Source organism: Schistocerca nitens, chromosome 5, assembly GCF_023898315.1.
Source record: "Schistocerca nitens isolate TAMUIC-IGC-003100 chromosome 5, iqSchNite1.1, whole genome shotgun sequence".
In the NCBI taxonomy this organism is placed as follows: domain Eukaryota; kingdom Metazoa; phylum Arthropoda; class Insecta; order Orthoptera; family Acrididae; genus Schistocerca; species Schistocerca nitens.
Window position 1 is genome coordinate 495,218,259 of NC_064618.1, and position 144,179 is coordinate 495,362,437.

Sequence of the window (144,179 nt, forward strand, 5' to 3'; positions counted from 1 at the left end):
GGCGTGTCAATATTTAATTGAACTTCGACAGAGCTACAATGTATTTAGAAAATTCGCGATAAATAGACCGAGAACTGCTGTTGTTATTTTGTAATCGAGTGTGATCGATTAAACAGAAGAATTGAATACATAGTTAAAACAATACTATATCTGAAAATTAGATAGGACTAGCTACATTATACACATCAAAATTTTTATAAAGGTTATGTTGCTAAAAATTTCTGATACTTTGACCTAGTGACTGAATGGGAGTTTTCTGAAAACAATTATCCAACTGATGCGCGATGGACCTTTTTTCCACATAACATGATTTTCATCAATTCTGCCAGAGCACTGAGTACATGGAAAAAGATCAAGTTACATCGCAATTCAGATTCGTCGTTAAACTCTAGGCCGCCTTATAACTTGCTGCGTAAATCAGTTTACAGCTCTGAGGAAGGCGAGGGCACATCATGTCCGGTAGCACCGTTCAGTAAGATATACAGCAGGATGTGTAAACCTCGTGCAGCATTGTTGGCTGGGATCTCCAACTGGGTGGGTTCAGCCGCCTGTTAGAAAGGGTACTCTTCCTCTGCACATATTGGCTCCTTCCCTTTGTAATGTGAGAGATTAAAGGAGGGAAGATTGAGACGGAGCACAAGCTCGGAGGGTCTCAGGGATGGGGAAGGAAATCGACCGTGCCCTTTCAAAGGAACCGTCCCAGTATTTGCCTGGAGCGTTTTAGCGAAATCACGGAAAATCTAAATCTGGATGGCTGGAAGCGGGTTTGAACCGTCGTCCTCTCGAATGCGCGTCCAGTGTGCTAACCACCAATGTCGTATGTATACTTGTAGAGTGTAGATGAGTGTACTGGATGCGTGTATAGTGTACTGTTATGTCTGTGTTGTATGTTGGGCCGGCCGAAGTGGCCGTGCGGTTAAAGGCGCTGCAGTCTGGAACCGCAAGACCGCTACGGTCGCAGGTTCGAATCCTGCCTAGGGCATGGATGTTTGTGATGTCCTTAGGTTAGTTAGGTTTAACTAGTTCTAAGTTCTAGGGGACTAATGACCTCAGCAGTTGAGTCCCATAGTGCTCAGAGCCATTTTGTTGTATGTTGATGATGAGAGAAGGAAGAGAATGAAACCCGGTGCTGGCACATAGACTACTATACTCAAATAGCACGAAGGTTACAGCCGAACTTAATGTTCCCATCCCACGGACGGATCGCTATCAACTGACTCATATACCCTCGCTTCATGAGACGCTGCAGGGACGTTTAGAATTTAATCCATGACATTTGCGCAAAGACTGATCAGGAATTTTACGCTACCCCCTCTCCTCTCCCTGAGGGCCAAGTACTGACAGTGAAAATTTTTTCTACCACCAGGATTCGAACACGCTTCCCCTCGGGGCGAGCGCCATAGCACAAACGTACGGTACGTTAGTGACCGCGGCTAAGGGGGCTAGTTTTGCTCAAATCATGTAAACGAATTCTAAATTCGTCAATTGAAATCGTCTTGATCCCACAGCGCGTGAAGTATTCAACGAAATCGAGACGGAGATCTTACCTGCAGAGTTCTCAAGAACTCCTAAAAAAAATTATTACCGTGTAAATTCTGTTAATGAAATAAAGTTACGTGTCGAAATGCTCGTTCACCGTCACGACATCGAAGTGGACGATGGCAAAATGAGACCGGAAAACGAAATTCTGCCTTCCTAAACTGCTTCATAGAGGAACGTGATACGCCAGTCCCAACATTTATGTCCTAAAAACAGCCACGAGAATGAAATTTAGTAGACAGTTCCTACTTTCTTTTCTTCGAGACTTTTCATGTGACATCAACAAACCACAAAGTCTTTACCATCAGTCACATTTCAGCACAGTTCTACGTTGGGAACAGGACTAATGTCGCACCCGAAGCAAGTGATAAATGGTTCAAATGGCTCTAAGCACTATGGGACTTGACATCTGAGGTCATCAGTCCCCGAAGCAAGTGATGCAGAAACGGTAAATTCTGGGAGTCAGAATGTGGCACGCTGTTTTATTTTCCGATTGTGTGAGCCGATGTGACCAGCAAGCAGTGTATGCATTCCACGCACTGGTACAGCGCTCTCCAAGAATCAGCGGCACGCATTCCATCACAGCTCACGTCCACTCAGCCCGAAGCACCGGCGGTGCTGACCAAAGCATTAGCTACTGACAGCAGGAATCAGGGATTTCTGTCGTAAACCATCATTGCAGCCTGTGCCCTGGTACATTAAAGCATGCGGAAAAGGACAGTAACGATGCATGCGTCTGTGGTAACGGTGACGGGGTCGACAGCTGTAGAATACAATGATAAATCTTTGACACTGTAGCGGAGAGTACACTATTGTAAAACACCCTGACAGATTAACACTGCGTGCCGCGCCGGGAAACGAACGTGGACGCATTTCAGGTCCGACCCCCGATCCGTCAGACAGTTTTAATCCGTGAGACAGTTTGAGGATAGAAATTTGTTGAAATACAACTAATTCTGGTTGTAACCGCAAGGTCAAGGGCAAGATTAACTAGCGCAAATCCCAATCTGCTGTTAGAAATGTCAGTCGCTGGGTTCGCATGCCTTCCAACCCTAGTTTGTAAACATTATAAGGTTCCAGATATGTTCAGAAAGGTAAGAAAGTAAAAAAAATGAAACAGTACATCCAGGTGTGATGACAGTTCAGTAGATGACAGATTTGGATCAGATACGCTGTACTTTCTCGAGCTGAACTCCATCCATGTAATTCGCTCATATAGTTCTGATCGTCTGTTAATTGTGGTGCTTCAGTCCGAATAAAGCCAGGCCAGTTTTCCATGACACATTTATATTCATAAGAACAGAGGACATACAGAGTGAGCAGCAGCTTCCGACTGTTTGTTGATGACGCTGTAGGTACGAGAAAGTGACATCATTGAGTGTCTGTAAGAGGATACAGGATGACTTTGCCGGAATTTCTGTTTGGTGTGAAGAATGGGGCAGCTTGCTCCAGATATAGAAAAATTTAAGTTAATGCGGTTGAGTATGAAAAACAACCCTGTAATGTTCGAACGCAGTATTAGTGGCGTAATGCTTGACACAGTTATATCAATCAAACAGCTAGATGCAACTTTGCAAAGCGATACAAAAAGGATCGAGCACGTGGCGTCGGCATTAGGGAAGACGAATAGTCGACTTCGGTTTATTGAGAGAATTCTAGGGAAGTGTAACTCGTCTATAAAGGACATCGCGTATAGAACACTAGCGCGACCAATTCTGGAGTACTGCTCGAGTGTTTGGGATCCTCAGCAAGTCGGATTTAAGGAAGACATCGAAGCAATTCAAAGGTAGACTGCTAGATTTGTAACCGATAGGTTCGAACAACACGCAAGTGTTACGCAGATGCTTTGGAAATTCTAATGGGAATCCTTGGAAGGAAGGCGACATTCTTTTCTTCTTTTCGAGGAACGCTATTCAGAATATATAGAGAACTGACATTTGAAGCTGACTGCAGAACAATTCTACTGCCGCCAATGTACATTTCACGGAAGGACCACAAAGATAAGAGAAATTAGGGCTCATGTGGAAGCATTAGACAGCCGCTTTTCCCTCGCTCCATTAGTGACTGAAACAACAAAGACTCTCTGCGATGCACCGTATGGTACACGTAGATGTAGATGTAGACAATGGCAACTTTTGTGTTTAAAATATTTTTGTGTATAAACCTGTACGCTACCGGAAAATAAAGACAACTATAAAAGACGTTGCGCTGATTCAAGGCACCGGCAAATATAGTTGAAAGTCCGTTGAAATGTTAGGTGTTATTTCGTTCGTATTTTACAGTGCGTTGTGAAATTATATCAGAAATGTCTTGTTGCCAGTTTTCGTGCTACATCAGTGAGTAAATATTCGTTTCACGCTAGTCATGCAGCAGCTTGTGTGATTATGCATGCCCACGCTGTCTGCTTACCGGACCCGGGTAAAGCTAAGGCTAGGAGAGAGCAGCGCGGGCGTCGAATCTCGGCCCTCTGGTAGCTTTCCCCCTGAGTAGGCGGTGCTCGTTAAGCCCACAGCTACTGGAACTGCTTCCAGGAACCGGCGGTGGGCGGTCGCCGACTGGTTCAGCTCATACTATACTGGTTGTCACGCTCCGCCCAGTTATGTGAGGGAGGTCCAAAAGTAAAGATAGTTTTGTTCCCTGCAAGCGGAGGGGCGGTAATGACGGGTTCCTTCACAAGGCGCCTCTGCTGTTCACTGCTTAAAATCAGTTGATCGACTGTCATCCATAGATAAGTGTGAGTGCTTGTTTCCGTAAAAATCCTTCCAACTGTTCAACGACTTGTGCTCTTCTGCGCTGAATCGTTTCCCTTTCAGGTTCTTTTCATTCTAAGAACCACGAACGTCAAAGCCGGCGAGAAAGGTTGATTACGATGGGTACAAAACCACTGCCATTTTGTCTTTGGGCAGAACCTGGCTAACATGCAACTCTGTGTGACCAAGAGCCTTATGGTGGCGGAAGGCCAAAACCCATAAACAGCTCATTGCTGGTAAGCTGTGGTAACTTAGACAATAAATTTATGGTGACTTACCCCTTTCATAACAAGAAAAGAAATCTACATTGCAGCCACACTAGTTTCGTCTGTTTTGTTTCATTCACTTATCGTGACGAAGCAGTCTTCTTACTGTCAATATTGCTGCTTGGTTCCCGAGTAGTGCGCTCAACATCACATCTTGTTTTTCTAAGTCTGTAACTGCTAAATTGCTGAACACGTGATAGATGATTTACGAAAACAAGCTCTTCTACATAAATGACACTCCTTCCCGTTCTGTCCGGAACCGCTCTGCTGCTACGGTCGCAGGTTCGAATCCTGCCTCGGGCACGGATGTGTCTGATGTAGTTAGGTTAGTTAGGTTTAAGTAGTTCTAAGATGGGGACTGATGACCTCAGATGTTAAGTCCCATAGTGCTTAGAGCCATTTGAACCATTCGAGCTCCTTCCCATATGTCTGTTGCTCAACTTACTCGGAACAGAGTGTAGTAGAGACACGTAGCAGGACAATACGTCACAACAGCCCATCTGTCTGTACGAAAGGAATTCTGGTTACTTTCTGATGACCCATCATGCATTCATCTCCCAGTACGCATCAAAATCTTCTAGAGTCTTTAAATGTTTGGTCCAGTTTTGGAACTATCTGAAACTTCACATTTTATTTGTTCATTTCGTTCATTGTTGTTTCTGCAAAATCGCGTCTTTTTAGAAGCCATTAAAAGCTTTGTGATATCGATCGTGGTAACTAACAAGTGAACATCAACTTGAATTTTTAAATTGCTCTAATTAGTCTTTTTCAGAGATGTGATTGATCCGAATTAGTAATTGGCCGTATAACTTAAACATCTTACATCCGCAAGCTCTTGCTTTTGGAAGCTTTCTGATGTGAAAGAGTCTTTCATCAGCATGAAAGAGACATTCAGCTTGCGCACAAGCAGTAATTAGGCGGAACAGACACTGAAGTCAGTGACTACATTTTATTAAATAGTGTCGTTAATGAGAGCTCTAGAAACGGCACGGTACCTATAAACTAATATGTGGGCTACGTTTCTACTAATTGAGCAACCGTGGGCTGCAAATAAAAGGTACTGATCAAGTCAACTTGTTCCACGATATCTCTTGCGTCACTTTTCTAATTCGAATGTGATGTAGTTTGTAGTATTCTCTAAGTTACGAACATCTGCGTCTTTATACGTATAGTACTGGTGGAGACATGTTTTATCTCTTTTAACTCTAACTAACCCACGTATTAATACAACTATTTCTCTTGTTACAGGTAAGCAACGCCACCGCTCTACCAGAGGAATAGCTGCACTGCACCTAGAAGTATGTAGCAAAAAAATTGCGCTACGCGACTTAAACTACTGAACAGACTAACATATAGTCATAGAAAAATCGTGAATACATTCTGTTGCTGCTGAGCAGTGCTATTTTCCCTACCGAAGTCGGTATATTGACCGCGTCTGACGCGCTGGCTAAATTGCACAATCGTGTACGGGGGGGGATGGCAGTCTTTGATAGCCACGTAAAAGCCTCAGCCAGGGGGATCAAAGACCTTCTCAGCACAAAGTACAATAAACTGCCAGCTGACATATTCTGGCTGAAGGCAAGTGTACGAATCAGACTAATGTCTCAAATTCATAAAAAATTATTGAGTTTGTTATTGGCATTTAGCTTCCGCCATACAACTAGCTTATTCGTACAGATAATACACAAATATTACAGATAATGTTTTTATACAATTGAGCCTACAAATTAGATGTGGATGTCCGAGGGTGTCTCAAGTGCGCGTCGTACGTTCAGTAATGAAATTGCTGTCAGGACCGTCACACTAGTTGGCATCGGATGACCGAGTATAACAAGTTCGTGTAAGAAAGGAAGTAAGTTTGGGGTTTAATGTCCTGTTGACGAAAACTCATTGGAGACGGAGCACAAACTCGGGATGGACAATGAAATCGGTCATGCTTAGCCCGGCAATTGCCTTAAGGGGCTCCGGAACGCCCTATACTTGCAATGTTAAAATAACGCTTATAAATTACATCTTTCCTCACAAAGTATTTGAGGTAGGAAGTTGAACTTTTTACAGATTATTTATTGGAATATGGGCTACAACTTAACACAGGGATTTTACAAAATTTTAGTTCAGTTATTAAATATGATTTTTTTTCAATTGTAATGAAAATTCACAACATTTTTTTGCAATTTTTTATTTATATATTCAAAAATATACAGTTTTTTGGAAAAAGGCTGTGTTAAATTATGCAGAAGGTACTGCGAAAAAGATTGGATTAACTTTTTAGTGCATTCCAGGTCCATAGGATGGATTATCTTCATCCTCTGCAAACTCCTCCTCCAGCTTCCTCTTGTTCCTCCTCCTGTTTACTCTTGCTTGTATTTCTAGACTCTTTACAGCCCTGTCTGCAGCCCGAAGGCGTTCCTTGTCTAAAGCAAGCATCGCTCGTACCATGTTAGAACCTATCTTCATTCCCATATTTCTAAATACCTTGCACCTTACAATGTTGCCATAATTGAAAGTCGCAACAGCATCATACACACCAAAGTGAAGTGTTTCTATTCCAACAAATACAGTCTTGGGGATTCTCGACCATATAACACTATTTACACTTTCATTGGGGTTTTGAGTTTTTCCGTGAATACACTTTTTCAACAGTTCAGGTGCTGCTAAGTCTCTGAAAATAGGTTTTATCACCTCCATTATTGCATGAGGCAGACTATGCTTATGAGTGTACACTTCACCAGTTAGCAATCCTTTGTTATATTTACACCAACTGTCTTCTTCTTTGGGACACAAGCTATGTTGGGGATTTTCATCGGTTGAAGAAGTATGAAAAAAAAAGAGCCCAAACAGCCTTCTTCATTTCGTCGACACTTTGTGTATTTTGCCTAATAGTCATTCCATAATAGTTCTCTATTTTGTCAATTACACTGTCAGTTAACCTTCCCTTCCCATCCAACCCTTTACCATCACTGAGTTTTTGTTTTTTGTACGAAGCTTTCAGTCGCCGAAGTCTTGTTCCCATTCGCTTCTGTACGTGTCCAATACACTCAAATTTCTGCACTACAACATCATCACCATAGGGCTTCAGTCCTTGAACATGTTTGAAACTTTTAGAATCACCGTCACCAAGGTAATTAACATATCGCACTTTATCACAGCCTCAGAACGCTGGAATATACTGGCAACACCAGCCACTTCCATTCCTCCACTACTGCCTCTATAATTAGCTTTGCAATTATTTTCATGTGTACCTTTATATTTTTGTGGACATCTACAATACTTTGATATTACTGCTACATCTAAAACTTTCCCTGTATACATACTGGTGGCAGATACTACACCATGAAGAGATGTGTGTCCCCGTTTATGCCAGGTACCATCGAACGCTGCAGTCAAATCTCTGTTACCATTATTTTCCATTACTGCCTCTTCCACAGCGTTCTTCATAGATTCTATACAGACATCTTCTACTTTAGACCCTATTAATTTATTATAGGTCGTAAACTTGGTTGGGGGATTTGGTAGATTCATGATGCCACAGAAAATAGCACCTGCAGTAGCACCCTTACCAACTGAACGCAAGGAATAAACAAATCTAATGTTGTGTTCGTAGATTTTGCTACCATTTTCTTCAGTTGCAGTTACTGCAACACTGTTCCAAAAGGTGGTCATGTATGAACACTTATCACATTTCAGTTGTATTTCACTAGCAAGTCCTACGTGCTTTATTATGGAGAGTTCCAGACCAACTTCACTACAATGAATACATCTTACACAGTTTGAAAAAATTCCTTTGAGAACTGACATATCAAATATTTCATTCACATCCGATTCGCCCATAAAACATTCATAGTTTTCACTCATTGAACCAAGCTTCTTCTGTGAAGTATTTTCTTTCCCACTTTGACTGCTATGGGCAGGTGTACTTGAGAGGTTAGGTTCACTCACTTGGTTATCGTCTTTATTGTTTACAGTAATAACACATACCTTTGGCTTTCCAACATTTCTCCTATTCTTAAAAGCCTTCAGAGGATTTCTAATAACTTTACTTTTACTCATTATTATACTTCAACAAAACAGAGACTCAAGAAACAGAATTAATTACGAATATTTTCGAGATAACGACAGAGTAAATAAACATGAAACAATCGACAATCACACCAGCGATATATATTGAACCATCACAGGTTAGCCACAACACATACTTTATCTCACATCACTAAAATGTACCTGATGAACCCGGACGTTAATAATAACACCATTTGACAGCAGTTTAACAGCGCCACAGTGGGTCACGCCCATGTAGAACACATTTCAAAAAAAATTTAAAAATAGATGTAGTCTTCAGAATTGAATAAATTATATATCTATTAAAAGGTAATAGTCTGCAGATTCAGAAAACGCAAAAAAGTAAAAATTGAACTTTTCATGATTTTGAGCCTTTCCGGAGCCCCTTAAGCGATTTATAGGAAGCACAGAAAATTTAAATCTGATTGGCTGAGATGAGATTTCACTCGCTAGCCTTCCAAATCGATTTCAATGTCTTCTATTACGCTACCTCGCTCCGCTTCGTGTAGGACTGCTGTAATTTCATATCGTCTGTGACATCCAGAGAAAAAAGTCTGCATCTTATTCTCCACAAGAAGAGAAAGGAGCCTCCGTGACGTGCAGACTATAGAGAAGTTTGCGAAAGCTCCCGTGATTAGATTGAGTCTAGCTATTAAGCCATTCTGACCTGATTCTTTCTTATGTTGTAGGGCGGAAATTTTTCCTTATGTAGTAATGCTCTTAAGTGATGTTTTAATGACTTTAGATGCAAGATTTATACAAAAATATTTACCCATTTCAAACACTACTGTGTACACTTGGCTTCATTTTATGGACTAAGATAACTAATTACGAATAAATAGTAAAATGATCATTCAATAATTACTACTCAAAATAACAATAACAATATGCAACTACACTGTGGAATATAACAAACCAATCACATCCGTGTATTCTGGTGGTCACGAGGTGCTGCACACTTCTACTACATTCACTTGTTGATATTTTCATAGTGATGGCCACTAGTTGGCAGCATTTGCGCATGATGAAAAGGTTGTACATTCACAAATATATACCTCAGGTTTCCATTGGGAAAAAATACATCTGTTGCAGCTAAGGCACAGTAAAAGTTAATTGTAGCCAGAGGGTCTGAAACGGTTAAAGAAGCCAGGCACTAAAGAGATTATATGCGGCTGGGATTCTGTGGCCAGAGGAACCGTCGGGTGAATAAATGTATACATCGTACTTGCCTTTGTGTGTTATTGTCCGCCACCCATCACTTTAGGAAACTGAATATTCTGCAGATTTTACGACCGAGCAGGATACTTCTACTTCTGCATAATTACTCTGTAATTCAGACTTAAGTATTTGTCAGAGGATTCACAGAACCACTTTCAGAGTATTTCTCGGCCGTTACACTCTCTAATAGACGTGAGAAATAATCTCTACCTGCGAGCTCTGAGTTCTCTTGTGTTATTACGATGGTCATTTCTCCCTACATAGGTGGGAGTCAAGCAAATATTTTCGCATTTGGAGGCGAAAGTTGGCGACTGAAATTGCGTGAAAAGATCTCGCCATAATGAAAAATTTCTTTGTTTTAATGATTGCCAATCCAACTCACTTATCATATTCGCGACACTCTCTGCCCAGTTCCTGACAATACAAAATGACCTGCTCTTCTTCTAACTTTTTCGATGTACTCCGTCAATCCTATCTATTAAGGATCTTATACCACGGAAAAGTACTCCAGAAGAGGACGGACAAGCGTAGATGAAGCGCGAGAAATTATTGCTTTTAACGTGTATGGTGGAATTCAGATTTAAGATCTTTTCAAACCAGACGCCACGTCAATCTACAACTTATCATTTTACATTACATGAAAAAGAAATAATATCTGATTTTTTTAAAATGTGCTGATTTCTCAACCTGTTGACTAAGGAAAAAACCTACATTGTGCGTCAATAAGAACAGACGTCTGACAAAGCTTTACTATGATAACTGCTTCAACAGTGAAACTGTTACCTCCTTTGCCGAAGGAAAATACGTTTTTCACGTTGTTTGGCACCATAACGCAACGTATAAAGCATCACGGTGATGTACTGCCCTATAAGTATTGTTGTCCTGTTTGTGTGTATACATTTTCTCGTGTAAATAAATGTTAATGTTTGAGCTGTCTGTAAGCTTTTCCTTTTCTTTGAGTTTCAAATAGTATGTAGAATTTACCGCACGAAATTTGTCCAGAACATCTCTTATGACTTTTACTTTGATTTTCAATAAAGTCTACTACCATTAACAGTTTCTTAATGCTGATACTATATTCCGTCTTTTTGCCACAGAGACCATATTTCAATAACTTTATTTTCATCTCTGAGTATTGAGCAGTATGTGGAATCGACGCTGCATGTTGTGCAGACGGGCCTTCGCGCGCTGTTCTGTCAAACGACGATCCATTAACGGCAGTGTGTACCGGCCTTTACTCGGTAGCAATCCGTATATCAAAGACTCGATTTCCATCGCTAAGCCGGCCAGAGCGCCGTCGCCCCATATAACACATTCTCATACGAAAATAGGTGCTTGTAACTAATGCGAACAAATCATCATTTCATGCGTAATTTTTACATTAACTGCAAATTTAAATTGTCTGTTTGTTTAATTTGGCTCTCACCAACTTGACTGTTCAGTCATTTACAGAAGTTTACTCTCATAAAATACATTATGAAATCAAAGAAACGTGGAAGTTTTTTTACGCGACCAGTGCATCTGTGTCCGGTGAGAAAACAAGTATTTGGGGATGGCAATAATGTCTGACTACTCTCAAGCGGAAGGCCTGGTTTACATCATTTCACGGAGCCTGCCTCAGTCTTGCATACATGTATTGCAGTAATCGCAGTCCCAAACTTAATGGCTACAGCACTCGGTGTACACACGAGAGAGACTGGGACAGCACTTGAGTACGTAGCTACTATACATTATTGTAACTCTGAGAGCCGAATTCATGACACAGAACTAAAGTTTGAGATGGAGCGGAGGATGTAACAGACTGTACCACATTCGCAATGAAGACGATTTCAGCAGTAGAAAACAGATCGAAAAACAAACGAGAAACAGTCACAATCTTGTGGAATCAACAACTCACTTATTACTTAAGTTAGTTACACCCCATTCAAAAGCAGCAGCACATCTCTTGTAACGTTTTATATGTTCTACTGCAATACGACAGATTAGAAATGCTTACGTCTACATAAATGTATCGTATAAACATTTACCTCAAATTAATGGTACATATAAAGTATCTTTAGTAGATTATTAAGCAGACAATTTATAGTCATTCTTATGACAGGAGAAACATATAAAACTTCTCTAGAAAAGTATCCTACTGTCTGAAGATGAGAGAGGACCGAAACTAGTTACGAAAAAATGAATACTTAAACGATGAATTGTGGCTGCAATGTTTTATCTCACGGATACATTCTTTCTTTAATCCCAATGGATCCTGTAAAACAGTTATTTGCATCCGTGTCACCGCGTCCTGAAAACACTACGTTTTTCGCTATGGACTCTGGCCAACTGGAATCTCGCCTTCTATTAGAGACGCAACACAGCTTTGCGGACAGCGCCGAGTCTGCGCGCATGCGCGTTGGCGCCGACCGCTCGCCCGGCCCGAGGCCATTCCGACAGCGCAGAGGTCGCGCAGAGGGGAGCGGGCTCGTAAAGACGGCGCCGTTTTGCTCCTCTCTGGAGTCTGCGGACTGCCCTCACCTTGAGTTATAGCGGCGCACGACAAAGGGAACAAACGCAAAATGTGGCGTGGTTCTCTCATGCAACAATGACAACATACAAGTCTGTGGCGTAACAACGAACTCACCAGTGAGAGAGTGAGGTGAAAAGTGAACTGCCAGCCCCTGAGACAGCGGTGATAACAGTTAAATGTTGTCTTCGGTATATTAGAACATACTATGGAGACTGAAGGTGGAGGGAAGAGAAAGGAAAGAAACTATTGATGTCAGCTCCATTGGGACTTTGCGTGGATTCAGTGGCGACGAGCGAAAATGTGTGCCGGGCCAGGATTCGAAGCCGGGAGCTCCTGCATAGTAGGCAGTTCCGTTAACCACTGCGTCACCCGGACATAGTGTTTATCAGACTGTCTCGACATGCCTCGGGGTCGACCCAAATTCCCACCCGTATGCCGTCCCTGTCCATGTCCTCTATACTTTCCCGGAGGAGTTCGAATATATTGTGCATCCGTACTGAAGGTGGTGGATTCATTGCCCATAAAACGAATTAATTACATATAAATACGAGGTGTTTGTTCTTTCGGACATGTCCGATAGAACAGACACTAGCATTCATACATATTTGCTTCGCCTCGATGGGCAATGAATCCATCATCTTCAGTGCGTCCTCCTGTGGGAATATATCTGTACAAATTCAAATGGCTCTAAGCACTATGGAAGTTAACATCTGATGTCATCAGTCCCCTAGACTTAGAACTACTTAAACATAACTAACCTAAGGACAGCCCTCACATCCATGCCCGAGGCAGAATCCGAACCTGCGACTGTAGCAGAAGCGCGGTTCCGGACTGAAGTCTAGAACCGCTCGGCCACAGCGGCCGGCATATTTGTACAAGTCAACTTGATTCACGGAATAGTTTCGTTTTTACATGTCCCCGTTTGTACCTTCTCTATGTTTTGTTCAAACAGATAAACTAAAATATAGTGTCGTCATAACTTAAAAAAAAGTGTAGCTCCACCAACAGGGCCGGTTTAAGGCCCAAACTTCACAAGCGACCACTTGGGCGTCAAAATGACAGGGGCGCCAGAGGCGCTCAGATGTAGAATTTGTTTACAATGAGAAATAATAATCAATGACGGAAACTGACACGACAAAAGTATGTGACAATAGAAGAAAAGTTCCAATCAACATCGGTCCGCAAACGGAGACAACTACGCGTGTCTACACCTACATCCACATCCGTCTGTAAACCATTGTGAAGTTCATGGCAGACGGCACATTCCTTTGTAACAATCATTACGGTTTCTTCCGGTTGGATTCACGTTTAGACTTCGGGAAGAATAACTGTTTAAATAGGTCTGTGCCGCCGCGCTATAACTAGTTTAATCTTGTCTTCGCGATTCCTGTAATTTTGTCTTCGCGATTCCTGTGTGAGCGATAAGATGGTTATAACATAGACTCATCGCAAAAAGTTGGTTCTAGAAAGTAGGTTTTCGCGGGATAGTTTACCTGTGTGTCTGTCTTTAACTGTCCGTCAATTCAATTTTTTCAGCGTCTCTGTGACACACTCCCATGAGTCGAAGAAACCTACGAGCATTCGTGCTGCCCTTCTTTGTATCCGTTCAATATCCCTTGTAACTCCTGTTTGGTACAGGTCACACACACTTGAGCAATAGTCTATCGTGGGCTGCACGAGTGATTTGTAGACAGTCTGCTTCGTAGACTTACTGCATTTCCCTAGTATTCTACCGGTACACTGCAATGTGCCACATGCTTTACCTGCGACCGAGACTATGTGATCCCGGCGGAGGTTCGAGTCCTCCCTCAGGCATGGGTGTGTGTGTTTGTCATTAGGATAATTTAGGTAAAGTAGTGTGTAAGCTTAGGGACTGAAGACCTTAGCAGTTAATTCCCATAAGATTTCACACACATTTGAACATTTGACTATGTGATCGTTCCATTTCATATCGCTACAAACTGTTACAAGGAGGTATTTGCATGATCTGGCCCATTCCAACCGTGACTCATCGCATATTACGTCCTTTTAGTTTTGTAAAGTACACAATTCGACATTTCTGAATATTTAAAGCAAGGCCGTCTTTGTACCACTTTGAAATCTTACCAAGATAGGACTGAATATTTGCGCAGTCTTTTTTCGGAGAGCACTTCATTATAGGTAACTACATAGTCTGCAAAAACTTTGAGCTTACTATTAATATTGTCTTTCAAGCCATTAACAAACAGTATGAATAGCAAGGCTCCCAAAACACTTCACTGGGGCACACAAGAAGTTACTCCTATATCTGCCTATGACTCTCCATCCAGATAACTTGCTGCGTCCCCCGTACCTCCCCACTCCAGTCCAGTCACAAATTTCGCTTCAAACCCCTTACGATTGGGTTAGAGCCGCCACTGTCTTCGGTGTCAAATATTGTTCTAGTTACTAAAAATGCATTTGACATGTAGACTTTTCGATTAAGTCCCCATCTAATTGAGACCAACTTTCACCCAAGACCTAGCTTAATAAAAAATACAGTGCTAGTTCAGCATGTTACGTGTTACACGTTACTGTACACTCAAACAGTTCCACGTGTCGCTCTCACATTTGGAGGGAATACTGCTCAAGGCTCTTCAATTAGTTACAAATTCTTTCAGAAAGTCCCGCACCATCCCGTATATGTTGACAAGATTGTTCAGTTATATGCTCCAACTCTTCAATCGTCTCAACCCTATTGCTGCATATTTCACTTTTGAGATGACCCCCAGACAGAACAGTTCAAGGTATAGGCTGTGGTCGGCCATTTTATCTTGGACTACGTTGGAGCTTCAGATGTAATATATCATTAGCAAAATATGCCTGCGGCGTATCATACGTGCACCACATTCCACAACACTGCGCAAGGTGAGATAGTCCATGGGTGAAATTTGAGACCAATTAGACAGGGACTTAATCGAAAAGTTTATACTCCAAATACATTTGTACGAGATCAGTGGAGCGTCGTACCCAATCGTGAGCAGTTATTTCGCAAACGACTCGTTTACGGCCTGTGTTTACCGGAATATTTTTGCTTCTGGTTAGTGGCGCGCTCAACTGCGCGGTTATCAGCGGCCGTACAAATTCCCAATCTGTACATAGTCTAATCTAGCCACTTCCATGAATGATGATGGAATGACGAGGACAACACAAACACCCAGTACCCGGACAGAGAAAATCCCCAACCCGACCGGGAATCGAACCCGGGACCTCGTGATCCACAGGCAGCAATGCTAGACACTATACCACGAGCTGCGGACTCCAGTGTTAGAGACAAACTATTCACTGACACTTCCAGATCGCGCTAGTCCCGTTTTTATTCTATTCACCGGCCCTGGTATCACGAGATTTCACAAACTAGCAGGGTCCACTAACCAGGTGTTTTCCATCTTCATGCTACACACCCAGTAAATTGCTAGAGTGATTTTCAACAAGGAAACCTTAATAATGATTCTCTCTACGCGGAGAAAAATGTTTTAAAAGGGAATCAGGAACTTCAATTTTGGGTGGCCTAGCCCCTTTCACGCGGAGCAGATAACAGGACTATAGGTAACACATGCTGCACACGCCTACGTCCTGCCTCCTCTCAGGGCGCAGCCAATAATAAAAGACGCCTAGCGTGTCTAGGAAGCGTCAGCGAACATTTAGTCTCTAACAAAAGTTGTTCCCTTTTTCCCCATGACGTGATCTATCATCCATAGATGTCTGACACAACGACTTTGAGATACCCTGTAAATAATAATAAAAATATTTATTATAATGTTTATAAATACATAAATAAATAATAAATCTAATGTGGCTCACAGTTTGGTGCAAATAGTTTAATTTGATGGCACGTCAGTGACGGACGGGTTAGTTGGCGCTGTCAACAGCAATCGAATCCAGGTCCACAGCGTGAAAAGTGTGATTGCTGCCATTCAGCTACAGAGAGGGACTCTTTATATTTATCAACAGCCCAAGAAAATGGGGATGGGGAAAAGGGGGACGGGGAGGGGGGAAGGCGGAGTGCTGAGGTTCCAAATTATATGTTGCTAGTGTGCGGAAATGTTCTGGAACCCGCCCGGCTCACTGCACGCGCACATGCGCCCCCGTGGAAAGATTACACAGGTTTCACAGGATGTGAGTCTGCAATATTGTCCACATGGCTGTGTGCATGCACTCCTTAGTATGGTCCCATCTAGGAAATCATAGACAGAAAGCTCCTGAAGAGTAGCGGTTAGGAGCGGAGTGGGAACAGTGCCACGGTGAGATGTCCGGAAAGAAACCTCTAGGACAGTCTGGACGGGTGGTAGGCATGCTGGTGGATTATGGAGTCAGCGACGACAGTTTGTGCAAGGGCGCAAGGATGTCTTGCTCTTGGGCAATCTACGATTGTTTCAGAGCACTGACGACGTCTCCTGGGCTAGCCGCGGCGTTCTTGTTCTTACAACTCGCTTAAGTTTTCATCAGAGAGGTCAATTTGATTATAAAACTCGGCCACTTAAGGTACTTTATCTTGTCAATTTAGTCTGTAATGTAGGCCCTAGGTGTTATTACCTTGTCTGTTAGCGCTGAAAGCTAGGTTGCATAAGAGTAGCTAGCAGAGCTAGTCACATCTGCTCCATGACATCATGTTGCCAGTGTTATTAGGTTGAGCTTGCCATAGATGTTCAGGTTCCCGTGCAAAACAAGAGTTATTGGTCGTTTCTGTTCGCACCTATCAAAGTGTATGCTTATTAAAAGTTTGTGAAATTTTATATGGAACCTGTTCCATCATTTTCAATGGTTAAGAAATGGGCGGCTGAGATGATCCATGTGATCAATGTGTAAAATATCATGAGCAACAACCCAAGAAAATGAGGTGCCAAATTATATGTTGCTTGTATGCGGAAATGTTCTCGAACCCGCCCGGCTAACAGCAACCGTACTTGCGCCTCTGTGGAAAGAAAATTAAAAAAAAGACATTAAAAAACTGCGACATTCGAAAACAGGACTAGTATGATCTGCGTGACCATTTATGGTTTAAACACAGTTTGTAGTCTTTAATAATAAAACCGCTATATTTCTTCGAGCTGAATTTCCAGCAGAGGACGTATACGATGTTAAGTAGTGTTCAAACACAAAAGTGTTGTGCGGCATAGAAAAGTTCCCTGTGCTGAGATACCCTGGTCTCCTGTTAACGTACCACTATCCCGTAGCCTTGACACTGCCTATTCCGTTTCTTAAGTAAATTCTGTACTTTCGCAGTTCCTGTAACATTATTAGACCTTCAAAATTCTTCTTTGTCAGTAATTCAACAAGGGGTTAGTGAGGAAAGAAAGTTTTGAACATTCTTCCCCAGAGTTTCCAATTTTTCATGTTCCTCGTCAGTAGCCTCATTATCGTTTTGTTACTCAACATCTATCTGCAACTGCGACTCTTGGTGGGGCCCTTTTGGTGTTTTCACGCAGCATAAAAACGGTAGAAGGGACACATATGTCACATTACACTGGCTGAAGAACATCGGGGCAGGTGGCTGTTTCGCTCAACTCCCAACGTCCAACAACTCGACTCGCAACGGACACGTGTCCTTGGCGACTTCCGTCGTCTCGCGCGCCCATTATTAACGTGGCAAAGAAAAGAAGCCACGTAGCGCAAAATATCTTCCTTGTATTCTGCCTTTGCAAAACACTTCGGTGTTACGTGGGCGCTTGCAGCCACTTGGCTATCTAACATCCGTATTGCTATACAAGGAAACTAATTTTTTCCTCTGGTTCACAACTTTTTATTTTAGATGACAAAGATTTCATTTACAATCCCATTCTTTTAATGCTACTGATTCAAAAATGTTAATCATATATGAATCTATAACCACCAAAGAAATTGAGTGGTAATTCGAAAGACACCAACATTACACAATGTTGACAATGGCTTAAGGGGAGACTCTACCCTAAAACTACAGTTTTTTTTTACATTGAATGGCTATTTCACATCTTTGAAGTGTTAGGTGAAGTGTTAGGTGAAGTACCAGAACCCCACAGGGATAATATTCAAACTCCTCTTAGTACGGATGTTAGGTCAAGGTAGTACCTGACTATAGAGACTTGAATTCTGATGCACTACTGGCAAGATGCACCGGCGACAAGAAATAGAATGCAAACGAAAAGTCTGCAGTCGTTTGGTCCAAGTGTTCCAAAGCATTCTTTTTTTATCCAAACAGAAGATACGCTGAGGCTTTGTAGAAGCTGTTTCTCAGTTCAGTATGGGATGTCTGAAGACTGAAGAGAGCAGGAGACGCAGCACTCCTTTATTTCCTCCCAGAGGAAGATCTTCTTACCTAGAGGTCAAAGAAACAGTCCAACAGATGCTGCCTGGAGAAGGAAAAATTCAAGAAAAAAAAGCTACACTGGTCTTGAAATTACAAGAAGAAGAAATCTTCAGGAGAGGGGCAAACGTATGGTAGTGGTGAATTTTAATGAGTATGCGTCTTATACTAGCATTTTTTTAAAATCAATTTTCCCGTAAGTTTGTTTTCCTACGTTCAACGCCAACTTTTTTATGCTAAATATTAACCGATCTCAAACAAATTTTTGCAGGAATTAGTCTTGAAGTATTTACATTCTTCTATACATTAATATTGTCGCAAATGTAGGCTGCTCAATTCATCAGATTTATGCACCGATAAGTAAAGAAAATTTAAGTTTGAAAATTGAAAAAAATACTGGAAGTAAATTAATAATATTTTTCATAAAATAACTACATTAAACTATTAACTACGTCTTGTAAATGTACCTAAAAATTTGGAATGTGAAAATTAAGATCTTAATACCATAAGTTGAATTTCAAGAATACAATTAGATAACACATTAAAAATTCAAAACTCGAAGACCAGTGAAGTTATGTACTTCAAAACTTGAGTATTGCAACATCTGTCCACAACAGACACGAGTTAAAAATTTCGTTGACATTAAGCAAAAGAAAAATTTTTGAGTGTAGTGTTCCCCTAAACAGATTACAGGACACCTCTGGGAAGAGTTTCTCGCCCAGTGCTGTTCAGTTATACAGGGTGTTACAAAAAGGTACGGCCAAACTTTCAGGAAACATTCCTCACACACAAAGAAAGAAAATATGTTATGTGGACATGTGTCCGGAAACGCTTACTTTCCATGTTAGAGCTCACTTTATTACTTCTCTTCAAATCACATTAATCATGGAATGGAAACACACAGCAACAGAACGTACCAGCGTGACTTCAGTTTGTTACAGGAAATGTTCAAAATGTCCTCCGTTAGCGAGGATACATGCTTCCACCCTCCGTCGCATGGAATCCCTGATGCGCTGATGCAGCCCTGGAGAATGGCGTATTGTATCACAGCCGTCCACAATACGAGCACGAAGAGTCTCTGTATTTGGTACCGGGGTTGCGTAGACAAGAGCTTTCAAATGCCCCCATAAATGAAAGTCAAGAGGGTTGAGGTCAGGAGAGCGTGGAGGCCATGGAATTGGTTCGCCTCTACCAATCCATCGGTCACCGAATCTGTTGTTGAGAAGCGTACGAACACTTCGACTGAAATGTGCAGGAGCTCCATCGTGCATGAACCACATGTTGTGTCGTACTTGTAAAGGCACATGTTCTAGCAGCACAGGTAGAGTATCCCGTATGAAATCATGGCGGTGAATCGAGGAAGTACAGTACATACTGACGAAACTAAAATGAGCTCTAACATGGAAATTAAGCGTTTCCTGATGCATGTCCACATAACATCTTTTCTTTATTTGTGTGTGAGGAATGTTTCCTGAAAGTTTGGCCGTACCTTTTTGTAACACCCTGTATATTTTACCAGAAATCCCCCTTAAGTGCTGTGAAAATCGCTGAAATATTCTTGTATTTCTGCTGTATGAAAAACACATATTTTTTTCAGTATTGTGGAATAAAATATTCTATGCCTAACGTGAAATCTACGAGAAGACATACACATTTTTTTTCTGTAACAGAACAGTTGTAACTCGATATGTACGTCGTGTAAAACAAAAAGGCGTGCAACACAGGTAAAACTGTGCTTTGTTGTGTAATAATTACAATATCGCACCAAAATCCCGTAGTGACGTCAGTTAACATGAAAACAACATCCAAAATACTTCCGCCGTTTCAGAAGACGATTGCGCGAAAACTACGAGAGAGACAGAAAATAGACGCATATCAACGGTAAGATCACCTCTGCAAATTCTTAACTCACATATGAAAAACATTATGCGTCATGGGTGTCCACACGCAACCTTACCACCCTACCTTAGTATTTGCTTTTTAAATATCTGTGATCCAGAGGGTACACCTTAACCACAAAACGGATGATTCACATCACGCCGGCTAGTGTGTCATAAGATAGGCTAGGAATGCCTTCTTTCGAATTCCTTTGTCGCCTATCAGCAAATGATAATTTTAGAATGAATCTTTCACTCTGCAGCGGAGTTGCGATGATTTAAACTTCTTGGCAGATTAAAATTGTCTTGCAACGGGACTCAAACCCATAACCTCGCTTTTCGTCGGAAAAGTTCTTACCGTCTGAGGTATCCACACACGAGTATCCACACACGACTCACGGCCCTCCCTCACAGTTTTACCTGCGCTGTTCCTCTCTCCTGCTTCCCAAACATCACAGAAGTTCTCCTCCGTCCCTTGCTAGATTGGGTAAACCAGGACGTTCGATAGCACCCGTCACCTTTGACCAATGACGTCATATCAAGCCCCAAGAAGCTACCCAGATAGATTTCAAAATGTCGACAAATAACATAACACGTTCTCATGACGCCAAAATATACACATTAAATACAGAATCGTGCAAATTCTTTATAGTAAATACTGAAGCTAAAGGGGCAACCGTGGGAAAATGAGAGTTTGGGGCGGAGACAAACTAAAATCTAGAATAACAATCGCAAAATCACGACAATAGTAAAGTACACAAAACGAAACAGCTATACAAAAACGAGACTACATAAACTCAAAATCCAAAAATGGAAAAAATTGGCGCAAATCAGCCGTATTTGGTATCGAAAACATCAGTTGAGCTATAAATCTCAACTTACAATGTCTATAATAAAATGTAAATGCGAAAACTGAAACTGTTACAAAAAGCCAAAAGGCGGTACTAATACACATAGCGAAAAATAGCGAGAGATGATACCAACACACACACTATTGCTGTCCGTTCGAAAACGCCGGATTCGCGCATGGCATATCTTACAGGGGACTCGTGACAGAAATAATACGTTGACCTGACTATAACAGAGAGACTGAGTATCAATCTCTCAGACCACGTACCGCGCCTTGTTGACCGCCACAAACTGTCACACCACTTCCACATGGAGCCGTCGCATGACCGCTCAGGCGAAACTTCATCAAACTCAAATTAACACCACATACATGGCTTCTATAATGTTCTCCAATTACACCTATGGCCGGCCGAAGTGGCCGTGCGGTTAAAGGCGCTGCAGTCTGGAACCGCAAGACCGCTACGGTCGCAGGTTCGAATCCTGCCTCGGGCATGGATGTTTGTGATGTCCTTAGGTTAGTTAGGTTTAACTAGTTCTAAGTTCTAGGGGACTAATAACCTCAGCAGTTGAGTCCCATAGTGCTCAGAGCCATTTGAACCATTACACCTATATTTTGTCAGAATTTAACAGCTGATTCCTGATCTTCCCTCTCTCGCTACAACACTTATAAATATCAATAAAGGATCCTTTTTACAAAAATTACAGCGTGAGATTCGGAACAAAAAAAAATAAAAAAATAATGAAAGAAGGCTATAAAACCGAGAAATTAAGCAAAGGATTAATATGTTATCCCACTATAACACACAAACTGAGACTGGGGAAAAATTTCAATTTCGAAAGAAAAATTTATTTATATATAGTTCAAAGTTCACGTAAATCGTAATCAATGCGGGGACTAGCACTTCTGGAAGAGAGGATATTGCGGAGGAATATCTTGTTAGCCACAACCTATGGAAGTATTTACAGAGTGAATGTTCAACTCTACAGCGGAGGGTGCGCTGACAGCAAGAGAGTGGTACTCGAAGAGGTAAAGCTGTGAGGGCACGTGGCGAATCGTGTTTGCATGGCTCGGACGGTAACAGGGAAAGGCAAGATTTCGGATTCGAGTCCTCCTCCGGCAAACAGCTTAAATTTGCCAAGAACTTTCAAATAGTAATTCGTTAACAGGAGTGCTTAAGATATGATGGTGTGTGTGTCACGTGTTAGAATGCTGTTACTATTGCCGAAGGAGCACATCGCAGAAGAATTATGAGGAGAACGGGGCTCATACACACGTCTAGCAGCAGATTAACATTGCTTGAATTTCACATTGAGTTCGGTGGCTATTCGGTTAGGGGGTCTGATTGCTTCTCGCAGCTCACGCATTCGAATCTCATTACCGCTCAGGATTTTACCGCGCTAGGAAGGTTGGAACTGGGACCATTGAGCCTCACAATGACTGTTCAGGAGCTGTTTTAGTGAAACGTAGCTGTTGTGGTTTCGAAAGCAGACAACGGCCGGAGGAGCGGTGAGCCAACCTCTTGCTCGTTAATTACTGGTGTGGAATAACGCCTAGGGCATGAAAGGAGTGCAGTCGGCTAGCAAGCAATGTCGTACAGGAAAGGTAGCGGCATGAAATTTAGTTTACGTTTTAATTTTTTCTATTCGATCCTGTTACTTCCTGAACTTTTTCTAAGTAGTCAGCATTATTCAGTACGAGCTTTCTTTCTCTCAGCCTTACCTACACATCTCTGGGTCACAGTTTAAGAAGACAACTTACTTTGCAGAAAAAACAGCAAAATTGAGTGAATATACATTGTAACACCTTCGTAATAACAATAATATCCTCAATAAGTAAGTGACTTCGCAGCCCATTTTTGGATGCCGTTGTAGCTACCTCAACCTTTGTCGCTGTTTTACATAATTTTTCAGGTATGTATGTCATTTTAACATGTAAATAAATACATAAAATGTCTCTATATTACCAAGTTGATCCAAGGAAAGGCAATTTCTTTCTCCCTTCATATGTCATGAATTGGAGATGCATCTTTCAATATAAGAACACGATATTTCTTTGTGCGTCTGATGATACGCTCAAATACAAAGAACACACTATTTATGATTATTAACTGTGTAGCTAACATTTTATGACTCCACAGATATTAGATAGAGAATTTTGTCACTTGGGCCTAAAATGGAAAGAAGTGTTTTTTACAATAATCGTGCCCATTAAATGTTTGTCCTTTTCACAGCCAAGAAAAATCGTACAGACGACTGTACCATATTATCAAATGGCTACACGAACAGCAGAAAGGCTACAATTTCCGGACAATTTATGCAGTGTTGGGAGATAAGCATCTACCCCCTTCCCCTTCGCTCCGCCCTCCGGGGGCAGGAATCTGGACAGTAGGGTATTAATCGCAGCTATTCCTGGACAGACTGCGAGGTCAGTCGCACTAGACGCTTCGTCACGCGAACCCCATTTCTAGAATACGGCTGCGACGGTAAAGCAGGAAGCTTCCTGGACAGACACAGGTACTATCTACTCGCTACGTTCCAGATATCTTGCCTCCCTTGTACGATTGAGAATTATTCTAAGATTTGCAGTCCACCTCATTTGTCATTTATTAGACAGCAATTAAATTCCAAGCCAGCCTGTTCTATACATCCGGAAAGTCGATCCTGTCTAATGCGCGTTGTCTGTTAGTTTTCATGTTGTTACCCAGAACGTCCGGCTTCCGCACGGAAAAACTGATCCGTCCTACACGTAGCTCGGAGCCCAAAACTAGCCACATTTTCCTCTTCCACATTTATGAAGACAGTCCCTGACGTTGAAAAAAATCTCCGTTGTAAAGAGAACGCTGTGTTCGTTAGGTAAATAACCAGTATCTTTAAACGACAGTGACGTGTTTTGATGTTGATGACGAGCGATGAGGAATGAGGTGAGACTTGGTACAACTACTTATTCCATTTTCCTCGAGAAGAATAATGGTCCAAAATAGCCATCTTCAAAAAGTGTCCCATCTAGAGAATCTTTAAATGGCCCAAACAGACGTAAGTCCGAGGGCACCAGGTCTGTACTATAGGCTCGTGGAGGCAATGATATCTAACCCAGTTTCACGATGAGTTCTCAGATTCTCACACTTGCGTGTGGGCCTCCATTGTCGTCCTGCAACACTTCCTTTGGATTTTTGTCACACAGAATATACCGGAAACGATTCTTCAGTTTGTTCACGGTTTTCACATAAGCATCTGAGTTAGTTGTTGACTCTTTTGGCAACACATCCACGAGAGTGACACCGTAACTATTCCATAATGCTGTCATCATGACTTTGTCAGAAGGAGGCTACCTTGAATTTTTTTGGTTTCTTTTTGGTAGATGCGGGCTATGTCACCCTAGTGATGGCCTATTTGTTTCCGGATCAAAGTGATGCACCCGAGTTTCTTCACCTGTAACGAGCCATGACAGAAAGGCCTCTCCATTGGGCTCAAACTGCTCCACCATTACAGATGAAATAGCTTTCATTTCTTGTGGTCCGTTGTGAGCCTTCATGAGATCTACCTTAAGCATGCATTTGAATATCCGAGTCTCAATCATTGCAGACGCACTTCTTATGGTCGCCGACTGCTGTAGAGCCCATCCATAGTCGAACTGTGATGAGCCAATCTGTAAGAATAATGTCATCCGCGCGATTCACCCTGCTGGGTGGGGTGGCTGTGATAGGGCATCCCGAACGTGGCCAATCATGGAGCTCCCTTTCTGCACTTCCTGGCGCTTCAGCTCTCTGCATCGTAATCACACATTGTGTAAAAAAGTTTATGAATATTCACCACGGTTCCTTTTACACAATCAAGAACTCACCACAGTACGTTGCTTGCAAAGAGTGTCTTGCGTAGACGCCATTTTAATGTTTCATAACGGCTCTGCCATCTGTCGGAATTGTTCGAAACTTCGCACACGCGCAGATAAAACAGCAAATTTGAAGCGTCTAAAAGGACGTTTACCTATATACCAGGCGTGAGAAAAGTAATGAGACTGACAACACGATCTGACAACGCTGTGTTTCTCTAATTGTGTGAACTTGTGTGTTCGTCCCTTCCAGATGCTCAGTCCGAGTTTCAGCTCCGTACAGCTATCAAGAGATTTTTGATTGCGCCATCAGTGAAGTTACGTTTTTGTTGTGCGTTATGAAAACGGAACCAACGGAATTTACGTTATGCTATCAAGTCTGCTGTTAAGTTTGGGGAATCCGCGAATATGACCTTACGCGTCGGCCGAGCGGTTCTAGGCGCCTCAGTCCGGAACCGCGCGACTGCTACGGTCGCAAGTTCGAATCCTGCCTCGGGCATGGATATGTGTGATGTCCTTAGGTTAGTTAGGTTTAAGTAGTTCTAAGTTCTAGGGTACTGATGACCTCAGATGTTAAGTCCCATAGTGCTCAGAGCCATTTGAACCATTTGAATATGACCCTAGAAAAGTTGAAACAGGTAATACTTCTTATCAAAACTACAAGTTTTTCGTTAGCACAAATTATTTTTGGAAGGCCGAGAACATGTCAAAGATGAACCTCATTCAGGGAGACCTTCAACTTCAAAATCCGACGGAAACGTCGAATGTGTGCATGCTTCCGTGAGATCAGACCGATTTTTAACAATAAGGATCATACGTGTTCTGTTATACACTTTCATCATATATCACATTTTGACGAAAGATTTGAACATGCGAAAGATTTGTGCCAAAATGATGCCGAGAAACCTCACAACTGAGCAGAAGGACAATAGAAGAAACATGCGTGTTGATCTTGAGAGAAACGCCAGTGACCACGGATGGTTCAGTCGTGTGATTACAGGTGACGAATGCTGGATTTTTGAGTACGATGGTGAGACAAAGCGGCAAAGTGAGGAGGAGCAAACCATAGAGCAAAACAATGCTGATTTGCTATTTTGACAGTAGGAGCATCGTGCATACATAATTTGTTCGTCCAGGACAAATTGCCAACCAATTGTTTTAGAAAGATGTCATTGAAAGGCTCAGGAAAAAGGTGAATCGAGTGAGACCGGAGATTGCAGACAAGTGGATGCTGCATCATGATAACGCTCCATGTTACACGGCCACTGCCATCACGGAGTTTTCGACCTCCAAAGGCATTCCTGTTGTTCCACAGTCCCCCTGTTCATCTGATTTGAGTCCTTGTGATTTTTTTCTTTTAGCGAAATTGAAAAATGTCGTAAAAGGACTCTGAGAACATTCAAAAGAATGTGACCGATTTATTAAAGGCCCCGCCAGTTGAATCCTTTCAGCGCTGCTACGAAGTATGGAACAACGATTCTGCTGGTGTATAGTTGCCAAAGAGAACTACTTTGAAGGGGACAATATTGTTGTTTGAAAAAAATAAAAACTTTCGTAGAGAAAAAATAAGTGTCATTACTTTTCTCATACATCTCTTGTATTAACTGCTTTAAAAAGATATTGGGGCGTTATGTATGGAACAGTTCTCGCACTTCCGGCAGTAATATCCACTTACATTGTTTTTAACGTACAGTCTACTCATGTAAGTCCCTGCATAATATTATTTCAACCTAAAAGCACGATTTTTTCCGATTAAACACTCTCATATTCGGCAACAAGAAAAACAAATAGTAAAATTTGCGTTTGATTCATTAAACAACATAATTAAAAGTTTAGTTTTTTTCAGTATATTTCTCTCCTTTGTGTAGTCAAATAAAACTTCAGGGTTCCATAGCTACTAGTGTTACTAACATAACTTCACAACGCTCCTGTTCATAAATATACCGGCCATGAGCTGTTGACAGTTTCGGCAAATCACTTGTGAACCGTCCATTCCGTTTCCTTAGTGACAGGACATCCATTAGTTGGCAGTAACTGTGGACAGGTTTCTGCATACATTGCCTGACGGGCGTTAACAAATTTTTGTGCAGTACTTTCGAGAACAAGTGTAGCATTAATCATTTCAGCTTTGTGCACTATAATATTCGTCTGCTTTACTACCGAAATCCTTTGATAATATTCGTCATCTGTTTTTATTGCCTAAGCTTAGAGATAAAATGGCGAAGGGACGTAAACGGGAGAGAACCCGACGCGCAGTAACCGCCTTACACCTATGCAACACGCTACCCATAGCCGGCAGATGAGTTACATAACATTCTGATTTTAAGTAAACAGAATTTCTTGAAAGCGGTCTTCCCTCGAATTTGCAGAAGAATATTATGTTCACACAGAATCATTTATTTGTCATCACACCTCTCAAATTTTCTTATTTAAATGAACTGCTACTTCTTTCTTTGTTACCAGTTATTTCATATTAGCAGTGTTGCGATGGCCGGCCGAAGTGGCCGTGCGGTTAAAGGCGCTGCAGTCTGGAACCGCAAGACCGCTACGTTCGCAGGTTCGAATCCTGCCTCGGGCATGGATGTTTGTGATGTCCTTAGGTTAGTTAGGTTTAACTAGTTCTAAGTTCTAGGGGACTAATGACCTCAGCAGTTGAGTCCCATAGTGCTCAGAGCCATTTGAACCATTTGAGTGTTGCGATGTACATTCTCCTGCTTCCTTCATTATCTTAGCCTCTTGCACAATTTTTTATTCATTTAATTCAATTTTCGCCACTCATGTTTCTTTCTCCACATTTTTCGCCTTATCTTCCTTTAGTTCTTTCTCTTTCTGCGTAGATATACTAAATTAATAAGCTAGCAAGACAAAGCACCTCTTCAGATATTTTGCTGCATACGGAAGCGTAGAGAGAGTCAAGCGACCACCACCACCACCGTCGATAAAACTAATTTTAACAAGTTCATTGAGATGGCTATTTTTCGCGTCATCTGCGTATAAAGTGCAGTATTTTGTAGGAGAACGCCTTTCCCATGCTGCACATTGTTGCTTATTTCATTTGTCCACCCACACGTGTTTCACCTTTTTAAGAAGGCATCCCCAGTGCCTAGATTGAAATATTGCATGGTTTTTTCGTTGTCACATATTGGTTATAGATTTAAAAACTGTTCATGGAAGTTTCTTGTATTAGAATGGAAAGGTACTTACAGGAAGCATCTAATTCATTGCTTGAAAATCATGCAGCTTTTCCTCGGGTGGAAATCTGGTTGAAAGCCTCCAACTTTTCGGGAAGTCTGTGTGGTTTCGTAACATAACATTTCAGGTACCATTTTCACTGTCTAGAATGCCATTTGTTTCTGTAAGTGTCACCAGTTTAATAGGTTGTTGTTTTCACTTGTTTTTTATCGAACAGTATGAGATGTAATTTTATGTTTATGCGAGGGACATTCAATAAGTAATCCAACACATTTCATCTGAAAGCAGGTTGGTTTTATTCAGGATTGCAATACACCATGATATTCCCCACTCTTACGCTGAAAAACTCTATTTTTTCTGTATAATTTCCGTTCAATGCAACGGCCTTACGCCACCTTATTTGGAGGGCCTGTATTCGCGCATGGTACCACTCTACAGATCGACGTCGGAGCCAACGTCTTACTGCATCAATAACATTGTTTCTTATTTTATTTGTCCACCCATACGTGTTTCACCTTTTTAGCAAGGCATCTCCAATGCTTCGCGCGGAGTACATCTTTCATTGTGCCAAATGGAAGTCGGAAGGTACGAGTTCCAGGCTGTAGGGTGAATGAGGAAGAACAGGCCATTGAAGTTTTATGAGCCCCTCTCGGCTGCACAAACTTGTGCGAGATCTTGCGTTTGCATTTCTGTGGCGACGAACACACTGAAGACATTTTTCAGTTTCCTGGCGGTAGCATAATACAGGTCAGAGTTATTCGTTGCACCATGAGGAAGGACACCAAACATAATAATCCATTCAGAATTCCAGGAAATCCTAGCCTTGATTTCGTCGGCTGAGGATGTGGCTTTGAACGTTTTTCTCCGGAGGAGAGGTGGTGAGGTGCCACTCCATGGATTTCCGCTTCGTTTCCGGTTAGAAGTGATGAACCCATGTTTCATCGCCTGTGACGATATTCGAAAAAAATTGTCACTTTCAGCCTCATAATGCGCAAGCAATTCCGCACAGATGATCCTTCGTTGCGCTTTATGGCCTTCCATTAGGCGGCGAGGAATTCATCGGTCACACACTCTCAGTAACCCAGCTGGCGGACGAGGGTGTCAGCACTCAACAAGACTTCAGTTGTGCAGCGAGGCGCTTGCTTGTGATCCGTCGATCACTTCGGATGAGAGTGTCCGCATGCTCCAAAATTGTAGGAGTCACAGCTGTGTGCAGCTGGCCGGCACGCGGGATATCGGACAGGCTTGCGCGACCTCGTTGCGATGATGACAGACGCCACGCCCAACGACTCACCGTGCTTTTGTTCACTGTCAGGTCTCAGTAGATATTCTGCAACCGCCTATGAATATCTGCCATGTTCTGGTTTTTCCGACAAAAGAAGCTCAATGACAGCCTTGTTTAGAAAGCACCAAAGCACCTCCGTTACTGACGCCATTTTTTAAGCCACGTACAGCGTCGGCACCTATTGCAATTTCATGAAACCGTAGGGGCTAAAGCGGGGATATTATACGATGTCCCACAACAAATTCTGCATTTTTTCAACGGAACCTGGCCGAGAAAAAAAGTTTGTTGCATTACTTACTGACCTACTCCTCGTATAATCAAATAGTGTAAACAGTGACTGCTTAGTCATAGTTACTTGGTCATTTCATAGCAGTTCCTTTTCTGCCTTTGTTTTGTATATGTGATAATGTAATGTCAGCAGGAGTCTTATTATTTTCATTCTATTTTCACGTCTTTCTTTCTTGTGGTTGACTTGTGACTCACTTCTCTTAAATTTTTTGCAAAAGCACTTGTAACCTACTGCTCTTTGAGACTAATTTTGTTAAATTGATACGTATATTGCCAATTTTATGTAGCGATGTTATTATTCACGAATAATAATTATGTAGATACTACATCCGAGTCCAATTTAGGTCGCCGGCCGCGGTGGTCTAGCGGTTCTGGCGCTGCAGTCCGGAACCGCGGGACTGCTACGGTCGCAGGTTCGAATCCTGCCTCGGGCATGGGTGTGTGTGATGTCCTTAGGTTAGTTAGGTTTAAGTAGTTCTAAGTTCTAGGGGACTTATGACCTAAGATGTTGAGTCCCATAGTGCTCAGAGCCATTTTGAACCAATTTAGGTCCCGGTGAAATCTCCTCCATTACATCTCTAATTAAACCCCACTCGTTCCCAATGCGACCCATTACCTTAAGGGGGACGTTCATGAAATTGACCCAAAACGTCACTTTTCAATTTTTTTATTCTTTCGTAGAACTCATGGACAATAATTTCCCATACTTTCATTGATGAAATAGCATCCGAAGTGCCTGAAAAATAATTAAATGTGAAATACAATCTTCATGCCATGTCCACTTTTGAAGCAACGCTTCAACACTAGCTCCGTGAACAACTGTTCCCTGGATTACTTCCAAGCAAAGTTGCACAGTATACATCTAGAAGGCTGTGATACATACTCTATGGTTTTATACTTATAGATCATCTGTGACTCTGTTACGTTTCCTAGAATAAAAAACCTGATGCTTCTTTTATGAAGAAGCAATTCTTGTTTCGGTACATTTTCATTTGCTATAGTTGTCAGAATTGCAATTTATGATACATTTATTCTACTTACTGATAGGAAAGTAGGGAGGATGAAGGTATTAGACAGGGCGAGCTCTAAGATAGGAAATTTTGCTCAAGACATTTTAAGAAACATAGACCTGCAGAGCGCCTCTCTGCAGGTCAAAAATCAGACCTGGTAAAGAAAGGGGAAGAGGATACTGAGTACAAATTTGGGCCTTCTGAAGGGATGACATAAGAACAAACGTGAGGTTCAACTTTAAATTGCATTTCCTGAAAATTATGTTTTAAGTTTATGTACCATTTTCTCAAAATCTATGAAGACTAGAATTATGAAATTTTGTACACTTATTTTTACAAAACCAATAAATGTTGTCTCAAGAGTAAATTTTGTAATTCTGAGAGGAAGCTAATATATGGGGCAAAGTGCTTGGAATTTTGTACGAATATTATACTTACAGAACTATAATTTAAAAAATATTAAAATCCTCCTATTCGTTATATTGAAGCTTACTGTATGCAAAGAGATTGAACAGAGAAAACTTTGTAGAAATCTTTTAAATAGTTTCTGAGAAAAAGGTACATATATTATTATTTTAAATAGTATTTTTAAATTTCATAAAAGCTAACAATATATAATTCATGAAAGTTAAATGCATATAATCCAAGGAACTTAATAGTAAATGTGTTAATTTCATGTAAAGTATAGCACAAAATTTCATTGTGGATCTGGTGCATCTTTTTTTACTGTGACATCTCGCTCGGTCTGACAAGCGGCCGTTGGAAATACGACTCACTCGGAAATTCTTATCGTGGATAAGGGTCGGATGTTGACAGATACACTGAAGAGCCAATGAAACTTGTGAACCTGCCTAATATCGTGCAGGGCCCCCGCGAACACGTACAAGTGCCGCAACTCGACGTGGCATGGACTCGACTAATGCCTGAAGTGGTACTGGAGGGAACTGATACCATGAATCCTGTAAGGCTGTCCTAAATCCATAAGAGTACGAGGGGATGGAGATCTCTTCTGAACAGCACGTTGCAAGGCATCCCAGATGTGCTCAATAATGTTCATATGTGGAAAGTTCGGTGGCCAGCGAAAGTGTTCAAACTCAGAAGAGAATTCGTGGACGAACTCTGTAGCAATTCTGGACGTTTGGGTGTCGCATTGTCCTGCTGGAATTGTCCAAGTCCACCGGAATGCACAATGGACATGAATGGATGCAGGTGATCAGACAGAAAGCTTACATACGTGTCACCTGCCACAGTCCTATCTAGACTTATCAGAGGTTCTTTATCACTCCAACTGCACACGCCGCACACCATTACAGAGCCTCCACCAGCTTGAACAGTCCCCTGCTGACGTGCAGGATCCATGGATTTATGAGGTTGTCTCCATACCGGTACACGTCGATCCTCTCAATACAATTTGAAACGAGAGTCGTCCGACGAGGCAACATGTTTCCAGTCATCAACAGTCCGATGTCGGTGTTGACGAGCCAGGCTAGGCGTAAAGCTTTGCTTTGTGCAGTCATCAAGAGTACACGAATAGGCCTTCGGCTCCGAAAGCCCATATTGATGACGTTTCGTTGAATGGTTCGCACGCTGACACTTGTTGATGGCCCAGCACTGAAATCCTGAGCAATTTTCGGAAGGATTGCACTTCGGTCACGTTGAACTATTCTCTTCAGTGGTCGTTGGTCCTGTCCTTGGAGGATCTTTTTCTGGCCGCAGCAATGTCGGAGATTTGACGTTTTACCGGATTCCTGATATTCACGGTACAATGGTCGTACGGGAAAATCCCCACTTCATCGCTATCTCGGAGATTCTGTGTCCCATCGCTCATGTGGCGACTATAACACCACGTTCAAACTCACTTCAATCTTGATAACCTGCCATTGGAGAGGAGGAGGAGGAGGAGGAGATTAGTGTTTAACGTCCCGTCGACAACGAGGTCATTAGAGACGGAGCACAAGCTCGGATTAAGGAAGGATGGGGAAGGAAATTGGCCGTGCCCTTTGAGAGGAACCATCCCGGCATTTGCCTGAAACGATTTAGGGAAATCACGGAAAACCTAAAACAGGATTGCCGGAGACGGGTTTGAACCGTCGTCCTCCCGAATGCGAGTCCAGTGCTGCCATTGGAGCAGCCGTAACCGACCTAACAACTTCGCCAGACACTTGTTGTCTTACATAGGCGTTGCCGACCGCAGCGCCGTATTCTGCCTGCTTATATATGTCTGTATTTGAAGACGCATGCCTAAAGCAGTTTCTTTGGCGCTTCAGTGTAAATGGCTCTGAGCACCATGGGACATAACTTCTGAGGTCATCAGTCCTCTAGAACTTAGAACTACTTAAACCTAACTAACCTCAGGACATCACACACATCCATGCCCGAGGCAGGATTCGAACCTGCGACCGTAGCGGTCGCGCGGTTCCAGACTGTAGCGCCTAGAACTGCTCGGCCACTCCGGCCGGCCAGTGTAAATACCGTGTGTTTTATACGGACGTGCCCCCTTAAATAATGTGACATCTCGCTCGGTCTGGCAAGCGGCCAATGGAAAAACAACTCGCTCGGGAATTCTCATCGTGGATAAGGGGCGGATGTTGACAGTTAGATGTCAGTTGCTCAGACGTGGGAGAAGAGATCGGTCACGTCGTGCCGCCGAGATCAATTGAGGCAGCGTCATCGACGGCACATTACGGAAGACGGAGGCAGCGCTGCATACGGAAGGAGAGAGGGTCAAGTGTCCACGGGAGCCGCGTGTGATTGCCGGTCAGCGTCGGTATTTTTAGTGCGCCGACACTCGTTCGTAGTGCGCGCTGCGGCGGCGGATGCGACGGGGGCGGCGCAGGCGGCCGGCGATCAATGCGTGCCGCCGGCCGAGGCGCGAGCGTCGGCGTGGCGCGGCGGCGGCCGGGCCCGGCCAGTGGGCAGGCGACAGGCCGGCATGCGGGCGTCGGGACGGCGCGGCCGCCGGTGAGCTGGGCGCCGCTGGGTTGGCGATGCGCGCCGCGCCCTGGCGCGCCTCCGTCGCCGCCGCTTCCTACCTGCTCGCCGTCACTCTCCGGTGTGTACACTGCGCACCCAACGCACCCGCCTCCGCGACGCACGCTACGCACTGCCGGCACCGCTTCCAGCTGCCACCGGTGACCGTCTGTCTCGCGTCCGTGTCTCCTGCCACATTCACATTCCTCAGATCGAGCGCTAGTAGTTGACGTAACCGCTGATAGCAACACGCGTAGACACTAGACTTGACTCAGTCTGGCGCTAGCCCGTCTCCAGGGGTTTTCGGGAGCCGTGCTGTCCGCAACCGTTCGAGGGTATGTGAAAAAGGACCCAACCGAGCGATGTGGTGTAAAGTACTGGCCTCTGCATCTGCATATGAACGCAGTTCAAAAAAACAGTCTTGGGGTGACAGATGACGCCGTGGGAAACAATTTTTGTGTTGGAGACGAAATGTTCGCTGACGCTTTCCGGCGCTTGTTTGAGTCATCAGTCTTCTGGCTGGTTTGTCCCGGTCCGCCACGAATTCCTCTCCTGTGCCAACCTTTCCATCTCACGAGTAGCACTTTCCCCATTCTTCCTCTAGGCAACGGCCTTGCCGCAGTAGATACACCGATTTTCGTAAGATCACCGAAGTTAAGCGCTGTCGGATGTGGTCGGCACTTGGATGGGTGACCACCCAGCCGCCATGCGCTGTTGCCATTTTTCGGGGTGCACTCAGCCTCGTGATGCCAATTGAGGAGTTACTCGACCGAATGGTAGCGGCTCCGGTCAAAGAAAACCATCATAACGACCGAGAGAGCGGTGTGCTGACCACACGCCCCTCCTATCCGCATCCTCAACTGAGGATGATACGGCGGTCGGATGGTCCCGATGGGCCACTTGCGGCCTGAAGACGGAGTGGTACATTCTTCCTCTACAGTTTTTATCCTCTTGTACCAAGGAAGTTATTCCCCCATGTCTTAAAAGATCTCCTACCATCCCATCCCTTCTTTTTCTCTCAGTGTTTTCCATATGTTCCTCTCCTCGCCGATTCTGTCGAGGACCTCGTAATTCCTTCCCAGATCAGTCCATCTGATTTTCAACATTCTTCTGTAGTACCGCATCTCAAATGTTTCGATTCTCTTGTGTTCCAGTTTTACCACAGTCCATGTCTCACTACCATACAAAGCTGTGCTCCAAACTTGCATTCACAGAAACTTCTTCCTCAAATTAATACCTATGTTTGATACTACCAGACTTCTCCTGGCTTGGAATGCTCTCTTTGCCAGTGCTAGACTCCTTTTTGTGCCCTCCTTGCTCTTGGGTAGCAGAATTCCTTAACTTCGTGATCCCCAATTCTGACGCTAAATTTCTCTCTGTTCTCATTTCTGTTACTTCTAATTACTTTCGTCTTTCTTCGATTTACTCTTAATCCACATTCCATAATCATTAGAATAACATTCAACAGGTCCTGTAATTCGTCTTCACTTTCACAAGGACACCAATCTCATCAGTGAATCTCATCACTGATATCCTTTCATCATGAATTTTAATCCCACTCTTTAATCTTTCTTTTGTTTCCTTCACTGCTTCTTCGATTTACTAAAAAAAATGTCGTGTGACTAGGGCCTCCCGTCGGGTGCAAGTCTTTCGATTTGACGCCACTTCGGCGACTTGCGCGTCGATGGGGATGAAATGATGATGATTAGGACAACACAACACCCAGTCCCTGAGCGGAGAAAATCTCCGACCCTGCCGGGAATCAAACCCGGGCCCTTAGAATTGACATTCTGTCGCGCTGACCACTCAGCTACCGGGGGTGGACTTCGATTTACTGATTGAACAGTACGAGCGAAAGACTGCATCCCTGTCGTATACCCTTTATAATCTGAGCTCTTCATTCTTGGTCTTCCAGCCTTATTGTCTCTCTTGGTTCTTGTACATACTGTATTACCAATTTTTTCCTACAGCTTCTCACAATTTCGAACATCTTGCACCATTTTACAGAATCGAATGCTTTTTCCAGGTCGTCAAATCCAATGAATGTGTCTCGATTATTCTTCAGTCTTGCTTTCATTATCAACCTCAACGTCAGAACTGTCTCTCCGGTGCCCTTACCTTTCCTAAAGCAAAACTTATCATCATCATCTCCTCAATTTTCTTTTCGATTATTCTATATCTTATTCGTGTCAGCTAAGCGTGCTTTAATATTCGCCGGCCCTGGGACGACGAGATTAGACCGAACTAGCAGGTCTACAAACCAGATATGCCGCATAGTATCTATGCCATTAAACTGACAGAGAGGCTTTCAACAAGGAAACCTCTAAGCAGATAAAGTTATTTTAGAAGCGAGTGACGAACTTTAATTTTGCTGGACTACCCCCTTTTATACGATGCTTATGACTGGATAATAGGCCCCACACAAGGCATACGCAAGCTGCAGAATTGCTACGCTCTGCCGTCTCTCAGGGACATAACCAGTACAAAAGGACGCCTGGTGCCCCCAATAGGCGTCAGAGAACATTTTGCCTATAACACAAATAGTTTCCCATGATGTGATCACCCCTAGACGTTTGATGCAAACTCTCTGGAACACCCTGTATATCTGTTCACACCAAATCACTGTAGAGTGCATTGTACCGTTTATCATCGCTTCTGCCTGTTCCATTCGCATATGGAGTGTGGGAAGAATAATTGCTCACAAACCTATGTGCGCACTGTAACAAGTCTAATCATATCTTCACAGTCCCCACAGATGTTATACACAGGGGACACAGTATATTCCTAGATTCCTCCCATAACGCTGGCTCTTGACTCTTTTAAAGTAATCTTTCGTCGAACACTTCCCGTCTTTCTTCAAGCATCTGTCAGTTCAGGTTTTTCATCAGCATCTGCGCTACACTGGCCCATGGGTTAAACAACCTGTGACCATACGTGCTGCCCTGTTTTGTATACGCTCAGTATCCCCTTACAGATCTATGCTATTCGGAACCTACACTCTACACTTCAGCAGTATTCTAGAATGGATCACCGAAGTACTTTATAAGCACGTGGAACGTTAAACCCCAATTTTCCTTCCTTCAGAGGATTCACACAGCGAAATCGATGCTCGATGTGGTCCCACAGAAATAACATGAAGTCTTGATCGTGACCTTCCTACCATATGGTACCACTTCTGCATTTTCTCAGTATTCTACTAATGAGTCGAAGCCTGCCACCTCCTTCACTTACTATTGAGACTGTATGACCATTCCATTTCACATCCATACAAACTGCTACAAACATATATATATATATATATATATATATATATATATATATATATATATATATATATATATGTGTGTGTGTGTGTGTGTGTGTGTGTGTGTGTGAGTTGACTGTTTCCACCTGTAGCTGATTGATATTTTAGTCATTGGATACTACATTCTTGGGTTTTATGTAGTGCAGAATTTCACATTTATGAAAATTTAAAACCGGTTGCCAATCTTTCTACAACTACAAAATTGTATCAATATCTCTCTGAATATCTGTATACAGCTTTTTTCAGGCAATACTTCACTACAGATAACAGAATCATCTGCAAAAACTATGAAGGTGCTATTAAAATTGTCTGACAGGTCATTTATATAGCCATCTGCTGTGGCCGAGAGGTTCTAGGCGCTTCAGTTCGGGACCACGCGCTTGCTACGGTCGCAGGTTAGAATCCTGCCTCAGTCATGGATGTGCGTGATGTCCTTCGGTTAGTTAGGTTTAAGTAGTTCTAGGTCTAGGGGACTGATTACCTCAGATGTTAAGTCCCATAGTCCTTAGAGCCATTTGAACCATCATTTATATACAACATGAACAGCAAGGATCGCAAGACATTTTCCTGGAGCATGCCTGAAATTACTTCCACATCTGTTGATGGCTCTCCATACAAGTTAACATGCTGCGTCCTCCCTACCATGAAATCTCCAGTCTAGTCAGAAATTATGCTCGATACTCTATTACTCTATTTGATCACAGTTTTATTAATAAACGAGCCAAATGATTTTTCAGAAGTCAAGAAATTCTGTATCTATCTGACTGCCTTGATTCCTGGCTTTGAGGATGTCATTCGAGAAAGTGCGAGTTGGGCTTAGCAAAAGTGACGTTTTCGAAATCCGTGCTGGTTGGCAAGGAGAAGATAATTCTGTTCGAGATACCTCACTATTTTTGATCTCAGAATGCAAGATACCGCAACAGATTTATGTCAAAGATGTTACATGGTAGTGTTGTGAATAACTTCCGTTACCCTTTTTGTAGACGGATGTGATCTGTGCATTCTTCCAACCGTTGGTTATTGTCTTTTGTTCGAAGGGTCTACGGTGTATTGTGGTTAAAAGAAGGACTAACACAGCCGTGACTTCCGTGTAGAATCTGATAGGGGTTCTTCGGGCCCTGGAGCTTTGCTCAGACGTAAGGTGAACACCAGGATTGTTTCTTTGAAAGTGCACAGCCAGTTTTCGTCACCATCTTTCCGCAAATTCGAATTTGTGCTCTGTCTCTTTTGCTCTCTTCGTTGGTGGAACGTTAAACCCCAATTTTCCTTCCTTCAGAGGATTCACACAGCGAAATCGATGCTCGATGTGGTCCCACAGAAATAACATGAAGTCTTGATCGTGACCTTCCTACCATATGGTACCACTTCTGCCAGTGACGCGAGCCGCCGCTTAACTTGCTGCACTACTGTTTGCTCCACACAGAAGATAAATATTGTACAGGGCTGTACGTCAACTCTGTAAATGGAATCATAATGGGCAATACGCGTGAGCAGTGAATCAATACCCTCCTCTAATATCTGTGTTGCCGACGGACCGTTAAACTGTTATCTTCCTTTCTTCGTGAATCAATTCCCCTAGACTGTAACGCTATTCTCACTGCTGAATGTTCTTCTGACAATGATTCCAGATTGTTTGTTCGTCGACAATTTTCGGCGTTGATGCCAATATGAATCTGCCCTGTGTTGTAGAAACCAGAAATGATCAGAAAACGCAATCCGTTACCAGTCAGTAATCCAGTCCCAATAATGTCGAGGTAACTCAGATCGTATACCTCATTACAACATCTTAAGTGTGGGTGCAGATACCATAGTCTGGTTTGGTTGAACAGAGTTTGGTAAACTCTTGTGGTAGGCAGAAGTCTATTAACCATCTGTTATAACTCAATCGTGAACTATTCCAGTATAAAGATGTTTTGCTTACAAGTTCCGTCTTTGTAGACGTTCATCTCGGACATCAAAGGCGCATAGATCTCCCAAAGTCAGTTATTCGTGACGGAGCCGTTAGTGCTTTCGTCAACAAACAGTTGGCAACTTAGCTGTAGAAAGCCTACCAGTCCTCGTATTTACCTATTTCGGTATTGCAAATAACATGCCTTATGACTGCCTACGGGATCGATTAAATAGCACTGCTGGCTACTAACGCAGGTTCTGAGTTTGACTCCTAATGATCAGACCTCTAGCACTATGGGGTCGAAGGGCCTGCAACGGGTCTACTCAGCTTAGGCACCATTTAGATAAATAAGCAGTGCGTTGAAGAGTCGTCATATGGAAAGATTTGCACTGGGCTGGGAGATCCATGTCATTTTTACGTAACTTACGTGTGAGCTGCTCGCTGCAGACGACAGTTCTGGGAGACGCTCATCATAATGTGACACGTCGGCATATATCGATAGCCTAGACAACCGTTATAATCCAACGAACGTATGTGAAATAGCCGTTCGTTACTCTATAAGTGTTTTACACATGCGCGTGAAGCGTAATGCAATGACCGCTCCGCTTGCATCGGAAATGAAGGTCATACACGATGCTAATCCCTATGGCGAGTTAAGGACCTTTGCTCCCACACGTTGTGCAGCCTGAGTAGGGTTCTTGTTACTTTCGCAGTGGCACTAAGTTAAATGTCGGACAAATTTCCCATTTCCGTATCATATGCAAATTCGAAAACAATTAAGATTCGAAATCGCATGGAAGAGATAACACGCAATTGACAGTCATCTAGTGTAGATGCGTCCCCTCCCTTCCCACTGTGAGTTAAGGTGCCGTTGCGGCATCAGCAACAACGCTGGACCACACAGAAGATTGCCAGAACAAATATTGAACGACCAAATAACTCCAACCGAACACAATCGGTACCCGAGCGTTACTCACGCTGTATCTGTGCAACACTGCTTGCAGGAATGCTTTCTTGAGTTCTAGTCCAGTCATATCCTGTTGGGCGGTATTCATCGTAAGTAAAAGCTCAAGATATCAGTGATATAAAAGAGTCTTTCCTGCTACGGTTCTACTGTCAACAAGGAAAGGTAACTGTAATGCAGACCCTTCAACACGAGATGTTGCGATCCACTCGTGTTTAATGCTAACATGGACATTAGGCATCACAACCCTTACGATACATAGGAGCTTAATTTTGTCACTTCATCGGTAAAGCTTTATTTTGGCAGCATATCACAACTATTATTTGTACCACACCAGCTTTTGTGTTAACCAAGCAACATTCGCGCTTCGGACAGTATGGTGTCGCAGCACCATCTCTCACTCTGGAGTTCATGGTGCAAAGAACAAACTTCGGTGACAAGTTGGGACAGTGTACCGCTCCGGCGTTTGGCCTTGAATCTCTGACTTTCATAGGCAGTACTGTAGCAAACAAGAGGTACAAAACTTTAATCTGTTAATACTGCTCTCTACTCTCACAGACCTCACTTTCTTGTGACATAACCCATTTCGAAGTCATGTACTTCTTTTCTGCTAAAGCCACGCGATACCTTCTGTTAGTAGTTTAGAATAGCAGAAGAAACAAAATGAATGTTTCACCATGTTACCAGAGGCACGATTGTATCAGGAACTGAAGGCTAATTCTTAAGTTCTCGCCAACGATATGATCTTTAGAAATAAATAGTAGCTGGGGATAAATGGTGAGGGAAAGGAGAGACAGTGGTCTGTTTAAGGAAATATTCCGGCACACGTGCACAATTATCGATGGGAACAATGGAAATCCTAAATCAACATCGGTGTAGGCAAGGTTTATAATCCCATATCTCTCCAATATGATTCCGTTTCCGAAGCATTCATATCTGTCGATACGTGCCGTTATAATTTAGGGGTGGAAAATTGCACACGAAAGAAAGGAGTTATAAGCCGACTCATGATTTTAACTTGTCACTGCCGACCATAAAGTGTAGCTTACACTCAAGACTAAAAATTTCCATGCAAGACGATTTATTTTTATTGAGATCCTAGCATTTTAAGGGGAATCTTATCTTCCATTATTTATGACAAATGGCGTTATTTGCATCATACTTACAGCAAAACAATAGCTTGTCTACTACCAAATAAGTTCAAACAGGCTGTGCTTATACCTACATCCATCAAAACTCTAAAGAGCCTACCTGCATTAAGATTATAAGCAGCGAATATTATGGTTTCATGAAGGAACTAACACTGTTTACATGAATCTGACGCTATCGTTGCACGTACGAAAAATACCATAAATTAAGAGTCTGCTACTTTATTTTCACTGAACATTTTTTCAACGATAATCAGATAAAGTTTTATGTCACACAACATTTATGTTTTTGTTCGCCGTCACCAGGCGAAAAGACACAAAATTATCGCTGGAACCAGTTACTGCGAGAGCACGCAAGCTTCTAAACACGTAAAATGCTTGCAGCAAATATCCACTACAGCACTCCCACGTGCCACTCGTGAGCTTGCTGTTTAATTGTTCTGATAATTGTGAAACTATGTGCTTTATTGTCAGCCAGTCGTTTTCAGGCAGCTTCCAGCTTTCTCACAGCACTTATATCCACATCTTTTTCCCTATACAAATTCTAAATGTACTGTTTCTGAAATTTTTCCTAAGTCAACTTTCGTGTCTAGCACATTTATTCAGTTGAAGGAAGTTTTGTCCCGCTGTGTGTGTGTGTGTGTGTGGTTTTTTTTCCCTTTAAGCAGAATTATTAAGCTTCTTCAGCTTCTCAAAACGTTATGCTTTTAGACACGTTTTGCGGTCTTCCCTGCCGCTCCTCAGTTACTCCTGTCTCTCTTTTATTAGTATGTAACTGGCTAAGCAGATATGATGTGAATTTTTTTTTTGGATGTGAATTTATTTCGTTCATGGTCCACCATTTTCTTTATTTCTATTGTAACGTGGCATTTGTCCCGTATCACATCCCGTTGTCGTCAGTATTCCAAAGAACGGAGGATAGTCAAGTGTTAAATGGTCGTAGACACCGTCTTAAAAAGAGACTTCGAATTATGTTAGCCCATTCAGACGAGGAAGGGAGAACGAATCGATCGTGAACTTTTTGAACAAATGTCCTTTGCCTCTACCTTGAGCAATTTAGAGAAAAGAGAAACCATGGAAAATCTAAATCTGTGTACTGAAAGACGATTTAAATCAGTTTCTCCCTAATAGGGGGCTAGTACTTTAAGTATTCAAGCATCTACCACGATATCAGTATTCACCACACGTTATTCCACATCGTACTGTCTACAGATTTTTCTAAGCCAAAACGCTCTCCTGTTAGGGAGAAACCGGTTTTAAATCTCTGTCCGGCCATCGTTATTTAAGTTTTCCGTGGCCTCTCTACATTATTTATGGAGACGTGCATGAAATGTTGGGGGAAAGGTCCAGCTAAATCTCACCGAATCTCATCTAAGTCCGCCTCGGCAGCTGCGCGGTCAGCGCGGCAGATTGCTAACCGAAGGCTCCTAGGACGTTAAACGCTTATCTTTCTTCGTTCCTTCCATAATCATTTCTCAGAGAAGAATACGCCTTTTACTACGAAATACTATTGAAACCATCGACTGATTTGACTTGTTAATCCCGTTTTTCAAATTAAAGACTCCAATCATCACATAGCCAGTCGTATAAGAACACATATTCACGTCCTCGGGCCTCGTTTGCAACTTTTGAAAGCCACAGCCTTGTGCAGCGAATGATTTTAGGACATGGAATCAGAAATCACAAACTACATTCACACGATTCTGGAAATCACTCAAATGGTGTATTAGGGACTTTCCATAATTAGTTATACAGACAGAAATTACTGAACAATAGTAGATGAAACGTTCTGTGGCTCAAGTTAAAAATCTAGGGGATAAATTCAGTCAGTTTTTTGATAGAAATAAAAGCAAACATAACCTTTTTTCCCCAAACTGTCTCTAAACACGTACATCAAATAAGTGATTAAGTTTTTTGATACTCGAAGATGTTATTCCGTCCCAAATTTAATAGAGGATGTTGAAACAGTATTAAAAAAATTGTACAAGGAAACTTGTGTAAGTGGAGTGAAAAGCTTAAATCGGGTAGAACAGGAATCACCGATATTCATCGCACCGGACCACCCGTTGAAGCCTGTACCGACGTATTAAAAAAAGAGCATAAATGACATTATTCGCGAATAAACACGTATAAAAATCGTAACAAATGCTGATCTGTATACTGTTCGTGTTTTTGACAAGCTTAATCATCATAAAACATGCTCGAGATAAGATCTAAGACAGCTGATGCAAGTCCATACAGACATCCGTGTTCGTACTTCTTCTCAGTGCAAGCAAGTGTTTTAACAGAAGGTAATTCCTTTCTACTTGACCAAAAGAAGGGATCGATTGATGGACGCATCCTGAGGCATCAAGGAAATGTCAATTTGGTAATGGAAGGAGGTATTTTCAAAAAATGGCTCCAAGCACTATGGGACTTAACATCTGAGGTCATGAGCCCCCTAGACTTAGAACTACTTAAAACTAAATTACCTAAAGACATCACACACATCCACTCCCCACGCAGTATTCGAACCTGCGACCGTAGCAGCAGCGCGGTTCAGGACTGGAGCGACTAGAACCGATCGGTCACAGCAGCCGGCAGGTATTTTCATTCCGCTGTGAAAATATCACTCTTGATATGCGATGCTTAAAGTAATTTTTCACTTTAGAGCACTGTGACATTAAAAAGAATACATCTGGAGACAGATGGTGTCAACATGGTCCAGCATGTAGTAAGGCACTCTGATAACGATCAGTCTCTTTTATTACACAGTCATATCGTTTGAAATCACAGAAAACAGCCGAAATGTTTCAGCCATTAAAATGTAAAAGCTGCTTTTAGAAATGTTATAGTAATTTCGAAATGTAACTGCGGTCTTTCCACAGTATGTCATCCTTCAAACAAATAAAAGATGAACATATTCTTAGTCGAGAAGTGTCCAAGCACACAACTCGCCGGTAACGAACCCCGCGTCATTGGCCTCATTCCTACACCTAGCAACGGAATAGCTGTCAATCGTAAACATCGTTACCGACAGCACAGGCTGTCCAATCGATCACCGGACACCTGTCGGGTGTCGGCGCCAACGACTCTCGCTGGCGGATATCATTCCCTTTAAGCTGCTTACGATACGTTCCTACGATGAACAGCAGCGCTTATCGGACTTTATGAATCACTGAACATTAGAAGCGCGATCTATCTTCCAGGGAGATTATTATAAAACGAGTCTAACGCCGAGATTACTTAACACATTGCAGGTGAAAATGAAGTGAGTTTGTCCACTCAGGGATAGTCTTTGCCTGGTTAGCTGGATATGGTTCAACAGGTGTTTAGTGCTTCCATTCATGTGTCTGCTGATAATGGAGATAGCCGTAACACGAACGTTTACGCTCAAAATGTGGAAACTCATTGATCATGCCTGTCAGGATATGTGCAGTTGATAAAGACAAACCTAACCGCCTCTTTTACGAAAGTAATGTTATGGGGATATGCTAACTACATTTATCCCTAGTGCTTATGGTTCATCCCACACAGTCTCGTACACAAAGGCTCTCGTAGCGTTCTAATTCTTTTTTTCTAGCTTTAGAAGCAGTTCTCTCTTTTTGCGATGTTACCCTCTTTTGGTTCAAAAATGGTTCAAATGGCTCCGAGCACTATGGGACGTAACATCTGAGGTCATCAGTCCCCTAGACTTAGAACTACTTAAAATTAACTAACCTAAGGACATCACACACATCCATGCCCGAGGCAGGATTCGAACCTGCGACCGTAGCAGCAGCGCGGTTCCGAACTGAAGCGCCTAGAAACGCTCGGCCACAACGGCCGGCTCCTCTTTTGGTATTCACATCCGAAATCTGAAGCATTGCTGATATTTAGGTTACTAGAGCAAGAAGATAGTTTATCAGCTTGACATGGAGAAAGTAATAATAACATCAAATTTTAATTTTTACTGCTTTGGTAAATGTTATAGCGTAAATCGTGTATCCACTTGATCTGTATAACCCTTTTTCCTTCTTCTTTTTTCATGTGTTAGCCATTTGCCCATTGCATCCTCTTGTTCAGTGCATGTATTGTCTGAGGTAATTTCTGTTTGACATCTTCACCTCACTTGATGTAGCTATTTATTTATTCCCTATTGGCCAATAATTTATTATTATTTTGAGCATCCTATTTTCATTCATTCTTGTTTCGATGTTCTCATTTTATTTCTATGTTGCTTGATCTGTTCGTTTATGCCTTTAAGTCATTACGAGTTTTGTTGTATGTGTTTCGTTAAGAGCCTACCGGTGTGGCAGAGCGGTTGTAGGCGCTTCAATCTGGAACCGCGCGACCGTTACGGTCGCAGGTTCGAATCCTGCCTCGGGCATGGATGTGTGTGATGTCCTTAGGTTAGTTAGGTTTAAGTAGTTCTAGGGGACTGATGACCTCAGATGCTAAGTCCCATAGTGCTCAGACCCATTTGAACCATTTTTTCGTTCAGATGAATAAACCTAATGATGTGCCGTCACAAAATTCACTGTCTTACATGCTTTATAGCCAAGATACATTCTTCCAATGTTGAAGAACGTTTATAAAGAGCGTACTCCTTCATTTCCATTAATTACCAAATAGCGAATGAATTCAAAAGAGACCTATTTCTCTTGAAGGACGTCTCGAAACTGTATACACTTATGAAAACATGAAGGGACACACTATGTGATCAAAAGTATCCGGACAACCCAAAAAACATACTTTTTTCATATTAGGTGAATTGTGCTGCCACCTACTGCCAGATACTCCATATCAGCGACCTCAATAGTCATTACACATCGTGAGAGAGCAGAATGGGGCGCTCCGCGGAACTCACGGACTTTGAACGTGGTCAGGTGATTGGGTGTCACTTGTGTCATACGTCTGTACGCGAGATTTCCACACTCCTAAACATCCCTAGGTCCCCTGTTTCCGATGTGATACCGTAGTGGAAACGTGAAGGGGCACGTACAGCACAAAAGTGTACAGGCCGACCTCGTCTGTTGACCGACATAGACCGCCGACAGTTGAAGAGTGTCGTAATATGTGATAGACAGACATCTATCCAGACCATCACACAGGAATTCCAAACTGCATCAGGATCCACTGCAGGTACTATGACAGTTAGGCGGGAGGTGAGAAAACTTGAATTTCATGGTTGAGCCGGATCTCTCCCCAATTGAGTACTTTTGGAGTATTATGTGCGGGGCCCTCCTACCAGCTCGGGATTTTGACGATCAAAAGTGCGAGTTGGACAGAATTTGGCAAATGGTTCAAATGGCTCTGAGCACTATGGGACTTAACTTCTGAGGTCATCAGTCCCCTAGAACTTAGAACTACTTATACCTAACTAACCTAAGGACATCACACACATCCATGCCCGAGGCAGGATTCGAACCTGCGACCGTAGCGGTCGCGCGGTTCCAGACTGTGGCGCGTAGAACCGCTCGGTCACTCCGGCCAGCACAGAATTTGGCACGATGCCCCACACGAGCGCATCCAGCAGCTCTGTCGGTCAACGCCAAGCCATATAACTGCTTGCACCAGGGCAAGAGCTGGACCAACGCATTACTGACTTTCTCAAGTTGTGAAGGTGTCTCTCTTAAATAAATCAACTAATTTTTCTGAAATTGTTTTTCCTGTGCGCGTGCACGTGTGTGTGTGTGTGTGTGTGTGTGTGTGTGTGTGTGTGTGTGTGCTCCTTCGTCTCCTATGGGAGCATCAGCATTGTAGACAGAGTAAGAGCACTAGTCCTATCTCTGAGTCACTCGCCACATAACTAGACCTGCGAACAAGCTCTATGATTCGTAGGACTGGTATATCTCGGGTCTGGTTTCATGGATAGTAAGTGGGAGTTGGTCGAGGCTCCGGTGGAAAGGATGGATATGGCTTAGGGGTAATGTAGCAGGGTACCAGCATAGGAGATAAAAAGATACGATATTGAGTACTGGGATATGGTTGACCGGTTTACATGCTGTGTTTGAACGTGCTTTAAGAAGAGAAGAAGGCATGGGAACTGGATGAGTTGGTATAGGATGGGAGCGGAGAAAGGCAGCTAGAGGCAGAAGGCGAATAGGTGAAGATCCAGGCAACGAAACGAGATAAAACGATGCATGACAAATATTGAGAGAAGCTGGAAGTCTTGCGACAGTGTCAGACGGATGAGAATTTCACATTCACAGTTGCGCAAGAATTCACCACCCACCAATATCCTGCTTTAGCTGTAAACTGTGGAGGTTACAGAGAATACATTATCTTCGCCTGTGGGTAGATGTTACGTCTGCATCAGGTCTTTTTTGGTGCCCGGACTGCTGCTGAGTTTCCGTGACCCGCAACAGTCCGGGTTGGATTGGAATTTGCAAACAAAGCGTACTCGGGCGTGTGGTGCGAGAAGACAGCGCAGCGTCTCTTTGTGTCGGCTGCAGCTAACACAGCACAATGTAGACAGGCTACCAGCAATCCGGCAGCCCGATTCCTGTGCGTTGTTTCTGCATGGTAAAACGGTAATATGAGGCGACAACATAGATTTGCAACAGAAAGCTACATGTGGTTTTTGTCAGGCAAAGCGTTTCTCACGTTGTTACCCAGAAAACTAATTATTAAGAAGGCGCTTGTAAACGAAATGATCACTAGAATACCCAATTCATTCTTTTGCGTATGAGTCACAAGCTGGCCAGCCTAATATGTTGAAGACCTTGGTTATCTTCTTTAATTTATAATAAGTATCAGTGGACGCGAAGCATTCTATATTTTTGTATAACTTGAACGAATTAGAAAAACTTTCATCAATGCTGCCCGATGTTTGAGTCACTCGTCACTTAATTGGACCCGCAGACAAGTCCTATGATTGGTAGGACTGGTATATCTCGAGACTGGTTTCATGGATAGTTCTTCAGTGTCAACAAATTAAGAATACCTTTTGAATCTGAATACTGGAGAGCGTTCCAGGACTATCTTCTTTCAAGGTTTCTTGATATGTATCCTTTGTTTTCTTTATTTAGGAAGGGGGGAGGGGGAGTCAGTGCGGTGGGGCTGGCAGCAGTTTTATTGCTGCTCTTCAGCCCATTGATATTAAAGAATACACAAGTACTTTAATACAGTCAAGACAATTGAAACAGTGTGATCAAAATACAATAAAATTAATGTTTTGTTGCTGTCCTATGAATACATACACTGCCGACAAGACAAGTTGATGCACCCAGAATGGGATGAGACAGCGAAATGAAACTTCATTTGTTGAGAAGTGAAGTTACTTCACTGATTAAAATATCGAGTCAAATTTACAAAGAACTTGGCAGTATTAGCCTATTTATCAATATGACGGTATGCCCTCTATGACAGGAATGTATGCACTGATTCGTTTGGGAAAGTTTTCATAAAGCCATTGTATCCTGTCCTGAGGCAAGCTGACCCACAACTGTTGTAACTGCCTCCTGGAATTGTGGGTATTGGAACTGGGGTGAAGTTAACGTCCGAGCTGGTCCCACACACGTTCTATCGGGGACAGGCAGACAGTTCATTGATACACTTGCCATGTGCGAACGAGCACTGTTCTGTTGAAAATTGGCACAATGTCACTGCCGGCCGTTGTGGCCGAGCGGTTCTAGGCGCTTCAGTCTGTAACCATGCTGCTGCTACGGTCGCAGGTTCGAATCCTGCCTCGGGCATGGATGTGTGTGATGTCCTTAGGTTATCTAGGTTTAAGTAGTTCTAAGTCTAGGGGACTGATGACCTCAGATGTTTGTTAAGTCCCATAGTGCTTAGAGCCATTTGAACAACAACGTCACTGTCGCGTGAGAAGTAATGCGTGAGGAATCAGGATGTCCGCGACGTGCCGCTTTGCTGACAGAGATCCCTCGATCACCACCAGCCGTGATCTCCGGGCACCCGGACACCAAGAGCAAGCCTAACACCGCTGTTCCTCTCCAAAATGTTCGAAGAATGGGATCTCCTCCCAGACCGCAGCTCTACTCGCCGATAATGGTCACCTGGAGTAGTGCAGAGCCGTGATTCATCGCTGAACACAGTGCGACGCCACCCATCAGCAATCCATGCTTCCCGGTCGCGACACCGCTCCAAACGCAGCCGTTTATGTTGTGGCATGAACGGCAGCCTACGTGTCGGGCGGTAATTCCCTAGTCCAGCTGCTGCTGGTCTTCAACGAATGATGCGGGGTGGTACAGAATGTTGCAGGGAATCCATTACATGTTTTCAGATGGCAGGTACAGTTGTGAAGGGATTACCATGGGCTTGGTGCACAATTTGGTGGTCCTCCTTTGTAATCAGACACGGTCAACCAGAACTTTGTCGATGAGTCCTCACGTTCTCAAGCAGTCCAACATCGGGAAACTGTCACAACCGAATGCTCCACTGACCTGGATATTGCACGATTCGACTAGCCGGCACAGAGGGGACATACAATGAGGCCTCTTTCAAACTCTGTGAGGTGCTGATAAAGCTGTCTCACACAAATACACGACATCTCTGTATCCTTCACAATGATCACCCAACATCTGATGCTGTTTGCGCCTCTTATATACCTTTCCAGTCCTGGTAACAACACTGAACACGAACAAAAGTAATGATCTCTCGTGGCCGTTCTCCCTGTCACAGAGAATTGCAACTCTAATCATTTACATACCCACCGATGGTGTGTATGTGTACGAAGTTACATTTACATCCGACCATGACTTATTCAAACTGCGTGCCTATGGAGTATCGCCATAGTTGTGCGATTAGATTCGTTATTTTCTGTCAGAAAGGTCATAGTTCATAGCAACAGCCTAAAATTCATCGAACAAAACAAAAGTAATATCTGGCGTTCCCCAAGGAAGTCCTACAGGCCCTTTGCTGTTCCTGGTATACATTAACGACATAGGAGAAAATCTAAGCAGACCTATTAGATTGTTCGCGGGTGATGGTGTCATTTACCGCTTAAGTCATCAGATGAGCAAAACTAATGACAAAACGATTTAAACAAATCAAAAGCCTGCTGGAACTCAAGAAATACAGAATAAGTTTGAAATCTTTTCTCGATAGCACTTAACCTTATTTTGAGTAAAGAGCTAGTTGTGTTTCACAAGATCGATGTTTTCTAAATTCGCGTTGACTGTGTCTCAATAGACCGTTCTCTGCGAAGTAATTCACAATGTTCCAACACAATATATGTTCCAAAACCCTGATAAATACCGACGTTAATGATATGGGCCCGTAATTTAGTGGATTACTCCTATTGCCTTTCTTGAATATCGGTGTGACCTGTGCAATTTTCCAGTCTTTGGGTGCGGATCTTTCGTCGCGCGAGCGGTTGTGTATGATTGTTAGGTATGGAGCCATTGCATCAGCATACTCTGAAAGGAGTCTAGTTGGTATAGAGTCTGGGCCGGAAGACTTTCTCTTATTGAGTGATCTGAGTTGCTTCACTACTCCGAGGACTTCTAACAACAGAAACTCCCCATCGCCCCCCCCCCCTTTCAGATTTGCGGTAAAATGACCTAGTGGATAGCCCGTCAGAAGCTGAACACAGATCAAGCATGAAAACAAGAAGGTGTGTACTGGACTCTAAAAAAAGGAAGCAAAATAGAAACAGTAAACGGTCCAGTCTCAAGATGTGCCACATCGATCGACTCTCCAGACTCACGGCGCCGTGGTTGTGTGGTCGCGGTGTTGGAGTGCGAAGTGAGAGACCCGGGTTCAAATCTCCCTCGTGTCCCATTTCTTTTTCACAAATTTATGAATTGTCCGTCCGGTCGTTGATGTGTCGAACCTCCCTCTGTAGTCTTGGCAGTTGTCATACTATACGCTGGTTACAGAATATGAGTCATGTGGAAAGAATATATTACCGTTGCAAATAAATGTGATGAATAGTGAGAGCAGGCGAGATGCCGCATAGACCTCTCACAGAAATGAAAACAACAAATAAACGGGTGTGAACTATGTTACAACGAAAGAATTCAAAAGCCAAAACTTTGAAAACGTAACGCAAGAAGCATAACGTGTGGTACTTGTGTAGGACAAATAGGGGGAACGTACATCTGGAGATCTCTTCGTTACACGTCGTTGTTGCGAACGAACGTTACACGACGATACAACACAAATATGAATACAGCGAACAGAGATATCAGTGACAGGACGGACATTTCATTATTCTGTGAAGAAAAGGTGGGGCATGAGGGAGATTAGAACCCCGACCTCCTCCTTCGCAGTCCAACACCGTGTCTACCTTTCTTTTTAATTGATAGACCTCATTTTGTTCATTATTGTTCTTTGCATTTGTTCGGGACGTCCCATGACACCCGTTCAAGTTCATCATTGATCCATTCACTCAGTTTTTTTTTATTTTTATTACAGATGGCAGCTAACCCTCTCCCCGAAAACGCCGAACTACCGGCTCACGATGCCACAGTCATTCAAAGTCGCTCGATGTTGCACATGGTCATCTTGGACCTTCGCTGTTTCTATTTTGCTTCTTTTTTCCACTGTTGAGGACACCTTCCATCTGTTTGATGCTTGATCTGTATTCAGTTTTTGATTGGATATCCACTGGGCAATCTTACCACTAAATCTGAGGGGGTGTGATTGAGAGTGTCCCTTGTAAGATATTCATGTCGGCAGCTGCTCTTGATTCGAATTCTGGAACATTTACTTTGTCTCCTTTGGTGAAGGAGTTTCGAAACGTTATGTTTACTAATTCTGCTTTAGATTTTTCTTACCTGATTATAAGAAAAAAATGCAAAAAGGTGTTGTAGATGGGACAAAGAAACATCGAAAAACCGGTTATCTACGAGGGTTGCCCAGAAAGTAATGCACCACCTTTTTTTCCTTCAACAATTCTTTATTGAACATAATCAGAATTACACACACGAAAGAATGGTGTTTTATCTACACACCCTATTTTTGCACGTAATCTCCATCCCGTTCTATGGCCTTCCTCCAGAGAAACAAGGGCGTGTGTGCCCTGTCACTACCAATCCATGTCCTGGTGGCGAAGCCAGTGCATCACTGTGTGAATCACCTCCTCATCGTCCTCAAAATGTCTTCCATGAATGGCATCCTCTAATGGCCCAAACAAGTGGAAATCAGAGGGGGTTAGGTCAGGGGTGTAGGGTGGATGGGGTAAAACTGTCCAACCCTGTTTTGTAGTGTGTTAAACAGTCCTCAGACTTGTGTAGGGCCGTGCGTTATCGTGTTGCAGCAAAATATCTCCTGGGCTGCTGTGGCGCCGAAGTCGCCAGAAGCGCGTCTTGAGTTTTGTTAATGTGTTGACAAATGCTTCTGAATTAATGGTACCGCCTCTTGGCATCACATCAATGAGAATCATACCTTCACAGTCCCAGAACACGGTGATCATAACCTTACCGGCGGAAGCAGTTGCTTTGAATTTTTTCTTCTGTAGGTAGCGGGAATGCCGTCATTCCATCGACTGTCGTTTTGTTTCGGGCTCAAAATGGTGAACCCAGGTATCATCAACTATCACAATCCGGGACCAGAAGGCTTCAAAACATTGCAACAAATCGAGACAAATATTTTTTCTGTGCGATTTGTGATCCACCGTTAGACACCGCGGGAGCCGTCTTGCACACACTTTTCAATATCCAAGAGTGGGAATAATTGCATCCACTCTCCCTATGCTGATTGACAGATTCAGCACGAACTGCCGAGTCGTAATGCGTCTGTCCTCACGAATGACATCAGCTCGCTGCAGTATGTCAGCTCGACAGCCGTGGATGGTCTCCCCGATCGCTGCAAACAGTGGCTCTCCGATGAACCACCTTCTGATGACCTCACCCTCCGTTCCCAGCGACTAACCGTACTTCATACTTACATGGATATGGTGTCTGTTCTTTCGGATATGTCCGATAGAAGAGCCATCATATCCATACAAGCATCTAGTTCTGGCAATACCGGCCATGACCTTCATCTTCTGTGCGGATGCACACATATTATGCGAACTCTTACGGGACTTCGTAAGAATGTCTTCCACGAGTAATGAGTATGTTGGGTAGGAACACTACGAATGTAGTGTGTGGACATACCGGGCGATCAGAAAGTCAGTATAAATTTGAAAACTTAATAAACCACGGAATATTGTCGATAGAGAGGTAAAAATTGACACACATGCTTGGAATGACATGGGGTTTTATTAGAACAAAAAAAAAAGTTGCTAGACGCGTGAAAGATCTCTTGCGCGCGTCGTTTGGTCATGATCGTGTGCTCAGCCGCCACTTTCGTCATGCTTGGCCTCCCAGGTCCCCAGACCTCACTCCGTGCGATTATTGGCTTTGGGGTTTCTTGAAGTCGCAAGTGTATCGTGATCGACCGACATCTCCAGGGATGCTGAAAGACAACATCCGACGCCAATGCCTCACCATAACTCCGGACATGCTTTACAGTGCTGTTTACAACATTATTCCTCGACTACAGCTATTGTTGAGGAATGATGGTGGACATATTGAGCATCTCCTGTAAAGAACATCACCTTTGCTTTGTCTGACATTGTTGTGCTAATTATTGCTATTCTGATCAGATGAAGCGCCATCTGTCGGAGATTTTTTGAACTTTCGTGATTTTTTTTGGTTCTAATAAAACCCAATGTCATTCCAAGCATGTGTGTCAATTTGTACCTCTCTAGCTACATTATACCGTGATTTATTCAGTTTTCAAATTTATACTGACTTTTTGATCACGCGGTATAAGGCAAGAATGTGCGTCTCGCGGGAGGCGTGTGCGAGATAGTCCCTGCAGTCGCACTATCCTCTGTGCCCTCGGTGGCTCAGTTGGACCCCTACGTAATAAAAAAAAAAAAAACTGAGTGAATAGATCACCGCTGAACATGTACGGATGTCACGGGACGTCCGCCCCGAACAAATACAACGAATGATAACGATCAAAATGAGCTTAAAAATGGATAGAGCGTCTGCCATGTAAGCAGGTCTCGGGTTCGAGTCCCGATCGGGGGACACTATTTCACCTGTCCCCGTTGATACATATCAACGCCCGTCAGCAGTTGAAGGTATTAAAATATAATTCTAATAACTGTACTTCTGTCGACAGCAGATGCTCCTTAGACTTCAGGTGACGTCAGATAATACACACGTAACGTTTCGCATTCGTAGCGTTGCTTTCGGCTGAAAAAAAAAAAAATCCGGTGCGCTACTTTTTGGGCAATTCTCGTAGAACTAAACTATCGGTACTGTGTTTTAACCCGCAGGTTTTTCCCACCCTTAGTCTAGAGGCGTATTAGGCAGAATTAGTGTGATGTCTACTGGATGTGACAGTTTTTTTTTGCGATGTGCTTATTTGAAGAACGTAGGGTGGAAAATTAGCGGCGATCTTATCGAATGCGCGTGCTCCTCGTTCCGCTGACCGACCTGCCTGCGAGCACAGTGAGTGAGACTGCCTGGTGGGCGTGTTGCAGGCGGCACCGATGCCTGAACCGGCCGGTGACGGACGACGGGCCGCCGCTGGCGCTGGAGCCGGGCGCCCAGGTGCCGCACGCCTCGCACCTGCACGCCGACTTCCCGGCCTACCCGCCGGGCGCCGCGCAGCGCCCGCGCCCCGTGCGCCTCCACACGCAGCTCGAGCTGCCCGACGGCTCCATTACCGCCGTCTCCTCCTACCGCCACGACTACGACGAGAAGCACGCCGAGAGGCAGCAGAGGTAAGCCCCACCACTGGCAACGCCACCTAGAGAGAAGGCCTGTGCGCTGAGCAGCTCGCCTGCCAAGAGTAGTCATGGAAGTTCCGACCGTCCAAGAGCGGCCTCTACTGGCAGGAGTTTCTAGAAACGCTTTTCTCTGGCTACATGTTTTATTTCTAGTGTCGTACATCGCTATTTCAACAAAATTTCTCTTATATCAATTATTTCACACCCTAATACATTAAAACTTACCTGTTTTTACTCTGCAAATCCAAACTTGTAACGGGATTGATGGCTTCATTAGGCCTATACACATGTTCTTAACTACACACAAATTAGCATTTTTAATAATGAAAACATCATCTCTCTCCATGTGAAATCCATAAATACAAAATTTAATTTAACATTGATGATTTTATTCTATCAAAATGATGAAAAATCCAAAATTGAATATTTTTTGTGCTTTTTATTTTAGAGTTCTTAATTTTTAAAATGACCAAAATTCTGCCACTTTTGTCTTGCTTTGTAACCTTAAAAAGGTCACAACCCCAAAACCATTTGACTTACAGACCTGAAATTTGTACCACGTTATTCAGTTTCTTCTAAGGTTTAAAGATGTGTGCTACTTTACTAGATCCACAAAAACGCTGAATTCTTCCAAACCCAATTTTTTAATCCTTAAAATTTCAAAATTAGAGTTTCTTGAAATAAATTTTATTTTACTGCAATTTGCTTTGCAAACTGTATCACAACTTTTGCAGACTGGTTCATGACAGTTACGTTAAAATGAAATAAACAAGTTATTTGTGGTAGCAGTTTTTGCAGATGATGTATATAAATTGCAGTAGTTTAAAAGAAAAAGGCCTTTTGCAAGCTGCACATTAAGTGTTTTTTATTTAACTTGTGCACACAGACCCATTTTGCCTTATTTACAAGGTGTCTTCAGTGGGTGTCAGATCAGCATCTAAAGCTGTTTGGCTTAAGAATTGTAAATAACACAACAGAAAATAAATACTATGGAATAAATATTAATAAAACAAAACCATTCAGTTTTATTGACACAATAATGAGCTTCAAGAGATATGGATTGTTGAAAGAAAATTAGCAAAACACTAGAGGGAGAAATGGGAGCAGATTGCAGCAATTCAACACTTACAATGCACGAGTCAAGCATACATACAGCAGCCTTTTAAAACAGTAGTAGTGGCATTTTACACAGAATGCAATAAGATTCAGTACATTCTGAAAACTCCAGCACTAAACTTCACTGTCAGGCATTACTGTGTTTGAATAATGGTATCTCAGAAAATTGTTGCTTTAAACTAATGAATTTTAAATTTTTGTATCTCTTGTCTGTTTCATCTTTTTGATAATTGTGATTTATTCTTCTATGATTTCTTAAGAAGACAAACTGTGGATAAAAAGTGGTCAAAATTTTGTTGTAATCCCTTCAAAAGAAACTTACACTGCACGAGTAAATGTTGTGGAAATGTAACTCATGGACGATGAATCTGAGCTTGCGTATTTAAGAAAGATTTCATGTAGAGTGAAATCATCTAGTGAAAGAAAGCCTGAACTACTGATAATTAAAAGCAAAAAATCTTATGGAAAGGTACAACTGAGTTGAAATATGTCTACTGGCCCTGAGTTTGTGGATGCTGAAAAAGGCTTGTATTTGTTGAAGGCATCTGCCTTCATTATAGAAATCCTCGGTAATAAAGAAATGTTTCGTCTCAAAAAATATTGTAAAGACAAAGCTGACAAAATAACATTGAAATTAAGTGAAACCTTCTTTCAGGAAGAAACTGGTGAAAATCAGGAAATACTTGGCTGTGATGATACACAAACAGAAATGATTGCCAAGTTTAAACACAATTAGTAAAAATGAAAAATTTTCAGTGTTGATTTTCCTACCCAACTCATGTAGAAAAAGAGTCTGGAGTAAGCAACTGCAGGGTGTGAAACAAAAATAGTGGAAGAAAAGGGCCTGCTCTTTACTTCTGACCCTAGATCTTGACAGTCTGTGTCTGCTAAAACTGCTCTGTTAGTGAAAAATTTCACTGTAATGATAATACTAGCACGTGAACACCTGACTAACATGGTTACATTTCTATGGGAAAAGATGGTGATAGCAAGCCAATGTATGTTGAAAACAAATTAATTTTACGACATGTAAGAGAAGTGTACAAACTTTTCAGATAAAATTGCATTCTCAAAAAATGCTGTATTAAGGCCAAAAAATTGTATCATAGCTGGAGCTAGTGGGATACTTACTGTTCTCTTTTTTTTCAAATCATCAAAATGGAAATTAATGATAGCTGGAGCAAATTTGAACAAAATTTACAAGAAATTTATGAAAATCTGAGGTTTCAAGAACCAGACCAATGGTTAATTTCACATTTACTAACCAATTAATCAGTATTCTTTTTTAAGTAATAGCTTTATTAATCACAATATTTCAGAGAAATACAGGGTAGTAATGAATAAAAATATTCTTACAATATGTGTGTACAGTATGTATTCAAACTGCATAAATTCAGCATGCTGTTTACAATTAATGTTCAATTCAGACTTCACTTACTTCTGTTGAATATGTTTTTCTTTCTAGGGACAGTATCCTTCACAATGCTTTGATTTTTCTTTTTGGTAAAATTATTAAGAAATACATTGGTTGATATCCATATTACTTTTTTTGCAAGTATCTTGAGCACTGTGACTACCACATTCTCTTTCCCAGAGCAGTTCATTCATTAAAACTGAATTCCAAGCCAGGTGAAAAACCAGTTCTCTTTGGTTTGGTACTTTAAGGAACTCAGCTTCAAATTTGACACAATTTCATAACAGTCAGGTAAGTAGTGACAACCACACTGATAATCTGAGAGCAAGGTGTTGTGTCTAGACCATACAGCCTAGACACAATGCTGTAGCCGATAGGGCACGCAAGGCTAACGCAGACGTGCGTGAAGTCTGGAACATGAGAACTTATAAATGAATAAGAAGAAAAGTACGTAGATGCTTGTTACTTAACTTTTAATTAGTCCTTGGAATACATCTCTCTTGAATATTAGTAAGCTATAGGCACTGATACGAATGGCGCCTTGCTAGGTGGTCGCCATTTAACTTAGCAGAGGGCTATTCTACTGTCTATCTCTCGGCAAATGAGAGCAAGGCTTAGCACGTCCAATCGCTAGCTATGTTGTCCGTACAACTGGGGACGAGGTCTCCTCAGTCTCTCGAGACCTGCCTTGTGGTGGCGCTAGGTTTGCGATCCCACAGTGGCGACACGCGGGTCCGACATGTACTACAGGACCGCGGCCGATTTAAGTTACCACCTAGTAAGTATGGTGTCTAGCGGTGACACCACATTCCTCCCACGCAAATCGGCGAACAGTCGTGAGATAAGGCTTCCGCCCGCCGTGGGGAGGACCCCATGTTGACGTATGCGATGAGGTGGGGAGCCTAACAACAGGCGAGGCTGTGCCACCCGCACCCGGCCATTCGGTCCGAGGGGAGCTAGGAAACGCCTGAAAACCTAGTCCAGGGTGCACGTCAACATGCGGTGTATGCGCACGTAATGAGACAGGAGGGGCCGAAGGGTCGACCTCCATTGCGTCGGGGAATCCGACGCGCGATGACGACATCTGGTCCGGAGCGGGCAAGAGGTCCATGGCGGAGGACGGCTGGTCACGGGAAGCGAGCGGCGGCGCGTAACCCTGGGAGGCGCCGGGCGGTTGCAGCGAAGCGTCCACTGCGGGCGGCGCCGGCGGTGGCTGCGGCGGCGGCGCGACGCCATGAGGCAAAAGGGAAGGCAGCGTCGGTAACACCTGGGGATGAGGCGAGCCAGTAGATGGGTCCCCAGGGCGCTGACCTGACGGCACCGTCGCTGAAAGCAGACGGGGAGCGGCAGAACCCAGGCGACGACAGAGGCGCAGCTGATTGAGATGCCGACGCACCTCACCAGAGGCCCCCAAAATCAAATACATCGCGCGGCCGAGGCAGCGAAGAATGCGCCCTGCGAGCCAACGCCGTGAACCGCGATAGGTGCGATAATAGACAACGTCGCCAGGAGCAAAAGCAGGAGTCTGCCGCTGCACAGGAACCTGATGTGGCGGATGCAGCAAAGACATCAAGGTGCGATGAGAACGACCATGGAGCAATTCAGCCGGCGAGCGACCATCGCGGGGCTGAGAGCGATACGAAGACAAAAAGAACAACAAAGCGTCCTCCCGAGAATGCGATTCTTTCAGTTTCAACATCTGTGACTTGAAAGTCCGGACCAATCGTTCAGCGGCACCGTTTGACTGAGGCGAAAACGGCGCGGATGTCAGATGTTGAATACCATTGGCCTTGCAAAAAGACTGAAATTCGGCGGACATGAATTGTGGGCCATTGTCGGAAACAATAGTCTGCGGAAGACCTTCAATGCAAAAGATAGCAGACAAGGCTTGGATTGTGGCAGAAGACGTCGTGGAAGACATCCGGACAACAAAAGGAAAATTACTGAAAGCATCGACCACAACCAACCATCGAGCATTCCAGAATGGACCAGCAAAATCGATGTGCAAGCGTTGCCAAGGGGAAGTGGCTTTTGGCCAGGCAAAGAATTGCCGCGGCGGTGCGGATTGCTGTTCGGCACACGCCACGCAAGAGGAGCACATATTCGTAATCGCAGCATTGATTCCGAACCAAGTACAGTGCTGACGAGCAAGTTGTTTCGTACGCACTATACCCCAATGTCCTTGGTGAAGAAGCCGTAAGACAGAGGACTGTAACGAACGTGGGACCACGACTCTGGACTGAGCATTATCGGAACGCAACAACAAAACACCACGTCGGACAAAAAGTCTCTCCTTGTGAGCAAAAAAACGGCGAACCAAAGGATCCTCGATCCGTGACTTTGACAAGGGCCATTGCGTAGCAACAAAACGCAAAACAGTAGCAAGGACAGGGTCAGCAGCTGTGGCTGTAGCTACACGACGAAAATCAATCGGAAACGATTCGACCACGTCATCGGTTTCCGAATCAATGAACATGCAAGCAAGTTCGGAAGAATCGAATGCTTTATCCGCAGCAACAGGCAAACGGGACAACGCATCAGCGTTTCCGTGCTTAGCAGTGGACCGATACAAGATATCGTAGCGGTACTGCGAGAGAAAAAGTGACCAGCGAATGAATTTCTGCGCTGTACGTGAAGGTACAGGCTTGGTCGGATGAAAAAGCGATGTCAAAGGTTTGTGGTCCGTGATGATGGTAAAGTGAAGACCATACAAGAAATCGTGAAACTTTGTAACACCAAACACGAGAGCTAAAGCTTCTTTCTCTATCTGTGAATAATTTCTTTGCGCAGATGAGAGCAATTTGGACGCAAAGGCAATAGGGCGATCATGCGAGCCATCCTTGTGCGCAAGCACAGCACCGATCCCGAAATCCGATGCATCTACCATCAACAAAAGGGGTTTCTGGGGATCGAATGGCGTAAGGCACGTATTTGAAAGTAACGCCGATTTCAACTGGCGAAAGGCGCGTTCGCATTCCGTCGTCCAGACGAACGGAACACCTTTACGGCGTAAGCGATGAAGCGGAGCTGAAATGGAAGAAGCATTGCGCACAAATTTTGCATAATAATTAATTTTACCCAGCACACTCTGTAGTTGTTTAACATCCCGTGGCGAAGGCAACTCCTGTATGGCACGGAGGTGCTCTGGACTCGGATGTATACCGTGGGCATTTATGACATGCCCCAGGTAGGGTAAGTCCCGAGCAAAAAACACACATTTGTCCTTCCTCAAGCGAAGACCATTCTGACGCAAGACCTGAAATAATGTTCGGAGATTTTGCAAATTTCGGCTTCTGTCTTTCCTGAGATCACAATATCGTCCAGATAGTTCGCAGCAGTAGGGACCGACGCACAAACAGTTTGTAAATATTGCTGAAACAAAGCAGGGGCGGATGCACACCCGAATGGCAGTCTTTTGAAGCGATACAAGCCAAGATGCGTGTTTACCACCAAGACGCGCTGGGATTCTGCGTCCACAGGTATTTGCAAGTACGCATCTGCTAGGTCCAATTTTGAAAAATATTTTGCCGGGCACAGTTTGTCAAAAAGATCTTCCGGGCGGGGCAAAGGAAAAGTAGCAGTCACAAGTTGAGGATTCACAGTTGCCTTGAAGTCCACACAAAGTCTCAATTTTCCGGAAGGTTTTGGTAAAATTACTAAGGGTGAGGCCCAGAGAGAAGCCTGCACACGTTCAATTACACCTTGTGATACTAAATCGTGTAATGTTCTTGCGACCTCATCACGCAATGCGTGGGGAACATTGCGCGCTCTGAAAAATTTCGGTTGTGCGTTTTCTTTCAGTTCCAAATGCGCTTCATAGTCCTTAGCGCAACCAAGGCCCGGTGCAAAAATGTCTGCAAATTCTTCACAAAGACTAGAAACACTGGCGGAAGGCACAGTCTGATTCACTGATAGGACCTGATTTACTATAGACATATTAAACAATTGAAATAAATCTAAACCAAACAAGTTCACTGCAGTAGAAGAACGAAGAACGTAAAATGAAACAAGTTTCGTTTGTCCCTTGTATGTTGCAAGAAGGCTGCACTGTCCTAACGCAGGGATATGCTGTCCTGAGTAACTATGTAACTTAACAGTTGCGGCACGCAATGGCGGTTTGCCCAGTTGCTTGTACGCGTCGTGATTGAGCAATGAAACTGCAGCTCCGGTATCGAGCTGGAATGGTATCACTTTGCCTTCAAAGTCTAAGTCCACAAAAAGTTTATTGTCCTGCTGACGACAAGAGCGACTGTCACGTGCAATTTGAACTGATACAGGTACAGAAGCACTTGCGACTTTACGGGATTTTCGGCGACGTCGACGCACTCTGTTTGTGGGACTAACACAGTCACCGTTAGCTAAAGTGTCACTGGACGGGTGGGAATGAACTACATGAATGTCCATGGGCGAAGGTCCACGAGCCTGATTATCCTGGGTTCGATTCCGGCGCGAAGCAAAGGGCCTGGAGTTATTGTGATTGTCTGATCTAAGCTTTTTCTGGCAAACACTTTGAACATGTCCTTTCTTTTAACAGTAAAAGCAAATAGCTTGGCGTGACGGGCAATTTTCACGCGAATGTCTAGCTGCACACCGCGGGCAAGATTTCACTACAGTTGCTTGCTTACGCGGCGCACGTGTTTGCAAGGTAGGCTGCCGCTGCTGTGACGGGCGCGAGGGCCGCGTAGCGTCCCGTGCAGCGGGCCCGGCGGGCCGGTTAATGTGTCACACTGCTGGCGAAGTTTCAAATGAGTCCTGAGCAAAGTCAAGTGTGTCTTGCCTATCCAATATGTCTATCACTTGTTGGAGGGAGGGATTAACGAGTTTCAAAATCTGTTCCCGTATGCGAACATCAGAAACGTTCTGTGCTATTGCATCACGCACCATAGTGTCTGAATAAGGAAGGCCACAGTCACATTCAAAGGCACACTCCCTAGTAAGTCCTTGCAAAGTTGCAACCCACTCCCTATTAGTCTGACCGGCCGTACGTTTGGTACGAAAGAACGTATACCTTTTTGCAACTACATTAACTGTTTCTTTGAAATAGGCATCTAAAGCAGACAAAATTTCTTCGTAGGTCAGAGTTGCTACGTCGCGTCGGGGAAACAATTTCACTATCACACGGTAGGTAGACACACCGACACAAGAAAGCAAAAACGGCTGCCGCTCGTTACCTTGAATTCTGTAGGCTGCTAGATGAAAGTGGAACTGGCGAGACCATTCGTGCCAGGTCTCTTTGGTGGCATCGAATGGTCTAAATTGCGGTGCAACAGCATGGTGTGGATGCGGTAGCGATGAAGCGGCAGCTGCCGCATCGTTTTGCAGCGCACGTTGACCCTGGACGAGCTGTCCAACGGCTTCCAATAACGCCTGCGTCTGCTGATTCTGCAAGCGAAAAAATTCGGACAGTACATCCGGAGATTGTGGCGAAGCCATGACACAAACGAATTAATACAAACTCTTTTTCTCGTCGCCAATAATGTTGTGTCTAGACCATACAGCCTAGACACAATGCTGTAGCCGATAGGGCACGCAAGGCTAACGCAGACGTGTGTGAAGTCTGGAACATGAGAACTTATAAATGAATAAGAAGAAAAGTACGTAGATGCTTGTTACTTAACTTTTAATTAGTCCTTGGAATACATCTCTCTTGAATATTAGTAAGCTATAGGCACTGATACAAATGGCGCCTTGCTAGGTGGTCGCCATTTAACTTAGCAGAGGGCTATTCTACTGTCTATCTCTCGGCAAATGAGAGCAAGGCTTAGCACGTCCAATCACTAGCTATGTTGTCCGTACAACTGGGGACGAGGTCTCCTCAGTCTCTCGAGACCTGCCTTGTGGTGGCGCTAGGTTTGCGATCCCACAGTGGCGACACGCTGGTCCGACATGTACTACAGGACCGCGGCCGATTTAAGTTACCACCTAGTAAGTGTGGTGTCTAGCGGTGACACCACACAAGGAATGAGTAGTTTTCCTCTACTTACATTCTGTATTAGGGAATACATTTCTTGATCATCTAAAATGTTATCTAACACCAGAATATCTTTACAAAACTCACATTTAGTATTTTTCAGAACAGAGTAGCAACAATACCCTGCTATATATGTAAGAACAGGCAAATCTTCACTGGAATTTTCAGTAAGTTCTGATGGATTGACTACTATTTCATCATGTATGGAAGGAATCTCAATGACAGTATTTGGGTCATCTGAGAAAACATCCTGTATGGACTGTATACTTATTTCGCCAAAAGCAGTTGATTTTAAATTTAGATTAATTACAGACTGCAAGCGAAGCTTCTTTTCTACCTCATACACCTGCCTGATACTGACATTGTACCGGCCTCCACATAACTGCCTATACCTTCCAAATCTCTCTTCGAGCAAATCAGTTTGAAATTTTTCAGGTAAAAAGTAGGAAAACTGCAACTCGTTAATACAATATTCAGACAATTTTATAAAGGCCTGTGTTGTTTGAATTAATGCTGAACATGTTTCTTTTGTTAGTGAGCCCTCAGGATATCGGATGTTTATTTTTTCCCATCTGCTTAGCCATTCTAACATTCCTGTAAGATATGCATACTTGGGGTCATCTATTGTACATTGTTTTAAAGGGCTCATGAATTCATCGTTTAACATATTACCCTTAAATGGTGTTTTCACATTCGCTATTTTCCACCATTTGGTAAACAAACTAATGTAATTTGCTGTTTCCATACATACTAAGGAGTGATTTGGACCCGGTGTTTGAAGGGCATTAGCTGTGACATCACAGAAAATTTGCAGAGCTAGTTTAGCATTTTGTTTTTCAAAGTTATTTGGTCACATAGCTTTCAAAGTCAGACCATAACAATATTTTGCCAGTTTTTCATGTTCAAGGTCATATAGCCTCAGTAAGGTATCAAAACAGACATAATGTATGCAAGAATCATTTTTTTGAAATGTGGGATAAATCATACAGGAATTAGTTTTTTGCTTTAACCAATTATGCCAAATGCACTTCATAATGTGTACAGTCAATTACAAAAAACAATGGTCTCACTGAATCTTTAGAATGGTTATATACATAAGAGACTGAAGAGGGATTTGAAAATGATGACATTGCCCTTCTATTAATGGAATTATTATCTGAAATTACAGACAGTACTTTGAATCCTGTATCTTCAAGACCCAATACTATTCTTTTGATCCATTGATGCAAATTATCACCTGTTAATTTCTTGACTGGTAAAATATGGACAACATCTCTAAAGTTACTCAGTATACTGCTGATCATGAAAACATATGCTGAATTTGCTGTCAAACATTCACCATTAACCATACCAACAACGCTTCCTCCTTTATAGTCAAAATATTCTTTTAGATGTATCTCATATATTAAAAGGTTGACATGATATTCATGTGGTTCAAGAAATTTAAATTTACCTCTCGTATACTATAAAAAATTATTTTCACATTGCTCTTTTTGGGGGCCTATGTTAATACTAGAACATACTCTTTGAATTGTTGAGGGATGAGGGCCTACAAAAAAAACCATAATCTCTATTAAACCTATAAGCACATGGGGAAATACTGTAAGATAAACAAGAAAATATCATGAATGATGGAGTGTATGAAATTTTCTTTGATGATAGTAATTTCAACTGTTCAATGATAAAGTGGATGTTTTTGCTCTTTTCATACTCAGATAAATTGTCTGCAGAATGTCACATACATAACTCAAAATTTGTTCAATATTATTTGGAACATTAATCTGCATGTCAGCTTTTTCCACACAGTCTAACAGATTACCTAATTCAACAATGCTTGAAACCCTTGTTAAAATGTTGTCCCCATTTAGTCCTCTTTTGTTTCATTGCTTGTTCAGGACAAATACTGATACATCAAGGCCTTCACTAACAAGAACAGAATATTTTACTATAGGAGAAGGAACTGTCTCAATGTTTGCAAACAATACAGATGTTGGTTTTGTAATGATACTCCAGAAATCAGATAGCTTTAACATTGACAGTTTTGCCTTTAACTCACACAGTGATGCAATGGACTGAGCTTTTAAATATATTTCCCTTTCCTTCAGACTATCCTGAACAGCTGCCTGAATATTTTTCTCTTCAAGTTTCTGTCTCTTTACCTCAGGGCCAATTCTGTAGCTTGAAGGTTTGCTCAAATAGTGTGGGCAGTTTGGAAAAACAGAAGGAACTGCTGTTGAAAGCAAACTTGGTCTTGCAAGTGTGCGAGGAACGTCTCCATTTCTTCTGATATCTTGATATGTTGTTATAATTTCATGAGGGTGAAAATGCCGTTCACACACATACAACCAATAATCCACATGACAATGCAGGACCGATTACAATGATCTTAGTAAATGAACTAATATTACTGATGGACTAAATTAAAAAGAAACTTTCATATATGTGAATACTGAATATAACATTTTATAACTATTTCTGGCAGATATTTAGGAACTATTAGTTGAGTTATCTTTGACCGCACTGTCTGACCATTCATATAAGGCTACCTGTTCTTTCCCGAGTCACGTTATTAAAAAAGCTGGTTGAGATCATCATTACTTTTTGCAAATATCTTGAGCACTGTGAGTACTAAATTCTCTTTCTAGAGCAGTTCATTCATTAAAACTAACCCAAAAAGTATTTAACATGGGAAATAATAAATTGGCCTGCCCTAGCAAGTAGTACCACATGTCTCAACCATCAGAACTTGATCAGAGAAATGTATAAGCCTGACAGAGCCAGAGATATATTGGTCTTGGCAATGACAAAGAACATCAGAACATAGTACAAAAGACACACTAAAATGTAATAAAAAAAACTAGGCCCACTTCCTTGTTGTAGCGAAAATGAGTTAATTTTGTTACATGTAAATGTTAAATCCTTAAGTAGTATAGCTACTTAATTCCAGTACTGGCTGGATGAAATTAAGTGCAGCAATCTCTATTTGACTGAACATTGGATTAAAAGTACAGACACAAACTTGTTTGTACAATTTGCTTATTCAGTGACAACAAGTTATGTTTTTGAAGCATCTGCTGTGGCATTTCACACTCACAAACTTCTTATTGCATCTATTTACCAAATGCCAGCTACTGATGAAGAAACAGTCACAAGAAGGTTCTCCACTTTAATTCTAATGACTCCAAAATATCATCATTACAAAATTTTTGTCACTGGGGATATTAACCCAGAAATAAAGAGAAAAAATGGTATTTGCTGAATGTGGTAAGCTCAATGAATTTATGTTGCTTAAATAAAAAAAACCACCAGGATGGAAGCATGGCATGGCAATGAGCAGAAATAAACAGAATGTGATACCATCAAATTAGCAATATATGACATGATGACATATGGCTCAAAGATGGAAAACTGTCTACTGATAATTTCAAGATGTTAACTAAATACCGAATTCTCAATGAAGAGAACACTGAAAGAATGAGAAATGACTTCAAATTCAACAAGAACTGACATTTTAATCAGACAGAATGGGCATGTTATAAGCGAGACGGAACAGTTCAAGTTCCTAGGCGTACGGATAGATAGTAAGCTGTTGTGGAAAGCCCATGTTCAGGATCTTGTTCAGAAACTAATCCTCCGCAATCTAGTCCCAAGAGGGAATCATATAGCGCTCTTAGAAAAAAGTGTTCCGAGACTGTTACCTGAAATGCTCCTCCATGATACTGACAAGAGGGAGATTGAGTTAATAATTAAATCACTAAAGACCAAGAACTCTCATGGATATGACGGGGTATCTAGCAGAATACTGAAGTATTGTTCCACGTATGTTAGCTCAGTACTTAGCCATATCTGTAACTTTTCCTTTAGGAGTGGTCAGTTTCCTGACCGATTAAAGTACTCGGTAGTGAATCCACTTTATAAAAAGGGAGACAGGGATAATGTTGACAATTATAGACCTATTTCTATGCCATCGGTGTTTGCTAAAGTTATCGAGAGGGTTGTATATACAAGGTTACTGCAGCATTTAAATTCACATAATTTGCTGTCAAATGTACAGTTTGGTTTTAGAAATGGCTTAACAACTGAAAATGCTATAGTCTCTTTTCTCTGTGAGGTTTTGGACGGATTAAATAAAAGGTTGCGAACGTTAGGTGTTTTCTTTGATTTAACGAAGGCTTTTGACTGTGTTGACCACAAAATATTACTGCAGAAGTTGGAATATTATGGAGTAAGGGGAGTAGCTTACAATTGGTTCGCCTCCTACTTTAAGAACAGAAAGCAGAAGGTAATCCTCCGCAATATTGAGAGTGGTAATTGTTGTGGCGTAACAAGCTAGCTACGCCACACTGAGAAGGAAGCCGAAAGGCACGCGCTAAGCTACAGCAGGATGGCTTGAAGTCTGGAACAGGATACGTATTGAATACTATAAAGAAAATACGTAGCTTTGGAATATACTTAACTTTTAATCAATCTTTGTGATACATCTCTCTTGACTATACAAATGAGACTCGTAAGATACATGCACTGTGACAATTGGCGCCTTGCTAAGTCGTAGCCATTAACTTAGCTGAAGGCTATTCTGTCTCTCGGCAAATGAGAGCAAAGGCTTCGTCAGTATAGTCGCTAGCAACGTCGTCGTACAACCGGGGCGAGTTCTCGTACGTCTCTCGAGACCTGCCGTGTGGTGGCGCTCGGTCTGCGATCACACAGTGGCGACACGCGGGTCCGACATGTACTAATGGACCGCGGCCGATTTAAGCTACCACCTAGCAAGTGTGGTGTCTGGCAGTGACACCACATTCCTCCCCCGCAAATCGGCGAACGGTCGTGTTATAAGGCTTCCGCCCGCCGTAGGGAGGACCCCATGTTGACGTATGCGATGAGGTGGGGAGCCTAACAACAGGCGAGGCTGTGCCACCCGCACCCGGCCATTCGGTCCGAGGGGAGCTAGGAAACGCCTGAAAACCTAGTCCAGGGTGCACGTCAACATGCGGTGTATGCGCCCGTAGAGAGACAGGAGGGGCCGAAGGGTCGACCTCCATGTGGTCGGGGCACCCGACGGGCGACGACGACATCTGGTCCGGAGCGGGCAAGAGTTCCAAGGTGGAGGACAGCCGGTCACGGGAAGCGAGCGGCGGCGCGTGACCCAGGGAGGCGCCAGGCGGTTGCAGCGACGCGTCCACTGTGGGCGGCGCCGGCGGGAGAACAGGCGGCGGCGGCGGCGGCGGCGCGTCGCCATGAGGCAAAATGGAAGGCAGCGTCGGTAACACCTGGGGATGAGGCGAGCCAGTAGATGGGTCCCCAGGGCGCTGACCGGACGGCACCGTCGCTGAAAGCAGACGGGGAGCGGCAGAACCCAGGCGACGACAGAGGCGCAGCTGATTGAGATGCCGACGCACCTCACCAGAGGCCCCCAAAACCAAATACATCGCGCGGCCGAGGCAGCGAAGAATGCGCCCTGCGAGCCAACGCCGTGAACCGCGATAGCTGCAATAGAATACAACGTCGCCAGGAGCAAAAGCAGGAGTCTGCCGCTGTACAGGAACCTGATGCGGCGGATGCAGCAAAGACATCAAGGGTCGATGAGGACGACCATGGAGCAACTCAGCCGGCGAGCGACCATCGCGGGGCTGAGAGCGATACGAAGACAAAAAGAGCAACAATGCGTCCTCCCGAGAATGCGATTCTTTCAACTTCAACATCTGTGACTTGAAAGTCCGGACCAACCGTTCAGCGGCACCGTTTGACTGAGGCGAAAACGGCGCGGATGTCAGATGTTGAATACCATTGGCCTTGCAGAATGACTGAAATTCTGCGGACATGAATTGTGGGCCATTGTCGGAAACAATAGTCTGCGGAAGACCTTCAATGCAAAAAATAGCGGACAACGCTTGGATGGTGGCAGATGACGTCGTGGAAGACATCCGGACAACAAAAGGAAAATTACTGAAGGAATCCACCACAACCAACCATCGAGCATTCCAGAATGGACCAGCAAAATCGATGTGCAAGCGTTGCCAAGGGGAAGTGGCTGTCGGCCATGCAAAGAATTTCCGCGGCGGGGCGGATTGTTGTTCGGCACACGCCACGCAAGAAGAGCACATATTCGTAATCGCAGCATCGATTCCGAACCAAGTACAGTGCTGACGAGCAAATTGTTTCGTACGCACTATACCCCAATGTCCTTGGTGAAGAAGCCGTAAGACAGAGGACTGTAACGAACGTGGGACCACGACTCTGGATTGATCATTATCCGAACGCAACAACAAAACACCATGTCGTACAAAAAGTCTCTCCTTGTGAGCCAAAAATCGGCGAACCAGCGGATCCTCGATCCGTGACTTTGACAAGGGCCATTGCGTAGCAACAAAACGCAAAACAGTAGCAAGGACAGGGTCAGCAGCTGTGGCTGTAGCGACACGACGAAAATCAATCGGAAACGATTCGACCACGTCATCGGTTTCCGAATCAATGAACATGCAAGCAAGTTCGGAAGAATCGAATGCTTTATCCTCAGCAACAGGCAAACGGGACAACGCATCAGCGTTTCCGTGCTTAGCAGTGGACTGATACAAGATATCGTAGCGGTACTGCGAGAGGAAAAGAGACCAGCGAACGAATTTCTGCGCTGTACGCGGAGGTACAGGCTTGTTCGGATGAAAAAGCGATGTCAAAGGTTTGTGGTCTGTGATGATGGTAAAGTGACGACCATACAAGAAATCATGGAACTTAGTAACACCAAACACGAGAGCTAAAGCTTCTTTCTCTATCTGGGAATAATTGCGTTGCGCAGACGAGAGCAATTTTGAAGCAAAGGCAATAGGACGATCATGCGATCCATCTTTGTGCGCAAGCACAGCACCGATCCCGAATTCCGATGCATCGACCATCAACAAAATGGGTTTCCGGGGATCGAATGGCGTAAGGCAAGTATTTGAAAGCAACGCCGATTGCAACTGGCGAAAGGTGCGTTCGCATTCCGTCGTCCAGACGAACGGAACACCTTTACGGCGTAAGCGATGAAGCGGAGCTGAAATGGAAGAGGCATGGGGAACATATTTATGGTAGTAATTAATTTTTCCCAACACACTCTGTAGCTGCTTCATAGTTCTTAGCGCAACCAAGGCCCGGTGCAAAAATGTCTGCAAATTCGTCACACAGACGAGAAACACTGTCTGAAGGCACAGTCTCGTCCACTGATAGGACCTGATTTACGATAGACATGTTAAACAACTGAAATAAATCTAACCCAAACAAGTTCACAGCAGAAGAAGAACGAAGAACGTAAAATGACACAAGTTTTGTTTGTCCCTTGTATGTGGCAAGAAGGCTGCACTGTCCTAACACAGGTATTTTCTGGCATGAGTAACTATTGAGCTGAACATTTGCGGCACGCAACGGCGGTTTGCCCAGTTGTTTGTACGTGTCTTGATTGAGCAATGAAACTGCAGCTCCGGTATCGAGCTGGAATGGTATCACTTTGCCTCCAAAGTCTAAATCTACAAAAAGTTTATTGTCCTGCTGACGACAAGAGCGACTGTCACGTGCAATTTGAACTGATACAGGTACAGAAGCACTTGCGACTTTACGGGAGTTCCGGCGACGTCGACGCACACTTTTTGTGGGACGAACACAGTCACTGTTAGAGAAAGTGGCACTGGACGGGGTGGAATTAACTACATGAATGTCCAAGGGCGAAGGTCCACGAGCCTGATTGTCCCTGGTGCGATTCCGGCGCGAAGCAAAGGGCCTGGAATGGTTTTGATTGTCTGATCTTAGCTTTTTCTGGCAAACACGTTGAACATGTCCTTTCTTATGACAGTAAAAGCAAATAGCTTGGCGTGACGGGCAATTGTCACGCGAATGTCTAGCTGCACACCGCGGGCATGATTTTAGAACTGCATTGGCATGCTTACGCGGCACACGTGTTTGCGAGCTAGGCTGCAGCTGCGTGGACGTGCGCGAGGGCCGTTTAGCGTCCCGAGCTGCGCGCCCGGCGGGCCGGTCAATGCGACACACTGCTGGCGAAGTTTCAAATGATTCCTGAGCAAAGTCAAGTGTGTCTTGCCTATCCAATATGTCTATCACTTGTTGAAGGGAGGGATTAACTAGTTTCAAAATCTGTTCCCGTATGCGAACATCAGAAACGTTCTGTGCTATTGCATCACGCACCATAGTATCTGAATACGGAAGTCCACATTCACATGCAAAATCACAATCCCTAGTAAGTCCTTGCAATGTTGCAACCCACTCCCTATTAGTCTGACCGGCCGTACGTTTGGTACGAAAGAACGTATACCTTTTTGCAACTACATTAACTGTTTCTTTGAAATAGGCATCTAAAGCAGACAAAATTTCTTCGTAGGACAGAGTTGCGATGTCGCGTCGGGGAAACAATTTCACTATCACACGGTAGGTGGACACACCGACACAAGAAAGCAAAAACGGCTGCCGCTCATTACCTTGAATTCTGTAGGCGGCTAGATGGAATCCAAATTGTCGGGACCACTCAGTCCACGACTCGTGGGCTGCTTCAAAGCTACGAAACGGAGATGCAACTGCATGTTGAGGCTGCGGTAGTGATGAAGCGGCGGCGGCCGCATCGTTTTGCAGCGCACGTTGACCCTGGACGAGCTGTCCAAGGGCATCCAATAAGGCCTGCGTCTGCTGATTCTGCAAGCGATAAAATTCGGACAGTACATCTGGAGAATGTGGCGAAGCCATGACACAAATAATGCAGAGCAAAGCAAGTAGAAAGAACACGATCCTGTAATCCTCGTCGTCAATCTGTTGTGGCGTAACAAGCTAGCTACGCCACACTGAGAAGGAAGCCGAAAGGCACGCGCTAAGCTACAGCAGGATGGCTTGAAGTCTGGAACAGGATACGTATTGAATACTATAAAGAAAATACGTAGCTTTGGAATATACTTAACTTTTAATCAATCCTTGTGATACATCTCTCTTGACTATACAAATGAGACTCGTAAGATACATGCACTGTGACAATTGGCGCCTTGCTAAGTCGTAGCCATTAACTTAGCTGAAGGCTATTCTGTCTCTCGGCAAATGAGAGCAAAGGCTTCGTCAGTATAGTCGCTAGCAACGTCGTCGTACAACCGGGGCGAGTTCTCGTACGTCTCTCGAGACCTGCCGTGTGGTGGCGCTCGGTCTGCGATCACACAGTGGCGACACGCGGGTCCGACATGTACTAATGGACCGCGGCCGATTTAAGCTACCACCTAGCAAGTGTGGTGTCTGGCAGTGACACCACAGTAATGATGTTCAGTCCCAATGGGGCACTGTTAAATGGGGCATTCCCCAGGGGTCGGTGCTGGGGCCACTGCTGTTTCTTGTTTATATAAATGATATGCCTTCTAGTATTACAGGTGATTCAAAAATATTTCTGTTTGCTGATGACACCACCTTGGTAGTGAAGGATCTTGTGTGTAATATTGAAACATTATCAAATAATGTGGTTCATGATATAAGTTCGTGGCTTGTGGAAAATAATTTGATGCTAAATCACAGTAAGACTCAGTTTTTACAGTTTCTAACTCACAATTCAACAAGAACTGACATTTTAATCAGACAGAATGGGCATGTTATAAGCGAGACGGAACAGTTCAAGTTCCTAGGCGTACGGATAGATAGTAAGCTGTTGTGGAAAGCCCATGTTCAGGATCTTGTTCAGAAACTAAATGCCGCTTTATTTACCATTAGAACAGTATCTGAAATAAGTGACATTTCAACACGAAAAGTAGTATACTTCGCATATTTTCATACGCTTATGTCATATGGTATTATTTTTTGGGGTAATTCTTCTGATTCAAAAAGGGTATTTTTGGCTCGAAATCGGGCTGTTCGAGCTATGTATGGTGTAAGTTCGAAAACCTCTTGTCGACCCCTATTCAATAGTCTGGGAATTTTGACATTGCCCTCACAGTATGTATTTTCTTTAATGTCGTTTGTTGTTAGCAATATTAGCTTATTCCCAAGAGTTAGCAGCTTTCACTCAGTTAATACTAGGCAGAAATCAAATCTGCATGTGGAATGCACTTCCTTGACTCTTTTGCAGAAAGGAGTGCAGTATTCTGCTGCATCCATTTTCAACAAGCTACCACAAGAACTCAAAAATCTTAGCAGTAGCCCAAACACTTTTAAGTCTAAACTGAAGAGTTTCCTCATGGCTCACTCCTTCTATTCTGTCGAGGAGCTCCTGGAAGAGCTAAAAAATTAAGCAAATTCCAGTGTTACATTCTTGATTTTCTTTATTTAAACTAACGACTTGTCGCCTGAATATGTTTCTTATATTTCATTTTATCTATTTCTACAATCGTGTTATAATTTCATGTATTTACTCGTTCCATGACCATGGAGACTTCTCCTAAATGTGGTCCCACGGAACAATAAATAAATAAAAAAAAATAAATAATTGAATGGTCCATTATGCTGACCAGCTTCTACACATTCACTTCCATCATGAAGCACACACTAGGCAGTAACAGCTCTCTTGTTTCTGAAGATGACACACTGGCAATACCATAATCACTAACCACACACTAAAAAATTTACCCACACCACAACTCAGTCAAATGAGGATATTGTACTGCAGGTGAAGAACATAACTGCTGACAGTTGTAAGAACAAGAACAACTCTATAAGCTTGAGAGAAATGTACCTGTTCGAAATTAGAGCAGCAAAAATCAAAGCTAATGAGTTCATTTTAAATTCTAAAAAGAAATGTAAACCATCCTGGAATATGATAGAAAGTGAAACAAACATAGGAAGGGAAGAAATCACTATCCCAATTAACTTCAATGAATATTTTGTGAACTCTGAAAGTTTCCTTGTATCACAAAGCGATGATGCATCTTATGTGGGGGCTTTCCTTTTGCAATTACAGAGTAAAACAAGTAAAAGAATCACTTGGAGAAAAACTACTGCTACAGATCTTCCCAACTCAGAAAACAAGCTGAACAGCTCCAGAACAGAGGACTACCATGGGCACAGCAACTCTGTTCTAAAATGTATACTTATGGAAATTAGAAAGCCAATGCTCCATTTTGTAAATAAAATTATTGATGATAATCCTTTCCCTGAATGCCTTAAAATTATAGTTACACTTTCAATACACAAAAATGGTGACAGAGACATACAAGGTAACTATAGACCAATATCAGTTCTCCCTACAATAGCCTATTTAAAATCACAGAGAGCTGCATACATGTATAACTTCAATTGATGAAGCTATGATAAACATGGTGAAAAGCTAACAGGCCTAAACATCTAAACCTGCTAAACACAACGCCTTGTTAGATTTAGAAGAGCAGGTCTGCTGACATAGTAATGTAACTCCTCAAATGCAGTTCTCTAAATCAATAACAAAACAATCTCTTTAAACACATTGCGTGGAAAACGCCGAACCACGTAATGATTCGCTCTTGTTCCATATTAGGCTTCACTTACATGCAAAGCAAACAACTAAAATCGGACAGGAAATAAAAACAAGTAAGTAAATATTAGTGTAACGCTCATAACTCAACAGAAATTGGCGTTTAGTGTCTTTTAACTTCTGATAATTCAGCGAGAACGTAGAAAATCAAAATTGCAATGGACACGCTTTTAGCTTTAATTTCCCCTTACAGAATTTAAGGTACATTAGTGGCGGTAATAACAATAATAATAATACAATACTCTCACAAGATTAACACAGTAAGTGCCAGGGGATGTGTAAATTTAAGGTTATGGCTCACATTGTTTACTTTATATTACAGTATAATCGTAAATGAACTTAAATTAGTTACCTTTGTTGTTTTGCTGATTGTTAAATTTTCCCTTGGGATAGCCCGTTTCCACTTTTCTAATAATTTTTCTTCCTTTGGAAATGAAACTTGCACTTTCGGTCCCGTCGGGTAATTGCCTTTACACCCGGTCACACATCTGTATGGCATTTTGTCTGTCACTAACACAAATTCGAACTGTGCATCACATAAATAACGTTAAAAACGTTCTAAAACAGTTACGTTGTGCTGCATTCACATACTCCCATGCACAGCACAACGTTATAACACGCTTCTCGCTTCCTTTTGTTATGACTACTCTTGGCTACCTGTCATGCTGTTCGCAGGGAGCACTCAGGCCTTCTCTCTAGGTGGCGTTGCCACTGCTCTGCTTTCTTCTGCCTACTGCGAACCTCTCCTATGCCACTCTTCTTTTAAATTTACATTGCATTAGTCGTGCTCACTAGAAAACACTTCCTAAACTAGACACAAAGGAATTAAAGATGTTAGCTGCCAGTGGGCATTGATTTTTACCAAAGGGGAAAGCTGAAAATTTGTACTGGATCGGGATTGGAACCCAGCTCTCCTTCAGCGCAGATGCACACCGAGCTCGAACCGTTACGGAAACTGGCGAGATGGCGCGTGTAATACGTCAGTTAACAGAAGTTATAAACCTGTACCTATCATATAGACCTTTAACACCTTCCTTACCTTACTTTGTTATCTGTTCTACCCAACATTGTTTCGATCTTAAGGAAGTTCTAATCTCTATACATTTCTTACTTTTTTTTCGGGTAAGAGCAACGTCAAAATTTGCTACGGAAACGAACCTGATCATCCGCTAGTACTTCTTCGCTTTTTTCTTTCAGTTCCTCTGTGCACTATTCCAGTCAGCGAATAAAACGTGTAATCCATCATCCTCGCCATATAGTGGTCAGGCTCCTGCTCAATATCCATGCCTTATTCAGTTGTGTGAGAGTACAGCTTTAACTGAAATCAAACGGTACATATCACGCTGCTCCGTTGAGTGTGGAGGCAACACTAATCTTTCTTCATCGTCCTGAATACCTCACCAGTAATTCTATTGCTATTAGAAAACAATTTTTTCACCTTAAATTTACAAATATTCTGAAAATCCATGTTCAGTATGGGACCACAGATTCTTTCTATACAAAATTTTCCTTTATCGAATTGCTAGGGAATTTCTCTATTCATACAAGCTTCCACTGAATTATCTGCTGTTTATTCTGCGCTTAATATGTCCCCATTTACAACTTCTTTATATATTTGTTCCTTATTTCTCGGAATTATATTTAAACAACTTCTCTAAACTTATGACTTATTCATTTTCTTTTCGTTTTTGGCACTTCCAATTCGTTTATCTTACAAGTTCCGTTACTACTGGCAATATCCCTTCAAATGTTTCTCTAATTAATAACTGCATATATTTCTTCTGTTCTTTATAGAGTACTGGCGCTGTCCTTCCACATCGACATACTTTTTCGGTCCCCTATATATCCCTCCTTGTAACATGCGTCGTCCTCTACAGAACTGTCTTCGGTGCCCTTATGAAGATCTATACTTACAGGATCAAAGAACTTGAAGCATCCCTTTATTTTCAATAGAATTTCTAAATATTCCTTTGCTTTTTGTTCTGCTACTATTTGCATCTGCTCCTGGTTGTTCCTCAGTACCTGATAAATAAACCTACTGCTCAAACATTCCTTTCTCTCTCTTCGTCAAGATATTGTCCAAATATTTCTATTACTCCATCGAACCTCGTTAACACACTTTCCCGTCATCTCTAAATAATATTACGAGGTTCTGTGCAATTTGGTGCTTTCTTTTTATCACACCGATGTTAGGCTGATTGAGATAACACGGTTAAGACTAAGGTTTCGTTCTCGAAATTAGCGAGATTTCATTCTCCACCCAGGTATCGTAATGCGGTTTCTGCAATATACAAAAATCTAAGGTCATTGTTGATAGCCGTTATTATTCTTGTTCAAATAGGTTATTGCCCCGTCTCTAACGGCGTTGTGGCGAAAAGGCTGCTAGCGTTAATGTTTTATTCAGTCTGACCACTTCATTTGTTTATTGTTCCTAATTTTTTTCAAATTTTCTCTCTCATACACCTGCTACGTAATACATCTGTGTATAGGAATATTTCTAACTGACACCTATCCCGAAAAGAGAGTATTTTTTCCTTTTATTTGATCTTTGAGGTCCGACTTTCTCTTTCCTAAACCAAAGCCCAGCAGTGCTTTCATGTCATACATTGACCCTCCTCTGCTTCTGCTCTTCTTATCACAGTGAAAGTCAGTTCGTGGAGTATTTATGTATCTCACAATTTTTGCATATATTATATCTCGTAATGTCACTCCTAGCGTTGTTTTGGTTCACGGTCTCCATTTTATCTATTACCTGCCAGCTCTGACGAGCTGATTTTAGCGTTCTGTAAAGAGTTTGCTTCCTCAATAACTTTCCACTCTCCCAGTACGCCCTGCTGTCTTGCCTCACAATTCTCGCAAATTGCATAATTTTCCTTCGATGGCCATGCGTTTGATTTGCTGGAATAACTTCTACCCATTCGTATTTCATTCACATGTCATTTCGATTCTTTATCCCACTGCTTACGAATGAAGTTTACTTATTTTCTTCATTTAACAATTTTCTTTTAACACCTTTCTTGTTGTGAATCTGCAGGTATCTGAAACGATTTTCTCCGCATAACCGAATATAATACGTCATGGACCAAACAATGTGCAAAACCTGTACTCGCACATAAAGCCTCTAGAATTGCCATCACTAGAAATGGAACAAATAGAAACTACCATAAACGATAAAAGAAAAGTATCAAATCTGTTTTAATGAAGCGAAAATGGAGGCATTCGTAGCACAGCTGTGAGAATGGTATTATAAAGTCAATAAAAAATCCAGAAGCATGTTATTTATTAGCCTCTGTAAATTAAACTTCCAACTACAGTATATCACCATATGTTCACAATATTAATATTTCTTTGCGTGTTTGATTATGATTCTTAGCTGTATATGAGTAAGTGTCGAAACAATGTTTTTCGTAATAAAATAAGCGTTTGTGATGATTTCTCTACTTTGCCGTGTGTTGAAGCCTGCAGTCACAATTAAAGTTTTCGTAGAGGGAGAACCGTAACAGGTCGTAACATCCATATGGTCTCTTTTTCAGGTACACATACGAGGACCACCTGCATCTCGATGGGCAGTTCGAAGGTCAAAGTCACCTTCACGAAGAGTTCCGCGCAGTGCGTGGTGAACGTGCTCCAGTTGTGAAACATGGTGATCATCTTCGTCTGGAGGGAGAGTTTCAAGGTCAGAGCCATCTCAGAGAAGAGTTCAAACCCGTTCGTGGTGAGCGTGCTCCAGTGGTGAAACATGGTGACCATCTGCGTCTGGAGGGGGAGTTCCAAGGACAAAGTCATCTGCACGAAGAGTTCAAAGAAGTCCGTGGAGAACGCGCTGAAGTTGTGCGTCACTCTGACAACCTGAGGCTCGAAGGCGAATTCCAGGGACATAGCCACCTAAGGGAGGAGTTTCGTGAGGTTCGGGGCGAACGTGCTCCGGTAGTCAAGCACGGAGATCACCTTCGCCTCGAGGGAGACTTCCAGGGACAAAGCCATGTCCACGAAGAGTTCAAGCAAGTTCGCGGGGAGCGAGCGGAGGTGGTGCGTAGAACTGACAACCTAAGACTCGAAGGCGACTTCCAGGGACAGAGCCACATAAGGGAAGACTTCCGCGAGGTGAGAGGCGAAAGAGCAGATATCGTCCGCCACACTGACAACCTGAGGCTAGAAGGAGAATTCCAAGGCCAGAGCCATCTACGTGAGGAGTACACAGTTACAAAAGGAGAAAGGGCTCTTGCCAGAAAGCCTGAGGACAACCTGCGTCCTGAAGGCGAATTTAGTCCAGAGAAGAGAGACGACTATGGGGCAACTAGAGGAGAAAGGGCTCCAGTAAAGAAACCACAAGACAATCTGAGACCTGAGGGAGACTTTGCCAAACGTGAGCCTGTACAAGTTGGACCTGGCGATAGAGCTCCAATAAAAAAACCACAGGACAATCTGAGACCTGAGGGAGACTTTGCCAAACGTGAATCTGTTCAAGTTGGGCCTGGAGACCGAGCTCCAATAAAGAAGCCACAAGATAATCTGAAACCGGAGGGAGAGTTTGCCAAACGTGAACCTGTACAAGTTGGACCTGGAGACAGGGCACCAATTAAGAAACCACAGGACAATCTGAAACCAGAGGGAGAGTTTGCCAAACGCGAACCAGCACAAGTTGGGCCTGGAGACCGAGCTCCAATAAAGAAACCACAGGACAATCTGAGACCTGAGGGAGACTTTGCCAAACGTGAACCTGTTCAAGTTGGACCTGGCGACAGAGCTCCAATAAAGAAACCGCAAGACAACCTGAAACCAGAAGGAGAGTTTGCCAAACGTGAACTTGTACAAGTTGGACCTGGAGACAGGGTACCAATTAAGAAACCACAGGACAATCTGAAACCAGAAGGAGAATTTGCCAAACGTGAACCTGTACAAGTTGGACCAGGAGAAAGGGCTCCAGTCAAGAAACCTCAAGACAATCTAAGACCAGAGGGTGAATTTGCGAAACGAGAGCCCTCTGACGTAAGGCCAGGAGAACGTGCTGACGTAGTTAAGCACCCAGATAACCTAAAACTTGAAGGTGATTTCGACAGGCCTGATGGAGTGCTGTACAGGCCAGGAGACAGAGCTCCCATCGTTAAACATCCGGATAACTTGCGACTGGAAGGAGACTTCGACCGTCCAGAAAAAGCGAAATTCGGTCCTGGAGAAAGGGCTGACGTAAAACGGCCTCAAGATAATTTAAGGCCTGAGGGTGAATTCACGGGTAGGAAAAGAGACGATTATACTCCTACTAAAGGAGATAGGATGCCAGTCAAAAAGCCAGAAGACAACTTAAAGCCAGAGGGTGACTTCACTGGTACAAAACGAGACGATTACACACCAACTAAGGGAGAAAGGATGCCTGTCAAAAAGCCAGAAGACAATCTAAAGCCAGAGGGTGAATTTCTAGGAAGAAAGAGGGACGAATTCAGTCCAACTAAAGGAGAGAGAGCACCTGTGAAAAAACCACAAGACAACCTGAAACCAGAAGGAGATTTTACTGGAAAGAAACGTGACGACTTCACAGCGACAAAAGGCGAAAGGGCGCCTACTAAGAAACCGGAGGATAACTTAAAACCTGAAGGTGATTTTGTAGGTGAGAGAAGAAATGAATACACAGTGGTTAAAGGTGACCGAGCTGTGGTGCGTAAGCCGTCGGATAATTTGAAACCTGAAGGTGAATTCACAGTGGAAAGACGGAACGAGTACACCGCTGTGAAGGGCGAACGAGCTGAAGTGCGCCGACATGAGGACCACTTGAAGATGGAGGGGGAGTTTATCGGCCAGACCACTTTACACGAAGAGTTTCAGGTCGTTCGTGGAGAAAGAGCCGAAGTAAAGCGTCATGAAGACCATCTCAGAACGGAAGGTGATTTTACATGTAAGTAAAACATTGAACTAATTTTTTTATGAAAAGCGACAGAGGCCAACTTGATTTAAACACCTCCTGCAGGTGTCGTGATCTACCGATCTGCCATTATGATTAAGTCTTCTATAATTTAGTTTAATTGCCTCTTGGAGACTGCGCAGTGGACTGTCAATGGATCACAGACACTTCCTTGTCTCTAGTTTGCTGAATCCTGACAAAAAGTATTAATTTTGAAAGAAGAAAGACAAGAACACAAGCACGGCGAAGGAAATCGATCATGACCATTTCAAACTAACACTTTTGTTCACTTTTCTACTTCCTTTTCGTCTTCTGTGGTTGTGAAACATTATCCTTTACACGTGTTTCTAAATTATAATCTTTTCCACATTTTCATTATTGTATGTTCGATTCCTCTACTTGCTTTTGTTATTGTGTTGTTCTTCAGTTCGAAGACTGTTTTGATGCTGCTCACAGAACTAATTCATCCTGTGTGTGTTTCATGTCAGCATCGCTATTGAAACCCACATCCATTTGGACCTGCCTACTGTAGCCAAGCTTTGGTCTCCGTCTACAATATTTATCCCCCCCCCATTCCTCCATTTCCTTCCATCACCAACTGACGATTCCTTGATTTCCCAGGATGTGTTCCATCAACCAAGCCCTTCTTTTACGATATTGCAGTGCCTGTGTTATTTTGATGACGATGCAAAGTTCCTTTGGACATGGATGCACGCCGCGTAAGCGACTTTCAAGTACGACGTCTGACCTGTACGGAGAATATACATAATAGGTGTACGAATACAGGTCGTAGACAATTGGTTGGCGACATATGGAAGTTTGGGTAGGGCCGTGAATCGTGCACGGATAGCCAAATGGTACGCCGGCACGGTAGCTCAGCGTGTTCCGTCACGGAGTTGGTTGCTCTCTGTAATAATAATAAAAAAAACTGAGTTAATGGATCAACGATGAACTTGAACAAGCGTCATGGGACGTCCGCACCGAACAAACAATAACGAACAAAATGAGATTAAAAAAAAGTGGTAAGCCGACTGCTCGCGGTAAGTGGGAAATCCGGGTTCGAGCCCCGGTCTGGCACAAATTTTCACTGTCGTCATTCTGTTCTACAGCTGATGGTAGTCATTCACAATTGCGAATTCATTTGAAGGCTTTCTTTTGTTCAGGTTGTACAGTAAACTTCTATTCTGCCTTTCTACACATTTTCATTGGTCATCTGATGTACCTATCTCATCTTTAGCAATCCTCCACAATACTACATTCCAAAAGCTTTTACTATTTTCTTACTGTCTTGTCCGTCGTCTTTGTTTTGTTTCCAGATAAGACTACAGTCCAGTCGAGTACTTTCAGAATAGGCGTCCGAACACTTAAATTAATATTCAGTATTAAAAACTTCTATTTTTCAGAAACGTTTCTCTTGCTATTACCAGTCTCCATCTTATACCCTCTTCACTTGGACCATATTGCTGCTCGAATAATAATACTCGCCTACTGTTCTTCGTGTCCCATTTCTTAGGCTGCTTCCCTCAGCATCATCTGGCGTAATTCAGCTACAGTTCATTATCTTAGCTTTACTTTTCTTGAAGTTCATCACATAACCTCTTTTAAACACACTACCATTCCGTTTAATCGATCTTTCAAGTCTCCGAAAGATTACAATATTATCAGCAAATTATAGATTTTGTATTTCTTCTTCCTGAACTTCACTTCATTTTCCAAATTTCTCTATATTTTCCTTCACTGCTTGCTCCAAGTACGGATTGAGTAACATAAGGAATAGACTGCAACTCTGTCATACTCGCTGCTGCATTACTGCTAATCTTTCATGTTCTTCGACTCTGATTACGACAAGCTGGTTTCTGCGCTAGTTGCAGATAACCTTTGCCTCCCTGTACTTTGTCCCTGTTGACCCCAGAATTTCAAATATCGTATTTTCGTAAATATTTTTCTAAATCTACAAATTTTATAAATGTAGGTTTGCATTTGTTTAAACCCATCCTCTGAAATAAGTCTTAGAGTTAGTACTGCCTTGCATGTTCTTCTATTTCACCTAAACTCAAACTGCTCTTCCCGGAGATCTACTTCTGTCAATAGACATTATTTGTAGACAATTCGTATTAGTAGTCTATTTGGCGTTCTGTACTTGGGGGACTTGTAATCGTTCTAGATAGCACTGCGTGATGCTTCAGCGTGTTACGGAATTTAGCTATGATATGAATGTTATTGTTGTTGTTGTTGTTGTTGTTGTGGTCTCCAGTCCTGAGACTGGTTTGATGCAGCTCTCCATGCTACTCTATCCTGTGCAAGCTTCTTCATCTCCCAGTACCTACTGCAACCTACATCCTTCTGAATCTGCTTAGTGTATGCATCTCTTGGTCTCCCTCTACGATTTTTACCCTCCACGCTGCCCCCCAATACTAAATTTGTGATCCCTTGATGCCTCAGAACATGTCCTACCAACCGATCCCTTCTTCTGGTCAAGTTGTGCCACAAACTCCTCTTCTCCCCAATCCTATTCAATACTTCCTCATTAGTTATGTGATCTACCCATCGAATCTTCAGCATTCTTCTGTAGCACCACATTTCGAAAGCTTCTATTCTCTTCTTGTCCAAACTATTTATCGTCCATGTTTCACTTCCATACATGGCTACACTTTCATAAACGACTTCCTGACACTTAAATCTATACTCGATGTTAGCAAATTTCTCTTCTTCAGAAACGCTTTCCTTGCTATTGCCAGTCTACATTTTATATCCTCTCTACTTCGACCATCATCAGTTATTTTGCTCCCCAAATAGCAAAACTCCTTTACTACTTTAAGTGTCTCATTTCCTAATCTAATACCCTCAACATCACCCGACGTAATTCGACTACATTCCATTATCCTCGTTTTGCTTTTGTTGATGTTCATCTTATATCCTCCCTTCAAGACACCATCCATTCCATTCAACTGCTCTTCCAAGTCCTTTGCTGTCTCTGACAGAATTACAATGTCATCGGCGAACCTCAAAGTTTTTATTTCTTCTCCATGGATTTTAATACCTACTCCGAATTTTTCTTTTGTTTCCTTTACTGCTTGCTCAATATACAGATTGAATAACATCGGGGAGAGGCTACAACCCTGTCTTACTCCCTTCCCAACCACTGCTTCCCTTTCATGTCCCTCGACTCTTATAACTGCCATCTGGTTTCTGTACAAATTGTAGATAACCTTTCGCTCCCTGTATTTTACCCCTGCCATCTTCAGAATTTGAAAGAGAGTATTCCAGTCAACATTGTCAAAAGCTTTCTCTAAGTCTACAAATGCTAGAAACGTAGGTTTGCCTTTCCTTAATCTTTCTTCTAAGATAAGTCGTAAGGTCAGTATTGCCTCACGTGTTCCAATATTTCTACGGAATCCAAACTGATCTTCCCCGAGGTCGGCTTCTACTAGTTTTTCCATTCGTCTGTAAAGAATTCGTGTTAGTATTTTGCAGCTGTGGCTTATTAAACTGATTGTTCGGTAATGCTCACATCTGTCAACACCTGCTTTCTTTGGGATTGGAATTATTATATTCTTCTTGAAGTCTGAGGGTATTTCGCCTGTTTCATACATCTTGCTCACCAAATGGTAGAGTTTTGTCACGACTGGCTCTCCCAAGGCCGTCAGTAGTTCCAATGGAATGTTGTCTACTCCGGGGGCCTTGTTTCGACTCAGGGCTTTCAGTGCTCTGTCAAACTCTTCACGCAGTATCGTATCTCCCATTTCATCTTCATCTACATCCTCTTCTATTTCCATTATATTGTCCTCAAGTACATCGCCCTTGTATAGACCCTCTATATACTCCTTCCACCTTTCTGCTTTCCCTTCTTTGCTTAGAACTGGGTTTCCATCTGAGCTCTTGATGTTCATAGAAGTGGTTCTCTTTTCTCCAAAGGTCTCTTTAATTTTCCTGTAGGCAGTATCTATCTTACCCCTAGTGAGATAAGCCTCTACATCCTTACATTTGTCCTCTAGCCATCCCTGCTTAGCCATTTTGCACTTCCTGTCGATCTCATTTTTGAGACGTTTGTATTCCTTTTTGCCTGCTTCATTTACTGCATTTTTATATTTTCTCCTTTCATCAATTAAATTCAATATTTCTTCTGTTACCCAAGGATTTCTACTAGCCCTCGTCTTTTTACCTACTTGATCCTCTGCTGCCTTCACTACTTCATCCCTCAAAGCTACCCATTCTTCTTCTACTGTATTTCTTTCCCCCCATTCCTGTCAATTGTTCCCTTATGCTCTCCCTGAAACTCTCTACAACCTCTGGTTCTTTCAGTTTATCCAGGTCCCATCTCCTTAAATTCCCACCTTTTTGCAGTTTCTTCAGTTTTAATCTACAGGTCATAACCAATAGATTGTGGTCAGAGTCCACATCTGCCCCTGGAAATGTCTTACAATTTAAAACCTGGTTCCTAAATCTCTGTCTTACCATTATATACTCTATCTGATACCTTTTAGTATCTCCAGGGTTCTTCCATGTATACAACCTTCTATCATGATTCTTAAACCAAGTGTTAGCTATGATTAAGTTGTGCTCTGTGCAAAATTCTACCAGGCGGCTTCCTCTTTCATTTCTTAGCCCCAATCCATATTCACCTACTACGTTTCCTTCTCTCCCTTTTCCTACACTCGAATTCCAGTCACCCATGACTATTAAATTTTCGTCTCCCTTCACTATCTGAATAATTTCTTTTATTTCATCATACATTTCTTCAATTTCTTCGTCATCTGCAGAGCTAGTTGGCATATAAACTTGTACTACTGTAGTAGGTGTGGGCTTCGTATCTATCTTGGCCACAATAATGCGTTCACTAAGCTATTTGTAGTAGCTTACCCGCGTTCCTATTTTCCTATTCATTATTAAACCTACTCCTGCATTACCCCTATTTGACTTTGTGTTTATAACCCTGTAGTCACCTGACCAGAAGTCTTGTTCCTCCTGCCACCGAACTTCACTAATTCCCACTATATCTAACTTTAACCTATCCATTTCCCTTTTCAAATTTTCTAACCAACCTGCCCGATTAAGGGACCTGACATTCCACGCTCCGATCCGTAGAACGCCAGTTTTCTTTCTCCTGATAACGACATCCTCTTGAGTTGTCCCCGCCCGGAGATCCGAATGGGGGACTATTTTACCTCCGGAATATTTAACACAAGAGGACGCCATCATCATTTAATCATACAGTAAAGCTGCATGCCCTCGGGAAAAATTACGGCCGTGGTTTCCCCTTGCTTTCAGCCGTTCGCAGTACCAGCACAGCAAGGCCGTTTTGGTTATTGTTACAAGGCCAGATCAGTCAAACATCCAGACTGTTGCCCTTGCAACTACTGAAAAGGCTGCTGCCCCTCTTCAGGAACCACACGTTTGTCTGGCCTCTCAACAGATACCCCTCCGTTGTGGTTGTACCTACGGTACGGCTATCTGTATCGATGAGGCACGCAAGCCTCCCCACCAACGGCAAGGTCCATGGTTCATGGGGGGGAGTGTTATTGGTCTCTTACAAATATTTATGTAGGTCACCAAGTAATACAATTTCAGTTAAATAATTGTATATTATTGGTCCCCACAGGCGCAGGTGCAACCTCTACACCAAAATTTGTTTGTAGCTAATGTCATTCTCAATGCAGTTGAAAATCTTTGCTTGTGATTTGGTTTTGGAGCTTTCGTGTGCTTCTTCTGTAGTTTCTTTTAATCAGTTATCGGCGAAAGTATCCTCAGAGCTGTTCCGATGTAGGGCCCGTCTGTAACGGCCGAATTACCTCCACGACATCAGACCCATATCTGTATTCATTCGAATTTCCCTTACGTGACTTTATCGTGACGTTAAGTTAGCCATCCATTAATTGCTTGCCGTCTCCGAAATGAGCGAGTGCATTGATACAACTACCGCATTCACACTTTTTATTAAAGACTAGAACTGTTTATTTACTTCGATCCCACAAACTTCACAATTTGCCAAAATTGCGTTCGAACTGTAATGCTCTATTTCCATGTTAGTGTAGGTAATGATGAAACTTCGTGACAGATTAAAACAGTGTGCGTATATCAGGAGAGAAATATTTTTCCGACTTTTCCTGGAACGTATGCCCTTAGAGTTTCAGCAGTAAATAGTAAACGTGATGCACAACGACTCTCTTCTGGCGAGCGCGAATGTAATTTGTTGCACTTCTCCGTAACGCTCTGGCGCCGATTAAACGCTCCTGTGAAGAAATACGCAGCAAGTTGTTGGATCTCCTCTATCTCTTCTGTTAACCTAACTTGGTACAGGTTCTCTGCTGATGAGTAATAATCAAGAATACGTCTTACAAGTGTTTCGTAAATCATTTCTTTCGTGGAGGAAAGTCCCTGAACATTTATGCACAATACGCTACATTTATTTATGTTCGCGTTCAACTGCCCGTCCTTGCACCAGTCTTGACTCTCTGAAAGTCTTTCTCCATTTCTCTACATCCTTTTGGCGTTGTGATTAACAGTAACGGACCTGTCATACTTCCTTGGGGTACTCTTCAGATTGTCCTTGCATCTGTTGATTTTGATCCGTCAGAACAACATGTTTGTTAACTTCCATCTACATGAAAGTCCTGAATCCAATCGCAAACCTGGTGTCATAGTAACGTGGGTGCTGTTGCCTACGGCGCTGAGACTCCCACAGACGAACAGAGCGAGCTGAGTTTAGCGAGGAATCGGTTGGCGGAATCCACGTTGATTCTTGTGCTTAAAATCTTCGCTCTCAAAAAACGAGAAAATACGTGACCATAAAACATGTTCCTTGACTCCACAAAATACTGACGTCAGCGAGAGAGACGCTAAATTACGAGCATTATAGTTTTCGATGCTTGAAGATATGCAGCAACAGTAAACTGAGTCAAAAATTGGTGTCAGAACCAGATACACATGTTTATGAGTGAAGCAGTGTACGATCACGAGGTTCATGATCTCTTCCCTCACAACATTTTACTATGGGGATTTATATATTTACATATTTTAATTTCCTAGCGTCAAACTATGACACCCCCACAATCCCGCCTAGAACTGAATCCTACATCCACGCATGATTAATTGAAGTACAGTTCTACTGAACTCACCGCTCTTTTCAAAAATGTGAGCTCGACCTCGATCACACGATGTCTTACAGATAGATTGCTTCACATGAAGACTGCTTCGCAAACTGAAATCTAAAATTCTGTGTCATTAAAGTTGATTCTGATGCAACAGAAATGACTTTCAACCCCACTACATAAAATTGCTTGAAATTATACATCCCTTGGGATGTCGACCTCTTTACTTGTGTTTACTTATCAGCTTTCTTTGTGTAGCTCAAGTTTTTTATGTGGTTTTTCTTTTAGAAATTATCCTCAGCTTTCCTAACATGTACTGAAAGTCAGAATCACCTCGTACCCGCAGCGACAATAAGTTTTGTGGGGGATAGCTTTCAACAACTAATCCTGCAAACCCTGATATGAGAGCATTGCTCATCTCAATTTTGACATTTTTTTAGAAAATCCTTTTGAGGCAGCTGATGTGCTTCAATCGAAGCATGAAATCACAATACTGTACCTCGATTATGATAGCTAGTTTTACATAACATTCGATGTTTCAATTACTGTTAATTAATTAAAACAACGGTAAACATACATCGGTAATGATCGTAATACCTTTCCTACACAAAATCCAATTCCAGTTTCGTAATCCTTTGATCAAGTGGAATCGTTTGATATACACTCTACGATAATAAATACATAAAAATAAAAAAGGCGACGTACCACGAAGGAACTATCCGAAAGGGACGGAAATCGGTAGTAGATGTGATGCACATGACAGACAAACAGATGATTGATTACAACTGAGAAAAATTGGATGATTTATTCAAGAGAAAGACCTTCACAAATTGAGCTAGTCAATAACGCGCTGGTACAACTTTGCCCCTTATGCAAGGAGTTATTCGGGTTGGCATTGATCGATAGAGTTGTTGGATGTCCTCATGAAGGATATCGTGCCCAATTCTTTATGACTGGTGCGTCAGATACTCAAAATCTCGAGCTGATTGGAGGGCGCTACCCATAAAACTCCAGACGTTCTCAGTGGGGAAGAGATCCGACTACCTTTGCTCGTCAAAGTAAGCTTTGGCAAGCACGAAGACAAACAGTAGAGCCCAACTACACGTCCACTCTTCCTCTCTCAAATGCTGACAACTGCGTATGTTATTTACGCGCCTGTCTGCGAGGCATAGTTATTGCCCAACTGAGTACACGGAATGAAATTCGCCTAGCCGTTATGCTGGTATCGACATGTCCCCTGTTCATTATCCTTGCCAGCTGCAAGGCGAAATTACGCTGCAGCGTCACACATTCATCCATCGGCACTGAACTTAAACTCATTGTCCAGATTTTTCTTTGACTTCTTTTACTGCTTGCTCATTGTAGAGGTAATAACATTCGGGTAGGATACAATCCTGTCTCACTACCTTCTCGGCCACCGGTTCCTTATCATGCCATTCGACTCTTCTAACTGTCATTATTTATAAAAGATAAAAAAGGTTAAAAACATCTCCGTCAAAAAATGAAGCTGTGTACTTACAACCCTAAACAATCAACGAATACAGGCAAGTCCACGGGTGTTGTGGATTTGATGATCTGCGGATAGGGCCACACTTTCTGTAAAATAAACCGACCAGTTGTAGTTTCAACTCCTTCACTTGAAAGTCGAATTGATGACATTATTCATGCCGACCGCCATGTGACTGAGGAAATGATAGTTGACAAGGTTCAAGTTAGTACTGGTATCATTCATAACATTATCTGTAACAAGCTGAAGTACCGCAAAACATGTGCAAGATGGGTCCCAAAGGAGTTGATGCGGCTACAGAAGGAAACAAGTTTGAGAGTGTGCATAGAACTAAAGGAACGTTATGAAAGAGAAGATGAGCACTTCCTCAACAAAATTTTAACTTGTGATGAAACTTAGGTTCACTGCTATAAGCCAGAATCAAAAAGATGAAGCATGGAGTGGAAACACACCAACTCACCGGTGAAGAGAAAATTCAAAACCCAAGGATCAGCAGGAAAAGTCATTCGACAGTGTTTTGGGATACTGAAGGTCCAATGTTTTGTGATTATCTTGAAGAGCAGTGTACAATGAACAGCCAATTCTACTTGGATTTACTTTTAAACAAGGTGATGCCAGCCATGAGAGAGAGACGTCGTGGATCTCGGAGGAGAGGTGTGTTTCTCCAACAAGACAACACAGGTCCTCATATTGCTTAACTAACCCGTGAAACCATAGACAAAATGGGTTGGGAAGTACTGTCTCAACCCCTTTACAGCACTTAGCACTTAATGATTCCCATTATGTTCGGTAAAGCTGAAATACTAAACACCTTTTTCCAAGGCTGTTTCACAGAGGAAGACCGAACTGCAGTTCCTTCTCTAAATCCTCGCACAATCGAAAAAATGGCTGTCATCGAAATAAGTGCCCAAGGAATAGAAAAACAACTGGAATCACTCAACAGAGGAAAGTCCACTGCACCTGACGAGATACCAATTCGTTTCTACACAGAGTACGCGAAAGAACTTGCCCCCCTTCTGACAGCCGTGTACCGCAAGTCTCTAGAGGAACGGAAGGTTCCAAATGATTGGAAAAGAGCACAGGTAGTCCCAGTCTTCAAGAAGGGTCGTCGAGCAGATGCGCAAAACTATAGACCTATATCTCTGACGTCGATCTGTTGTAGAATTTTAGAACATGTTTTTTGCTCGAGTATCATGTCGTTTTTGGAAACCCAGAATCTACTCTGTAGGAATCAACATGGATTCCGGAAACAGCGATCGTGTGAGACCCAACTCGCTTTATTTGTTCATGAGACCCAGAAAATATTAGATACAGGCTCCCAGGTAGATGTTATTTTTCTTGACTTCCGGAAGGCGTTCGATACAGTTCCGCACTGTCGCCTGATAAACAAAGTAAGAGCCTACGGAATATCAGACCAGCTGTGTGGCTGGATTGAAGAGTTTTTAGCAAACAGAACACAGCATGTTGTTATCAATGGAGAGACGTCTACAGACGTTAAAGTAACCTCTGGCGTGCCACAGGGGAGTGTTATGGGACCATTGCTTTTCACAGTATATATAAATGACCTAGTAGATAGTGTCGGAAGTTCCATGCGGCTTTTCGCGGATGATGCTGTAGTATACAGAGAAGTTGCAGCATTAGAAAATTGTAGCGAAATGCAGGAAGATCTGCAGCGGATAGGCACTTGGTGCAGGGAGTGGCAACTGACCCTTAACATAGACAAATGTAATGTATTGCGAATACATAGAAAGAAGGATCCTTTATTGTATGATTATATGATAGCGGAACAAACACTGGTAGCAGTTACTTCTGTAGAATATCTGGGAGTATGCGTGCGAAACGATTTGAAGTGGAATGATCATATAAAATTAATTGTTGGTAAGGCGGGTACCAGGTTGAGATTCATTGGGAGAGTCCTTAGAAAATGTAGTCCATCAACAAAGGAGGTGGCTTACAAAACACTCGTTCGACCTATACTTGAGTATTGCTCGACAGTGTGGGATCCGTACCAGATCGGGTTGACGGAGGAGATAGAGAAGATCCAAAGAAGAGCGGCGCGTTTCGTCACAGGGTTATTTGGTAACCGTGATAGCGTTACGGAAATGTTTAGCAAACTCAAGTGGCAGACTCTGCAAGAGAGGCGCTCTATATCGCGGTGTAGCTTGCTCGCCAGGTTTCGAGAGAGTGCGTTTCTTGATGAGGTATTGAATATATTGCTTCCCCCTACTTATACCTCCCGAGGAGATCACGAATGTAAAATTAGAGAGATACGAGCGCGCACGGAGGCTTTCTGGCAGTCGTTCTTCCCGCGAACCATACGCGACTTGAACAGAAAAGGGAGGTAATGACAGTGGCACGTAAAGTGCCCTCCGCCACACATCGTTGGGTGGCTTGCGGAGTATAAATGTAGATGTAGATGCACTGAAGGAGGCATTACGTTGGAAGAGGCTACAGGACAACGAAGACGTGAAAAAGTTTGTGGGAAATTGGTTCAAACATCAAGATAAAGAGTGCCTTGCAGCCGGAATAAAACAGCTTGTAGCCCGTTGGAGCAAGCGCATAAATATTGAAGGGGATTATGTTGAAGAGTAGAAAAAAAATGGCTCTGAGCACCATGGGACTCAACTTCTGAGGTCATCAGTCTCCAAGAACTTAGAACTACTTAAACCTGACTAACCTAAGGACATCACACACATGCATGCCCGAGGTAGGATTCGAACCTGCGACCATAGCGGTCACTCGGTTCCAGACTGTAGCGCCTCGAACCGCTCGGCCACACCGGCCGGCTAAAAAAGTAGAAAAAGTACTCTGTTGTAAAAATAAATCCTTTTTTGTCCAGACCAATTTGTCTCTTTAATTATTGAATGACCCTCGTAGTTTTTGATAGGCCTACTTGAAGGTTTCCAGCAAGGCTAATCTGAGACTTAATTCTGACTCCGGATACACGCTGTTACAGCCGAGACCACGGCCCGCAGCGAATTCACTGGAGAACGTACGGAGCGACCGAGGCTCATCCGGCGCAACACGTGGACAAAACTGGAGGGCGAGATGACCACCGAGACGACGGCTCGCGCCGAGTACCAGCAGCACGACGTGGTCGAGAGGACGACGGCCGTGCGCAGGCGCAGTGACAACCTCACCGTTGGAGGAGGACAATTTGAGGTAGGCCTACTGTAGCGTTTCCTCTCTATCAAATAAATGCAAGACGCACTATAACATGAACACACTAACCACGCAAGTTGAAGTTTGCGAAAGGTTTCAAGTGGAAGGCTACGTCGTACGAACTGCGAAGGTAGTGTCTAGCAGTTTTAACCTGATGTTTCCCTACATCATTAGGCAAAGACTTGCTCACCTCGTCTCTTCTAAAGCTGTCTCGATGTCCCCACTGAATTTCTTCTCCGTAGGCCGTGGCTTCTAACGTGCGCTCTATGGACGGTGAATTTTGGACTGGCTTTCAAGAATTTTGCTCCGATGTGTTACAATAAAGTCCGGATACATGGGATGCCACCTCATTTATTAATTCAAACCAAAATGAGGAATTTGCGTTTTCACTATCAACGCCATCTAAGAGCCAGTCTTAAATCAATAATTACACCGCGGAGTCTGATTATAGCCTTTCGAGCACCATTACATTCACAAAACAGTGGACGGAATCTTTATTCCGTTCTAATCGTCAGACTAGTCAGCATAAAACTTCAAATCATGTTCTTAAGCGAGAATTAGCACACGCGTTTTATACGCATTCACTATCTAGATGGCAGTACTAGACCTGGTATAAATGTTTCCCAAGCCAAAATTAAACTTTAACTCGATTTTAATTGAACGAAACAAGCGCTCGCAGTGCACACATGTTGCCTGCATGAGGGTTGGTCATAGACCCGGTACTGGGCTATCCTAACTCTTTCCCATCTGGCCGGGCAGGGTGCCTTCGTGGGTGGTCAGTTAAGTCCGCCAAACACTCGTAACATAAAATGAATTGTGTTATTAATCTTTGAAGGTCAGTTCTGAGTAATTGAAACTGTAGGTATATAGAAATCAGTGAAGATAAAATCTTTACCGTTGTCAGAAGAGTTTCTCAATGATTTATGCATTAAATATTAATACTAGAAGTTGCTCGTCTCGGCGCCAAATCTAACATGGGATTCCCTGCTATCTATGGACGCTCCAGGACAACGCAGCCTACTCTCATAACTTTCCCACACACTCTGTCCCTGCTGAATGACCACCTGTTATTTGCGGAGTGGGTAACTTCTCGCTCCTACCAGCAGGTCGCATAGATATACGCTACTGGCCATTAAAATTGCTACACCACGAAGATGACGTGCTACAGACGCGAAATTTAACCGACAGGAAGAAGATGATGTGATATGCAAATAATTAGCTTTTCAGAGTATTCACACAAGGTTGGCGCCGGTGGCGACACCTACAACGTGCTGACATGAGGAAACTTTCCAACCGATTTCTCATACACAAACAGCAGTTGACCGGCGTTGCCTGGTGAAACGTTGTTGTGATGCCTCGTGTAAGGAGGAGAAATGCGTACCATTACGTTTCCGACTTTGATAAAGGTCGGATTGTAGCCTATCGCGGTTGCGGTTTATCGTATCGCGACATTGCTGCTCGCGTTGGTCAAGATCCAATGACTGTTAGCAGAATGTGGAATCGGTGGGTTCAGGAGGGTAATACGGAACGCCATGCTGGATCGCAACGGCCTCGTATCACTAGCAGTCGAGACGACAGGCACCTTATCCGCATGGCTGTAATGGATCGTGCAGCTACGTCTTGATCCCTGAGTCAACAGATGGGGACGTTTGCAAGACAACAACCATCAGCACGAATAGTTCGACGACGTTTGAAGCAGCATGGACTATCAGCTCGGAGACCATGGCTGCGGTTACCCTTGACGCTGCATCACAGACAGGAGCGCCTGCGATGTTGTACTCAAAGACGAACCTGGGTGCTCGAATGGCAAAACGTCATTTTTTCGGATGAATCCAGGTTCTGTTTACAGCATCATGATGGTCGCATCCGTGTTTGGCGAGATCGCGCTGAACGCACATTCGAAGCGTGTATTCGTCATCGCCATACTGGCGTATCAGCCGACGTGATGGTATGCGGTGCCATTGGTTACACGTCTCGGTGACCTCTTGTTCGCATTGACGGCACTTTGAACAGTGGACGTTACATTTCAGATGTGTTACGACCCGTGGCTCTACCCTTCATTCGATCCCTGCGAAACCTTACATTTCAGCAGGATAATGCACGAGCGCATGTTGCAGGTCCTGTACGGGCCTTTCTGGATACAGAAAATGTTCGACTGCTGCCCTGGCCGGCACATTCTCCAGATCCCTAACCAATTGAAAACGTCTGGTAAATGGTGGCCGAGCAACTGGATCGTCACAACACGCCAGTCACTACTCTTGATGAACTGTGGTATCGTGTTGAAGCTGCATGGGTAGCTGTACCTGTACACGCCATCCAAGCTCTGTTTGACTCAATGCCCAGGCGTGTCAAGGCCGTTATTACGGCGAGAGGTGGTCGTTCTGGGTACTGATTTCTCAGGATCTATGCACCCAAATTGCTTGAAAATGTAATCACATGTCAGTTCTAGTATAATATATTTGTCCAATGAATACCCGTTTATCATCTGCATTTCTTCTTGGTTGTGCAATTTTAATGGCCAGTAGTGTAGTAGCATAAGTAGTTTCACATAATACAACAAATTACGGCCCGCAATATGGCATAAGATCCAAACTACGTTCTCCATTCATGCACGTTTAAGAGACCACCAGCGTAGGTATCGCGCATTTAATGTGGCTTAGGGATAGAAGTCCTCGAGGATAAGAGTAATGAGTAACGCTGTCCTTGATACACAACACCTATCCTGTAGCATCTACCACTTGAACTTGTTGAGCATCTCCGTAACGCTCTCACGCCGACTAAACGATTCCGTGGTGGCGAAACGTGTCGCTCTTCGTTGTATCTTCTCTCTCTCTTCTGTTAATACTGCGTGGTAAGTATCTCAGACTGATGAGAAGTTCTCTGAAATTGGTCCAAGAAGTGTTTTGTAAGAGGCTTCTTTCGTGGATGTACTGCATTTCCTTAACGATCTCTCAACGAGTGTCCGTCCGGCGTATGCTTTTCCTACTATTTCTTGTATGTGCTCATTCCACTGTAGGTCGCTAACCCCCGCTAGACAGCCGCCCACATTAGCACACCGCTTCCGTGATTCGGAGAGGCGCGCCGCCAGAGTATCGACTCCGTCCCGCGTATTAGTGACGTGGGCCAGTGTGCCGGCCAACCAGGATGTGGTTTTTAGGCGGTTTCTCACATTTAAATAAATAAATATTGGTGTGGAAACCATGTGCCGCCTCAGTTGCACGATCCGAAAACATTTCGAAACTGGTTTCATACTTTCGCGTGAGATTACACTAGAGACAGACAGATGTGGTAGCAACGAAGGGCATCCGGCCAGTGTGCACCACTATAGTTGGAGTTACGAACGATGGCGGGCGAGGTTTGTTCTGCGCACTCTCCGACAGCAAATGAGCGTTCAGTAGTGTTCTGAGGACTCTGCTGTGAATATTATACCCACTGCGAGATTTAAGCGTGATCGTAGCGAGCTATTTAGCGAATCTTTATTCGATTTGTTGCGAGTTGTCATCGCTGCTTTTAGTGGCAAGCAACAAATTCTACAGAAGCAAGCAAAAGATACAATTTGCAATACACAAGCTGTCTTCAAGCGCGAAGGACGTGCAATATATTCGCGCAGACTAAGTTGACACTCGGTGCACTGGACGACAGGAGCGACCTTAAAGGCAGTTTCCATTTACAGTCGCTCCCATCAGCCATCACCTGGAGTGTAAACTCAGTTTGCGCGAATATTACATGCGTACCGCAGCTGTTGCTTGGAACCGGCAACAATACAATACCCGTCCTTGCCTCGATGAGCGCGAACCGCCATCGATCGTGAATCTAACTGTAACGTTGCAAAATCCATATCAACATTCAGACCCCGTGAAGATACGGGATAAATACCAGGAAAAATATTTCACTTCACCTCGCTCTGGGTATTTATTCCTAGGCATTTCACGGTATCCAATGATTTGTCGCCAATAGTGTAATCGACGATCTTCCGCATGTCTTTCTGCATTTCGCAATAGGAAGACCTACGGGGGATAAATGATTGAGCCTGAACCGGCAGCTGGCCCTGAACATAAAGTAACATATTGTGCGTAAATAGGGAAGGAGATCCATTACTGTTCGATTGCCTTATTGGTCAAAAATCACTGGAGACAAAAACAATCGTAAAATACCTAGAACTAGCCCTCTGAAAAGTGAAACGACCACATAAAGTTAGTTGTAGCCAAAGTAGATTCCAGGTTGAGTTTCACTGAAAGAGTCTCAAGGAAACATAAATTATAATCGAAAAAAGTGCCTTATAAAACACTTGCTCGACTCATTGGTAGGTAGTTTTCACCAGTCTTGGGCCCTTACCAAACAGGATGAAGGCGGACGTTCACGAAATTGACCGAAAATTTCGATTTCCAGTTTATTTTTTATATATTAGTAGAACTCATGGACAATAAGTTCCTAAAGTTTCAACGATGAAACGGCTGAAACATAATTAAATTTGTGACGCGACTTTGCTGCCACGCCCACTTTTTAAAATAGCAGTTCACTACTAGCTCGGTGAGCAATGATTCCGTGGATTGCTTACAAGCAAACTTGCATAGGGTACATGTAGAAGACTGTGATATATGCTCTTTAGTTTTATAATCATCTGTGGCTCTGTTCCGTTTGTTAGAAACAATAACAGACAGCTGCTTTGTTTTTGAAGAAATAATTCTCGTTTTGTCTTGTGTTACCGACGAAGATTAACGCACGTGTTCGATTCTTGCATTTAATGGAGGGAACGTAAGGACGATGAAGCTATTAGAAAGAATGGGCTTTAAAATAGCAAATTTCACTCAAGACATCTTGAGAGAAATAGATTTACAGCGCCTCTCTGCAGCTGAAAAGTCAGCTGAACACCTGGTAAAGGAAATAAGGCTGAAAACAAGAAACCAAAAGAGAATCCTTGAAGGGAAAGAGGACCCCGAGACAAATCTGGGACATTCTGAAGAGTGACATAATAAAAACAACGTCAGGTTAAACTTTAAATCGGATTTCCTGAAAATTATGTTTTCTAAGGTTTATGTACCTTTTTCTCAGAATCTACGAAGGCTAGAATTATGTAATTTTGAACACTTATTTCTATAAACCGAATAAATATCCGAGGAGTAAATTTTGATATTCTTAGTGTAAGCTGAGATATGGGAATTTTGCATGAATTTTATACTGTACTTACAGAATTATAGTTTTAAAAAATATTAAAATTCTTCTGTTCGATGTATAAAAAAACCTCATAGAGAAGTTTAGTATACGCAAGGAGATTAAACAGAGAAAGCTTTGTAGAAATCTCTTGAAACGCGGTGAGATAAAACAGAGAAAGTTTTGTAGAAATCTCTTGAATAGTTTCTAAGAAAAAGGTACATATGTTATTTTTTAAATAAAATTGTTAAATTTCATTGAGAAAGTTAAATATATATAATACTAGGAACTTAACAGGAAATGCGTTAATTTCATGTAAAGCTTGGTACAAAATTTCACTGCCGTGTCTTCAGAATTGTGAATTTGGTGCATCTTTCGAATAATATGTGTTTTTCACGAACGTCTCCCCTCAATAAAAGAGAGAGAGAAGATTCACCGAAGAGCGGCATTTCATCGCAGGATCATTTGGTCAACGCGATGCTCAATAAGGTTCAATGGCAGTCGCCACAACAGAGGCACTGTGCACCACGGAGAAGGTTACTGTTGATATTCCGAGAGAGTACGTTCAGAGAACCTGCCGCATATGTCTCGCGAAATGACAACAAACAGAAAATGAGCAAAATTAGACCTCATGTCAAAGATTATAGACAATCGTTCTTCACACAATGGAACAAAGAAACATGGAAATGATACTGATAACAGAGGTACCCTACACCACACACTGTAATGTGGCTTGCTGAGTGTCTGCAGCGTAAACGAAAAATATTTGCAACGTAGCACTGTGGCTGAACAGTTTGATATACGATACTTGTGGTGCCCGCATCTCGTGGTCGTGCGGTAGCGTTCTCGCTTCCCACGCCCGGGTTCCCGGGTTCGATTCCCGGCGGGGTCAGGGATTTTCTCTGCCTCGTGATGGCTGGGTGTTGTGTGATGTCCTTAGGTTAGTTAGGTTTAAGTAGTTCTAAGTTCTAGGGGACTGATGACCATAGATGTTAAGTCCCATAGTGCTCAGAGCCATTTGAACCATTTTTGATACTTGTGGTCCAAGCTGGGAAACAGTCTCACATTAGCCTACAAATCCGCATACACGCCAGCGCATGCGCGCTATCGGACATTTTCAATATCGTCTCCCTCTCTAAGGGATTAATTTAAACTTTCTTGTGAGGATAATGAAAGAGAAAAGACTTCTATAAAACGTATGCAGAAACTAATTACGTATACTATTCGATCTAAGCGTAACGCTTAAAAGCACAGTCGTTTCATAGTAAACTACTTAACTGCCACTTTTATGGTGTTAAAATTCACAATATCTTCAGATAAAATTTTAGACACATGTCAAATTTACGTTTTGTAAGTGCATGGACACAGGGTTTTAATATTCACGACGATTCAGTCAAATTCTCGCGCAGGCACTGTAGTTTAAGTGGCTTCTATGGGCCAATTTTAGGTTGTTTCCCATCTTGATACACCACATGAGTTCTACATCAAACTGTCCCGACTTCCTCAACAGGACTGCGGTACGTTGTAAACAGTTACCGTTTACACCCCGTAGGCGTAAATGTAGAAGCAGATGTAGCCCCTAGATCTACCTCTGCTCTGCATTCACATGTGCCTTATGCGCATCTTCAAGTCCTTTATCGCCAGCCGTAAATATTAAAATTTTGTAAACCATTTAACCCATTCAGTATATTGGAGCTCTGATCGTAGGATGGTCCTTGGCCTAAGTCGACGTCTGCTGAAGTCTGATACTTGACGGGATAAGACGTAAAGCTGGTCTGAATAACGCAGTGCTTAACTAGGTATTGGGGTGGTACGCCCACGCCTTCCTTCGACATCTGAACTGATTCACGCAGCCTGTTATAAGGCAAACACACAATCCAACAAGAACTCAGAACTATGGTGCGCCTTCTCATTTTTCATACTGACAGATTGTTGCCAGACATGAAAACAGCGCCATCTGACGGAAAAAATAAATTTAATCAGTATTGAACTCCAGACTTTTGGATTTTATACCCAACATTAACCGTGAAACAGCATCAGTATTCGTCAACCACACACATCAAAAAAAGTTTTTCAGCACCTCGGTTCCGAGAGTTCCGGAACCTGTACAGAAAATTGGAATAGAGATAAACATAAACATCATTTCTGCCCTTTTTATTGCTTATGAAAACCACACATTCCATGTTGTACTACCATACAGCGAGACCTTCAGAGGTGGTGGTCCAGATTGCTGTACACACCGGTACGTCTAATACCCAGTAGCACGTCCTCTTGCATTGCTGCATGGCTGTATTCGCTGTGGCATACTATCCACAAGTTCATCAAGGCACCGTTGGTCCATATTGTCCCACTCCTCAACTGCAATTCGGCGTAGATCCCTCAGAGTGGTTCGTGGTTCACGTCATACGTAAATATCCCTTTTCAATCTACCCCAGGCATGTTCGATAGGGTTCATGTCTAGAGACCATGCTGGCCACTCTAGTCGAGCGACGTCGTTATCCTGAAGGAAATCATTCACAAGATGTCCACGATGGGGGCGCGAACTGTCATCAGTGAAGACGGTTGCCTCGCCAATATGCTGCTGATATTGTTCCACTGTGGGTCGTTGGATGGCATTCACGTATCGTACAGCCGTTAAAGCGCCTTCCATGACCACCAGCGGCGTACGTCGGCCCCACATAATGCCACCCCTAAACAGCAGGGCCCTCCACCTTGCTGCACTTGCTGGACGGTGTGTCTAAGGCGTTCAGCCTCACCGGGTTGCCTCCAAATACGTCTCAGACGATTGTCTGATTGAACGCGTATGCGATACTCATCGGTGAAGAAAACGCGATGCCAATCCTGAGCGGTCCATTCGACATGTTGTTGAGCCCATCTGTACCGCGCTGCATGGTGTCGTGGTTGCAAATATGGACCTCGTCATGGACGTTGGGAGTGAAGTTGTGCATCATGCAGCCTATTGTGCTCAGTTCGAGTCGCAACACGACATCCTGTGACTTCACGAAAAGCATTATTCAACATCGTGGCGTTGGTGTCAGGGTTCCTCCGAGCCATAATCCACAGGTAGCGGTCATCGACTGCAGTAGTAGCCCTTGGGCGGCCTGAGAGAGGTGTCATCGACAGTTCCTGTCTCTGTGTGTCTCCTCCATGTCCGAACAACATCGCTTTGGTTCACTCCGACACGCCTGGACACTTCCCTTGTTGAGAGCCCTTCCTAGCACAAAGTAACAATGAGGACGCTACGAAACCGCGGTATTGACTGTCTAAGCAGACAACACGAGTCGTGTACCTCCTTCCCGGTGAAATAACTGGAACTGATGGGCTGTCGGACCCCCTCCGTCTAATAGGCGCTGCTCATGAAAGTTTGTTTAGATCTTTGGGCGGGTTTAGTGACATCTCTGAACAGTCAAAGCGACTATGTCTTTGATACAATATACACAGTCAACGTCTGTCTTCAGGAGCTCCTGGAACCGGAGTGCTGCAAAACTTTTTTTGGTGTGTGTATTATTAATAACTTCCGTGGCAGTTTGGGAAATTCTTTAGAATTCGAAGTCATTGAGAATAAAGTTTATTCACAACTTGTATACAAACCATTCTGCAACAAAAAGGGTCGAAGGAAACGTAAAGAGGACTAGCTATGAAGGAAGGGACACAGGGTTGTAGCTTATTCCCCATGTTATTCAGACGGCTGCAGGCGGCACAAGATATAACACCTGCCACCACCCAGACCGGGAGGCGCCACTCCCCACCCCCCACCCCCCTCCCGGGGGGAAAAATATGAGGACATTCGCAATATGTTAATACTTCGCCAGAAGATCACGAGTATAACACTCACTCGTCTGGAAACCTGAGAGCTGTACAAGCCCCCATTCACATGTGTTAACATCCACTATAGAAACTGTAAAGATCAAATTACACTAATAACCGCAAGCAGGGAAGCGTGCCGAGCGAGTGACCCAGTGATTAAGACTCTGGGCTCGACCTCATCGGAGTGACTGGCGTTCAGGTCCGTCCAGTCAACGATTGCACGTTAAGTTCTAATTTTTCTTCCGACTTTAGACAATCGTAAAAATGAATCTTTTTTTCCAGAATCTATTCGTGAACGGAAAGGAAAAAATCTGTAGTACATGGAACAATAAAAATTCCTTTATGTCATGCTATCTGCAGTGATTTGCACGGAATTGATATACATGTACAAGCAGATGTCGTCAACGACCTTGCCCACGTTCCACCCCAGAGGTCTACCACCGAAGTAACATAACAGAAAAAATTAATCACAAAGCATTGCAGAACTAAAGTCAAGTTCTTCGAGTGTTATAATTTTATTTTGAAATACTGACATCAGTCATTCTAGTGTCGTTAGATATACTGCCTTATCCAGTTTCGCAACAGTCTATTGTTTGTCAAATATAAAAACATACAAAATTTCTTACAACAGTTTCAAATCATTAACAATACACAAAAAATAATGAATAATATTAAACCTTGTCACACAAACATCACGATCATCATCATCATCATCATCATCGTCATCGTCATCGTTATCATAATCATCATTAACATCACTACTTTCAGGATGTGAAGATAAACTTAATTTTAATTTCTATTGATTTCAGGGGACCTCCCAACAAAAAGAAGACTTCAAACCGCTAACGTTTGAAAGGCCCGTCATAAAAAGACATCAGGACAATCTGTTAGTCGAAGGAGATATGTCATTCGAATCATCTACTCAGGTAGACTTTACCGAGAAGGTGGGTCGTAGAGAGAGCCCAACACGCAGAAGGACATGGACAAAACAGGATGGGGAACGATTCTTCGAAACAACAAGTGGGTCTGAATTTAAAAAACAAATGATCACCGAAGCTAGACAAGTACAAAAACATCACAAAGACAATTTGATACTAGAAGGTACGTTCAGCGGCACCCCTGTGAGTAGAGATGACTACAAAGTTACACGAGGAGAGCGAGCTGACGTAAAGAGACCAGAAGACAATCTTCGGCCAGAAGGAACTTTTGACGGTACTCCAAGATCACGAGACGATTACAAACCAGGAAAAGGTGAGAGGGTGAAAGTAAAGAAACCAAAAGACAACTTAAAAACAGAGGGGACATTTGAAGGCACTCCACGGTCAAAGGACGATTATAAGCCAACAACTGGTGAAAGAGAAGAGGTACGAAAACCTAAGGACAACCTAAAACCTGAGGGAAAATTTGAAGGAACTCCAAGGTCCAGAGACGATTACCACCCAACCAAAGGCGACAGAGCTGAAGTGAAAAAACCAAAAGATAACCTCAAACCAGAGGGAGAATTCAACATGACACCCAGATCAAAGGATGAATTCAAACCTGTAAGAGGAGAGAGAGCCGATGTTACAAGACCCAAGGACAATCTCAGGCCTGAGGGTGACTTTGAACGGCCTGAACCAGAACGCTATGGGCCTGGGGAACGTCCCTCACCTGTCAGGCATCCCGACAATCTCAAGCTTGAGGGCGACTTTGAGCGCCCAGTGCCACAGAAGGTAGGTCCTGGCGAGAGAGCCGAAGTGAAGAGGCCAAAGGACAATCTGCGACCAGAAGGCGAGTTTGAGCGGCCAGAGCATAAGAGGTATGGTCCTGGTGAGAGGCCAGAAATCGTGAGGCATCCTGATAATTTGAAACTGGAAGGCGAGTTTGATCGTCCTGAACCAAAGAAAGTTGGTCCTGGGGAGAGGGCAGAAGTTAAGAAGCCTAAGGATAATCTTAAACCTGAGGGAGAATTTGAACGCCCTGAAAGGGAAAGGTATGGGCCTGGAGAGAGACCAACACCTGTCAGGCATCCTGACAACCTCAAGCTTGAGGGAGACTTTGAGCGCCCAGTGCCACAGAAGGTGGGACCTGGTGAGAGGGCCGAAGTGAAGAAACCAAAGGACAATCTCCGACCAGAAGGCGAGTTTGACACGTCTCCACGGTCAAGGGACGACTTCAAGCCAACAAGAGGTGAAAGGGCCGAAGTCAAAAAGCCCAAGGATAATTTACGGCCTGAGGGCGACTTTGAGAGACCAGAGCTAGTGAGGTATGGTCCAGGAGAACGAGCTACACCGGTGAAGCACCCTGACAATCTGAGGCTGGAGGGCGATTTCGAAAGGCCTGAGCCACAGAGGGTTGGGCCAGGAGAACGAGCAGATGTGAAGAAGCCAAAAGACAACTTGCGGCCTGAGGGCGATTTTGACGCCTCACCTCGTTCCAGAGATGACTTCAAGCCCACAAGAGGAGAGCGTGCTGATGTGAAGAGGCCAACCGACAATCTCAGGCCTGAGGGAGACTTTGAAGGAACTCCGAGATCCAGAGACGAGTTCAAGCCAACAAGAGGCGAGAGAGCTGATGTGAAGAAACCTAAAGACAATCTGCGTCCTGAGGGAGAATTCGAGAAGCGCCAGCCAGCGCCATATGGTCCAGGGGAGAGAGCTGAACCAGTCAGGCACCCAGACAACTTGAAGCTCGAGGGAGACTTCGAACGACCAACTCCACAGAAGGTAGGACCTGGTGAGCGAGCTCCTGTCAAGAAGCCGGAAGACAACCTGCGACCTGAGGGTGAATTCGAAGGCACACCACGCTCAAGGGACGACTTCAGGCCAACGAGAGGAGATCGTGCAGATGTGCGAAAGCCAACAGACAACCTGAGACCCGAAGGCGAGTTTGAAGGTACTCCACGATCTAGGGACGACTTCAAGCCAACCAGGGGAGAAAGGGCAGATGTCAAGAAGCCAAAGGATAACCTACGTCCTGAGGGAGACTTTGAAAGGCCAGAGCCTGTGAGGTATGGACCTGGAGAGAGAATGGAACCTGTCAGGCACCCTGACAATTTGAAGCTTGAAGGCGACTTTGAACGGCCGACACCACAGAAGGTTGGTCCTGGAGAGAGAGCAGAGGTCAGAAAGCCCAAGGACAATCTGAAGATGGAGGGACATTTCGAGGTACCAGAGAAGCCACGATATGGGCCAGGTGAGCGAGCTCCCGTTGTCAAGCACGATGACAATCTGAGGCCAGAAGGAGAGTTTGGAGGACCAAGGTCGCGTGATGACTACACTCCAACAAGGGGCGAGAGAGCACCAGTGGTGAGGCACGCCGATAACTTGAAGGTAGAAGGTGATTTTGTCGACTCTCGCACCAGAGACGACTATCAAGTGGTGAGAGGAGAGCGTCATGACGTCGTTAAGAGAACAGACAATCTGAGGGTTGAAGGCACCATGGAAACACGCCGATCCAGAGACGACTATCAAGCAGTCAACATTGAGCGAGTTGAGATCAAGCGCTATGAGGATAATCTTCGGATGGAAGGAGAGTTCATTGACACCAGGAGGGATGACTATGTGGTGGTAAGAGGAGAACGTGCAGAAGTACGAAGACCACAAGACAATCTTCGACCCGAAGGAGACTTTGAGGGCACGCCTAGAAATAGAGATGACTACAAGCCAACGAGAGGAGAGCGCGCCGATGTGAAACGACCGACAGACAACCTACGCCCAGAAGGCGAGTTTGAAGGCACTCCACGATCCAGGGAGGAGTTCAAACCCATGAGGGGAGAGAGAGCCGATGTTAAAAGACCCAAGGACAATCTCAGGCCTGAGGGTGACTTTGAGCGGCCTGAACCAGAACGCTATGGGCCTGGGGAACGTCCCTCACCTGTCAGGCATCCCGACAACCTCAAGCTTGAGGGCGACTTTGAGCGCCCAGTGCCACAGAAGGTAGGGCCTGGCGAGAGAGCCGAAGTGAAGAGGCCAAAGGACAATCTGCGACCAGAAGGCGAGTTTGAGCGGCCAGAGCATAAGAGGTATGGTCCTGGTGAGAGGCCAGAAATCGTGAGACATCCTGATAATTTGAAACTGGAAGGCGAGTTTGATCGTCCTGAACCAAAGAAAGTTGGTCCTGGGGAGAGGGCTGAAGTTAAGAAGCCTAAGGATAATCTTAAACCTGAAGGAGAGTTTGAACGTCCTGAACGGGAAAGGTATGGGCCTGGAGAGAGACCCTCACCTGTCAGGCATCCTGACAACCTCAAGCTCGAAGGGGACTTTGAGAGAAGAGTTCCACAGAAGGTGGGACCTGGTGAGAGGGCCGAAGTCAAGAAGCCAAAGGATAATTTGCGACCTGAAGGTGAATTTGAGCGACCTGAGAAGAAGGGATATGGTCCTGGTGAGAGGCCAGAAATCGTGAGGCATCCTGATAATTTGAAACTGGAAGGCGAGTTTGATCGTCCTGAACCAAAGAAAGTTGGTCCTGGGGAGAGGGCAGAAGTTAAGAAGCCTAAGGATAATCTTAAACCTGAGGGAGAGTTTGAACGCCCTGAAAGGGAAAGGTATGGGCCTGGAGAGAGACCAACACCTGTCAGGCATCCTGACAACCTCAAGCTTGAGGGAGACTTTGAGCGCCCAGTGCCACAGAAGGTGGGACCTGGTGAGAGGGCCGAAGTGAAGAAACCAAAGGACAATCTCCGACCAGAAGGCGAGTTTGACACGTCTCCACGGTCAAGGGACGACTTCAAGCCAACAAGAGGTGAAAGGGCCGAAGTCAAAAAGCCCAAGGATAATTTACGGCCTGAGGGCGACTTTGAGAGACCAGAGCTAGTGAGGTATGGTCCAGGAGAACGAGCTACACCGGTGAAGCACCCTGACAATCTGAGGCTGGAGGGCGATTTCGAAAGGCCTGAGCCACAGAGGGTTGGGCCAGGAGAACGAGCAGATGTGAAGAAGCCTAAAGACAACTTGCGGCCTGAGGGCGATTTTGACGCCTCACCTCGTTCCAGAGATGACTTCAAGCCCACAAGAGGAGAGCGTGCTGATGTGAAGAGGCCAACCGACAATCTCAGGCCTGAGGGAGACTTTGAAGGAACTCCGAGATCCAGAGACGAGTTCAAGCCAACAAGAGGCGAGAGAGCTGATGTGAAGAAACCTAAAGACAATCTGCGTCCTGAGGGAGAATTCGAGAAGCGCCAGCCAGCGCCATATGGTCCAGGGGAGAGAGCTGAACCAGTCAGGCACCCAGACAACTTGAAGCTCGAGGGAGACTTCGAACGACCAACTCCACAGAAGGTAGGACCTGGTGAGCGAGCTCCTGTCAAGAAGCCGGAAGACAACCTGCGACCTGAGGGTGAATTCGAAGGCACACCACGCTCAAGGGACGACTTCAGGCCAACGAGAGGAGATCGTGCAGATGTGCGAAAGCCAACAGACAACCTGAGACCCGAAGGCGAGTTTGAAGGTACTCCACGATCTAGGGACGACTTCAAGCCAACCAGGGGAGAAAGGGCAGATGTCAAGAAGCCAAAGGATAACCTACGTCCTGAGGGAGACTTTGAAAGGCCAGAGCCTGTGAGGTATGGACCTGGAGAGAGAATGGAACCTGTCAGGCACCCTGACAATTTGAAGCTTGAAGGCGACTTTGAACGGCCGACACCACAGAAGGTTGGTCCTGGAGAGAGAGCAGAGGTCAGAAAGCCCAAGGACAATCTGAAGATGGAGGGACATTTCGAGGTACCAGAGAAGCCACGATATGGGCCAGGTGAGCGAGCTCCCGTTGTCAAGCACGATGACAATCTGAGGCCAGAAGGAGAGTTTGGAGGACCAAGGTCGCGTGATGACTACACTCCAACAAGGGGCGAGAGAGCACCAGTGGTGAGGCACGCCGATAACTTGAAGGTAGAAGGTGATTTTGTCGACTCTCGCACCAGAGACGACTATCAAGTGGTGAGAGGAGAGCGTCATGACGTCGTTAAGAGAACAGACAATCTGAGGGTTGAAGGCACCATGGAAACACGCCGATCCAGAGACGACTATCAAGCAGTCAACATTGAGCGAGTTGAGATCAAGCGCTATGAGGATAATCTTCGGATGGAAGGAGAGTTCATTGACACCAGGAGGGATGACTATGTGGTGGTAAGAGGAGAACGTGCAGAAGTACGAAGACCACAAGACAATCTTCGACCCGAAGGAGACTTTGAGGGCACGCCTAGAAATAGAGATGACTACAAGCCAACGAGAGGAGAGCGCGCCGATGTGAAACGACCGACAGACAACCTACGCCCAGAAGGCGAGTTTGAAGGCACTCCACGATCCAGGGAGGAGTTCAAACCCATGAGGGGAGAGAGAGCCGATGTTAAAAGACCCAAGGACAATCTCAGGCCTGAGGGTGACTTTGAGCGGCCTGAACCAGAACGCTATGGGCCTGGGGAACGTCCCTCACCTGTCAGGCATCCCGACAACCTCAAGCTTGAGGGCGACTTTGAGCGCCCAGTGCCACAGAAGGTAGGGCCTGGCGAGAGAGCCGAAGTGAAGAGGCCAAAGGACAATCTGCGACCAGAAGGCGAGTTTGAGCGGCCAGAGCATAAGAGGTATGGTCCTGGTGAGAGGCCAGAAATCGTGAGACATCCTGATAATTTGAAACTGGAAGGCGAGTTTGATCGTCCTGAACCAAAGAAAGTTGGTCCTGGGGAGAGGGCTGAAGTTAAGAAGCCTAAGGATAATCTTAAACCTGAAGGAGAGTTTGAACGTCCTGAACGGGAAAGGTATGGGCCTGGAGAGAGACCCTCACCTGTCAGGCATCCTGACAACCTCAAGCTCGAAGGGGACTTTGAGAGAAGAGTTCCACAGAAGGTGGGACCTGGTGAGAGGGCCGAAGTCAAGAAGCCAAAGGATAATTTGCGACCTGAAGGTGAATTTGAGCGACCTGAGAAGAAGGGATATGGTCCTGGTGAGAGGCCAGAAATCGTGAGGCATCCTGATAATTTGAAACTGGAAGGCGAGTTTGATCGTCCTGAACCAAAGAAAGTTGGTCCTGGGGAGAGGGCAGAAGTTAAGAAGCCTAAGGATAATCTTAAACCTGAGGGAGAGTTTGAACGCCCTGAAAGGGAAAGGTATGGGCCTGGAGAGAGACCAACACCTGTCAGGCATCCTGACAACCTCAAGCTTGAGGGAGACTTTGAGCGCCCAGTGCCACAGAAGGTGGGACCTGGTGAGAGGGCCGAAGTGAAGAAACCAAAGGACAATCTCCGACCAGAAGGCGAGTTTGACACGTCTCCACGGTCAAGGGACGACTTCAAGCCAACAAGAGGTGAAAGGGCCGAAGTCAAAAAGCCCAAGGATAATTTACGGCCTGAGGGCGACTTTGAGAGACCAGAGCTAGTGAGGTATGGTCCAGGAGAACGAGCTACACCGGTGAAGCACCCTGACAATCTGAGGCTGGAGGGCGATTTCGAAAGGCCTGAGCCACAGAGGGTTGGGCCAGGAGAACGAGCAGATGTGAAGAAGCCTAAAGACAACTTGCGGCCTGAGGGCGATTTTGACGCCTCACCTCGTTCCAGAGATGACTTCAAGCCCACAAGAGGAGAGCGTGCTGATGTGAAGAGGCCAACCGACAATCTCAGGCCTGAGGGAGACTTTGAAGGAACTCCGAGATCCAGAGACGAGTTCAAGCCAACAAGAGGCGAGAGAGCTGATGTGAAGAAACCTAAAGACAATCTGCGTCCTGAGGGAGAATTCGAGAAGCGCCAGCCAGCGCCATATGGTCCAGGGGAGAGAGCTGAACCAGTCAGGCACCCAGACAACTTGAAGCTCGAGGGAGACTTCGAACGACCAACTCCACAGAAGGTAGGACCTGGTGAGCGAGCTCCTGTCAAGAAGCTGGAAGACAACCTGCGACCTGAGGGTGAATTCGAAGGCACACCACGCTCAAGGGACGACTTCAGGCCAACGAGAGGAGATCGTGCAGATGTGCGAAAGCCAACAGACAACCTGAGACCCGAAGGCGAGTTTGAAGGTACTCCACGATCTAGGGACGACTTCAAGCCAACCAGGGGAGAAAGGGCAGATGTCAAGAAGCCAAAGGATAACCTACGTCCTGAGGGAGACTTTGAAAGGCCAGAGCCTGTGAGGTATGGACCTGGAGAGAGAATGGAACCTGTCAGGCACCCTGACAATTTGAAGCTTGAAGGCGACTTTGAACGGCCGACACCACAGAAGGTTGGTCCTGGAGAGAGAGCAGAGGTCAGAAAGCCCAAGGACAATCTGAAGATGGAGGGACATTTCGAGGTACCAGAGAAGCCACGATATGGGCCAGGTGAGCGAGCTCCCGTTGTCAAGCACGATGACAATCTGAGGCCAGAAGGAGAGTTTGGAGGACCAAGGTCGCGTGATGACTACACTCCAACAAGGGGCGAGAGAGCACCAGTGGTGAGGCACGCCGATAACTTGAAGGTAGAAGGTGATTTTGTCGACTCTCGCACCAGAGACGACTATCAAGTGGTGAGAGGAGAGCGTCATGACGTCGTTAAGAGAACAGACAATCTGAGGGTTGAAGGCACCATGGAAACACGCCGATCCAGAGACGACTATCAAGCAGTCAACATTGAGCGAGTTGAGATCAAGCGCTATGAGGATAATCTTCGGATGGAAGGAGAGTTCATTGACACCAGGAGGGATGACTATGTGGTGGTAAGAGGAGAACGTGCAGAAGTACGAAGACCACAAGACAATCTTCGACCCGAAGGAGACTTTGAGGGCACGCCTAGAAATAGAGATGACTACAAGCCAACGAGAGGAGAGCGCGCCGATGTGAAACGACCGACAGACAACCTACGCCCAGAAGGCGAGTTTGAAGGCACTCCACGATCCAGGGAGGAGTTCAAACCCATGAGGGGAGAGAGAGCCGATGTTAAAAGACCCAAGGACAATCTCAGGCCTGAGGGTGACTTTGAGCGGCCTGAACCAGAACGCTATGGGCCTGGGGAACGTCCCTCACCTGTCAGGCATCCCGACAACCTCAAGCTTGAAGGCGACTTTGAGCGCCCAGTGCCACAGAAGGTAGGGCCTGGCGAGAGAGCCGAAGTGAAGAGGCCAAAGGACAATCTGCGACCAGAAGGCGAGTTTGAGCGGCCAGAGCATAAGAGGTATGGTCCTGGTGAGAGGCCAGAAATCGTGAGACATCCTGATAATTTGAAACTGGAAGGCGAGTTTGATCGTCCTGAACCAAAGAAAGTTGGTCCTGGGGAGAGGGCTGAAGTTAAGAAGCCTAAGGATAATCTTAAACCTGAAGGAGAGTTTGAACGTCCTGAACGGGAAAGGTATGGGCCTGGAGAGAGACCCTCACCTGTCAGGCATCCTGACAACCTCAAGCTCGAAGGGGACTTTGAGAGAAGAGTTCCACAGAAGGTGGGACCTGGTGAGAGGGCCGAAGTCAAGAAGCCAAAGGATAATTTGCGACCTGAAGGTGAATTTGAGCGACCTGAGAAGAAGGGATATGGTCCTGGTGAGAGGCCAGAAATCGTGAGGCATCCTGATAATTTGAAACTGGAAGGCGAGTTTGATCGTCCTGAACCAAAGAAAGTTGGTCCTGGGGAGAGGGCAGAAGTTAAGAAGCCTAAGGATAATCTTAAACCTGAGGGAGAGTTTGAACGCCCTGAAAGGGAAAGGTATGGGCCTGGAGAGAGACCAACACCTGTCAGGCATCCTGACAACCTCAAGCTTGAGGGAGACTTTGAGCGCCCAGTGCCACAGAAGGTGGGACCTGGTGAGAGGGCCGAAGTGAAGAAACCAAAGGACAATCTCCGACCAGAAGGCGAGTTTGACACGTCTCCACGATCTAGGGACGACTTCAAGCCAACCAGGGGAGAAAGGGCAGATGTCAAGAAGCCAAAGGATAACCTACGTCCTGAGGGAGACTTTGAAAGGCCAGAGCCTGTGAGGTATGGACCTGGAGAGAGAATGGAACCTGTCAGGCACCCTGACAATTTGAAGCTTGAAGGCGACTTTGAACGGCCGACACCACAGAAGGTTGGTCCTGGAGAGAGAGCAGAGGTCAGAAAGCCCAAGGACAATCTGAAGATGGAGGGACATTTCGAGGTACCAGAGAAGCCACGATATGGGCCAGGTGAGCGAGCTCCCGTTGTCAAGCACGATGACAATCTGAGGCCAGAAGGAGAGTTTGGAGGACCACGGTCGCGTGATGACTACACTCCAACAAGGGGCGAGAGAGCACCAGTGGTGAGGCACGCCGATAACTTGAAGGTAGAAGGTGATTTTGTCGACTCTCGCACCAGAGACGACTATCAAGTGGTGAGAGGAGAGCGTCATGACGTCGTTAAGAGAACAGACAATCTGAGGGTTGAAGGCACCATGGAAACACGCCGATCCAGAGACGACTATCAAGCAGTCAACATTGAGCGAGTTGAGATCAAGCGCTATGAGGATAATCTTCGGATGGAAGGAGAGTTCATTGACACCAGGAGGGATGACTATGTGGTGGTAAGAGGAGAACGTGCAGAAGTACGAAGACCACAAGACAATCTCCGACCTGAGGGTGAATTTGAGGGCACACCTAAAAGTAGAGTTGATTACAAACCAACAAGGGGAGAGCGTGCTGATGTAAAACGGCCCACAGACAACCTAAGACCAGAAGGTGAATTTGAAGGCTCTCCACGGTCGAAGGAGGAGTTCAAACCCATGAGAGGAGAAAGAGCCGATGTTAAAAGACCCAAGGACAATCTTAGGCCTGAGGGCGACTTTGAGCGGCCTGAACCAGAACGCTATGGGCCTGGGGAACGTCCCTCACCTGTCAGGCATCCCGACAACCTCAAGCTTGAGGGCGACTTTGAGCGCCCAGTGCCACAGAAGGTAGGTCCTGGCGAGAGAGCCGAAGTGAAGAGGCCAAAGGACAATCTGCGACCAGAAGGCGAGTTTGAGCGGCCAGAGCATAAGAGGTATGGTCCTGGTGAGAGGCCAGAAATCGTGAGACATCCTGATAATTTGAAACTGGAAGGCGAGTTTGATCGTCCTGAACCAAAGAAAGTTGGTCCTGGGGAGAGGGCAGAAGTTAAGAAGCCTAAGGATAATCTTAAACCTGAAGGAGAGTTTGAACGTCCTGAACGGGAAAGGTATGGGCCTGGAGAGAGACCCTCACCTGTTAGGCATCCTGACAACCTCAAGCTCGAAGGGGACTTTGAGAGAAGAGTTCCACAGAAGGTGGGACCTGGTGAGAGGGCCGAAGTCAAGAAGCCAAAGGATAATTTGCGACCTGAAGGTGAATTTGAGCGACCTGAGAAGAAGGGATATGGTCCTGGTGAGAGGCCAGAAATCGTGAGGCATCCTGATAATTTGAAACTGGAAGGCGAGTTTGATCGTCCTGAACCAAAGAAAGTTGGTCCTGGTGAGAGAGCTGAAGTTAAGAAACCGAAGGATAATCTTAAACCTGAAGGCGAGTTTGAGCGTCCTGAGCATGTAAGGTATGGGCCTGGGGAGAGACCCTCACCTGTCAGACATCCTGATAATCTCAAACTCGAGGGTGACTTTGAACGACGTGTGCCGCAAAAGGTGGGACCTGGTGATCGGGCTGAGGTGAAGAAGCCAAAGGACAATCTCCGACCAGAAGGCGAGTTTGAGCGGCCAGAGCAAAAGAAATATGGTCCTGGCGAAAGACCTAAAATTGTGAAACATCCTGATAATTTGAAACTTGAAGGAGACTTTGATCGCCCAGAGCGACAGAAATTTGGCCCTGGACAGAGAGCTGATGTGAAGAAGCCAAAGGATAACCTGAAACCAGAAGGTCCCTTTGAGGGTTCACCTAGATCCAAAGATGAATTCAAACCAACAAAAGGTGAAAGATATGACGTTAAGAAACCTGTGGATAATCTGAAGCCTGAAGGGGAGTTTGAAAGCCGAAGGAAATCTAAGGACGAGTATACCATTGTACGTGGCGAAAGGGCCGATATTGTGAAACATACTGACAATCTCCGAATGGAGGGGTCGTTCGAAGAACGAAGGAGCAGAGACGATTATGCTGTTGTGAAAGGGGAGAGGACGGAAATTAAGAAGCATACTGACAATCTCAAAGTAGAAGGGAAGTTTGAAGGTAAACGTACACGTGATGACTACAATGTTGTTAAAGGTGAGAGGGCTGAAGTTGTAGTTCATCGAGACAATCTCAAGGTCGAAGGAACTTTTGAAGCTTCCCCCACAACGCGTGATGCTTTTAAGCCTACTACAGGAGACCGTGCAGAAGTTAAAAAGCATACTGACAACCTCAAAGTTGAAGGGCGCATCGACATCCACCGATCGCGAGACGATTACACTGTAGTGAAGGGAGAGCGTGCTGATATTAAGAGGTATGAGGATAATCTCCGTATAGAGGGAGACTTTACTGATAAACGCTCAAGCGATGATTTCAAACCAGTTAAAGGAGACAGGGCAGAAGTTAAAAAATACCAAGATAACCTTAAGTTGGAAGGTTCTTTTGAAGGAAGTCCAAGATCGAAAGACGATTTCAAACCAGGGGCTGGAGAGCGTCCTACCATCCGAAAACCTCAAGACAATCTAAAAGTTGGTGGAGACTTCCAGGGTAGAACAACCCAGAAATCGCAGTACACAGTCGTAAAAGGTGAGAGAGCCGAAGTCAAGAAACATGCTGACACGCTTTCTGTGGGAAGTGGCACAATGGACTTGAAAACGACGAGTAAAGATACTTTCCAAGGCCAGAGACGAGAATCGGCGTCATCTAGAGCTACAATCAATAAAAGACGGCATATGGATTCTCAGATTTCGCTCGGAGATGAAAATATTATTATAACTACGACCAACAGAGCTAACTATAAAACAGAAAAACGTGTATCGGATGTCGTTGATGGTGGAAAGACCATTCAGGACACTAAAAAGTCTACTACGACAGAAAAGAAGACGTTAGCCGATGGTACAGTTGTTACAATTACGAGAGAATGCACCGAAACTATGAGAGGTCAAGAAGCAAAGACTTCACAGACGAAGGTAACACAGCAGGAGGCGAGCTCAAAGAGTACTCTACTAACATCGTCAGTTGATAAAGTACAGCAACATTCGGCCCAACACGTGTCGGATAACAGGAAAATTTCTACATCCGAAAGCGCAACGCACATGTCAAAGCAAAATGCTTCACAAATGTCCAGGTCCGAGAGTGCGACACATGTGTCAAAGGCAAATGCTTCGCAGGTGTCAAGATCTGAGAGTGCGACACACTTGTCGAAGGTAAACGCTTCTCAGGTGTCAAAATCCGAAAGCGCGACACACATAGAAAAGACTAGCTCTTCGCGCATGACCCAGGAATCAGTATCGTCCACCAGTGAACGTACACTCCAGAGCCAGCAGCATTCGTCTGTGAGTGAGACCACAAGGGGAGGTTCAAGGACTCACGCTAGCAGCAGTGAGTTCATGGAGGCCATCAGCGGCTCGTCACCCGGGGATGCGGCCGTCGCGAAGACTGGCCATCACCGCAAGAGCATAATCTCATCCACGTCAGCTGACTTGAGCAACGCCGTGCTCCACCGGAAGAGCATGACAACGTCGACGGAAGCCCTGCACACCATCTCCACTGCAGCGTCCGCACAAAGAAAGAGCATCAGCAACCTGCACGAAACAGGCCAGTTTATCAGCAACTCGTCACAGAGCCAGGACAGGCGAAGCCTGAGTGCCCTGCACCGGCAGGGCCAGCAGACACGTGACAATGTCTCTTCGGTAATCAGTGTCGATCACCAGCACCAGCAGCACGGAGCTGTGCGACGCTCCTCGACCTACAATCAACAGCAGCAGCAGCACCACCAGAACCAGCTGTCTCGCACAGAACGAATCGTCCGACAAGACAACCTATCCGTGGGTGGAGGCATGTTCCACGGGCAAAGCGAAGCCAAGGCCTATGGAAACTTCATCAGCAATGGCAACAGCTCTACAGTGGTGCGAAGCGAGCGTGTCACCAGGAGGTCCAATACGTCGCACATCAGCCTCGGCGACTCTTCATCCACCATAATCGCCTCGTCATACAAAAACGAATACGTTCCAAGGAACACAGGTCCTTGCCCCGCGAGTTTGCTCGACACTAAAGACTCGCCGTTCAAGCACAAACGCGACACTCCAAAGCACAAGTTCTATGCTCCAGTCGGTTCGAATTAATCTTTTTTACCCTTATGTTCCTCCGATACCGAGAGATACTTGCGGTTCGGACAGCCTTTCGCACAAGACTGTACAAGCAATGATTGCTTTGTAATTTTTGAAATCATAACCCTTTATAAACCGTAGCAACGTTCTCTTATTCTCCCTCCCCACAGACACAAACGTATGCAAGGAACACGACGGCAATAATCTCCAGTATAGTGTTTCAACAGTATGTCTTGGGCCTTTACTGCCACATCCTCTTGTGCTAAAATGGGTATCGCGGTTCCTTATTCTTCCATTATTAATGCTAATAACCTTCTGGTGGCTAAACTGTGATAGTATGTAACCGTCCCTCGTTACACATTTGTTGATTGCCTTGGAAAGACAAATCTAACATAGTTATGTTGTAAGGATTTTTAACAACAGATGAAGATATATTTTATTAAAAATTTAGTGATTAGTAGAGCTTACTGGTTGTACTGTTTTTATAAGAACATTTTTATTCCCATGTTGCTGTGTTTAAAATGTTTATTTTAAACTTCATGATTAATACTGATTTTGCTTTGTGGTTACTTTCAAATCACGGTTGAGAGTTTGCCTATTTGCCTTTACTCGTTTGTAAACTTTAAAACATGACCTTTTTTAATCTGATTTACATGGATAATTTATTTCAATAAGTTTATTACAGAATTTTTCGGCTTTTGTTTATGACTAAGGTGCATTAATCGCTGTAGCATCAAACAAAAACAAAATAAAATTTTGTTGTACAAATATATGTGTAGTATTAACACATTTTACATGTAGATCCTACTTCTTCGATAAATCTATCTACACTTGTTTCAGAAAAATGCAAGAGAACTGCCTTCATCTGCTTATGTGAATACTGTCTCCAAATCACTAGGTTGTATGTTCCCCTTCTACCGCGTCCCATCCAGTCTCTTCACTAAGAAATTGATCAACAATGAATATTCCTTTAGTCATAAAATGCGCCAAATGGGCTTTTTGATCAGTTGTTGACCTTTCTAATAAGGTATCAAAAGCAACTCTCGAGCTTTCGCTGCAACGGTTAGCAGATTTCATGTTTAAATAAGGTATTCTTTTGAGAGTTCACTTCTTTGCTTTATATGAGACTATTTAGATTTTTATTCTCATGCACTGCACCCAAATTAATCTCACGTACGGCTGCAACTGTAAAATTTATGAGAAACTGTATTAAACACAAAAACATATCTCGTTCACTTACATTCGTGTTCCAATATATTTCGTTAGTTCCATGTTCCGTATATCATATTCACTGTTAACGTTATGAAGTCGACTGTGTCAGTTGAACAAAAGATTGTCTGACTGTTTCTGAAATTTTTTGTTCAACTGATACATGGCTACATTCTGAGCAATTACAGGTTGTTGTCTGTATAAATTACTGGTTATTTCTATCCAAGAAGTCCTCTACGGTAAAGGAGGAGTTGTAAAAGAGACACACCTTAAATCTACGTTTGAAAATACGTCTGCTGTCTGTCAGGCATTTTACTTCAATGAGCAGATTATCTTAGAGTTTACATTGCATTCATTTTTGTGTCACAATTAAATTCACTAGAGGGAAGTGCGATACATTTTTTCTTCTGGTATTGCATTTGTGAAAATCTCTATTACTCTGAAACTGTAATCGACTGTTGACAATAAGTGTTGTGAGTGAATAAATGCACCTCAAGGTTGTGGTTAATATTAGCAATTGTTTAAATAGCAGCTTGCACATGTACGTGTGTGAAAACCATCTCTGTTTCTTGTTTCTAATTACTTTCTTTTATACAATGAATACTTCTTGCCTAAGTGAAGAGTTGCACAAAATATCATCCTGTACGTTAGTGAACGAATGAGTTAACAGCTATGTTTTGTGACAAACAAGATTTGCTTGACTTCTTTCAATAGCACTCTCGCTTAACCTTATATATATATTCTCTACCTTCTTTCAATAGCACTCTCGCTTAACCTAGAGCTAATGAACTTCAAAAGAAAGGTAGCCGTCGGCGATTTCAAGAACGCAAGTCTGAGAAATTCAAATAGTAGGCTATTTGTTGCCGCAATGCGACATATTGCGCTATTTTTCTCCAATTTGTCAGTACGTGGTTTATATAACTTTTTCTTCATCGTCACCTAATTACAATTCAGTTAGCAACGTGCTAAAACATGTAATGCAGTATCAGGTTTCATGTACTTTTCAGTAAGTAGGCCCTGCTTTGAGACCAGAATACATTCTGTGATAATGCTGCGGATGCTTGGGCACAAGTATGAAACCTTCAACACATTCATATATCTCTATCCACACACATTTATACTTCATGTGAAGGTTTCTCATGATTATTTCTCCTATTTTTCAACGATTCATTATTGCTGCCCTGAAAAGTTTTAATAGTCGAATGGGGTCGAAGGCGGCCGAGCACAGCCGAACGTGGCTGAGGAGGGGTTACATGAGTCGTGCTTAAACTAAAAATGGTCTGCAAACAATAACAGAATCGTTCCGGGTCCAGACCGTACAATTTCTCTGAACGTGGTCATGGGGGTCATGATATAATTCAGTCTAAAGGTTTATTTACAAAACTTGCTGTAAACATAAAGTGCTAATATAAGAAGACGTATGTTAATGAACAACGATAAAATTATCTCAGAAGAAGCCATTGTGCACTTCCTGTATGCTCTGTCGCCGTTTTTTTTTTCAATGAGAATCAATACTACCTCTTATCGTAGGTACTATACAGACAATAGAAAAGTTGATAGAAAATACGAAAGATTAGATTTTGATCTAAGTTTAGGTCATTAGAAATGGAACACAAGTTTGGACTGGGAAGGATGGGGCTGGAAATCAATCGCGCCCGTTTGAAAGGAAATACTCCAGCATTTGCCTTAATCGACTTTGGAATCTACGGAAAATGGAAATCTGGTTGGCCGAGTAAACACCTCCCTGTAATCCCAAATGCAAATCCAGTGTTTCAACCACTGCGTCGTCTGGCAATGTTGGCAAGCTGAAATGTAGGTGTGTGGTCCACCTGTTTCTTGAATCTATCCTCGCTTGTTGTGGTTATACCTGCTGTTATTAGTGTTTACATATTAGCCACTGCAAGACGTCCAAATGAGGTGCATACCTGGATTGAGACGAACTTCTTACTACTTCAGCTCCAGCTTGCCCAGGCCTTCTGTCTGCTTTATTCTTTTGCAATTCGTCTCTGGCATGGGGAACGACACCAGCTACGTTTGCCCGTCCGGGTTTTAGTTTTTCACAGCAAATGTGTATTAATTTTTAACTTAAAGGCAAATGTGCAAATCAAATACAAGACCTTTTCCTATCCAGGTTAAAAGACATTTCGTAACTACGGCCCAATGCTTCAGAGCCTTAGTATTGGTAGAATACTTTGTAAATTTTTATCTCTCGTGAAACTCTTAACTACAGGCGAAATAGGTCACAAACGTTAACTGGATAGCTTTCTTTATTTATTTTGCAATGGAAACTAAGTCTATACAGCCATGAAGGTCGATTTCAACTATTATTATTATCAATACATTCAAAAGCTTCACGCATACACACACCCGCGCTTGTTGCTTACTTCGAATTGTGTATTACATCACATCGGGCACTATTAGTTCAAGGTTCTAGTCACACTCACATTTCCAGTAGTATGTATTACAATGTGACACAAAACGTACTTCATTTTGAATTAATTCCAGTATTTCTTGAATGGTTATAAAAGAACTGGCCTAACAACATTCTCACCGTACCAAGCGCTGCTCAGGAAGCACCAAAGGTGAACGAGAGTTGTAGCTTATCGTACCACAGACCGTAAGGGCTGAGTTGATGCCAGTGTGTCTGGGACGAATGCGCTCTACGAGGCAGCGCTTACCAGGTCTACGTCGTGAGCGCAGACAAGCATCACTTGCGTGCAGGCAGAATCTGCTTTCATCGCTGAACACCACAGCGTTCCATTCCATCTTCCAAGTGATCCTCTGACAGCATCAGTCGAATCGTGCACGTCGATGCAGCGGCGAGTGTGGATGGCGGGCTAAAGATGTCCGTGCTCATAGTCCCACTGCTAGTAACTACAGCAGTTCGCAACAGTTCGTGTTGACACGTCTGGACTCACCAGCCTCTCATCTGCGCTGTGATAGCTGTACGATCTGGAACTGCTGCCCTTACAATAAGGCGATCCTGGCGGGCGTCTGTGCTGCTTGGACGTCCAGAACCTCGTCTACGGATGTGAGAATTTCACGTGACCGCTGATATCAGCATCGTTGCACAATTGACGCAGCACATTCGACTTGTGTGGCAGTTCTCCGCAATGGCCACCCCACCACTCGGAAGGCAACAATTTGACTCCTTTCAAACTCGCTCAGTTGGCTGTAGGAAGCCCGAGCGAGACTCCGTGGCATGATTGCCTGCTTGCTTCACACGACTGAGCCTTCTAGCCACAGATGGCGCTCTAGTAGCTGTCACTAAACTATCTGTTGGCGCAGGATGTTGAAACCATTATCAATCAGAGCATCTACTATCCCCTAGGTGGTATATCCCGTCATCAAAATCGACGTAGTCTTCCCAGGTGTATTCATTTTTTTCGGGTAGTGTAGATAGAAAACTTAACACAACAAGAAACTGTGCAGTGTACTAGATTCATAACAACTGTGAGGAATACGACGTTTGTTCTGAGGTCAGCCTGGACAGCATATGAGTCACCTTGAAAATCTTCCAGCACTCACTCCAGAGCAAATTCGATTAACATGGGGGGTGGAAAAAAATATTCAGAAAGTGATAGGCCACTTGAACATGATTGAAAACAGAGGTAAGTAAGTGATAAAAATGCCATTACGCTGTTCTAAGTTTGATATTACTTATCTTTATTTGTTTACTGCATGACCTTTATGGCCCGCCGTCTAGGTACTATGATGTACCCTGCATTCCATTAATTACACAACTAATAATCATAATTACAATAATGAAATGATACACTATTGTCACAGCCATTCATAATTTGTATATATGACTCTGTTTAGTGCTACAGTAATAATTCTTTCGGCTTTTTTTGCAGCATATTACTACTTAATATGAAAGATATAAACTATGCAGGAAAGTTGAAGACATCTAACTAAATCACAGTAACAGGACGAAAGAATAGAAAATACGAGGAGATATGGATATGTCCCCATCAGGGCTGCCGGAGGTTGTGGCAAGTCCACACACCACAGCTTGTTGCCTGTATTGTATTACTGTTTCCACTTCTATGTGGTCTTCCAGGTGTGGGTCAGACTCTAAAAGTCTAGAGCCTTTCTTCCGCATACCGGAACGTTATGCTACATTGTTAAGTTACAAGTTATGTTCGCACAGCAGGTGTGTTCTAGCTACAGTTCTTGAAGTACGACACAAATCTGGTGCTGCTTAAACTTAAGAGTTTGAACTACGTCAGATACGGTAATAACATCTTTTTTTCGTTTTTGTAGCGTTGAAGACGCTCATTGATTACTGACTGACCAAAGCACTTCAGTGTTGGTAACTGGTTCTTCTTTCGACCATTCGTTCGCCACATAACGTGGACTTTTCGTAGCCGCGAGCTTCGTGCTGAACAAAGCCTTGCTTAACATCCTCTAGCGTCCCCTGAATGCCAAGTTGTCTGAAGTCCCATAAATACTAAATGAATTTAGCCCGACGTTCTGTCACAAGTAAAACTCGCCACGGAAATCTAATTACCGGACTTCACATCGACCGATCGGGATTGAACTTTACTAAGTGCTTCCTAGTAACTTTCTATTATAGGGTACATGAGGTTTGTGAGCACAGGAGAGGGGAAGGCGGTTCGGTCTGCACGTTGGGGAAAAGTTCAACGACCTAAATTGCTGCTTAAAGAACATTTATTCACAAAGTGGAGCGTACTCCTGACATTCATCAAACTGGGATATGCATCAGATCCTAACACCACGATTCCGTAAGGATAAACTATTAATCATCATTATTCATCGTGGTGTATGTTTAATCAGAGACGCAACATGGGCGCTCATGTGCTCGCATGCAAAGACTCAAATATTCACAGAATAACCGAAGAATAATATTAACGATTTTCTAGCAAAAACTGAGCCGTCAAAACTGGCTTGTGATACGCAGTGGAAAGAAACATGAAACTCAATCAGGATCACGGTATGATGTGAATCGTGACTGGATGAGGAACAAATTAGGTCCCATCTGAATCTCGTTAAATTCTAGTAAAATCATCACTCGTGAGAACATAATGCATCTAACAGACGACTTAAAGTTACAGAAGTTTCCACTTCGAGATATCTGAGCTAACTCTCATCCAAAATTGCCTTCTAAAGTCCGCACAGAAGCAACACCAATAACCAGCCACCAACTCAGCGACTCTTCTTCTACTGTTCTGCGACTGACTAACCCTGTACCAAATCCAACCCGCCTCTCCTCCGTGCCCAGAGATCGAAAAAACTTGGAGGGGCGAAATGATCACTCAACAAGACGAATTTTACAGAAGTACCAGGGCTTCTTCCAATTAGGAGAGGCAACGCCTCTTTCTTCTTGCTCAAAATTTTCCATTGTTTCAACGTCTAAAATTTTAACAAACGTATCCCTGTGCGTGGGTCTGAAGGAACCAATCGCGAGGCTGCCCATTAAGGACGCCGACGAAGGTAACATCCCGCCCTAGTGGCACCTCAAGCCAGCTTTCAAAGTCGGTTCCCAGCATTATCTTCCTCTCCTGCACGAAAAAAAAGGCCACGCAAAACACAGACAGAGAAAAGACACTCTGAAGTACTTGGATTGTCTGCTGCCTTTCAACTTAACACTCCTAATTCACTCGCATTCACTACGTGGTCTTACTGTCCGTTTGCACACGCGGCACACTAAGAAGTCCACGATGATACCTTTCATTGCATTCTATTAAGATTCTGTCTGAGATTTTATTTGCAATATCGTTAATTATATGCCATTTTTCGGGTAGTCTTATAGCCGCGTACAGCTCCAGTGTTTCCAGAATGTTCTATCTGAAGGTATTAAACGATGCGCTGTGGAACACCGTGTTCTGGAGTTCTTTCGTCTGTATACCCGCAGTCGCCTGTCTGCCTGAACTTGAATCGCGACCCTAAACAAGTGATTATATGTTCAGCATCGTACACTATCTTGTGACTTTTGTTGAATCTGCTACTCCCACCAACCACCGAGCGGTGTCTTCCTGGTACGAAAGATAAGTACGAGACCTTTCCAGGATATCCGACTGTCTATGGTCACCGACAACTAAAATACAGAGTGCTGGAGTAAGAGCAAAGGATACAAGAAATACGAGATACTGATGACACAAGGATGAAAATACATGTTCATAGCCGGTAGTAGGTATAAAATATCGTCCGAAATTGTACTAAATGCTTCCTCCGAAAGGCAGCGGCCTTGCCGCAGTGGATCCACTAATTCCCGTCAGACCATCGAAGTTAAGCGCTGTAGAAAGTGGCCGTCACTTGGATGGGTGACCATCCGGGCCGCCATGCGCTGTTGCCATTTTTCGGGGTGCACTCTGCCTCGTGGTGCCACCTGAGGAGCTACTCGACCAAACAGTAGCGGCTCCGGTCACAGAAAACCATCATAACGACCGGGAGAGCTGTGTGCTGACCACACGCCCCTCCTATCCACATCCTCAGTGAGGATGACACGGCGGTCGTATGGTCCCGATGGGCCACTTGTGGCCTGAAGACGGAGTGCCCTTCCTCCGAAAATTATTTTGAGCGATTAGTTCAGGAGCTCACTCGAAGTGTAAATATTTGTGAAAACGAGCTAACTCGAAGTGTAAATATTTGTGAAAACATACTTTAACTCTTGGCAACAAATAATCCCGACCAAGTACGGATCGGCATTACAGATGCAGTGGTTAGTGACCACGAGTCCATTGCAATGAGAATGAATATCGTAACAACCAAACTCATCAAAAATAAATGCAGGATAGATCTGCTTAAATAAAAGAGATAATAACTTGACGCCTTCCTATGACGCAGTCTCCCTTCCTTCCGAACTAAATATGTAAGCATATACCAGATGACGCTTAAATTCAAACACATAGCATCGACAGCAATTCAGAAATTTATAGCAAATAAATTAATGACAGAACTGATCCCCGCTGTACAGCCGACCGAAGTGGCCGAGCGGTTCTAGGCGCTACTGTCTGGAACCGCGCGACCGCTACGGTCGCAGGTTCGAATCCTGCCTCGTGCATTGATGTGTGTGATGTCCTTAGGTTATTTAGGTTTAAGTAGTTCTAAGTTCTAGGGGACTGATGACCTCAGAAGTTAAGTCCCATAGTGCTCAGAGCCATTTGGACCATTTGAACCCACTGTACACAAAATAGTTCAGAAACTGTTGAAGAAACAACGAAAAGCATACCAGATTTAAAAGGACGTAAACTCCCAAAGATTTACGAACTGTTACAGGAGCTCGAATTTAAGGGCAGATTGCAGTCCGAGATGCTTGTAATAGTTTCCACATCGAAATTCTGTCTCCAAATCTGATAGCAAATCCAAAGAGATTCTGGTCACGTGTAACGTATATCATCTGCAAGATACAGTTAATCCCTTAACTGCACGATAGTGACACGGCGACTACAGTGGAGTTACTAAATACGGGTTCCTGAAGTTCCTTCACCAAAGAAGACGAAGCAAATAGTCCAGAATTCGAATCAAGATCTGCTACCAACATGAGTAATCCTTAGTGTAGCGAAGCAACTCAAATCACTTAATAAAGGCAAGTCTTCCGTTCCAGACTGTACGCCAATTAGATACCCTTTCAGAGTACGTTAATATAATAGCTCCATAACTAGCAATCATATACAACCGCTCCCTCGACGAAAGATTTGCACCTAAAGACTGGAAAGTTGCGCAGGTCACACCAATACTCAAGAAAGAAAACTGAATTAAAAACCCACCGAGCGAGGTGGCGCAGTGGTTAGCACGCTGGACTCGCATTCGGGAGGACGACGGTTCAATTCCGCGTCCGGCCATTCCGATTTAGGTTTTCCGTTATTTCCCTAAATCGCTTCAGGCAAATGCCGCGATGGTTACTTTGAAAGGGCACGGCCGACTTCCTTCCCCGTCCTTCCCTAATCCGATGAGACCGATGACCTCGCTGTCTGGTCTCCTCCCCAAAACAGCCCAACCCCAACCCAATTAAAGATCCATATGACTGACGTAGATTTGCAGTAGGATTCTGGAACATATACTGTGTTCGAACATTATGAATTACATCGAAGAAAACGACTGACTCAGTCAGCACAGATTCAGAAAATATAGTTCATATGCAACACAACCAGCTCTTAATTCTTAGGAAGTAATGAATGCTATCGACGGGGGATCTCAAATTAATTTCATACTTCCAGATTTCCAAAAGACTTTTCGTACCGTTCCTCGCATGCGACTTCTGATCAAACTGCTTGACAAGAAGTATCGCCTCAACTTTGAGTGTGGATTCGTGATTTCCTGTCAGAAAGTTCACAGTTTGTAGTAACTGATGGAAAGTCATCGAGTAAAACGGAAGTGATATCTGGCTTTCCTTGCGGAAGTGTTACAGGCGTTCTTCTGTTCCTGATCTATGTAAACGATATATGAGATAATCTGAACAGCACTTTCATATTGTTTGCAGATGATGCTGTCATTTGCGGTCTACAGAAATCATCAGAAGATTAAAACTAGTTGCAAACTGATTTAGACAAGATATCTGCATAGTGTAAAAAGTGGAAACTGGTTCCACATAAAGAAAAATGTGGGGTCATCCACATGAGTACTAAAACGAATCCGTTAAATTTTGGTTACACAAACGTAAAGTCTGTCAACTGAACTGAACTCCTAAGGATAACAGTAACGAACAACTTAAACTGGAACGATCACACAGGTAATGTTCTGGGGAAAGCGAACCAAAACACTGCGTTTCATTGGCAGAACGCTTAGAAGACGCAAAAAGTCCACTAAAGAGACTGCCTGCACTAAGCCTGCCCGTCCTTAGTAGAGTATTGCTGTGCTGTATGGGATCCTTACCAGGTAGGATTGACGGACACTGAAGAAGATCAAACGACAGCTCGTTTTATACTGTCGGGAAATAGTGGAGTGTCACAGATATAATACGCGAGTTAATCATTAAAACATAGGCGTTTTTGGATGCGCGAGATCTTTTCGCGGAATTTAATTTTCTATATTTCTCTTCAGACGCCGACCAACATAGAGAGAAATGATCATCGTAATAAAATAAGAGAAGTCAGAGCGCGCACGGAAAAATGTAAGTGTCGTTTTTCCATCGAGCTGTTCGAGAATGGAACGGCAGACAGATGTAGTGAAAGTGGTTCGACGAACCCTCCCAAGAGTGAATTGCGGAATAGTCATATAAACGTAGGTGAATGAGTACTGAGCTAAAACGAGGGTTCACCAGAGTTAGGAGCCGCATGGTGAAAAAATTTCTCCAAATGTATAAAGTGGGTGCAGAACCATTAATTTCAGTTCTAGAAACATCAGATGCCTTCGTGGAACACTAAAACTATGTCGCGCACAAGCGCAACGAACATTGAAATTGAAGATATTGCATTCACGAGCGACAGCTAATAAAGCGATCCAAAAAGTCTTCTTTTGCTCATATCATGTATGTATTAATATCAAATAAACAATCTCAGTTCCAACAAAATAGAATTTGGCATAAAATGTGGCAATAAAAAGCTTTAATGTTTTCAAGCAGTCTTGGCCACATGGATGGACGATATGGGGAATCTATGTAATATGAGGGGCAACTCGATAACTTGTTAAAAGTAGATAAAAATTTCCCTACGGGCATCAAGGTGCAATGTCCAATGCCACTAAAGAGTTGCTGCAACAATTTGGTACAATACCTAAGATATCCGTTGAGAGAATAATGGCAGGCGAAAACAACTATCTCATAATTTTTCCAGGAGTAACACATTGATCACACTCCGAATTAGAAGAAGAAACAGATGATGGAAGAAAGTACGTGAATGTCCTGAAGATCAATCTCAATTCAAAGACTATGTCAAATGCCGTAAATACTTATGCCGCTCCGGTGTTAGGTCATTTATTTGATGTAATCACGGATACTAGAGTACACTCCTAAAAACATTTAAATCAGATCAACTCTAATAGTTGCATATAGTATATGAATAATTTTTAAAGAAAGGTTTTACCCATCTGACGTTGCTTAGAAGTTTAAAGAATAAAACAACTGACTCAGAAGCAGTGAACCTCGAAATTTTCTTATATATATTTTCTATAGAAAGTTGTTTTATTCTATAGAAAGTATAGAAAATACAGGGTTATTACAAATGATTGAAGCGATTTCACAGCTCTACAATAACTTTATTAATTCCGATATTTTCACAATGCTTTGCACACACATACAAAAACTCAAAAAGTTTTTTTAGGCATTCACAAATGTTCGATATGTGCCCCTTTAGTGATTCGGCAGACATCAAGCCGATAATCAAGTTCCTCCCACACTCGGCGCAGCATGTCCCCATCAATGAGTTCGAAAGCATCGTTGATGCGAGCTCGCAGTTCTGGCACGTTTCTTGGTAGAGGAGGTTTAAACACTGAATCTTTCACATAACCCCACAGAAAGAAATCGCATGGGGTTAAGTAGGGAGAGCGTGGAGGCCATGACATGAATTGCTGATCATGATCTCCACCACGACCGATCCATCGGTTTTCCAATCTCCTGTTTAAGAAATGCCGAACATCATGATGGAAGTGCGGTGGAGCACCATCCTGTTGAAAGATGAAGTCGGCGCTGTCGGTCCCAGTTGTGGCATGAGCCAATTTTCCAGCATGTCCGCGGGCTACGCGTGAAACTTCCACGCACGCGTTCAACCGTTTCTACGCTCACTGCAGGCCGACCCGTTGATTTCCCCTTACAGAGGCATCCAGAAGCTTTAAACTGCGCATACCATCGCCGAATGGAGTTAGCAGTTGGTGGATCTTTGTTGAACTTCGTCCTGAAGTGTCGTTGCACTGTTATGACTGACTGATGTGAGTGCATTTCAAGCACGGCATACGCTTTCTCGGCTCCTGTCGCCATTTTGTCTCACTGCGCTCTCGAGCTGTCTGGCGGCAGAAACCCGAAGTGCGGATTCAGCCGAACAAAACTTTATGAGTTTTTCTACGTATCTGTTGTGTGTCGTGACCATATGTCAATGAATGGAGCTACAGTGAATTCATGAAATCGCTTCAATCATTTGTAATAGCCCTGTATATATAAGAAAATTTCGAGGTTCACTGCTTCTGAGTCAGTTGTTTTATTCTTTAAACTTCTAAGCAACGTCAGATGGGTAAAACCTTTCTTTAAAAATTATTCATATACTATATGCAACTATTAGAGTTGATCTGATTTAAATGTTTTTAGGAGTGTACTCTAGTATCCGTGATTACATCAAATAAATGACCTAACACCGGAGCGGCATAAGTATTTACGACATTTGACATATTCTTTGAATTGAGATTGATCTTCAGGACATTCGCGTACTTTCTTCCATCATCTGTTTCTTCTTCTAATTCGGAGTGTGATCAATTTCTGTCCACAGCTCGTAGTCTTGCGGTAGCGTTCTCGCTTCCCACGCACGGGGTCCCGGGTTCGATTCCCGGCGGGGCCAGGGATTTTCTCTGCCTCGTGATGACTGGGTGTTGTGTGTCTTTCATCATCATTTCATCCCCATCGATACGCAAGTCGCCGAAGTGGCGTCAACTCGAAAGACTTGCACCAGGCGAACGGTCTACCCGACGGGAGGCCCTAGCCACACGGCATTTCCATTTCTATACTTTCTGGCAAATATGAAATAAGTCGGACAGAAATGTAAAGAATTTTCCATGTAAATCTGAAGTGTTTTACTTCCCCTAAATATTATATACGTAATTCTTATAGAGGGCGCCATACAACCAACCGAGGTGTTCTCCACACAGCCTACCTTCTTATACAATCGTATTCAAGGAACTGTGACTGACGCCCGAACTACAGGGACTTATATGCATTGAGAATAGAAAATAGTGGTATGTAATATACAAGTCATATACGCTATGGTCTATGCCATTAGTTGTAGCTTTTTATTATATCATCTGACTACGTACTTCTTGTATTTTTAGCATTGAGAATGGCTAGCTACTAGCCGAAATCTGGATTGGCGTAATAAAATCTGAAAAAAGGGCGACTGATGGCTGCACTCTATAATTTATAAGTCACATAACAGTCGCTGAGAGCACTCACTTTCCGAATGGAAGGTAAACTGATGGAAATTTTGGAAGCTGTTCAGGGATTATTTGGCGGACTAGAGGAGAACAGGTGATGGCATGAAGTTCCTCATCACCAACCTTTGCGCCAATGGCCTGAATTAAGTTCCAAAACTCTACGCAGTGTCTCATGAAGTGAAGATATGTGACGCTGTTAACTACGATCCATTCGTAGAATGTGCGCGTTAAGCCTGGCGGTTCTCTTGGTGCTATTAGAGAGTGGTAGGCTACGTGCCAGCACTGCATTCACTCTCTCCGTTCTCTCAACGACTTCTTATAACACGGACATAGCACTAAACTGTACACGCATCCATTATACTCACCTGTACTCCACAAATACACATACGACACAACTGCCACATAAAATGCCAAATCAAAACACCTTCAACGGTCTATATTTCAGTCTTATTTTTTCTACCAGTTTCGGCGTTACATTGCGTTATCTTGGATTTCCGATCGATTCCTTATTTCTGGTTTTCCGGAAGGCTTTTGACAGGGTACCACACAAGCGGCTCGTAGTGAAATTGCGTGCTTATGGAATATCGTCTCAGTTATGTGACTGGATTTGTGATTTCCTGTCAGAGAGGTCACAGTTCGTAGTAACTGACGGAAAGTCATCGAGTAAAACAAAAGTGATTTCTGGCGTTCCCCAAGGTGGTGTTATAGGCCCTTTGCTGTTCCTTATCCATATAAACGATTTGGGAGACAACATGAGCAGCCATCTTCGGTTGTTTGCAGATAACGCTGTTGTTTATCGGCTAATGATGTCATCAGAAGATCAAAACAAACTGCAAAACGAATTAGAAAAGATATCTGAATGGTGCGAAAAGTGGCAGTTGACCCTAAATACCGAAAAGTGTGAGGTCCTCCAGATGAGTGCTAAGAGGAACTCGTTAAACTTCGGTTACACGATAAATCAGTCTAATCTAAAAGCCATAAATTCAACTAATTACATAGGTATTACAATTACGAACAATTTAAATTGGAAGGAACACACAGAAAATGTTGTGGGGAAGGCTAACCAAAGACTGCGTTTCATTGGCGGGACAGTTAGAAAATGTAACAGACCTAATAAGGAGACTGCCTACACTACGCTTGTCCGTCCTCTTTTTAGAATACTGCTGCGCGCTGTGGGATCCTTACCAGATAGTACTGATGGAGTACATCGAAAAAGTTCAAAGTAAGGCAGCACGTTTTGTATTATCACGAAATATGGGAGAGAGTGTCACAGAAATGATACAGGATTTGGGATGGGCATCATTTAAAAAAAGGCGTTTTTCGTTGCGACAGAATCTTCTCACGAAATTCCAACCACCAACTTTCTCCTCCGAATGCGAAAATATTTTGTTGACACCGACCTACATAGGCAGGAACGATCACCAAGATAAAATATGGGAAATCAGAGCTCGTACGGAAAGATATAGGTGTTCATTCTTTCTGCGCGCTATACGAGATTGGAATAATAGAGAATTGTGAAGGTGGTTCGATGAACCCTCGGCCAGGCACTAAAATGTGATTTGCAGAGTATCCATGTAGATGTAGATGTAAATCTTCAGGTCTCCTGGCCGACGTGTGTACAGTCACTGGTATCCGTAGATCCGTTAATCGAAGGGATCGTGTTTTTACAAAGCAGTCTTCGATTGTATCCCTTTTTCGATTGTACAAGAGGTGGTATTTATCCTACACGTCGGTCAGGGGCCTGAAGCTGGCGCAATATAACGCCGAAACTGATAGTAACATAAAATTACATTGAAATACAGACGGTTGAAGGTGTTCTGATTTGACATTTTATACTGAACAGAGATCCGCAACCAGAACAGAGATCCGCAACCAGAACATAAATCCGCAACCATCCTGGATAAAGGTAGACTAACAGCAACTCTTACATGCCCGCAAGGAAAAGGACCAATGCGCACGGAGGTAAAACACTCTTTTCGGACCGAGCGAGGTGGCGCAGTGGTTAGCACACTGGACTCGCATTCGGAAGGACGACGGTTCAATCCCGCGTCCGGCCATCCTGATTTAGGTTTTCCGTGATTTCCCTAAATCGCTCCAGGCAAATGCCGGGATGGTTCCTTTGAAAGGGCACGGCCGACTTCCTTCCCCATCCTTCCCTAACCCTATGAGACCGATAACCTCGCTGTTTGGTCTCTTCCCCCAAACAACCCAACCCACTCTTTTCGGTAGGCGGCTGAATCCATCCCGTGGGATTTGTCAGCCAATAATGCCATATGACACTTATCTTTTTTTTACATTTATAAAAAAAAAATCCTCGGACACATGTAAAAGTACACTGATCATTCAGCGTAGCGTTATTTTGCCATTACCTTCACCGAACCCATAGACATGGTACTCGTCGATCAACTTTTCATTAATAAACCTATTCGAACTGCTGTGTATCAGTGTTAACGTAAAACTAATACTGCTGGAAAAACAAACCAAAGACCCAACCGAGCAATAAATCAAGCTTGAGGACGAACAGTGAAGTGAGCATTACTGTTGTTAACAGAATGAACGCAAGTGGGTGGAACAAGTCTATTTCCAAATAAGACACATCGCGTACACCGCCAACATTTGGATCGTTGTGCAGATACAGGGTGGTTATAATTAAACATTAGCCATTTGAGCCAGTGTAGACGCAACACTATTTCCCGTAAAGGTATCCACCATTATAGGAATCAAACAAAACGTTGATCGTCGGTAAAGCAGGTGCCAGACTGAGATTCATTGGAAGAATCCTAAGGAAATGCAATCCGAAAGCAAAGGAAGTAGGTTACAGTACACTTGTTCGGCCACTGCTTGAATATTGCTCACCAGTGTGGGATCCGTACAGATAGGGTTGATAGACGAGATAGAGAAGATCCAACGGAGAGCAGCGCGCTTCGTTACAGGATCAGTTAGTAATCGCGAAAGGGTTACGGAGATGATAGATAAACTCCAGTGGAAGACTTTGCAGGAGAGACGCTCAGTAGCTCGGTACGGGCTTTTGTTGAAGTTTCGAGAACATACCTTCACTGAGGAGTCAAGCAGTATATTGCTCCCTCCTACGTATATCTCGCGAAGAGACCATGAGGATAAAATCAGAGAGATTAGAGCCCACACAGAGGCATACCGACTATCTTTCTTTCCACGAACAATACGAGACTGGAATAGATTAAATGGTTCAAATGGCTCTGAGCACTATGGGACTCAACATCTTAGGTCATAAGTCCCCTAGAACTTAGAACTACTTAAACCTAACTAACCTAAGGACATCACACACACCCATGCCCGAGGCAGGATTCGAACCTGCGACCGTAGCAGCCCCGCGGTTCCGGACTGCAGCGCCAGAACCGCACGGCCACCGCGGCCGGCGACTGGAATAGAAGGGAGAACCGATAGAGGTACTCAGAGTACCCTCCGCCACACACCGTCAGGTGGCTTGCTGAGTATGGATGTAGATGTAGATGTAGATCCAGGATGGACTGTAATAATATTATGAAAAGGATAGCTGCTACTCATCATATAGCGAAGATGTTGAAGTGCAGATAGGCACAACAGAAAGAAAGTGAACTTTCGGCTAACAAAGCCTTCGTGGGACACACACACAAACAAACAAACACACACACACACACACGAACGTAACTTACACACATGGGAATACAGTCTCTGGCTGCTGGGGACAGACTGTGAGCAGCAGCCAAAACCTGTGGTCACGTGTGTGAGTTTCGTTTGCGTATGTGTGTGTGTGTGTGTGTGTGTGTGTTGTCTATCTCCGACGAAGTCCTTGTTGGCCGAAAGCTCACTTTCTCGCAGTCTTTTTGTTATGCCTCTCTGTCACTCAGCATCTCCGCTACATGGTGAGTGGCAACTATCCTTTTCATAATATTGCAGCTTTATAGGAATAATTTTCAGACTGTGCACTGCAGGATTTTCACCGTTAGTAGAGTTAGCGTCATGACTTGCTGTTAGGGGCCGGTACTGTTATGGCGACGTACGGTTGAAACACAAGCATCAGTTTGCGTTACAGTTGCAGACAGTCAAGATGGGTCTGGAAAAGGTGAGCAGAGGTTAAAGCTGTTTTATCAAAGCAACAGTATCAGTGCTGCTACTTTTCACGAGCATCGACGCATTACAGGAACACGGAGAGGTATTTTTTCGCACCGACGGTTGAAGAATGTGATTCGGAAGTTGGAATTAACTGGAGATTTGGAATTGCACCTAAGAGAGGACAACGGTCAGTTGTGCCACAAACTGTTGTAGTTCCTGTTGCTAGTTAGAACGCTGCACGTAATGTGCAATATTCAAGCAGTGCATGATCTGTGGCACTGCAATTCAATATTACATTTTCCACCGCACGAAAGGTGTTGCGAACAGTTCTGAAATGGTAGCGGTACAAACTTTCAGGCTGTTGTGGATGCAGATGGTTGTCGCACTGAGCAACATTTGTAATCTGGAACGAAAACATAGTACGCAATTAACAAATGTTATCCTCTCATGTGGAAATTAAGATGTTTTTCTTTCAATGGTTTATTCTTTATTTTTCTTCCGAATGTATTTACAAACGTTTCCTCGAAGTTTCCCAGTGCTAAGATCACTCGTTCTTCATGGTGGCCATCTCAAATAGCGAACGTTTAATTATAACCACCCTGTATTTTCAGACACAAAGATAAATTGGGGTAAGGAATCAAACGAAATGCAATTACGACTGGAGAAGACGAGTCCTCAACAAGAGGAGGATCCGACACGTGGGTCGCCGATCTTGATCAACATTTGCAACAATGTTCTGTATTGAAAGTAAAGAGACACGTTTTTCGACTTTTTGTTAGACATTCCCTAGTTTTTGAAAAAAAAAATCGAGGTCAGAGTTAATGACAACCAGTTGTCCACGCCTGTCTTTCAAGCTACGCTTTTATGCATCCAAACTGATATCTGAAATATCTGTGTTTAGGAACGTGAATGTGATATGTTTTCCACGAACGATGTACAGTACTTGAAAACATGTCAATGCAGCGAGATTTCGTTCGTGTGTTGCGAGAAATATTTGTTTTGCCTATTTCTATGATGAGTTTCATCTCGATGATTACGAGAACGCTCACAAATACAGGATCAATTACGATAAGGCAATAAATATTCTTTAGGAGTATTTTTTTGCTATGCATCAGAATAAAAATAGCTGTCATTACATTAATATACTTATTTGATTATTACTCACACCTCAGCATGTTTTACTTAAAAAAAAAGACAAGTATTACGAGTAATAGAATATCATCAGATACACCGAAAAAAATGTCGTATGGAAAAAAAGCCACCGCGACCACCAGTCTGGTAGTCTAATGCCATGACCATTCTTTTTAACTTTTTTATTTTTTTTATGGCCGCTCGACCGCGGACCTCGCTCTGATAGACAAGTAGAATGAGAGGTGCCCAAGCTACAGCATGAAAACACAGCAACTTTAATAACTCGAATACTACTAACTTTGGACCCCATATTATATTACTAAGAAATGTGTGCTTTTAGACAATCTTTCGATCTACAGCATTGAAAAGATGCTTTTCCGACATCAATTTTGACACCGATCTTTTTTTATTTTTTATTTATTTTTTTTTCTTTGGAAAAACTAGGGAATGTCTAGCAAAACACGTGTGATTTTATTTTGCAATTAGAGAGTCCTTCCAAAACTTGGTCAAAATAGGTGGCTCATATATCAGACCCTCCCCTTACAAGATCAAAATACGAGAAAATATACCTGAACAAGCACCGTAACTTCCCTGGTTGAGTTTCGATTCACAACGCACATGTGACAGAGGTCTTGTGCGTATCAACAGCTAACCTAAAAAGTTAAATAATCGGTCCCAGAGAATATATCTCCCGGAAATCAAGCCCACTGCCATTTCGTTTCGCAGTATGTCACTACCTTGTGAAAGCCTATTCAGCACGTTCCAACAACCAAATGTTAGTGATGAATCTATATTCTCTCCATCACAAGAGTAAACCTGATGTAAACATTACGCCATGTATTCTTCCGCATTTGCTTCAATCTCAATAGATTTCGTTTCATGCGGAGCGGAAGCCAAGCTGTGACCAGTACAGCCAAGTACGATCATAAGAATACTTTTTATGCTGTTACACGCACATGGACCGAGCGATAATGCGAAACAACGGCTCTACAGTCGCATTTAACTGTGACAGCACTGGCCAGACAGCGGTCCAACTAACCTGCAATGGTGAAAGCAGTTCCCGTTCTGAAGTAAAAAGAGACGAGCAAAGAAACAACGTAGCTTCGAATGTTTGACCATCCATCGCGTTTGTGTTTGTTTACATCATGTTTATTCTTATGATGAACGGAGTATAGGAATATATTACAAGATGAAACTAATTGCAGTGCTCACAAAGCCGTTTAGCGAGTCTTTCTTCCCGTGTTCCATAAGTGAATGTAAAGGAGAAAACGCCATATTAACTGCTACAACAGGAAGTAGCCTCTGCCCCATGTACTTCACAAAGCTTTCCTCAATATGGATGTAGATGGAGACGTAGTAGGCCTACTTCCCCCCCCCCCCCCCCATGCAAATCTATATGCTAACACCATTTCTTCCTGAAGTTAACTTAGATATCACGTCGTTCTTCTGATAGTTGACGTTAAGGGTACATTCCCCGCAGATAGCCCTAATGAAACAATCAACGTAAATCCTTTTGCAAATTATTTATTGAATCTTGGACAACATTTTCGATTTCTTTTTTACGAAATTCAGTCACCATTAAATCCCCCATCCGAGGAGAAAGTTGCTCTGTCCAAATGACGAAGTCCTGAATCTGCAAATCTTATCTGAAATTTAAAAAAAAAATCATAACATTGAGGATATTGCGCACTGAGTAATAACAGTTTTTTTGACTTGAAAAAATAATACAATGGCGGACGTTTGAAACAAAGATATGATGTGTTTTGGTCCCGTTTTTTGCATAAATTAAAGCTGAGACGCCGATACACTGTATATCTAGCTGACGGAATGGGTTGCGGGCAGATTAATTATACGTAATCTTTCTGAAATTGGCTGAATTACTCCTCGAGAATCTCTCAAATGAGTAATCGGATATTTTTTAATTTTAATTTACTCGTTAGTTATTGTAAAACAAAACGTGACCAAACACGTACCACAAAATTACATCTTTGTTTTAAAGTTCCGCCATTTTCTTATTTTTTTAAAATTTCAAGAAATTGCTATTAATCCGTGTGCAATATCTTATATAGCAAGAAAATGTTGGTTTTCTGTTATTTCAGATAATATTTGCAGACTACAGGGCTTCCGCCATGCACACACCTCATTTTGGACAGAGAAACTTTAACTCCTCGGATGGGGGAATTTAATGATGACTGAATTTCTTGAAAAAATCAGAAAATGTTGACCAAGACTCGATAAATAAAGTGCAAAAAGATTTATGTTGATTATTCACCAACACATCCGAAATGAAATTCATATACTTCTTCACAAGAAAATCGTGTTTCAGTTTTCACTGTTTCAAAGTTAACTTTCCACAAATATAAACACAAGTACTAGGAATTTCTTTGGAATTAGCACAGAACACAAACCACAATCATTCACGAACTTAGAACCATAAGCAATCTCTTCTAACAGCTGTCAGAGCCCTCAATACTGAAATGCAAGTTACAAAAAAGTACTTCATTCTTCATGTTTAAGTATGACTCATCGGCAGTTCTGCAAAACCACCTTCGTTTCCTGGAGGTATATTTCTGAACTGAGGACCATATCTAGTAAGTCTTTGCCCATATTTTAATTATTATTCAATAATTAAATCTGTAGGATATTTAAATTAACCTTTAGAAGAATAAGCTTATACAGCGTTCACAAGGATTTCGATCGATGGAGGGTGGCGTGACAGAAGAAAACTGCCCGACAGTGAAAACCTGATGTATTCAGCACCCATGACTACACCAAGAACACCATTCACGTGCTTTGTAACAAAAGTTTTAATGACTAGTTAAATAAGTCTGCAGAAGCAAAGTATGTAATTAACCATTTAGAAAGATACAGTGGGTCTAATTCGAGCAGTATTTAGTCATTAGCGAAAACAACATGAGGGTAAATAAATTTCTACGAAGATAGCACTTTTGCAAAAGTGGAGTACGGAGATACCAAACCTAGTAAAAGAAAGAGTAGGTTCAGGAAACCGCAAAGGCTGAAGGTGAATCCAAGCTTTTTAGACTACGAAACCCTTGCTTGCAATGAGGGAGAAACCTGTTGACTTCAATGTAGGTAGAAAGGAACAGTAAACGGCAACAAACACTGTTGATGTTTTGTCAATTAAAGCGAAACGCGTCTAGCGTAACACTCTCTTAAAGAGCAAAGCGCTTCAGAAAGGAATCGTCCAACTAGTAAGTTTTACTTTATAGAGCAGCTGCTGCATAAGATGGCAGAAGAAACAGACGTATCAAAGGAAGAACATGCTGGCAACAGGTACAAACATTCATGTATATCGGAAATCGGAAAAGAGAGGAGACTTTTTCTGTGTCAAAGAAGAAGGGGATACAGTGTTCGGTTTAATGAATGAATTGGGAATTGAATATAAAAAGCAGGAATGGAAACTGTTTATAGATTCCTCTAAAGTAGTTTAATTAGTTTAATAATTTTTGCGCCTCACATAGTTCGGCCGTATACATACTGAAACTGATCAAGTGATCAACGTGTTCTTACTCTGGCTTTCATTAAGTGGGTAAGGGGGAGATGATCACTGCCCAGGTTCTGAACATAGCTAGAATTACGAAGAAGTTTCACATAGAATCATTCACTATTGCAAACGCTGATTTATGTTGACTATCTCGAAATTAACTACAAATACGTTTAAAAGTGAAATTCGTCGTGTTATGAAGTTTAGCTTTTCTGGATAAAAGAATGTTACGCAACACACCCATAGTGCCATGTCACACAGTAAAACGTTACAAAACGGTGGGGAAAGACTGATCTACATCATGCTAAATGTTAGCCGCTGAAGCTGACACTTGCGTATAAGGATGGGTTAAACATTATAACATGCATGATGATTATATAGAAATCGGTTGAAGCCATCCACAACTGTATCTTAAAAACATCACTAACAGAGCTAGATCACCACTCACCTTAATTGAAACGAGTAGCTGTCGGAATTCAGGAGTATTCTCGTTGCTACAGTGTACTGTTCAGCGGACTCCATCGTTTGTTCCAGGTTATAAACCAACGGTTTGTAGGTGAGCTTCGTTAACAATGTAAAGCAAATAACCTCTGTCGATAATGTTGTGGGACAAGAGGAGAAAAGAACATGTGAATAAAACCCTTGACTGATTCGTATTACGTAAAATGTCGTTTAATGAACTACAATTACGATTAATGTATTCTTGAAAGACTCGGAAATACAATTTAACAATACATTATCTTCATAGCTTTGAAAATATAGCGCGTAATCCTAAATTAGGTTTCCTAATCGGTACTCATTTTCAGTACAAAAATGCTAACTAGCGTATCGTAGAGATTGCATCGAATTATCAAATACTGAAGCCAATGAAAGCATTACTTACAGGGTGTACATAAAGTCCGGCAACAATTTCAATTATTTGTTGCACGAGAACCAAACATTGTACAGATATCATACATATGGAATTTGAAGAGAAACCCTGAAAGTTTTCTTTCATGTATACCGCCACAGAGTAGTTTTGTAATTTGCCGATAGTCATCGCTAGACGCAAACACGGCGAGTTTTGGCCTCCCCGATCGCCAGATCTCACTCCGTGATTTTTTTCTGTGGGGACTTATTAAAAATCTACCACGTGGTGTAGCAGAGCTCCGGGAGAGAAGCGGGAAGCGACTGCCACAGTCGACGATGCCATGGTAGGACGGGTATGGCAAGAATTCGATTACCGTATTGACGTCTGCCGGGTCACTCATGGTTCACATATCGAATGTTTGTAAAAAAAAACTTTCAGAGGCTCTCTTCAGATTGCAATATGTATGACTTCTGTACAATGTTTAGTTCTTGTGCACTAAATAATTGAAAGTGTTCCCAGGCTTTATGTTCACTCTGTACATGTAAACGTGTTGTAAGTCTAATCTCTGAAATATCTCCATGGCTGGAACAGTCACCTACTGCATTTATGAGAAGACGGTGTAGATGTAGACAACAGCATCCACGAAGCACTTTTTTGTATAACAATATGCCTCACTGAATGCCTCAAGCGTTCGAAAGCGCCATCTGAAAGAGCTTCGTGATCTACTTCAGTATGCCGATAGCTTGAATATCTTACAGTCTGCAGTAGCGTATTCTTTAATCTCTTTCCAAAGAGGTTCTACATTACTAAAGTTGCAAAGATAAGACCCTCCGCACACGGAACGACTCAAAAGCAAATTGTTACCTATGTGCGCTGGTAACGGGTCGGCAGTGAATCACTTCCCGTGTAGTCGAATAGGTAACCGCAGGCGACGCGACTGCATAGTGAATCTTGCAACGCTTTGCCAACCAGTTGCCAGCGACTCCGCGCCCGCGTTGCCAAGAGACCAGAGTTGCGACCTGTCTTCGAACACGGCCGTGCATGGTTTAATTTGAAGATGAACATGCAGGTTGTGAACATTAGCTTTGGGCGAGAAGTCGAAAATCATTCCATTTTACCCAATTACAGCCCCCAGGCTACTGTAGGGGAGTTTTGACGGAGAAAATGGGGTATGACGTGGGAAAAGAATTTCATATGACTTTATATCTATTGTTTAAAATAAAATTTCCAGCACGAAAATGAAAGCAAATGTATAAAAACTTGTAATTCATACGGATAGCATTCTTTTGTGTCACTAGCAGCCTTTGTCAGTCTGTAAAATGACGTTGTCATGTGGAAACGAACAGTGAAAAAGCAGGAAATCTCTGATAAGTGTAAATACAGCGGTGTCCACACGCAAAAGATTTAACGAACACAAAAGATCATTACCACATTTCCTTGTACATAAATCTCAGTATATATGAGTTTTCAGAATTAAAGTAACGACATGTTATGGTTATGGCAAAAGAAATCAACTGCGCCAAATCACTGTAGCACTAATTCGTCGTTCTGTAAAAAGCTGTGAATTCCGAACCTGTCTGTTACAGCTCCTTGGGTGCTACATAAAGCCTGCAGTTTACATTTCTTTGGATGTACCGGTACGGCTGAATCCAGAAATTTCTTCGTTATCTTATTCGTTTGTAATAATAATAACAAAGAACCACATCTTCCTCTGAACTTGAATCTGTGCTCGAGATGCTGCGTGCAACCAAATCTTGCTCGGGTGCAACAAAGAATACTCCCTTTGCTTCACGCTCGTACACAGTAGCTGCAGTTTCTCATTTCTGAGCCGCCTCGTGTGCGGAACTGGGTTGCCAGCTAGTCGGCAACCAGTTGCCCTTTGCGTTCCTTTTCAGTCGTTTCGTATGCGGACGGCCTAAACGGTAACCTGAAGATCGCAGCCTTTGCCACCTCAAAAGTTTACCAGTGTTCAGCGTTACTTTCAAATTATACATTTTTTTAAAAGTGATTCGAACTTAGCTGCAGTAAGTTCCTAACCGGTTGATTTTTCTGTCAGTTATTGTATTATAGTTTCCTTTCTATAAGATTTTATTAGGCTAAGTTAAACCTTGATGATAAGAAATGAAGTATTGTCGTTAATTATAACCGCAGAGGGCTCTAATTTAGTCAGATCACTCGAACTTTTTAAACACTTCACGATATAAGATTTTTTCTGTCAGTGCGCACTTAAACTTTCTTATGTTAACTCTATTCTCATCAAGGTACTTAATCTAAGCCGGCCGGAGTGGCCGTGCGGTTCTAGGCGCTACAGTCTGGAGCCGAGAGACCGCTACGGTCGCAGGTTCGAATCCTGCTTCGGGCATGCATGTGTGTGATGTCCTTAGGTTAGTTAAGTTTAATTATTTCTAAGTTCTAGGCGACTGATCATCTCAGAAGTTAAGTCGCATAGTTCTCAGAGCCGTTTGAACCATTTGAAATTAATCTAAAGGGCTCTACACATGCACCAATTTTTAGGCCCACCGACCAAGTGATTGTGTGCTGGGCTTTTGGGCGACTGTCAGACTGATATTCCTTTTTGGACAGACAGTTGAGCAGGAAGATGTTCTTTTCACTCGACTCTTGCTATAACGTACCTTTCGTAAAACTCGGGGCTCACGAGAAATACGGGCCCTGCAACGAACTTGTGACGTTACATTAGTCGGCTTGTCCGCCGCACTTCACGAACGCTCGGCTCCGTGCTGGGGCCATGGGAAATCAATATACAATGGAGAAGGTATCCAATAAAGGTCTTAACTTGGTCGTGTGCCGTCGAGAGCCTGTATGCATTTCAACGTGCAGGCTAAGAATTATTAAACTGGTCTGAAATACTTACTCGCTTCCCGCTGGCGCTAGTAAGACCTGCAGTGTCATGTGCTGTGACGTACGGCTCCGGCCTGTCCTTCTCGTGGGCCTCGCATAACACTCGACTCGATTACTAAACTCGATAGCAGTCGGTAAATGAAGGACTTTGGAGACTCCGTATTGTATTCATATAGTGTTTGCGACTACCGAGTTTACACCCGGTGCGGTGGTTGGAGGGAGTGACTGTTAAGGCGTTTTCCATTATGATCGCACCCATCGGCCACCGCACGGAATGTGGTTTCTACAAATAGTGTTTCGTTGTTTGCGTACTATAAGTTACGTGTTATGAAAGTATGCCATTTCAGCGTAACAGTGCATTGAAGACTTATTAGAAACACGTCACTCTTAGTACAGTTTTTTGTAATGAAATGTCAGTCACTGACATGTCGGTGGTATCAGCTTTCAGGACAACGTAAGATGAAATATAAAAGTCCAAAGTCTCATGAATGCACCGCCATGTACTGAGCCGTAGGATGGAGTTACAGAGCTGAAGGTAGTAGATTTGCATCTTGTTGTACTCTAATATTTTTTTACTTTCACGTTTGTAATAGATTCTGGGACTTTGTTATCAATTTAATAAAAGTATGTTTTGCAACATTGAACGTTATTTACTTATAGCAGCGATTTTTCTCATGAGGGAGTATCTTCGATTTGGTGACATCAGTCTGATTACAAAACGAAAAATTAAACTGCTGGGTTGTCACAAATATTTGGTTGTTTGTTTCCGAATATATCGCGATTTCTGAGAGTGTGGTTTTTCAGGAACCAAAGAGTACAGCTTATATTGTTGAAAGTGAAATGAGGAACAGACTTCCAAGATATCCACCGAGTGAGATACAAAGGTATATTTCATCCAAAAAAGTTGTTATTTACAAGTAAATAGTGTTTCATTGAAAGTTTTTTATATACTTCCTGTAGTGTATACTCTTGTTGCATAAGTAAATATTTAGCATTCCTGTTATGCTTTTTCTTAAAAACAACTCGCTATTTGAAAACCTGATAGTCGAAGATAGATTTTGCCTGATACATAAACATCGAAAGTTCTATTTAAATTTCGTTAATAGTGTAAATGTCTTCAAAACACGACAGATTCTCTTTTCGGTAGCATTTACTCGCACTATGAAAGTGTGATTAAATGTTTCTAAATCATATCTAAACGCGTCATATTATTTACATAGACACGATCTAGACATAATTTTTCCAAGTTGCAAACCCTTAAAAACCTAACCAAACAATCTTGGTAGCGTGATTTCTCTAAAGTAAATGGACTACTGTACTATACTATCTTATTCTTCCATCTTCATTTTCATAAATTAGTCCAAAACAGTAGCTACAGCACAAAATACTTAAGTGTAGGTTTTTTTTACAGATATCCTAACTCGCGTCCTTAATAAACTTAATACATTCTTTAAAATTGAATTTAATTCTTATTTCGATACTGACCAGGAGTGAGAATTGAGAGAGCCGTTAACGGGTAGTGAGTAGGGGAATTTGCTGCCATTCAGGAAATATTTTCACTGAAGGGGATGCATTGGGGAGAACATTGAGAAAAGAGAACTGCAGAGTATGCAGCAGAAATATTTCCATTGAGAAGCAGAATGGGAAAATCTGTGCACTTAGGTGCAGCTGGAGGAAACAAGTAAGCAGCTGATCAGGAGCAAGGGAGGTGGAGGGGAGAAGCGTGATTGGGAACTTTCAGTCAGTAGGAAGGCAGGGAGTCAGAGAACTGGATCAGATAGTTTTACTATCAACTCTAAAAACAAATAGCTACCACTGTCAGAGTTATATATAGAAGATAAAAATAGGAGCAGAAAATCTGCAACATACTTCATCCTAGACTGGAAAGCCTATAAATGAGCAAAATGTTAGGAAGAAGAATTCTGGTATGTCCCTGCTGGTCAATAGTGCATCAGGGGTAACTATAATGATCGCATCAGTAATCTATCATGTGACCACAAATATGAACAGCGAAAAGCGTGGTGTAGTCGGAAAACAACTTCGACTATCAGACCTTTTATGCCAAATAACAACAATAAACTTTGGTATGGAAAGAATCGCTAAACTCCTGGCATAAAAAAGATAGTTATCAGAAATCAAAATATAAAATTTTTCAAGGGAACCACAGAACCAAAGTTGGGATGAAGTGTACAGAAAAACCGAAGTAAATCAGAAATTCTCAACATTATTTAAATTAAACTTCAGAAAGGTGTTTCTGAAAGTACAAATAACAATATCAATATCTCACAAAAACAAATGGATAACAGCAGGCACTAAAAAGTCCTCCGAAACCCTTAAGTACCTCAGTATCCTGGAAAAGACTCGTAAGGAGCCAGAGCTCTCAAATTTCTATGGTAGGTACAAAAAGATTTATAGGAAAGTGCTGATTGCTGCAAAAAAGTCATTTAATGGCAACATAATATACAACGACAATAAAAGCAAATCAATCTGGGAAGTCATTAAAAAGGAAACAAGCAGAGACAAACAGAGCTATGATAACATACTGGTAAGGGAGGGGGATAATCCACACATGTAGCAAGCTATGTGAATGAACATTTTTCAAGTGTTGCAGAGACATTACAATTGAAATTCTCAAAAATTAACATATCACCTTAAAATAATTAAGCACTAAGTACAATGATGATGTTACCAAGCACAGAGAATGAAGTCAGTAAAACTGTACAAAACACACAACATAAAAAGTCTGTAAATGAAGTACCAGTGTGGGGTGCAGAAACAATGCATATGGAATGCACAAGGTCCTTTACAATTAAACTCCGCCCAAACAGGCCATGAAGGCCCAATGGCACCACCAGCCACTGTGCCATCCTCAGCTCACAGGCATCACTTGATGCAGATATAGACAGGCATGTGGTCAGCACACCACTCTCTCAG

The 144,179-nt window shown here is 43.4% G+C and overlaps 1 protein-coding gene across 1 annotated transcript; it reads left to right on the plus strand.

Annotated features, from left to right (window-relative positions):
- The first annotated feature begins 16,406 nt into the window (after positions 1-16,406).
- LOC126260552 (uncharacterized) lies at positions 16,407-116,354 on the plus strand. The gene is made up of 7 exons (XM_049957886.1): positions 16,407-16,481; positions 33,774-34,027; positions 54,661-54,903; positions 78,393-80,749; positions 92,307-92,512; positions 102,280-111,260; positions 111,360-116,354. Exons 1-7 carry the CDS (start codon positions 16,407-16,409, stop codon positions 115,597-115,599), a joined length of 16,356 nt encoding a protein of 5,451 aa, XP_049813843.1. The 3' UTR covers positions 115,600-116,354.
- Positions 116,355-144,179: the final 27,825 nt, after the last annotated feature.

What these genes read in the sequence shown, in the direction of transcription:
- LOC126260552 (XM_049957886.1), top strand. Translation starts at nt 16,407, where the DNA reads ATGTTCTGGAACCCGCCCGGCTCACTGCACGCGCACATGCGCCCCCGT. An exon ending in CACGCCGAGAGGCAGCAGAG is followed by an intron (nt 54,904 to 78,392) that starts GTAAGCCCCACC and finishes TCTCTTTTTCAG; the next exon opens with GTACACATACGAGGACCACC. An exon ending in AACGGAAGGTGATTTTACAT is followed by an intron (nt 80,750 to 92,306) that starts GTAAGTAAAACA and finishes ACGCTGTTACAG; the next exon opens with CCGAGACCACGGCCCGCAGC.